General features: G+C 44.3%; 1 protein-coding gene across 3 annotated transcripts; it reads right to left on the bottom strand.

The window, feature by feature from the left end:
• Positions 1–36065: 36065 nt before the first annotated feature.
• On the bottom strand, positions 36066–122188 carry MEGF10 (multiple EGF like domains 10). Of its 3 annotated transcripts, none has more exons than XM_030968399.1 (25): positions 122051–122188; positions 103233–103364; positions 100302–100403; positions 99501–99601; positions 94474–94566; positions 81355–81601; positions 80723–80843; positions 78748–78884; positions 76208–76420; positions 70652–70826; positions 69652–69772; positions 67124–67287; positions 64162–64264; positions 54872–55018; positions 52684–52818; positions 52229–52357; positions 49551–49679; positions 48342–48470; positions 46323–46451; positions 45553–45789; positions 44491–44618; positions 44205–44328; positions 42373–42417; positions 40699–40905; positions 36066–39810 (listed from the first exon to the last, which is right to left on the bottom strand). In XM_030968399.1, exons 2-25 carry the CDS (start codon positions 103346–103348, stop codon positions 39647–39649), a joined length of 3396 nt encoding a protein of 1131 aa, XP_030824259.1. In that variant the 5' UTR covers positions 103349–103364; positions 122051–122188; the 3' UTR covers positions 36066–39646. The 3 variants fall into 3 exon arrangements, with proteins under 3 accessions (XP_030824259.1, XP_030824258.1, XP_030824260.1); XM_030968398.1 differs by lacking the exon at positions 122051–122188 and adding an exon at positions 121866–121920; XM_030968400.1 differs by lacking the exon at positions 122051–122188 and adding an exon at positions 119480–119606.
• Positions 122189–144179: the final 21991 nt, after the last annotated feature.

Below are 144179 nucleotides of genomic sequence, written 5' to 3'. Positions count from 1 at the left end.
TCTGCCACACTGGGAGGACCGAGCCCCTGTTTTTTCCCGCCCGTAGCCCTGGGAGCCATACTCTGTGCAGTTCACACAGGCAGGGCAAGCCATGAGAGTTGCAGCCATGCTCCTGGTGTGGTTGAACACAGCTTGTCTTTGGTCCTGCTCAGACAGAGTACTCAGATGCTTTGCAGTGTTGCGTTGCTGGGATTCTTCCTTGTCCCTTCATTTCATCCTGAGCAGTTTTCTGCACTGTGCCAACCCAAGTGACGCACGTTTGAGCTCTTTGCGCCAAGTGGATGCTGCGCTGCTCGCACGCCGGGTGATGCCCGTGCTGACCATGGGTGCATTGGCCGGGAAATCCTAACCACTGGGAACCATGCTCTGTGCAGTTCACACAGGCAGGGCAAGCCAGCAGAGTTGCAGCCATGCTCCTGGTGTGGTTGAACACAGCTTGTCTGTGGTCCTGCTCAGAGAGAGTACTCAGATGCTTTGCAGTGTTGTGTTGCTGGGATTCTTCCTAGTCCCTTCATTTCAACCTGAGCCCTTTTCTGCACTGTGCCAAACCCAAGTAAGGCATGTTCTGAGCACATCTGGCTGGGAGGGAACAGGAACCTGGAGCACCTGGAAGTGTCCCAAGAGCCGCTCTGGGCTTCTGCCACACTGGGAGGACCGAGCCCGTTCTTTCCCCTCCCCAGCCCTGGGAACCATGCTCTGTGCAGTTCACACAGGCAGGGCAAGCCATGAGAGTTGCAGCCACGATCCTGGTGTGGTTGAACACAGCTTGTCTTTGGTCCTGCTCAGACAGAGTACTCAGATGCTTTGCAGTGTTGTGTTGCTGGGATTCTTCCTAGTCCCTTCATTTCAAGCTGAGCCCTTTTCTGCACTAGGCTGCCACGGCAATGTCAATGGCTGGAGTGCCGTGACCTTCTTGAAGAAGCGCCTTTGTGAAGGATGTCCCAGGGGCACAGGCACAATCCTGGCAGCTGAGTTATTTCTCAGCTCTCAGCCTGGTGGCGGTGCCAGTGACGCGGAGAAAGAGACTCGAGCACTCTGTGGCAGGTTCCACAGAGTGGAGACCTTTATTAGAGAAGGGCTTCTCTGGAGGGAGCCAGGGCCAACAGCTCGTGCCTCACAGGCGAATACAGGAGTTTATATAGTAAACAGGAAGGGCGGGGAGAAACAAGGAATGAATGGGGATATGTGCAACTTGGAAGAGTGACAGAGGAGAAACCAATAGGATACAATGCATTAACATAGAACTGTAAAGGATTATGGGCAGGAGGGTTTCCTCACTCTAATTGTTGTGTGCTTCATTCAAGGGTTGGCTCTCCAGGGGAGAGCAATCACTCTCTTGCTGGCTGGTTCCTCAGCCCCCACAACTCCCCTTTCTTTATTTAGTACAAAAGCATCTCCTAGAGACTTGTTAAGCAGTCTTTTAAAATGTCCATACATACATAGAAATAAGGATGACTAAGAAAAACCAGAAAACGTTTTGAAGGAGGGAACCAACCCAACCCTTGAGTCCCAAGCTTCCAGAGAAGCTCTCGGACCACTGGGGTTCTTTCTCGTTGAGTTCTTTGACCATGTCCTGCATCTTTTGGATGCAGGCATGGATACCTTTGCTGTGGCTAGATAGATTGAAGAAGCACAGCCTGTTGAATTCCTTGCAGCCATGTCTGTGGGCAAGAAGTAAAACTTGATCGCAGCATGATTTTGAAGCATCGCATGATGGGTGGTCTCCTCGTTGGTCAGGAGGTCACTTAACACAGCAGATGTTAAGTTGACTTGCTTACCAAGCCAGCACTCCAGATGAGAAAGCTCAGTGAGGGCTTTGGCGGCAGAAACACAAATTAGAAAAATGGAGATCACCACCAATATGTACAACCAATCACTAATTTTGCTGTCACAATTTTCATCTAATTGAGTGAGCTCTCGTTCTTGGCGGGACAATTAGTTCTTTTTCGTCCAATCAGTAATAGTTGTGGAGTTCGGAGTGAGGGGATGGTAAGCTGGCCAAGCATGCAAGGACCTCCTTGCAGGAGGGAGGGAATGCTGGCCCACACTCTGTCCCCACAGATCCGGAACATGCACCGGGGTAACACTCTGGAATGATGGGGTGGAGACAGAAAGTGTGCTGCTGGTGTAATTGCACCAATTAAATGATGATATGTTTTGTCATTTGGTGACTCATCTCTCATATAAATAGATTTTTTATATTCTGCAGCAGGCCATGGCTTACCTGGCGGGCAGTAGTAAAACTTAATACAATATGTGGCCTTGGAGGACCCCAAATGCTCCAATTCTAGGGGCTCTTCTGGTGCATGTGGCAAAATCCTCATCCACTTGCCCAGTGTGTCCACCAGATTGGGCTCCGTCCCTGTGAAGGGATACTCACTGGGCTTCAGGGGAATCCCTACCTGTCACATGTCCCGGCTAGATGGTGATGGGGGGGGGGCAACAGTCCCCCTCTCTTGGGCTCCGCAGAATCCCAGCAACCAGTGGAGGCGCAGCGCGGAACAAAAGGACAGCAGCACGGGCCTGGGGTGGCACTAGGGTTACTTTATTTGATGGTAAAACTCCCCGAGTCCAGGGTCCCAGGTGACAAACTGGGGGCAAAAACCAGCTGATAAACTAGGGGGAGGTCTCAGGGGAGGATACAATTTCTAGCTAATCAGGAGAGCTGGGAGTGAAACACACAGCAAGGCATACAACGTGTAAACCAATGAAGGATTTCAGGGGAGGGGAACAGTCGGGATAGGAGGGGTTAACAACTGGATAGGAGGGAAGGGGGTTTGAAAGTTGGCAAGGAAGTAGCTAAGTAACAAACAGATAAACCAACACCTGGCTCAAATAACAAAGGCAGGTCTGTGTCACTCTAAAAACGAGGAGAAAAACACAGACTACAAAACCACAAATCAAACAATAAACATGCCAAATAAAAAAAGCACATACAACACCTACCAGGCATGATGCGAGGGAAATGGTGGCACTGCCCATGGACAAGCACATGTCGTTCTCTTGGAGAGACTTTGCAAGAGTGATCCATACGTTCTCCTTGGGCTGTGCTACTAGCCAGGCATCCATGATTGCCATCATGAGAAGCATCCAGTGGGTTTGGAACTGCGGATGGGCTCTGTTTTCCATGGTACTGAGTAGTTGGGTCATCTGGGGAAGGGTTGTTTGTCCCTCTGGGAGCCTCTCAGGAACCTGGCCAGCCCCGAGTTGGCAGACAGCAGGGGGGAAACCCCAACATGGCTGACAGTGGGGAGACAGTGTCTCGTGCCCCGAGGGTACTGAGGGCAGCTAGGCCAGTCGCCTTTGCTGCAGAAGAGACACTAGAGACATCGGTAGAAGATAAAGGGCCGACTCTTAGCAGGGGTTAACCCAAGGTTTTATTCAGGGGCTCTGGGGAGCTCCTGGACCTCAGGGGGCCTCCAGCTGAGAGCCCTGGGAGATGTGCCAAGGTTACATTACAGGGAGGTGGAAACTGATAGATAATATTTTGCTAACCAATAGGTGACCCTAAGGGATGGATACGGGGATAGACATTTAGGACAGCACGTGGGGCAAGGCTTGGGGGGGCTTACTGCTAGCCTGTGGCTAATCGCTCGATGTCCTGGACCAAAGCTTCTAGATGGCGTGATTGACAGAGAGCCAGGGTGGGGATTTGGGGATGATCTCAGCAAGGGAGAGGGATTGCATAGGTAAAGGGAGTGAGGTATAATCTGGGATAAACCATTTGGGAAAAATACTGCGATGAAAAAATGAAGCTACTTCAAAGTATTACAGAGTATAAAAACACACTACAACAGTTTTTAACAAAAGCAAAGTTAGTCTTGACGGGGGGGGGGGGGCTCCTACATTCAACTCTCCCATCCTCCTCCCTTCTTTTATAAATTTATAATGGAGTAAAACCCGATGTTAGCAATAGGATAACAATTAATGAGGTAGATGATGGCCGGTGTGACCATTTTGTGCAGTGGGGGCATATAGTCAAGCATCGGCTGTTGCAGCTTGAAAATGGTTTCCATTAAGGTGCATTGGCATCATCCATTGGTGGATGAAGTAATGAGAGACTAGAGGAGAAAGAAGACAAAGAGGATAAGATAGGGAGGGTAATAACTGTGACTCTGTGAATGAGGAATGTAGCAGTGTGTGGCTACAATGATGAGTTCGTGTCCAGGGAAGCCACAGCCGACTGCAGGAGAAACAGATGAGACAAGTTTCCATTTTATTTCCCTCCCCCCACCCCATGCTGGGGGAGGAGGGAGGCAGGAGGCTGAGGCCTGGGAGCCCGAGCAGAGTCCCAGAGAGCAGGGAGAAAAGAGAGCAAAGCAGACCCGTGGTGGGGGTTTCATCAGGTGTCCCATGGGAGGAGTCTTAATATCAGATTACAGCCTCCTCAGAAACAGGAAAGCCCCACAGAGGAATGCTGAATTGGGAGAAAGGGTATTATAGCACTGAGATTTGGAATTCGGATGGGGAGGGAGTTTCAGGAGCTTTGCTTGTCAGGCTTGGTCTTGTTTGGGACCTGGTGACAGGTCCACTGGCTCTCAGTGGCAGTGTTCTCCTGCAGGCCATCCTGACAAACCCCATGCAGCTGCGCGCAAACTGAGCCCAGCTAGCCCCACAAAAGGCACAGCCACAGCCTGGTCGGGCCGGCCCTGTAGCCGCGTTAGCCTCGGCTCCAGGCAAGGAGCAGCTGGGGCAAACGCCCGGCTTCCAGGGTCTTCTCTCATGGCGGAGGCGGGAGAAGGCGTCCCCGAGAGGCAGAGCGGAGTGGGCGGCAGTAGTGCGAAAGGCGGCGAGGCGAAGGACCACGCGAGGCAGGCAGCTGTCCGCAGTGGGGGATGGGTTTATTAAGGACAGGGAGATACACAGGAAGTGGGAAACTGCAGGCAACTGCCCAAGATCCGCCCCTCGGGTAGGGCAGTTATAGGATCCCCGAGGGGAAGAGCAAACCACAGTAAAACCAATAGCGATACAGAATGAGATGATGAGCATGAGACAATGACCAGTAACAACACAACAAGGGAGTGGCTTCCCATCCTGCTCCAATCACCCCCTGCCCCGGGTAGAAATTTCTAGGACTGGGGTGTGGGCAGGAGGTGACGGACAGGAGGGTTGCCAGGGAATCATGGGAGGAGAAAACCAAGATAATGAGAAAAACAAGGAGGGGTTATACAAATTGATGGGGGAGTGGATACAAAAGGGCGGGAGTTGCTATGGGAACCTGTGATTGACAGTTAACCTGCTTGGGGAAGAAGGGGAGGGAGACCCTAAAACAGAATCTGGGGAAGTCATTTTGAACGAATAGAACAACTTATAAAAATCGAACAAATACAACATAGAACTGTGTAAAAACCGTGCAAAACAAACACCGCACACACCACAACATCTCCCCCTTTTCTAAACAAAACGAAAAAGAACATGTGGGGGGAGTTCTAACTTAAACATTTTAGTTTAAACTGTTCATGTTTCCCACTCGAGGAGTCGAACGTCCTCATAAATTTCAACTTGTTCCATGTCTGGCGAGGAGTTCCTCAAACCGGGATGGTTTGGCTGGCCATGTCCACATAGGAGGAAGCATCCGGCAGTGGTAGAACAGGAGCAAGAACTAAATTGGCTTGAGGCACCGCAGTTAGTCTTTGGGTGAGCTTCTTCAAACATGTCCATAATACTGCAGAACTTATAACGATAAAAATGAAGACTAACAGAACATAACCTGTTGGGGTGCGTGTTGTTTTGGTAATGTTTTGAGGTTAAAAGTTAGGTTATGTGGGACGAGCCTGGTCGGGTACCCTTCACCGGTCAGCCAGTTACCACCTATGATGGCGCTGGCCTTCAAGAGCTGGGAGAACCCCCGGGCGATTGCCCCGGGAGCGAGCCCCAGCGCTAGAGCAGTCTGGGAAAGGGAAATAGCTCGACTCCCGAAAAGCAAGCCTGGGGAGCCCCCTCTTGAATTCCAGCTGCTCGGCTCCACGAAAGCCCCTCTTTGTTTGATGTTTTCACCTCTCCACGACGTTTCCCGTTCCATTTATGTTACCGTATTAAAACCTACCAAGCTTCAGTTTGAGGCGGGGGCATGGTGCAACATAGTTGTCACCATAGCCTCCACCTCCACCTACGAAGAATTCCCCCGTGTTTTGCCCATAGGATTGTTTTTTATTTGCAGAGACCGAGCTTGGGCAGGGATACCCGCTCTCATGATAGGAGGCCCTTGTACCCTGGGTCAGCTGACCCTGTTTTCACCCAACACCACCCAAATTTCAGATTGGCAGAGCGGAAATAATACAGGGTACGCGATCAGGCCCAAGAGACACACAAAACAATTCGGCTCGGACTGTGACTCCGAAATTGAACATTGGCCCAAGTCTAAAAGAGTCGCAATGTCCGTTCTACTGCCCTGGGTTGCTGCTGCCAAAGCCCTGGGAGAATTAGGCGAATTAGAATGTTGGGCTGCTAAACAGGCCAATTTAACATCAGCTGCACTGTTGGACCTCCTAACAGAAGAGAGAATCACCAGGCAAGCCGTCCTCCAGAACAGGGCGGCCCTGGACTTCCTGCTGTTGAAGCATCACCATGACTGCATGGAGTTCCAGGGCTTGTGCTGTTTTGACCTAAAGTCAAAAGCAGAGGATGTCCGGGCGAAGGTCCGCCAAATTCAGCAGAACATCGCTGATATCCGGGAAGAAACCTCAGACTGGATTTATCATCTTATCCCAGAGTCCGGGCTCCCAGGCTGGGCCACTTCCCTCATAAAAGATATATGTTATGTGGGCTTTGTCATTTTTGTTGTTCTTTTCAGTTCTCTGGCCCTCTGGACCCTTCTGAAAAGGTTGTTACACCGACTTACCTCGACGCCTTCGGCAAATGCCGTCTTAGCTCCACTTCCTCCGCCTCCTCCACCAGACATGTCAGAATACATGGACATGGCCGCACGAACCACCAGCGGAGAAGAAGGAAGAGAGAGTGAAGAGCCCCAGCCCGCAGACGACATCAGCGGGAGCTATGAAGATGTCGAGGAAGGGCCAGAGGCATCGTTTTGAACTTTTCAAAGACTTTATGTTGGACTTTGTTTTAGACTCAGAGTTTTAAAGACTGTTCCACTGTTGAATTACCCAGTTCTTCGTTATGCCCCTCACCTCCCCCATTCCCTTTTGTTTCGTTTAGTTTAAAAAAGGGGGAGATGTTGGGGTGCGTGTTGTTTTGGTAATGTTTTGAGGTTAAAGGTTAGGTTAAGTTGTAAAAATTAATTCCATAAGGTTATATTGAGTCAAAATGGCGTCGGGTAGGGGATTTCCAGGGCTCCCTCCCTCCTCCTGCAGTGTTCGTTATATGTCTGTCAAGTCAGACCCTCCTTATTTTATGCAAATCGGTTTGTCAGTCAATGTTCCCCCTTCTCAGTTTCCCCGGCAACCCCCCTGCCCATCACCCTCGTCCTCCTCCCGGGGTCTGGAAAGTTCCCCGGAGTTCGGGTGGTGATTGGGCTAGGGTGGGGGGCCACACCTTCATGTTAATATCATTTGCTGTCGGGCAAGTCTATCGTTTCATGTACGTGTTCCTATTCGTTCTGTATAATCTTTCCCTCCTTTAGGGGTGGCTTCATAAGGCTTACCTAGGGGAGGGCTGTTGGTCAGTCTTTTGGGACTCCTATCCCTTCGTGTACCTCTCCTATCCCAAATAAACCCTCGTCCTCCCCCGGAAGATTGGCTGGTTCGTGGTTCTTCCCTCGCGACCTCACCGCATTCTCCATTGCCGCTGCCAGGCGAACTGTCTGCCTCTCTGGGACGCAACCTCTGGCCACTGCCGCCGAGGGGTTCCAGGTGGCTGGGGGGCCGCTCTGCCTTCGGCAGCCAGTGGCTCTCTAGTCAAGACAGACTGCGGCCGCTCGCACACTCTCCCCCAGAGTCCCTGTTCTGTGGAGCGCCGCCGGGTTCAGCACAGCGAGCGACGGCAATAACCAATGTCTTTAATAACTGATGCTGCCCATCCTGAGAGTCCGGATCCTGAGAACAAGTGATTGAGCCAGTCCGATGACTCTTGCTGGATCTCGGCGACATGATGCTCGATTTCACTGATCTTGGCCCGCACGTCCTCGGCTTTCAACTTCAAGTCGAAACAGCAGAGTCCCTGGAACTCCCAGGCAAGTTCCAAGAGGGCTCTCTGCTGTGCCGGTGTCTAGGCAAATGTCTTCTCTGCCGAGGGAGCGTGCGAGCATCTTCCAGATGTTATGATCCAGCTGCTGCATTGGCCATGGAGTCACAAATGGAAGGAGGACTGCCATGGCCAGAAGGCTCCTCAGGATCCGGCTTTTGGGCATCGTGGTGGTGCAGTTTACTACAACAGAGAAACAAAAGGCTGTGAGTTAGAGTTCAGCTTCAGGGGGAAGGTCAGGATCGAGGTGGAAAGTAATTTCAGATGGGGAGAGATCTGAAGAAGTGGAATCGGAAGAAAGGGAGCTAGACCTCTGCCGCCGCCGCCAACTTGTGACCGCTACCGTAGGGACTGGCTTGGATGTCTTCTTTGCATGGGGGACAAAAGGCCGGACCCAGCGGGAAGGAACCCACCTGGGACCCGAGGGGGTGGACACGCAAGCGTATCCCCGCCCCCAGGTCACAAGTTCAAAGGGCCCCTCCTGCCGCCAGGTCTCCGGGTCCCTCACCAAAACTTGGGGTTTTTCCTTCATCTGAAGATCACCATGCCCCCTGAAATGCCTCACAATGGGAGGATTTAAATTTTCAAATGAACAATTTAGAAAATTGATGGTATAGAGTGCCCGAGATAACTGGGTCTGAGGGGACTCCAGCTGGGGTCTGGTGACTGTGAACTCTTTTGAGGCTCTGATGGGTCCTCTTGATCACTGCTTGTCCTGTGGGGGAATAGGGGATGCTGGTCTTGTGTTCTCTTCCCCATCGCTGCAGGAAGCTCTTGAACTCCCTGGAAATGTACCCGGGCCCGTTATCTGTTTTTGCACTCTGGGGATGCCCAACACAGAGAAAGCCTGGATGAGATGTTTTTGAACATCCGAAGCTTTCTCCCCTGTGTGGGCAGAGGCGAAAACAGGGCTGGAAAAGGTCTCCACAGAAACATGGACGTATTTGAGGCGGCCGAATTGAGGAATTTTGGTGATGTCAGTTTGCCACACCTCGCAACTTGAAACTCCCATGGGATCCGCGCCAGCAGGCAGCAATGGTAGCTGGCTCTGCTGGCACTGAGGGCATGTGGCCACAATGGCCTTGGCCTGGTCACGCGTAAGATGGAACTGGCGAACCAGGCCAGGCGCATTTTGATGGAAAAGCTGGTGGCTGATCTTAGCTTGTTGGAACACATCTGGGAGCGGGGCCACCTTAACTGATGCAGCAAGGGCCCACTCGGGTTCAATCTTGGCAGGGGCTGAAATGGCATCAGCCCTGCGGTTGCCCTCCACAGTGAACCTGGGCAGATCTGTGTGCGACCTGGTATGCATCACATAGTACATCTGCTCTCTATGGGAGATGAGTTGAATGAGTTTTGAGAGCAGATTGTACAAGGCCAAATTGGGAACTTCCTGCAGAATAGCATTCTCTGCTCTGGCGACTACACTGGCTACATAAGCCAAATCTGTTACCAAGTTAAAGGGCCGGTCCTGGAATTTTTTGGACACCCCGACGACTGCATCTAACTCCGCGACTTGAGGGGAACCCTCAACTATATTAACATTCACCTCCCAACGCTGAGTTTGGGGGTCTTTCCAAGTCATCATTGACTTGTGGGACCCCCCAGATGCATCTGTGAACAGAGTCAGGGCGTCGAGTGGGACGCAGCTTGGAACTCTCTTTGTGGAAAATTTGAAGTGCAGATCATCACTAAAAAGAGGGTGGACGGGACGCCCAACATCGATCTGCCCGGTGTAGTTCGCCAATGCAAATTGTAAAACTTCGCTTTCTGTAAGAAGTTCGTTTAGCATTTTCATTCTAAATTTGCTCGATTTTAATTCCAATGGGATCTGAATGCAACCAAAGTCCACTCCTGCCAGCTCCCTGATCCGCAGGTGAGCCTTGCGGATCAGTTCCGCCACCAGCTCATGTGGCTGTGTAATTCTTTTGGACTTGTGGCAGCTGAGGAACACCCACTCTATGATTAAGAGGGGGTCGCTCAAGCCCTGGTCCTTGCCCTTTCCCTTAGGTGTTATGAGGGATCGGTCCCATTGAAAAATGAGACCGTGGAGGTGTGGCAGTTGGCCTAATATTATGAATTTGAATGGCAGGTCCGGATTGTACCGGTGTGCCTGCCTTGCCTCGATTGACTCACGGATCTTTTCCAGCGATGCTTTGGCCTCTGGGGTGAGGTCCCTCGGCGAACAGAGCGCCTCTCCCCCTTCCAATAACTTGAAAAGGGGGGCCAGGTCTTCCGTTGTGATGCCCAGCCAGGGTCTCACCCAGTTCAACGCCCCACACAGTTGGTGGGCATCCGCCAAAGTGTTCACCTTTGGGTGAATGGCCAATTTTTGCGGAACAATGGTCCGCTTGGTGATCTCCGGGCCCAGGTACTTCCAGGGTGGCATCCTTTGGCTCAGTCTGGAGCTCGAACCCTGCAGCAATTAAACAGTCGGTTACGCAGGAGAGCACGTGGACCAGCAGATCGTCGTCACAGGCACAGATCAGCACATCATCCATATAATGGTGGATGATGACCTCACCATACCTCTCGCGGATGGGCGCGAGGAGGGCAGCAACGTACCATTGGCAGATGATTGGACTACATTTCATTCCTTGTGGAAGAACACGCCAGTGGTAATGTTTACCGGGAGCTTCACGGTTCAAAGAAGGAACCGTGAAAGCAAACCGTGGGGCATCATCTGGATGTAGGGGAATTTGGAAAAAACAATCTTTGAGATCGATAATTGCCAAATTCCAATTTCGGGGGAGCATCGAGGGGGATGGCATCCCTAGCTGGAGGACACCCATATCTTTGATAATTTCATTAATTTTCCGAAGGTCATGTAGGAGCCTCCACTTGCCAGATGACTTCTTGATGACAAACACTGGGGAGTTCCATGCGAACATGGTCTCCATCAGGTTGCCCTTGCGGACTTGCTCCTCCACGAGTTCGGTGAGCACTTTTAATTTTTGTTTGTTTAGCAGCCACTGTTTCACCTGGACTGGTTTATCAGAACGCCAATTCAGCTTCCAGGTGACGCGCTCCTCAGCGGCCGCTACCCAAAAAACCGGGCGGGGAGCCGGGAGGTCAATTTTGGCTCCCCACTGTGCGAGGGTGTCTCTCCCCCAGAGAGGCTCAGTGTAATTCAAAACAAATGGGCGTACACGAGCCAATTGCCCATCCAGCCCCGTAATTTTCACTATGCTCCTGCTTTGTTGAGCCAATTGTGTCCCCCCTACACCCTGGATGTGTCCTGCCACGTTTTGCAGCTCCCAGTGTGACGGCCATTCCTGAGCGGGAATGATCATCACGTCTGCCCCCGTGTCTAACATCCCCCGGATGTTAATGGTATTTCCCTCTTGCGTGAGCTGACACTTGAGGCGGGGCTTAGACGACCCCAACTTCTGCCCCCACGCTACAGTTGACACGACCTTGAGCACTCTCTCCCGCTGGATACGGCGACTGGGGAGAGAGGAGCGTTGCCCAGGGCAGTCAGGGTCCCAGTCCCCGATCATGATGTGATCAATCTCTGGGACTGGGATTGCCTGGGCAATGACCGTGCCTTTGGGGAGATACAACGGGGGACGTAGACACGATATGGTGACTTTGAAACGGTGCTGGTCTGAAGACACCAAGGCCGGGTATACTTGCAGTTCCAGCGGTGTAAACTTGGTGTCTCCCACGACGACGAACTGATGGTCGAGCTGACTCCAGTTACCTGGGGCGTTGGGGTGCACGGTGAGGAACTGAAAGTCTGTGTTCCTAAGACGAAGGTCCTCCGTCATCACTAACCTAAAAAGAGATAAAAGAGAGAATGTGGTCAGTGACGGTTCTGGTGAGGGAGTCAGGTCCATGCAGAGAAGGCAGGCTGCTTCCCTCGGTGTCACATCAGGTTTTAAGTCAAGTCTGGTAGTGAAGTTGCAATTGAAAAAAGGCAATGTGTCCCACCCAGGTGGTGTCGGTGGGCTTGGTGGCGGGCTCCCTTTGGACTCCTCCCTCCCCCTGCGGCTTGATGGCAACAGCCCGCTTTGATTTGTGTCAGTGCGCAGGGGGCCACTGCACTCTTTAATTAGTTTTTTTGTGGAGGGGCTCCTCCACTGGGACACCCGGACTGCTTGTCCCTCCTAAACTGATAAAATTCTTTGCAGAGGGGGCAGTCCGGCATCCAATGGCCCTCTTGCGCGCAAAGGTGACAAGGACCCTGCCGGCTAGCCCTCGGGGTCCCTGGGGCCGAACGCTGAGCGGCGGTGGCAGCAGCCTCGAGGTCCTCTGGATAGTCCGCCACGGCGACGCGTTGGGACGATGGAGCAGTTCTCGCGTCGCCGGTTCTCCGCAGTGATGGCACTTTGCGGGTGCAGACTACCAGAAAGTCCTCGAGGGTCGGACGTGGCTGGAGGGGCAGGCTTAAGATGGCGGCTTTGCAGAGCGAATTGGCATTGGCCGCCACAATGCTTTCACCATTTCGTGCCTCGCTCCCTCTTCCACATCCTCATGCTTTGCTGCCACTTTCAGCCGCATGACGAAATCGGTTCGTCTGGCCCCTGGAAAATAGAAAACACAGGGACCGCCGGCACCCCTGCCACGATTTTATAAAATTCTTGGGCAGCCGCCTGGGTGGTCATTGTGAGAGCATCTGAAGGGATTAACTCGGCGGCCTTTTGCCCCTTTGCCCAATCTCCTAAGCCACACAGGTGGTCTAAAGTCAAATCGTTCCCGTCCCTCCCTATGTTGTGGTTCTCCAACAACTCAGGGAGGAAATCAGTGACCGCTTGTTTCCAGCCTGCCTCCCATCTGGAGAACTGAGACTCGTTCAAAAGACATTTAAAAATTTGCCAAATATCAGGTGGAACGAGCTCAGTCTCCATCAGGGAAGCATCTAGAAGGCCCTTAAAAAATTCACTGTTGACTCCAAACTCGCGTTGGGCTTTGCACAGTTCGCGGATCACTGATCGGGACACGGGAGCCCACTTCACATCGCAGTGCCCCCCTCGCCTCCGGTGAAAAGTCACCGGGGCTGCCGTGATGGCGTCAGGCGCCCCGGGTCCCGCATTTCCCACGCTCACCCCCTCCGTACCTGGTGCCGAAAACAAAAATGGCTGCCCGTGGGAACCGGAAGGGGGAGCATGGGAACCGGAACTCAGGGGGAGGGGCCGGGAGGTGGCATGGGAACTGGAGGTGGGGCCCGATGGCGTGAGATCACCCACCCCCCAGGGAGGAGCTAGGAGGTGCGGCTACAGGAGCGGGTGTGGTAGAAGGAGGGGCAACGAACGGGGCGGGGGGTGGTGCTGCAGGAGGAGCTAAGGGCAGGGAAAAAGGAGGAGCAGTGGGATGGTATTAGGGAGGAGCTTCGCTGGGAAAAGAGACGGGATCCTGAAAAAGGAAGGGGTTGGGTGAGGGAAGGAAAGGGTTGCGTGACGGGAGGAGGAAAGGATTCTGGGGAGGAGAAAAGGGTTCCCTCCACGACGCCTCATGGTCCCCGCCATCTTGAGCCCCATGGGGGCCATCTTGGGCAGGGACTTTGAAACGCACTTTGGAGTTTAACTTGGGGGACTTTAACAAGCGGAATCGGGGGTTCGGGGACAGAGAGGGCGCGGGAGAGGTGGAAGGCGACTGGGCCCTTTGTCGTCTACCACTGGGGGACAGGGGCTCCTGAGGAGGACCAGGGCAATGTTGGGGCTCCTGCCTGCTGTGGTCAGGTTCTGCCCGCCTCAGGATCCCAGGTCTATTAGGGACAGCGGGGGAGGAAAGCAGGGTAGGGGCAATTTGAGGGGTAGAACTGGGGACTGAACTCGAACCACAAACAGCAGAACTCGAACAAACAGAACTTTGCCGGGCAACCCAAGCACCGGCGATTTGAGGGTGTCCTCTCAGCTCTCTTGCTTGCTTAATTCATAACGCAGCGATTAGCTGCGCCACCCAATGCAGGTGTCGAGCCAATTTAATTCTTTTTGCGATGTCAATTTCCACTGACCTGGCCAAATTCGACAATTTACGAGAGACCTCGTCCCAAAATCGGAGGTCTCGACAACAGTCAGCGGAAAAGTCACGATACTGAGAGCAGACCCATTGAACTAAGCTTTTGCACCCACAATCAACGCATAACAAACATGAACAGCTTCTCGCTGTGCGGCAGAGAGCCTGGCACCCATTGCTCTCGGATGTTAAAATGCCACACAACTCACATCGACACCCGCAACCGAAAAGAGGGGAGGGGAGAAACTCGTGAAACGCAAAAGGGAAACGAGCCACGATCCCACCGCTGCCACCAGGGGAATTGCGAAGCACACGAGGATTAAGCAAAAATGAATGAGGGACTCCCAGCCAGCACCCCGTCGCCCCGGCCCCAGAATTATGACCGGGGATCGCCCGACACCCAAGAGTTCCGACACCGGGCGAAGCAACTGCACCCCCCCCCGCCACGAAAGACAGGGGGCACCCCGACGCCTAAGAGTTGTGACGCCAGGGGGGTCAATAAAAGACGGGGGGGGTGAGTAGAGGAGCGACTCACCAAAACTTGACCGGGAGGGGAAGATCCGGGTGTCGGGTCTCCGCCGAAGCGATCGCCTCCGGGTGCAGAGGGGTCTCCGATTGCTGGATCCTCCCAGAGCACCACCCCAAGCGCCCTGGGGTCTGCTCTCAGGAGGTGCTGTCATGCCCAGTGAAGATGCAGAAATCTTCGCGCTGCAGGGCGGACGTCAAGCCCAGGGTCCGACGTATCCAATCCGCCTCACGTTGGGCGCCAGCAGCTGCGGTTGCGTACTGAAGAGCCCGGCGACCTCCACAGCAGGGAGAAGGCGCAGCCGTCAGCCTGGTGGGGCCAGCTGATGTGGCCACTACAACGTGTAGGGCGATCAGCCGGCTTCCTGGGTCCTCCTCTGCGTCAAGGCAGAGGAAGGCGACCCAGAGAGGCAAACTCGACGCACGGCAGCAGCGAAGAGAGCGGTGGAGCACGGAGGAAACGAGAAGCGAGCAGATATCCGCATCGGGGGTGGGTTTATTGGAGGCAGGGAAGGGTACAGACAGGAGGGGAACTGCAGATAACTGCCCAATCCCCCGCCCCTCGGTTGGGGCAGTTATAGAAACCCCGAGGGGAGGGGAAAATCATACACGACCAATGACAATACAGAACATAATAACAGACGTAATACAAGACCAAATCATAACATTACATGGGAGTGGCTTCCCACCCTGGCCCAATCACCCTCTGCGCCGGCAGTTTATATACAAGCACGAACGGGACGGGACTACTGTGGATGTGTCGGAACTGTTTTTTTTCTAGAATCTTTATAATACATAGTTTTGTCTATGCAAAGATCTTGACAGTTCACATCTAGGCAGCAAGCCAAAGAAACTCACTTGTTACAAGTCACCAAATACTCATCTTAGCCAATTACACAGAGAGAAAGCATATTGACAATGATTCTATCCAATCAACATAAACACATGTAGCTGGGGTTAAAACAATACTTGCTTGTTCATTTATAAGAAGACAAAGCATAAAACTCTATTCATAATTTCAACCTTGCTATAGAAACTTTTTGCAACTTAGAAAGTTATTCCGAATCGCTAATACATAGCTCTATTGTTCTATTCTTCATGTCTTTGCTACAACTTAACAAAATGCATCAGCAATATCTATAACTCTGCTGCACTGAGGCCTGTCTGTTTTCCCACAAACCTGAAACCCTCTAACTTTATGGATTCCTACATTTCCCCCTCTCTCTTGACTTAAGAAGAAACTTTTAAAACTTTGTCGCTTACTACTTGCGTTTCATAGCTATACTATTTTTGCTTACTATCTGCTTAAGACTTGTTCTTGTTGCTTCTAAGCATTGCTATATTACAACACAGCAAATTAATGCTGTGAAGGCTCAGTCAGTGTAAAAGATAAAAATTACATTTGGCAATAGTTATAAGTCATTGTTCAAAAAACTCTTGTCGATTCTAGGGTCTTAATTCAAATCTTTCTTCTATTTCTATACTTTCATCTACATTTTCAGTGAGATTTCGAACACTTTCTGTGATTCTACTTCTTAATTCTCTTTCTTGTATAACAAAAATTTCTGTGACTGTTTTGTTCATCATTCGACGCACACAATGAAGTATGCAGGGGATCACTATTAAAATCACAACTAGAACACTCAATACATAGAGACTTATCTTGCAGAGTTGCCTTAGCTAAGGTGCAACACTATCTTTGGAACAAGTCATCTATCTAGGACTTGCCATCTTCTTTAATTTGGGCTGTTAAATCTTTCAATTTTTGTATACTTTTGTGAATGGATTCAGAATGATCTGACAAATTCATGCAACACAATCTTTCAAATTCTTCACAACTGTGTCTTTGTGCTAGTAAAAGAAAATCGATTGCTGCTCTGTTTTGAAGAGTAGCATGTCTAACACTATCAACTTTGGTTAACATATCACTAATTGCAGAGGACGTGGCATTTGTTTGTTTACTCAGCTAACATCTAACCCGATCTAATTGTTTCAGTGCCACTGCTGAAGTCTATTGGGGTAGAAATATACTTGCAGAAACTTTTCTTGTTGTTTTCTAAGGCATGAAATCACTTCTACAGTTCTCATCATAATGACGAACAGATTTTGTTCTCTTTTGTTTCTTTTTCATGACTTCTTTGGCTGTGGGCGCAATTACAGTGAGCATCTCAATGCTACATGGGCTGCTTTCTAGGTGAGCTGGAATGCTTTGCTAAGCTTTATCTCTACAAATGAACTAATATCTTTTGGGCAATTGTCTTGGATATTGGTCAGCTTCGGAACGCACATTCTAACTGTTTGAAGAATTACACCAAAAACTTAAATTTCTGTATGCAAAATAATAAGGAGTAACATTGTATTTTGGAGGGTCACTTTTTCGCTAACTACTAGAGGTAAAGGTAAAGCAAAAATCTATGGTTAAAGAACCAAGGATTTCCAATTCTTGGGGTTCAGATGCAGCTCTGGAAAATTTTTTGGCTCAAACGTTCTAATTCAGTGTGGGATCATTCCTATTGTCAATTTGACTTGGCTTACCATTGGATTGCTTTTTGACTAAAGGCAATTCTTTTACTGGCACACCAACCAGACAGGTTGAGAAAGGTTTTTCTGGTTCCGAATTAGACAAACATATAGTATCTGAGCTGGCTGCCTTGGCTAAGGTCACCTATACATTCGTTTTTGGTTGTTCCACAGGAAAATCTGCACGACAAAAAACAATTAAAACACACCAAAACTAACATACAACATGCATTTGCTCCATTCTGCTCATGAGCTAAATTTTGGCAAAATCTTCACATTTATACCAATTTTTGAAACTTTGATCGTAGCTTTAAAAAAGATTTTCCCTTGAAGATCCAATAAAGAATCTATATCTTATCAAAAGCAAAAAACCTACAATTTTACCAAAAGTCAGCTCTACTAAACAATAATTTGACATACAACTAACACAATTATAAATAACATTCGTTGACACAAAAATCAAAGTTTGCAGATTCCACCGATGCACAAGGAACGTCAGGCGTGACTCGGGATCCTTCTACTCGGCTCACGTCTGCGTACTTGCTTCCTCGGTTCTGGACTCGTCGACACGTTCTGAGGTGCGATATGGTTTGACGTTTTTGGCAGGAACTCACTTAATTCCAGCACTTGTAGAGACAGAAGCATACCCTTTGCCCTAGGTGATTAATCGGAAAGGACTTTCAATTTGACCAGATTCAGGGTTTCTAATTAAGACAGGAGGATTTTCTTTCAGTTTTGCCTGAGAGCTATTTGAAAAATGCCTAAAAATTGGTGGGTCTGGTTCTGCAACCGAACTGTTTAAAAAATTAAAAACATACAAAGCTTTGTTCAGTCTCATCTGTGGTGTGACCTCTACTCTTTTTTTTTGTTGATTTAGAATGCGTTTGAATGTTTGATGTGTCTTTTCAATGATTGCTTGGTTTGTGGGAGAGTGAGGAATACTAAAGATGTGACGAACACTTCATTTTTTTAAAAATGTGGCTAATTTTTGAGATATATATGCAGGACTATTGTTAGTTTTTACTTTTTGGGGCACACTTAATGAAGCAAAAGTTTGCAAAAAATGATGGCAGGTATGATTGCTTGTTTTACTTGTGTGAAGAGAAGTAAAAATTGCACTAGAGAACGTGTTTACTGAAACATGAATATTTTTGTATTTGCTAAAAGAAGGGTATTTTGTGACATCTGTTTGCTATAACTGCAGACTTTGCAAACTTTGTGGGTTGACTGTTCTTGTAGAAATAGGAGGCTGCACAAGCTGACAGTCAGGGCAAGCACTGATGATTGCTTTAGTCTTATTTTTTGGAAATTTGAAACATTTGCACGAGTGCTTGTGCGTTTTGGTGAAAAAAGGTATGACTCAATTTTGCTTGTTCAAAAATGTTTGGCAAAGTGTTTGAAATAACTATTGTCAGTTTGTCTGCTCTCGCGTTTCTTTCTACTAAAAATCTAGGAAGCGAAGAATGAGCTCTGATGTGAGAAACAAAATATAGGTTAGTTCTATATTGCAAAGTTGTATAAAGACATGAAAGCTAACGGTATAAAGTATTATTACTAACATTTTTTAAAACTGAGTTTTCTATTTTCTTAACTACATTAGCAACATAAGCAGAATCAGTGATTAAATTGAAAGGTTGTGGAAAGAGTTGAAAAGTATGAACTACAGTAGCAAGTTCAACAATTTGAGGAGATTTTTTTATTAATTGAATGTTTGATTCTTAAGCATTAGTTTTTTGATTTAACTAAGTTACAGCTGATTTATGACTTTTGCTAGAACTATTAGTGAAGAGGGTTATGGCATTTAAAGGTTTTTCACTCAATTTAGGTTTCTCTCTAAAACTCAATTTAGATTGTAGTAATTTGTGAGTTGGGTAATGAATAGAACACACACTTGGGAAGTTCAACAATGCATATTGCAAATTATCAGAATTTTGTATTGCTTAATCAAGGTAATCTTTTTTTAATGGCAAATAGATAATTGCAAATTTTAGGCTGATTAAAGTTAAAAGTTTGGTTTTGGCTTTAATTACAATTTGTGCAATTATTTTTAAAACTGTGAAAATTGTTTTTGGAAACTTGTAGGGAAGAAAAATCTATTTTATTATTAACAAAGGATCTGTTTCAGAAGGGTTTTACTGGAAAATGAGGCTACAAAGTTGCATTTTTTTTCTTAAAATTGCAAAAAAGAAAGGTTTGTTTGGAACACAGCGATGAGCTTTTTTTCTTTGAAGAGTTGATGTTACAGCTTTGGGTTTTTTTGTAGAAATGTCAAGTTTAGCATCTTGGATTTTAGTTACAATACTAGTACAGGTTGGCTTTATTTTTGTCTTTGGAGGAGCTGCGATGAGGAAGTCATCTATGTAGTGTAGAATTTTGAATTTTGGAAAATTTTGTCTAACTGAAGAAAAGACTTGTACAACAAGACATTAGCAAATCATATATATTGTGACACTCAGATAGAAAGTTGTTTTAGTTGGAATGTTTTCATATGACAATTCTTTTTAAAAAGTGACTTGGTTTAACATAAGCAAAGTAACAAGTTTGTTCATCAGAATTTAACAGCACAGTGCAAACAGAGTTTTTTCTTTTGCAATTTTCATAAAAGATACTGTGAATTGGTTAAAATTAGGGAAGCTACATTTTGACAATTTGCAGGAACTAAATTAAATGAATTAAAAACACATTTTAACACATTATCAAAATAAGGAGAAGAAAATTCGCTTTTTTTTAGAGCTTGACGTAATTCTTTTATATCATGATAAGTGAGACTTTCATATTTGGGGTTAGCGTTGTGACGACTATATTTTACTGGTAAAGTAAGAAGTGGCTTTTGGGAATTAAAATATTTTTTTAAATTTTGATTAATATTGGACTAGTTAGGTCAAATCAATGGTGGTTTTGAGATTTTTTTTTTTTCTGCTTTTTTTGGCTTGGAAGAACAGACAGTTTCAGTGAAAGTTTTCGTTTTGGGACTTTTGCTAACTTTAGAGCTTTTGGCAGAGGTGTTGTTATAACAACTAACTTTTTTAGGATTTTTGCTAGTTGGGGCGGGAGCAAATGACTCTGATATTTGGGCTGGGCTACTATTGGAGGGACAAGCTTCTTTAGGATCTCTGCTAAGAGAGACAGAGGAGTTGCTGGCTTTTTGCTTTAAGGGCTTTGGCAGCAAGCTCGGATCTGAGTCATTTTCTTCACTGTTATTGGAATAAGTATTATTAAATTTAGACAAATTGGACTGTTTTTGAGTTTTAGATTTCGATTTGGTTTTTGTGACACTTTTTAAAGCATTTTTACAAGTTACACATCACATTTTTGACTGGGGAGACTCAGTTGGAAAATTGCTAGCATTAAGCTGTGAGTTCAAAAGGCTAATTTTTCTTTCAGTAAAAACAGAATTAGGTTTTAAGATTCTAGAATCATCAGTTTGTGTTGATACAGAAGTCTTTTTATATTTCCTTGCTTTACTCGCAACTCTTTTTTTGGACTGAGCAATTTTAGTTTTACTAGCTTCAGGACCAATGCGTAACATAGGAAAAGAATCTCTATTTACGACAAAAGACTCTGTATCTGAGCATTTAACAAACTTAGGGAGATTAGGACAATTTACTAAAAAAGGATTTTTAGAATTGCAAAGCAACTTGTCTTCTTGAACTACAGTCGAGGACGTATCTTTTAAAGGAAGGGAAGCAGAGGCAAGTTCACTCTTAGTTTTTTGAACAGACAAATCAGATTTTAAACTTTTTTCAACTGTTTCTGCTTGTGCACTTTTAGAATCTATAGTTTTTTTATCACAAAACTTCTGCAAACTCTCATTTCTTTTGCTAGCACAGTTTACACACTTTCTTGAACACATTTTAGCATTAATCACATTTTCGGAACGCAACGAAAACTCTGAGCACTTTTCTTGACATGGCAAAAGTTCATTTTTTTGTGGAGGAACTTGTGGGAGCTGGACAGAAGAAACAGGGATGCAGGGAAACTCAGAAGGAACAGAAGGCACAACTTGAGCTGAAAGCTGATTTGGTTCACAGCTTTTAGGAGATACGACACTTTCAGTTTTATTTGGAGAGATACTGAACTTACTGGAAGAAAACTGACTTCTCGGAGAACTCGAAATTCTCACAGAAGGTGACGCTGTTTTGGTATTGCTTGGATTTAAAGGCTTTGAGCAAGATGTTTTGTTTTGTTGTCTGGAAAATTTTGTGTTACAGTCATTTTGTTTAAAGCAGTCTAATATAACTCGAGAAACAGGAATTAGCTTATATAATGTCTTTTTAAGAGAAAACAAATTATATATCTTCTAATTTATCTGATCTCAAAATTCAAAGGTAAAAGCAGTCTGCAAGTCAATATTTTGAGTGTTCGCTTTTACTCAGACTAATAAGTCTTTTAGTTCAGTTTTTGAGATATTAGAACGTCTCTTTTTTTGTAAAATTGTGTCAAGCTGGTAAAAAACATTTTATTCTGATTTAGACAAGTGATTTTTTATAGTCACTCAAGGGCTTTTATTAAAAAGTTACTTACAAAGATACGTTGCAGCAGTAGACGAAGGGGATGAACTAACTCTTTGTTTAACACTTTGGGTCTCTGACGCTGAACTGTTGCAGAATTTTCTTTTTTATTTCTAGTTTAACTTTTTGTCCTCACACGAGGAGCACCATTTGCGCCAGCAGTTTATATACAAGCACGAACAAGACGAGACTACTGTGGATGTGTCGGAACTGTTTATTTTCTAGAATCTTTATAATACATAGTTTTGTCTATGCAAAGATCTTGACAGTTCACATCTAAGCAGCAAGCCAAAGAAACTCACTTGTTACAAGTCACCAAATACTCATCTTAGCCAATTACACAGAGAGAAAGCATATTGACAGTGATTCTATCCAATCAACATAAACACATGTAGCTAAAGTTAAAACAATACTTGCTTGTTCATTTATAAGAAGACAAAGCATAAAACTCTATTCATAATTTCAACCTTGCTATAGAAACTTTTTGCAACTTAGAAAGTTATTCCGAATCGCTAATACATAGCTCTATTGTTCTATTCTTCACAACTTAACAAAATGCATCAGCAATATCTATAACTCTACTACACTGAAGCCTGTCTGTTTTCCCACAAACCTGAAACCCTCTAACTTTATAGATTCCTACAACCCTCCACCCCTGGAAGAAGCTTCTAGGGCTGGGGAGTGGGCAGAGAGTGACGGACAGGGGGGTTGCCGGGGAAACAGGAGAGGGGAAGACTGAAGTAATGAGATAAATGGGGAGGGGTTGCGTGGATGGACAGTAAACGTGAAACAAAAAGGCAGGAGTTGCCATGGTAGTCTATGATTGGCACTTAACTGACTGGGGAAGAAGGGGGAGGGAGCCCTACAAACAGCACCTGAAAACGCCATCTTAAGTACTTATGAAACAACCAACTTATATCACAGAATCACAGAATTTCTAGGTTGGAAGAGACCTTTAAGATCATCGAGTCCAACCCATCTTCTAACACCTCAACTAGATCATGGCACCAAGTGCCAGATCCAGTCTTTTTTTAAACACATCGAGGGATGGCGACTCCACCACCTCCCTGGGTAGATGATTCCAGTATTTGATCACTCTTTCTGTGAAAAACTTCCTCCTTAATTCTAGCCTGTACCTCCCTTGGCACAGTTTGAGACTGTGTCCTCTTGTTCTGTCTGTTGTTGCCCGGCGAAAGAGACCGATGCCCAGCTCACCACAGCCACCCTTCAGGAAGTTGAAGAGAGTGATAAGGTCACCTCTGAGTCTCCTTTTCTCCAGGCTGAACAACCCCAGCTCCCTCAGTCGTTCTTCACACGGCTTGTGTTCCAAGCCCCTCACCAGCCTCGTTGCTCTTCTTTGGACACGCTCAAGCATCTCAACGTCCTTCCTAAACTGAGGGGCCCAGAATTGGACGCAATACTCAAGGTGTGGCCTCACCAGTGCCGAGTACAGGGGAAGAATGACCTCCCTGCTTCTGCTGGCCACACCATTCCTGATCCAGGCCAGGATGCCATTGGCCTTCTTGGCCACCTGGGCACACTGCTGGCTCATGTTCAGCCGACTGTCAACCAGCACCCCCAGGTCCCTTTCCACCTGAGCACTGTCCAGCCACACCGTCCTCAGCCTATAACATTGCAGGGGGTTATTGTGGCCAAAGTGCAGAACTCGGCGCTTGGACTTACTGAACTTCATCCCATTAGATTCTGCCCATCCATCCAACCGTTCCAAGTCCCTCTGCAAAGCCCTCTGTCCCCCTAATAGATCAACACATGCTCCCAGCTTAGTGTCATCTGCAAATTTGCTAATGAAAGACTCTAAACCCTCATCCATGTCATCGATAAAAATATTAAACAGAACTGGCCCCAGCACCGACCCTTGAGGGACACCACTGGTGACTGGCTGCCGGCTGGATGCAGCACCATTCACCAGCACTCTCTGGGCCTGGCCATGCAGCCAGTTCCTAACCCAGCAAAGAGTGCTCCTGTCCAAGCCACGGGCTGCCAGCTTGTCTAGGAGTATGCTGTGGGAGACAGTGTCCAAGGCCTTGCTGAAATCCAAATAAACAACATCTGCAGCCTTTCCTGCATCCGCTAGGCGGGTTACCTGGTCATAAGAGGTGACCAAGTTGGTTAAACATGACCTACCTCTCCTAAATCCATGCTGACTGGGTCTGATACCCTGGCCATCCTGTAAATTCTTTGTGATGGCACTTAATATAAACTGTTCCATTATTTTGCCAGGTACTGAGGTCAGGCTGACTGGTCTAGAATTACCAGGATCTTCCTTTGCACCCTTTTTGTGAATGGGTATCACATTGGCCAGTTTCCAGTCATCCGGAACCTCACCAGTGAGCCAGGACTGTTGGTAAATGATGGAGAGTGGCTTTGCAAGCTCATTTGCCAGCTCTCTCATTACCCTGGGGTGGATCTCGTCTGGTCCCATACATTTATGAACATCCAAGCATTTCAGTAGTTCTTTGACTGCCTCCTCTTGGATAATGAGGGGACCATTCTGCTCCCTGACACCATCTACCAGCCCAGGCGGGCAGGTGTCTTCAGGGCACGTCATCTTCTCACTAAAAACTGAGGCAAAGTAGGCATTAAGCACTTCTGCCTTCTCCTCATCTCCAGATACTAGGTTCCCTCCCTTGTCCAATAAAGAACAAAGGCTGGTCTTACCCTTCCTTCTAGCATTAATGTATTTGTAAAAACATTTTTTATTATCCTTTACAGAAGTCGCCATTCTAAATTCAAACTGACCTTTGGCCTCCCTAATTTTTTTTCTGCATACCTAGCAGCCTTCTTGAATACTTCCTTAGAGACCTGACCCTCCTTCCAATGCTGATACATCCTCTTTTTATTCCTAAGTTCCTCCAAAACCTCCTTGCCCAGCCAGGCTGGACGTTTACCCCGTTGGCTGATCTTCCGGCACACAGGGACAGTCTGTTCCTGTGCCCTCAAGATCTCTGTTTTGAGGCATGCCCAGCTTTCCTGAACTCCTTGGTTTTTAAGAGCTGCTTCCCAAGGGACTCTCTGAGTAAGTCTCCTAAACAGGCCAAAGTCTGCCCTCCGGAAGTCTAATGCAAGGGTCTTACTGGTGCTCCTCCTGACTTCACCAAATATTGAGAACTCTCTTATTTCATGATCACTCTGCCCCAAGCGACCTCCAACCACCACATCTCCCACCAGCCCATCTCTATTTGCAAATAGCAGATCTAACATAGTCCCTTCCCTGGTAGGTTCACCCACCAGCTGCAACAAAAAGTTGTCCTCTGCAGCTGCGCGGGCGTCTGGCCCCGGCTAGCGGCCACAAGCGTCCCGCAGCACACAGCCTGGTCGGGCCAACCCCTTGTCCGCAACAGCACTGGCTCCGGAGAGGCGGCTGGGGAAGAGGCTGGCTGCCAGGGACCTTCCCTGCGTCAAGGCAGGGAAAGGCGTCCCTGAGAAGGCTGAAGAAGGAGAGGCGCTCAGCAGCAACAAAGTAGCGAGGCAAGGAACACGCAGCAAGGCAGAAGCTCGCAGCAGGAACTGGGTTTATTTAGGGAAAGGGAATAGCAGGTCGAGTAGGGAGTGCGAGCAACTGCCCCCCGCCCGCCCCTCGGAGGGGGCAGATAAAGGAACTCCGAGGGGAGGGGGAAGGCACAAACAACCAATGAGAACAAAAGTACAGATGATAAGCAAGGCACAGCAGCAAATAGGAACATAACAAAGGAGTGGCTTCCCACCCTGCACCAATCACGCTCAGCCCCTGGTGGAAGATTCTAGGGACAAGGAGTGGGGAGAGGGTGATGGACAGGGGGGTCACCGGGGCAACAGAGGAGGGGACAACTGATGGACAGAGGAATTGATACAAAAAGGGCGGGAGTAACTATGGTGATAAGGTGAGTGACAGTTGGCCCGTATGGGGAAGAAGGGGGGAGGGAGGGGGAGCCCTGAAAAAATCGCCATCTTTGAACAATTAAAGTAACTTACAAAACCGTAAAATTTCCACAGAACTGAACTGAATAATGAACCAGAATAACTGTAAAACTTCTTAGAACAAACCGCGCGCACCGCGACAGTCCTCCATACATTCTAGGAATTTCCTGGACTGACTCTTTACTGCTGTATTAAATTCCCAGCAGATGTCTGGTAGGTTGAAGTCACCCACAAGAACAAGGGCTGATGATCTTGAAACATTATCTAGCTGCTTATAAAATAAGTCATCTACCTCTTCTTCCTGGTTGGGTGGACGATAACAGACTCCCAGTAGGGTGTCAGCCTTGTTGGCCTTCCCCTTAATTCTTACCCATAGACATTCAACTCCATCTTCCTTAGTTCCAATTTCTACAGCATTGAAAGTCTGCTTAATATAAAGGGCCACCCCTCCACCTCTTCTTCCTTTCCTGTCTCTTCTGAAGAGCTTGTATCCATCCAGTGCAGTACTCCAGCTATGTGAGTCATCCCACCATGTTTCCGTGATAGCAACTACATCATAGCTCTGCAGTTGCACTATGGCCTCCAGTTCTTCTTGTTTGTTGCCCAAGCTGCGTGCATTGGTATACATGCATCTCAGCTGGGCTTCACCCCTAACTTAGCCTTGCAACCCTTGGGTCTGCTTACAGATAGCTCAGCTGCTTCCCCTTCCCCCTTCAAACCTAGTTTATAGCCCTCTCAATGAGGTCTGCCAGTTCATGAGCTAAAAACCTTTTGCCCTTAACTGAGAGATGTACCCCATCTGGTTCCAGCAGAGCAGATGCTGTAAAAGTTTCCCCATGATCAAAGAATCCAAAATTATGCCGATGACACCAACCCTTAAGCCACTTGTTGATGATGCGGATTCTCCTATTTCTTTCATAATTTTCCTCCGCTACCAAAGGGACTGAGCAGAACACTACTTGACCCAGTACCCTGAAGTCCTTTCTAATTGCCTTGACACTCCTCTTTTCAATTTCATCACTGCCAGCCTGGAGTATCAGCACTGGGTAATAATCAGAGGGCTGAATCAGCCCAGGCAGTCTCTCAGTGATATTTTGTACCTGAGCCCCAGGGAGGCAACAGACCTCCCTGTGGGATGGGTCTGGTCGACATATGGGGCCCTCAGTTCCCTTCAGAAGGGAATCACCTACAACAATTACCCTTCTTTTCTTCTTGATGTTAGAACTAAGTAAAATTTACACGAACAAAACTCGCGCCTGCACCACAACAGAGGGAGACCCTAAAACAGAACTCTGGGGAAGCCATTTTGAACGAATAGAACAACTTATAAAAATCGAACAAATACAACATAGAACTGTGTAAAAACTGTGCAAAACAAACACCGCACACACCACAACACCCCATGCGGAGAAGATGTTCCCCAGCCATTCTGCAGTCTCTTGTTTCAAGTCTCGGACCATGTCTTGCATTTTGTCAATCATCTTTCGCACGTTCTCAGCCTTGGTGGTCAGGTTTAGACAACAAAGAGCTTCAAACTCCTCGCACCAATGCTTGTGCAGTAGGAGAAGAAAGTCAATAGCAGCCCTATTTTGCAAAGTTGCCTTCCTTGTTATTTCCTCTTCCTAGGACTAGGGAGTCAGGGAATCGGCTAAAAAAGGCGGAAACTCATTCGGTTTAAAAGGGGTCCCCACAAGGCAGGTCAACATAGGGTCTTCTGCAGAGGCGGTAGTGAGGTAAATGTGGTCCTGGCAAAGGACTTGTGCAAAAAATCCTCCAGACATTGGCCTTTGTCTGGGGAACAATCCATTGGTCCCTAGGGTGGATAATGGACCACAGGATAACCGCAAGGGTGAATTCCATCATTCAGATCAGGGCATTGGGCTTGGGTCACTAGAAGAAAGCATAGTAAGTTAGAAGGGTAACCTAAAAGGACTTGGTTCTGCCACTGCTTCAAGGGGTTAGGGTTTGTGCCTCCTTCTCCAGCAGGCCTCTTCTACCTGCACCCCAACTCCAATTTCAGGCTGTTTCTTAGAGAGGTATGGTTTGACCCATTTGGAGGGGACCCACTTCATTCCTGAGGGGGTGGATACCCCCTCCCCCAGGCAACTAGATCGTAGGGCCCCTCTGTCTTCCAAGACCCTGGATCTTTCACCAGGACCGGAGGCCTGGCCTTCAGGTGCAACTGAGAATTTTGTTTAAAGTGCTGGATAGGGGGCGGATTTAGGTTGTCGAAAGTGCAGTTTAAAAAGTTTAAAGTGAAAAGTGCTTTGGAGAGCTGGATCTGAGGGGATTCCACCTTCATTGTCTGTTGTTGCTGTTGGAGGGTTCCTCTGAGACTCTGGTGGGCCGTCTCAACCATGGCTTACTCCATTGGGGACCAGGGGATGGCGGTCTTATGTTCAGTTCCCCATTGCTGCCGGAAGCTCTGGAACTCGCTGGACTTGTACACAGGCCCATTGTCCGTTTTGATCACCTTGGGGACACCCAACATGGAGAAAGCTTGCACGAGGTGTTTTTTCATGTCAGCTGCTTTCTCCCCTGCATGGGCTGAGGGCATATACAGCACCAGAGAAAGTTTCTGCTGAGACGTGGACGTAGGTGACTCTGCTGAAAGAGGGGATGTGGGTGACGTCTGTTTGCTGTACCTCGCAGCTTTGCAGCGTGCAGGGGTTCGTGCCCCAGCTTAGAGGTGGCAACTCATGGAACTGGCATGAAGGGCATGTGGCTACAATCACCCTGGCCTGTTTTCAGGTGGAACTGCTGAACTCTAGGCCAGGTGCATTTTGGTGGAAAGAGCTGGTGACCGATGTTTGCCTGCTGGAATACGTCGGGGACCAGGGCCATCTCGACAGGAGCAGCAAGGGCATTGGCTCTGCGATTGCCCTCCATGATGAACCCCGGCAGGTCTCTGTGCGACCTGACATCACATAGAATGGTTGCTTTTGGTGGGAGACTAGGGTTTCTGGTTTTGAGAGCCACTTGAAAAGAGGCATCTTGGAAATCTTCTGCAGTACTGCATTTTCTTCTCGGGATACTACACTGCTACACAAGCCCAATCAGTGACCAGATTAAATGGTTTACAGAACCTCTCGAAGTCCCTGACAACAGTGGCCAACTCAGCAACTTGAGGTGACATCCAGCTCAGTAACATCCGCCTCCCACTGCTGAGCTGTGATGACAACGCACTTGTATCAGATCCGGTTCCAAGTACCTTGAGATTTGGGGCACACCAGCACGAAATGGCAGTCGGAATTCTGCAGATGGAGTGGCTCCACCAGTTGCAACCTGAAAGGTTCAAAATTAGAGTGGACAAAATGGGTCTGTGTTTCATAGGTGTAAAGTGAGACAAGGCCAGTGAAGTTGTTGCAGGTAGCCTCTGCTTCTTAAGGTTTTCTCCTCCACTCCCCCCTGTAGTGTTAATGAGCCCACCTCATTTATATCATGGCACAGGGAGGGGCTGCGCTCTTTAGTTAGCTTTTTTCTTGGGCCTCCACAGGAGCCTTCTGCCCCCTTTTAAAGTGCAAAAATTGTTGCCTCAGTGGGCCATCAGGCATCCAGTGTCCCTTGTTCCCGTACAAGTGGCATAGCTTGTCTGGGTCTGTGGGTTTCCTGGAAGGTTTTGGGACGCAAGGCTGATGTGCGGCTGGTGTTGGAGTTGGACCAGCAGCAGAGTTGACAGTGGTGACCCTCCAAGGCAGCCGAATCTTCCTGTCATGTTCCTCTGGGGTGGTAGTGACTTTACAAGCACGGACTTCTAACCTGTGCTGCAGAGTCAGAGCAGGATTCAGGGGCAGACTCAGGAGATAGCAGCTTTGCATTTTGCATTAGCATTGGCCAGTGCCACTTCTGTGAGGATGTTCAGCCTCGCTCTACACCTGCAACTCAATTGCTCTGTGGAGTTTCTCATCAAAAGTTAGAAAATATTCGGTTGGTGTTTGTGTAATTTTGGTGTAGCTACAAACTGGTGCCTTGGGTCGCAAGGTGATAAAAACTTTCTCTGTTGCTTTGGTGCTTTCCTTCAGTACCTCCCTAGGAATTGCCTGTGCCTGCTTGGCACCATCTTCCCATTCCTCCTGCCCACAAAGATGATCTATGGAGATGTCATCGCCATTGACATCAGAGGCCTTGCCAGGGTTGTCCCATAACGATGGGAGAATTCCCTTCAGTTCTTTTTTCCATGCTGCTTCCCACATTAGGAATTCTATGGGGGAGAGCAGGCATGAAAATAATTGTTTTAAATCAGCTGGGGTGACCTCTGACGCTGATAATATTGCCCTCAGGAGCCCCCAGAAGTATTCACTCTCCCTGGAAAACTCTTTCTGGGCTTTACAGAACTCCTTAGTCATGTGGTAAGGGAATGGGGTCCACTGGGCCTGCCCTGTCCCTTTCCTCTCTGGATTATACGTGCCCAGAGCCGCAGACAGTGTGGAAATGGGCCCTTGATTCCAATCCCCTGATCCCTCCGCCCCGCCCCCAGCCACCGAAGCACGGAAACTGAAAGTTGAAGGGGAAGAGGAGTGACTGGGAAATTGATGGACAGGTCCCTAACTTTGGGGCTTGGTCAGGAGGCAGGTCGTGGGAGGAGCTGAAGGAGGAGGAGGAACATAGGAAGAGGAGGGTTCCATGGCAGGGGTGTGGGGATAGGAAAGGGTTGGTAGGCTGACAAAAGGGATTGTGGGAAGAAGAAGGGAAAAAGGTGGGAAAAGCTGTGTGGCCTCCGCTATTTTGAGCTTCATGGGAGCCATTTTGGGGGGAGTTGGGGACAGAGATCGAACCGAACAGACGATTTTCGGGACAGGTTTCTACTAACTGAGTAGGGTTAGGGGAAGGATCCCGAGAAGTCAGGCATGGACTCCTCAGGCGGGGGGTTTGGGGGCATTGAGGGGAGCCAGGGAGACGGTGGACACCCCGCGCTGAGCAGGAACGGGCTGCTCCTCGCAAGATCCCAGTTTGAGGGGGAGCGGGTGAGGGAAGAGGGCTAGGACAGGGAGAACTGGGGAACAGGTTGTCAGAGGATGGCTGTTTCCTCACTCTCACGGTGGATTTTAGAACAGTTCTAATTTGAAAACTCCAAAATGTTATTTTGGATAGAGACGAGTTCCCTGATTTGCCTAATTCTGCTAACTTATTTCCAACCAAATCCCAGAAATGCAAATCAAAAATTTGTTCAGGAGATACTTCAGAGAAATGAGAAAACAGCCACCTGACAAGCTGCTTTAACTCCTTTTTCAAATATGGAACTCTTCCCCCTGCCAGGACACCCGCATCTTGAACAAAAACTCCTTTTTGAGCTGCTGACAGCCTAGCACCCATGGCTGAGATGATAAATAGAGCAGCTCAACCCATTTTCTGCCACACAACCGTTCACCCACACCCGCACCAAAAGGAAATCTTCAATGAGGTCGGAGGGGCAAGGATGAGGAGAGCCCTGAGCATCTCAGTGCACGGCGTTTTAAAGCATAGCAAAACGGGATGGATACAAAGGGGATAACCATTAGGGTTATCCTCCAATCAAGGTGGAGTTTTGGGGTAACAACCAACCGGAATGGGGGGAGGAGAGAAGGTTCAGTTAGGGATTGGTTCAGGGAATGAATGGCAGGGAGTGTTCCAGAACAAGGGGCAGGCTTGCCTTGGTAGGCAGGGAAGGGTTTGGAACAAGGGGAGGGACACCTTGAGGGACAGCTGGAAGGGAGGGCACAACTTAGGAAGAAACCAACTTGGGGAAAACATGGGAAATAACAGAACGGACCATTTAACAATCAATTTAATAAAATATAAAACACAAACTGCAACAAGCACCAACTCTCCAAAGGTTACCAACAGGCCCTGGTGGGGACCTGACACTTGCTGGTAAGTGTCCTTTCTATCCAATTTGATGACGAGTGTGTGTATCAATACCAACAGGGAAATTTGGATCTTCTGATGGGCCGAGAGACATTTTAATCACTGGACATTCTCTCAATGGACTGGACAATTGACATGTACTCCCAGAAGTCCAGACTGTAGGAGCAAGGGATGAAATCACTCTTAAGGTTGTGTGTCTGGAATCACCTTAGCATGCAACCCTCCCACTCACATGGAAGACCAATGAAACAGTCTGGGTGGGTTAGTGGCCCCTGCCAGAAGTAAAGTTAAGGGTGCTTGAGTCCTTCACACAGGAGCAAATGTCCAAGGGCCACATTTTACCATCTCATAGCTCTTGGAACACCTCTGTCTTTGTCATTAAAAAACCCAACAAGGACAGGTGGCAGCTCCTGCACAACCTCTCTTAAGATCAGTGAGGTCATTGAGGACATGGGTGCCCTGCAGCCTGAGCTGCCCTCGCCCTCTATGCTCCTCACTGGAGACTGGCGGTGATCGATATTAAAGACTGCTTTTTTAACATTCCTTTCCATCCCAGAGATGCCCCAAAAGTTTGCGTTCTCAGTCCCATCCCTGAGCAGCTCTGCCCTCCTAAGTGGTCCCACTGGCGTGTTCTCCTGGAAGGAATGAAAAACTCTCCACCTGTTGGCCAATTATTTGGCACCCATGTTCTTTAACCCATTTGGAGGAGATTTTCTGACACTGTAATACGCCATTATACAGATGATACTGTAATATGTATTTTGACTCCTGTTTAAAAACCTTGTTTGAGAACACCATCCAAGTCATTGAAGGAGCAGGATTTGAAATAGCAACTGAAAAGATCCAGCCTGTGGACCTACCTTGGACTCCAGATTGGCAAGCGAACCATTTTGCCCCAGCAGCTCACCATCAGAGATGACCTGAAGACCCTCAGGGATCTTCATTAATTATGTGGAAGCATCAGCTGGGTCCATCTGCTTCTGGGAATCAAAGTTGAGGACCTTGCACTGCTCTTGAACCTCCTATGAGGCGGTGAGGACCTCGACTCGCCACAAGCCATCATGCTGGAGGCCAGGGTAGCTATCAAAAGGGTTTCAGAAGGATTGTCCATGAGTGTTGTAGTGTGTTTTTTATTTGGCATGTTTATTGTTTGATTTGTGACTTTGTGGTCTGTGTTTTTGTCCCCATTTTTAGAGTGACACAAGACCTGCTTTTGTTATTCATTTGGGCTAGGTGTCAGGTTATCTGTTTGTTACTTAGCTATTCCCTGCCAAGTTTCAAACCCCTTCCTCTCTATCTAGTTGTTGACTCCCCCTGTCCCAAGCTGTTGACCTCCCTTGAAATCTTTCATTGGTTTACACGTTGTATTCCCTCCCTTGTGTTTCACCCCCAGCTCTCCTGATTAGCTAGAGATTGTATCCTCCCCTGAGACCTCCTGCCCAGTTTATAAGCTGTTGTTTGCCCCCAGTTCAGGGCCTGGGACCCTGGACTTGGGGAGTTCTACCATCAAATAAAGTAACCCCAGTGCCACCCCAGGCCCGTGCTGCTGCCTGTTTCTGCGCCAAACCTCCACTGGTATCTGGGAGTTTGTAGAGCTCGGAAAGAGGGGGCCCTGTCTCCCTCCCCTTTATCATCTAGCCGGGACTTAGTTTACTGCGACACACGAGGCAAGCCCACCATGCTGGCCTGACTCTGCCTTGTCAGTTTGCTGTCTTAGGTAAGTTACCCAGCTTTCATGGACTTCTCTTTCAGTGCGACCCCACTCAGAAAGACCAGCTCCTTAAAATAGAGTGGGTGTTCCAGTCCCACCAACCTGTCAAAATCATCACTATACTTCAGGAGCTGATGGCTCAGCTGATGATTGGTTTCCTGCCCTCAGATCGGAGTGTATATGTTGCTGTGTTTCCCATATTTTGGGGTCTTTGGAGGAAACCCTGTATTGTGTGCGGCTTATTTCCTTTTGTTTGCTCATTTTTAAAGTTTGTTTTTCTGGGCTACTCACATCATTTCCATCCCTATTTCATTTTGCCACTCCTGTTTATGGCAAGTGGCGCCTGAACAGGGACACTGATATTCAGGGTACTGTTTGGATCAGATCAGCAAGAAGTGCTGACCAGTAGACCATCCCTTTCCAAAGCTGGAATTTGGGAAGCCAGGCCTGGCAACAGTGGCATACCTCGACCAAAAGGGGAGAATTTGATGAGGAAAAGCACCTGTGACAGGCGGCAGGTTAATGGAAAGTGGGGACATTGACCCATCATTATTGGGTTTTACAAAAGGGTGGCACAAGTTTTCATCTTATCGTTTATGGGTTTATCAGAGTACCCAAAAACTGAAGCTACGATTTGATTTGCCGCATGGATAGCAATGCTCATTAATTGGCAGGAGAAAAAAATGGCTTTGAGGGTGTTTCCAAATGCAGAGGGACATATATGGACAGTTTTAAGTATTTTAGTTAATCATGGGAAAGAAGTTCAGAAGCAGGAACTTAAAACTATCTTAAAGTGGATTTTTCATCATTTCCCCTACACTATAGAAACTAACATCTTTTCAACAGATTTCTGGGACTCGGTGGGGATAATGCTTTTCGATCTAACTACTAAAAGAGAGTCTGTGGTGCCCTGCATGCTCCCTGTTGCAGTGTATTTTTTTCTTAAATGGTTTGTTCCTTTCACCCTATATTGTTAGTTCACTCCTAAGTTGTATCCTCCTCCTCAACTGTCAATCTTGTCCCAGTCCTGCCCTCTGTTCTCAAATGTTCCCTGTCAGTGCACCTACCCAGCTGTCAATCCCTCCTTGTGCCAACCCCCTGCTTGGACCACCCCTTTGGAAATCCCCTAATCCTTGAGGCCCCATTTGTTTATTTGAACTCTTTCCCTTCCCCGTGACTCCCCATTGGCTTAAGTATTATAAACCCTGCCTGTTGCTCCTCCCCATCCCTTTCCCTATTGGTTAAGAATTGTACCCTCCCTCTGAGACATCCCCTGTATATAAGTCCATGTATACCTTTGTTCAGTGTCTTTTGTCTCAAATCCTCCAGAGATGAAACTCTTTGGAACCTACACAAAAGACCCCTCCCTCGTCTTTGCCTCTCCCCTCGATGCTTCGTGATCAGTGCTGCAGAGCAATTGCTCTAAGCTGTATTCCCATGGGTTTTGAGGAACAGTTTGTTGTAGTGTGTTTTTTATGTGGCATGTTGGCCATCACAGGGCACCCCCAGGATTGCTGAGGGATGAGACCCAGCCAGCCTGGATTTAGGAGGGGTAGGTCGTGTCTGACCAGCCTGGTCTCCTTCCATAAGCAGGTGACCCTGCTGGTGGGTGCAGGAAAGGCTGTGGATGTGTCTGTCTGGCTCCAGCAAGGCCTTTGGCACTGTGTCCCACAGCTCCCTCCTGGAAAAGCTGCAGCCCAGGGCTGGGACAGGAGCCCTCTGTGCAGGGCTCAGACCTGGCTGCATGGCCCAGAGTGGTGGGGATGGTGCTGCATCCAGCTGGGGCCAGGCACCAGGGGTGTTCCTCAGGGCCCTGGGCTGGGACCAGCTCTGTTCAGTGTTTGCATTGATGCCATGGATGAGGGGATTGAGCCTTTCATCAGTTAATCTGCAGAGGACACTGAGCTGGGAGCTGTGTCCATCTGTTGGAGGGCAGGAGGGCTCTGCAAGGAGACCTGGAACAGCTGGATGGATGGGCAGAGTCCATGAGATGAAATTTAATAAATCCAAGTGCCCAGTTCTGCACTTTGGCCACAATAACCCCTGCAATGCTCTGGGCTGGGGACGGTGTGGCTGGGCAGTGCCCAGGCAGAAAGGGACCTGGGGGCACTGAGGGACAGCAGGCTGGACATGAGCCAGCAGAGTGCCCTGGTGGCCAAGAAGGCCAAAGGCTCCAGGCCTGGATCAGGAATGGTGTGGCCAGCAGGAGCAGGGAGGTGATTCTGCCCCTGCACTGGGCACTTGTGGGGTCACACCTCGAGTGCTGTGTCCAGTTCCAGGCCCCTCAATTTAGGATAAAGATAATTTAATTGATAAGGTGGTGTTAGGTCACGGCCTGGGACTGGGTGATCTCCAAGGTCTTTCCCAACCTGATTGATTCTGTGATTCTGTGAAATGTCCCAACCCTTTTTTTCCTTACATGGAATAATGTAGACTCTTTATGAAGAACACGAATTTATAACCAATGATCATTTGCCCTATGTAGTTAAACAGGATCAGTCTTTGAAACTTTTTTACTAATAAGATGGCCATTTGAATGTAAAACAAGTCAATTATTTAGGATTAAGCCACCTTTCAACTGCATTGAAGGAATACTGAGTTTCTCAGATTTGCACAGAAAAGCTTGGAAAGTGAAACAATACTTTACAATACTGGATTGTTGCTTTTTAAATCTGAAACATTAGCCCTCTATGATGATTTTTTCTGTTTTAGTATTACAATCAGTAATTTACTTTATTTTCTTCCAGTTACTAAACTGTTCTTATTTCAACACACGGAGTTTTGTTTCCTCTACTCCTCCCTGGTATCCACATGGTACCCAGCTGCCAGCTGGGATTAAACCATGAGAGCAAAAATGACATTTCATACATTGCCTGTGCTATTTCAAGATCTCCTGTAGGCAAATGAAAAACAAAGTAAAAAAAAAATCAAAGCACTTCTCATCTTTCATTAGAAACTTTATTGTATTAACCTACAGGGATGTGATGTGAAGTGAAATATATGGTAGTGAAAGGGAGAATGATGAACATCAGTCATCTTTGGAAAATATATATATGTTTTCACAACAAAACACTTTTTTTGTCACAACTAAGAAAAAAAAAAAGCCAGGCATACTTGATAGGTTTTCTCTAAAAATATAATACAGTTCAATCATATCAAAGTGAAGTCTTGTGGGCTAAAAAACTGCAAAGTTATGTTCAGTGCTCTAGCACTAGGATGAGTGTATCAAATGACAAGGTTTTCTCTACAGTAACTGATAAACATACACTCATTTGTTTTCAGTAATTTCAGATACTGTATATACAATCTTTAATATAAAGCATTTTTTGTCAAAACTAGCTCTGTGATCTTCAGTCTGGACTTTGGAGCTTCAGTGTAAGAATTACTATTTGGACACATACTGGATAAAAAATTGCTGTTAGTTTACTTGAAAACCCAAGATATTTAGAGTAACACATTCCTTGCTTTTGATTTTATCCTAACTTCACTTCAGTATGAACCTGCAGATTGTCTCAGCAGAAAGTGTGAGCACAATGAAATCTTCCTTCCTGTAATCTGCTTCTCCAATTAAAGTTAATGGAAGTTCTCTGGGTAGATCAAGATAAGGACAGATTTTATGTGTAACGGTGTGTTGTGATTAAAATCTTGGACATAGCAGAAAGCTGTGGGGTTTGTTACGCTTCTAAGTGGCCTGAATTAATAATGCCTACAGTATTTAAAGCCTAAAGTTTATACTTGCTACTTTAAAGTCAGCGATTAACTTGGTGTAGCTTTTTATTGAAATGGTGACACGTTGCTAGGGGAGAGCTACCTCCGTTTTCAGTGCTACATTTTGTCCCTATTGAAATGTGAATATCCAGAGGCAAGGCATCCCTTTCCTTTGCTGTCTGTGGTGAAGTGAAGCCAGTTCTCTGAGTGCTGGCTGAAATTGCTCCATCCCCTGAGCCATTCAGTCTCCTCCACCCTACAGAGTGCACCTCCAGAAGCGTTTGGATTGTGTGAGGAGCACAGTGGGATCTACAGGAAGAGGACTGAGCTGGGGGTCTCTGGAGCTGAGAGCAGAGTGCCCTCCAGGCAATCAGTGTTCTGAGCACCTCACCAGGCATCACCCTCTGAAGTAAATTCATTTGCTTGCCCTGCATGTACTGCAGATCCAGCTCAGGTTTATGCAGACGTTGCTCCTGCTGGCTACACAGCAGGAGTTTCACCCACACACAGGAAGGCAGGCCTCAGTCATGTGTGCATTTAGAACACACACAATAAGCAAAATGACAGTAAACCCATCTATTTTCATGAATATTTGACTGAGTATTTCACTTGAGGATATGTGACATGCTGGAAATTTAAAAAACATCCCAACATTAATTCAGCTCTTCCCTTTTCCATGTTAAAAGAACTGTTTGTATGATGAAGATAATTTACCTAGTGGTCTTCAAAAAGAGCAAGAAGTTTTTGTGAACTCCCAGTTGTTAAATGCAGCATTTTGTATTCACGGCTTTAGAGAAGAAAGGTTTTATTTTAAAATCTGTTTCACACAATACAAAAAAAATGTATATACCAGTAGCTCTACATTTTATCTAGATGCATACAAACCCAATCAATACCTCATTTTAGACAGGGATTAAATGGCAAGGAGCCTTAGAAATCTCCTAGCTAATACCTGTACTTCCCAAATCCAAAGGTAATGGAATTCTTTATTCCAAGGATGTACCAGAAGTGCCCAGGGAACTGCAGAACAGCCAGGATCCTTCTCCCCATCCATCAGTGACACACCAACCCTCAGGACCAGGTGCAGCAGAGGCACTGCCAGGTCATGTTAAATGCTGGCACCTCACTCTGAGCTTCCTAAAAATATCTTTTCACTGAGAGAGGTTATCTAATCTATAACAACCATGTTATCTTCAGGTTGATGTGTTTGGGGAAAATTCTTGGTGAATTTAATTTCCACTGAATCGTGCAGCTCATAATAGATTATTTTGGAAGGACTGAAAGGCTCTTTTGGGAAAAAGGGGCTGTTTTGGGAAGATTATCTCCATCCACATGATCAACAGAATAAGCGAAACTTTAAGGAGGAACTGTTTTTTTACTTTTCTTCTGCGTTCTTGTTGTCATTCTCAACAAAAAACACCTTGATTTTCTTCCTCTGAATTAATGAATCAGTGTGAACTGTTAGGTATTTTTTAATCACCCCTGATTGACATCACTGTGAATTCTTACTTTGATCCTCTTGCTCTGCCCAGAGGTCCCTTGAACCGGACAAACAAAAGGCCAGTTGGCAAAAATGCAAAAGAAATGGACACACACACACACTAGAATATTTTTTCAGTTACAAGCTAGCCCACTAAAAACACAGACACACAGCGTAAAAATGGAGAGAGAAGTTAATGAGGGTGAGGGGGGTACATGTGTCACATTATTAGCAATGCAAAAGACCAGCTTAAGCATGTGTTTCCCTACATCAACTATAAAAAAAGAAAAGGTGCCTTTTTAGCAAGTATGCACAGAGTTTGCTTAGTTATTTCAAAGAAAAAAAAAAAGAACACTTGACTATCTTTATCCTATATTACAGTAATTATTACTACCTTTTTATAAAATGTAAACCCTTCCTTGCAGTTAAGATTTACAGAAGTCATCACCTTTGTCCACTCCTTACGTAATCAGTCCGTGGTGACAAAAATAAACTGATTCAATTTACATCTTTTTTTGAAGTAATAACTGATATGTTGTGGATTATTTAGTTTGTGTGTGGCAGAAACAGTGGTCAGAACTGCAATGTGTGAAGCTGAACTGTAGCAAAATACTTGTTGAAGACTGGTGCTGGGTCTACAGTACTAAGAGATCTTGAAGCATCATGTAAATATTGATGTATGCAATCATTTTCTCTCCAGAACTATTCAAGCCAAGTACATCCACCACCTGCAATGGAGACAGCAAAGCCTGTTGGTGGATTTCCCAAACAACTGCAACATTGTGCTTCCTTATCCCCATCAGATCTTGTTTCTTGTAATATGTCTTGACTAAAGATAAGAATGGAGGGTAAAATTTGGCAAGGCAGTTTTCCTTCTACGAGTGAGTGACTGGTGAATCAGATCACCTGTACAAAGTGGTATTTGGTAAATTGCACTGTCCTGGGAGTATTACTACTCTGGAACATGACATGAAGCCTATATTTGAAGTTGCTAAAATGTGATGTTATCAATACTAATCTGCAAACTACTATTTTTTTAAGCCAGTATATTACAGTATAAATGTGTTGCATACCTGTTTCTATAAAATTTACTGCCATGAAAAAAAAAAAAAAAAGTAGTAAAATCAGGATCCCCAGAGTGTGGCATTTGTCCATCTGTCACTTGTATACCCAATACAGACCTCGTGCTGAGATTCTGCTTAAGGTACAGCAGTTATCTGCAGGACAGATCAGGAGCCGAGAGCGATGGTAAACGAGAGAGGGAGGAGCACGACTGTGCCATCTGCCCCTTGAGAGTCCCAGGGCTGCAGGCATCAGCTCTTTGCGGGGTCATTTGCTGCTGACCCCCTCTGTGGAGGGCGTGGGGCTCTCTCTGACGGGGAGCAGGTCGTAGTGGCAGGGAATGTGGCTGTTTTTTGGGAGGTCGTAGGGATCCTGGCCGAGGCGCCCGCCGCCGCTGCCAAACGCGCCCTGGACAACGCTCACCGTGGGCTCTGTGAGGAGAGAGAGCATGCACTCAGCTCCGGGGAAAACACTGATACTCTATTTCAGTTTCTGCTTCACTAGGAAGATTCCTCATCGAGCTGAGTCCTGAAATGCAGCTGTAGAAACACAGGTTGGTGTTTTTGCTTCAGGGCCCTGCCATGAGTGTCTTTACTGACAGAAACAAGACAACATCTCTTCTTTATGTGTCTTTCATTTGAGCAAATTAAAAAAACCCAAACCAAACAACAACCTGAATTTGAGGGTTTCAATCAAGACTTTGTAACAGTCCTTAAAAGCAGAATGGGTATGTTGATGGAGTTCAGTGTTCTCTAATTGCATGCAGAAAAGGAAAATACATACATCCTGTGACACTGGACACAATTTATTACAGCCCAGTGATGATCAGGATAGCTACCACTCCACAGGACCACAAAGAAATATAGAAATACAGGAACTAGGTAGGGCCCATAGTGGAATACTGTGTCTGTGGGTAAAGATGCTATGTTATTCTGATCAAGAGAAGGAAACAGAATTTCAACCCTCCCATGCATAACTCCAGCTGCATTCAGTCTAACCTAGAGCTGAACTACATTGCAATCAAATGCTAAACTTATCTTATGCTGTTGGTTAAAGGAAAACTTCCACACCAGAGTAATTCAGAGGTACCTGTAGGTGACAGAACAGAGCTGAAGGTACTTCAAACCCTGTTTGTGTGAATTACACCAAATTAGTAAAAACGCTTTTGTTACAGCTTTTGGGCAGAACACGGAATCTGAACGCGTAATTTTGTTTTCCCAGTGGCTTACACATGTTTTGATGAAACTGAAGCAAAGACTGAAAAGCCCTGTGCTCTTTGTTCCTAACCCCCAGCACCCAGAGGTGGATTTTGTACCTACCAACTTCATACACGTTCTTGCTGGCTGTGGCAGAGCCGGCGATCTCGGCGTAGGGGGAGTCGCGGCGTGCCGGGGACTTCATTTCCACGTAGCCACATTCTGAACTCTTTGGCACCAGAGCTGGTGGGTCTTTGATAGTAGCATAGGGGTTCTCAGAGCTGCTCAGTGAGCAGTTACTTAAATTGTACTCCGAGTTCTTCACCAGATCTGCAAAAAGAAGAACATGTTACTGTCTCGAGCATTGCTGCGTGCTATGGAAGTGGCTACCAAAAAAAAAAAGGGTTTTGTTTCATGCTGAGCTCTAAAAAGTCACTCAGAAGTGAAGATTTAAATGGAAACCAGTTGTAACACCTCAAAATTATTTGCAACAATCAATGAAAGCCCCTCAGTTGCTATTCTCGTTAATGGACTTCATCTTGCCACCAGCAAATTACTGTTTCAAAATTCAAGCATGTTCAAATTTGGTTAAAATAGTGCCTAGCACTATATGGGGATAATGATAGAGATAAGCTGAAGAATCCATTTTTAACAAGCACTTCAGAACACTTCCTGCCCCTCCAGGTGCTGAACTCAGGACACTTAAAATCTGAGACTGTTCCCAAGGGCAATGTCTGGGCAAATGGCAAATGGCATGATTTATTTCTAGGGATGGCTTGGGTGGTGCAAAGTTTGAGTATCTGAGTACACAAAAAGCATAACCAGCTTCTTCTAAGTATCTGTAAGGCACATGCAGGAAAACTGCCAAGGAAACATCAGGTGCCTTGTGATGTCAGGATTTAATTGGAGGATCAATAACTGGTTTCAGAGATGTATTTGCTTGTGCTGGGAAGTGATTTTGTGGTGTTTGTGTTAGTTTGTTCTCTGTGTTGCTTTGTGTTATGTTATTTAACATGAGACTTCTTAGCTCATTCCTGACTCCATATCCAACATGAGGCTGCCCTGGTGGACCTGTCAGTGGATGGGTGCTCATGATTTTGTGACTCATTTGAACTGGGCTTTCTGTAATCACAGAAGTGTAGAATTGTTTAGGTTGTAAAAGATCTTTCAGATCACTGAGTCCAACCATTTCTGCAACACTGCCAAATCCATCACTTAACCGCATTCCTAAGTGCCAAATGCCAGCAGGGTGGTACAATGTAAAGTCTTGTGAGAAAACTGGATAATTCAGAAGATCAAAATACCAGATCACCACCACCCTGAATTTTGGAAGCTTCTAATTCCTGCCTGTGTGTCTGTATTTCGATATCCTTTCCAAGGGCCTGCAGTGGATGTGGTGAAGGTTTGTGGTCATGCAGACCACGACCAGCTGCAGTTGGAATTGCCTTTTAAAGCCTTTCAGCAGAGGCAGCATGTGTTCTGCAGTCTAGAATTGAGCTGTGTGGTGACTCAAGAATGACAAAAACCATTTGGTGTATGTGACACACAGGAGACTTAAAATGGCTTGGTTTGTGGTTTTGTTGGTTTAAAAAAAAAATCCAACAATCTCATTTCAAAAAAAGATAAAAACCCCACATCAGCAAACAAACCAATCATGCATTGATTCAGTGCCTAGGAAAAATTTAGTTCCAGAATGATTTTTTTATATTTTCATCACCTAGAAACCAACAGTAATTTGGGAAGAATAAAAGGCATGTCTATGTAGTTCCATCTAAATACATCAGAAAACAACCTCACCTTTCAGGGACTTCCCCACATATCCCCTATCAAGTCCAAAAGCACCTGAGGAGAAAATGATACAAAAAAAAAGAGTAGTTTTAAAACCAAAGAAAACAAAAGTGATTAGGCAACAGCTTGTAAATGTTTAGGAATTGCCTTGGGACTCATTTCTGCCCTAGCTGAATAATTCTTTCATAAGGGCTCTGGAACTGCCCAGGATGGGGGTAAAGAAACACTTGTACTATTTGCTTCCACATTTTCCAGCAGGAACAGGGGAGGTGGGTCATGAGGGACCATTAAATTATCTAAAGTTTGACCTCACATAACACCAGTTACTCACTGTTGAACAATCCCAGTAAGTTCTGTGGGACTAAAGCTTTATTTGTTTTTGTTTTGTTTTGTTTTTTTTAATCTGGATAAACCCTACCTACCAGAAGGGCATCCCACCTTGACCGGAAAATCTCAGGGTGTGCAGAGCTTGCTCCAATTCTCATTTCTCTGCTTCCAAATTTAATCACTCCCAAATCAGGGTCAGTGGCCTGAACACCTTGCACCTGAACCTACAGCTCTGCAATTACCTGTTACTGATTTCCCTCAATAAAAGTAAACAGCTGAGCACAACAGCTGTCTTCAGAGACCTGGCACTTTCCTGGTTACTGATCTACTGAAAGAGCTTTCATTGATTTTGTGGAGAGCTCATTTTTAATTAGGCTGTATTGTGGTACTATGCTAGAAGCATTATAAAAGCCCGAAATGGTTTTATCCATGCACTATCTAAACAAAATGAGTAGTTTTCAAGAGATAAGTGGTATTATTCTAAGGAGACCTAAATATAATTAATTTACTCCTACCCCATCTTTATTTACTAGATCTCATGTCACCTGTGCTGTTGTTTTCACAAGTTTAACGCTCAGGTCACCAGCCTCGAGTTACCCAAGTAATTCTATTTTATTTTCTAGCAAACAGACACAATATCAGCATTCATCCAGTCCTCTGGAACCTCCCTGTTGCTCAAGATCTCCTGCCTTGGGTTAACCACAGCAAGTGTCACTCGGGAGCATTTAGTGCAAGTTCAAATGCTCTAAGAAAATATAAAGCTGAATGCTGAGCATTATGACTGAAATCCTTTCCTGAAAAAAAAAAACCAACAAAAAAAACCAAATCCCAAACCAAACACAACGGATCTGAGCCAGAATTGTGGTTTGACCAAGGCTGGGGAAGAGCAGTGAAAAAAAACCAAACAGTGCTGCATACTGTTGTTCTGAATCCCAGGGTTTGATACATATCAGTACCAGAAATGAAGGTAATTAAATTTTCTGAATTATACTGCCACTGAAGGTCCTTTTTAAGGCTTTCACTGGGCAGTGCAGTCCAGCCTTTTTGGAATGCATGGGAGTGGAAAAGGGTGAAAAGCAGGATACAGCAACTCTCACCATTTCTTGGGAATTTCTCTTCTTAAAGGCAATGCTCTTTTAGCAAACAGGAGGCTTTGCTGGGAAGATCTACTATTTACACCTGAAGTGGCTCAAGTAATGAAAAAGTACATTTGAAACCACTGATTGCATCTTGTGGTGATTAAAAAAAAAGAATATATGCAACCTTTCACTTATTTAATAGGAATTTGTAATTTTGTCCAAGCAGACCCCCATTGCTCCATGAAACTAGTGAATAAGCAAATATTTTAATAAAAATGTGATATTTTACACATCATGTCTGCACTGGGCATCAAAAACTGTTCCACCATTCCTCACAAGGGGTCACTTTTTAATCTCTTCCTGCCTTAAGGGATGCATCCCACATACAGTGAATAACATTCCCATTCTCCTTCTTTCTTTTTTTTTTATTTTTACCAAGCTCATTGAGGTAGCCACCGTGTTTCCAGTCTGCTGGCAGTGTTCCTGTGTAGTCCATGACAGCACTTCGTTTGCCAGGCTCCATATTCTTCAGGTTCACAAACAGCTGGCTGGTTTTTGCCTATTCCAAAGAAAGAGAGGCAACAGAACTGAAACTGCAGGGAAGATGCTGAATTTCCAGGTGGCAATCAGGAAGAGCAAAAATAAGCCAAATAGGAGAGATGAGGGAACAGTGTAAAATAAACTAAAGACTGCCAGAAATGTCCATGTTTTCCTGCTTTACCTTTGCCAAGGTCAGTCTCTCCATGTTGGTGACATGAGGTGGGCTGGAGCACTGGGTCAGAGTATGGTAACTGGGGTTTGAGAAATAGTGGCTGTTGACATTTCCACCATTGGTATGAGGGATGGTTTCTGGAAAGAAGAAGAAAGGAAAATGAACAAAACCACGGGATTTCTTTCTTAAGATACATTTTTGAGAGTGCTGCACTGATTTACAAATCTGACCTAGAGTTTCTTAAAAAAATAAACCCAACAAACACAAAACTAAGTATTTTTTATTCATTCCAGGAAATGAGAGATGCAGGGCAGTGAGTGACAAGTCATGTCCTTGCTTTTAGCAAGGAGCATTCACAAATGTAACCTGCTAACTTAACTCCTCTCTCTGCTGTGGTCCCTTGCTCTGTTTTTCCTTCATTATTACAGTCACTGCAAGTCTGCACCAACATTTTCTAGTGCTCCAAGAACACCAGGACCTTGGCTGATTTGCTTTTCCTTAACTCAAACAAGTCTTCCTGGTGCCTTGTTCAGCTGCTGCTTTCCTTGACAGTGGTGTTCAGAAGGCACAATTGCCTCAAGTTTCATGTACCCTTGAATCCCAGCTCACAGGCACTATAATAGGTCAAAAACTCTTGTTTGCTTCATTGCTCCTTCCCTTAGTCAGTTTCAAGCCTTTTGCTGTCTGTTTCTCTGCAGAATGTTGTTACAGATAGAATGAAATCCTGATTTTCTATGCTCTTCCTCTAGTCAAGCTGTTGGCATTGAATTTAAAAGTCCGTTGTAGAAATCAGATTTTGCCACATTCCACCTGGATATGTATAAAAGCAGGCACAGAAGATAGAAATGTCCATGTTTAATGCACAAAAAAAGTTTGAGGGTGTAAAATGTTGCACAGGAAAGCGAGGTACATGGTCACTTTTCTTTAGAATTAAGACATCTTGCCAGGGTGTGCCCCCTTCATGGTCTCAAAAAGCAGAAATATGTGAATTCAAGCCCTGTTAGGGGCAGATCTGAGCACAAAGACAAGAGACGGAGGGGGGAAAACAAAAGTATTCTAAACATGACAAACCTGAAATGGTGTAATCTGCATTGATGACCCTCATAGCAGGGGTGTAGGTCACAGTGGGCATGTGTGTCTCCTTCCCTTTCTGCTTCTGCCTGTAAATGATGAACAGCACCAGCAGGAAGAGCACAACCAGGACAAGAATGATGATGCCAGCTATGGCTCCTATCTGGTAGGAGTCAGCAGGGAGGGCAGTGCTGGTACGGCTCAGGCTGTTCAGGTTCCCCACTATAATTACACCAGCTGGAATGGAAGAAGAAATGAAAATAAATGGCAAAAACCCAGAGGGGGTCACGTGTCAGGAGCAGGAGACAAAATTTCACTTCTAAATCTAACTGTATTTAGTAAGGATAGAATAGAACTCTGTCAGGAACCAATCCTAAATTTAAGGAAGAACACTTAGAATCTTCACAGAAAGGAAAAACACTCAGAATTTTCACAGAAAATGAGATGTTTTCATGAATTTGAAAAAGTAAGAACATTCTTTGGGCAAAGGAACAGGGCTAGTAAAGCCCATGCTCCATCAGCACCTTTGAGCAGCACTGCCCTGTAATTTCATGCAAATCCACGCTCCACTTACTTTGCTCCATTTAATTATCACTAATCTAATTTAAAGCCTCAAAAACGTACATGAATTAAAAGAATGGGTTACTCAAAATAAAACCAAAACCACCTGTCAGATTTATTTAATGAATGACGCAGAGATGGTGTTCAATAGGTGAAGCCAGTTTCTGTGTGAAAAGATGACAATAAATTTGATTATGTCTGGGCTTTACCTTGATCACACCTGGCTCCTTTCCAGCCTGGGCTGCAGTAGCAGGTCCCTGTGATGTGGTCACAGGTGGAGTTGTTCAGGCAGTCACAGATCTGGCGGCATCCATACCCGTACGTGCCCTGGGGACACTCTGCACAGGACAAAAAGCAAGAAAAATCTCATTAAAGTTTGGGGTTCCAGGCCTGCAGCACCACAGGAGTCCAACCCCACGCGTTCCTGTCCCTGGGCAGCAGGTGGCAATGTGTCATCAGCATCAGATCTCTCCTGGAGATGCTCCTAAGAGGAGCATCCTCCTCGGTGTGCAGGAGGGAGAGAAACTGTGCTCAGATGTGTATTCATGCTTCACCTGCAATGCCACCAAGGCAGGGCAGTGAGGAATCAGGGGGGAGGAAAAAAGGCCAGAAAAGACAAATTTTTAGAAATTAGAAGGCAGTGAAGAAATGGGCAAGGTGTGAATAAAGAGCCAGAAGACTCAGATCCCACTGCCTGAAAAATCTCATTATCATACAGGTGGAGCCAGACACCTGGATGGTGTCCTGTGGTGTGACAGATGTGCTGGTGTAAAACAGCAAAAGGAAAGGGCCCTAACAGTGAGTCCAAAATGCACCACACATTTACAGAGAAATGTAACTGCTGCCCATTGCATGCTCTGATACTGCAATGTATACACTGAGAAACTACTGACAGGAGAAAAATGCTAAATTATGGAGAATAAGGTAACTGGGGAAGTTGTACTTCATTATTTGAATTACTTGAATGTAACACTTAATTACGGATCAAAGTGTCTCCTACCTCATGTAAGTATCCTAGTAGAGAATTACCCTATACTGATAAATTTTTTTTCTTTTATACTGCCACCTCTTGGTACTGCGTGGTCTGGCGCATTATAGTAGATCTGATGGTTTTAGGAAGTGTAATGTTTCTTGACTTTTTCTGTAATTTCTTGAGAGTTCTGCACCTATATTTATTTCCTTTTGTCTTTTTAAAAGAATCTAACTCATCTTTCATGCATTCCTAATTTGGAGTAATTAAAAAAATAAAGTAGCACAAAGTGTGCCAGAGAATGGTCTTGCAGTCTTGACAAATCCCCACTCAAGTGAAAAAATTCATGTTTATGTACCTCCTCCTTCTCTTGATTACACTCAATAAACAAGATTATAAATACTGAGGTAAATGGGTGGCCAAAACCCATCATGTCACAATGTATTTTTGCATTTCAAGATCTGAGTTAGAATGAACACCAAAACACGTAGCTAGACGCTGCTAAATCATTATTATCAACTTGTAGGATAAAATGCAAAATCTGTAACAGAGTTAGATTTGCCAAATTATTCAAAGTGATGTTTTGACATCAAGAGACTATCTTAAAAAGTTATCTTCTCCTGAACATTAGTGATGTTTTGAGGAGAACACAGATGTCATTTGAATGCACAAATTTGGAAGCAGAGCCCCGTAAAGTCAGCAAAGGTTGGACAAACAGTCCTGTGCTCACAAGCCTGATTATTCTTTTAATGGTGCACAACATTACACCACCAGTGATGTCAGTGGTGTTATCCCTGATCTTCCTGAGGAGAGAACCACACGTGTGTGTGTGTGAAAACATGAAAACAAAATGCCACCTACAACACTTCTACAAACCAGCCGCGCTGTAAACCCACACTGCGAAGGTTAATTTCATCCACCAGCACTGATGTGTTAGTTCCTGCTTCCAGTTTTCCAACTATTAGCTGTCACTGTGGTTTGTCCTAATGGATACATTTCATTACTTTCACAGGATTCTAATGACAATTCCTTGGATTCATTTTGTTTCTTTTACACGATGGAGTAACTGGGTGTTCCTTTAGCGTTACACCCAAACTGACTAAAACGCAGTGCAAAGAAACAGAAACCACGATTGTGACAGCTTAATTCTGTGGGGTTTTAAACGGTTTGGAAAAGCCTGTGGCCAGCCCTGTGCCCATCAGAAGTGGCTCTGGAGGCCAGAGGCTGTGTCCCAAGGCAGAGGGAGGGGTGTGCTCACTGTGCTCGCAGTGCCGCCCCATGAAGCCCGTCCGGCACGTGCACTGCCCGCTGATGTGGTCGCAGTCGGCTCCGTTCTGGCACTGGCAGATCAAGGCACAGTCCTTCCCAAAAAAGCCCAGGGGACACCCTGCAACACAAGCAGAGGGAGGGGGGAGAGGGGTGAAACAGCTGCTTTGGGAGTGGAAGGCATTCTGATTTGGTGTGTTGCTGAGGATTGATCCTGCAGCTCCTGAAATGGAGAGCTGTGTCAGCGCAAGGCACCAAGACCTGCCTCGTGTGGAGTGGTTTAAAACACACATCAGGCAAAATTGAATTTGGGAAATGGTGCTGGCAGCAGAGGTTCTGAAAAGACAGGTCCTTGAAGAAATGGGCTTCCAAAGAGATTTGAGGGCACTTTGGAAGTCTGCCCATCAGTCAGTGACTCTCTGGCCATATTTCCTTCATGGTTTGTACTGAAGCATTAAAAAAGCCAAAACAACAACATATTGTACCTGAGCTACTCACAAAGAAACCATTTCAGTATGAAGAAGACACACCACTGCAAAGAGATCATTATTCACCAGCAGGAAGCAAAAAACCCCTGATAGCTGACAGCTGAACCAGCATAGTGAATGTCTCCCAGAACTGCATCCATATGGTCCTGTAATGTATCTGTTATTTCCTGCCACTATGACATTACTCATTTGAAACAGCAAAGTTCTGATTTTATGAAAAACATGTATTTGAACACTGAATGCAAAATAAAGTCAGCAGTCCAATTTTTCTTGAAGTTAAATGCAGGGGTTGTGGCAAGGATCACAGTCAGTGATGGCAACCTGAATTGAAGGTAAACCAAACTGAAAGTGTAATGCAAAAAAGATAAGACGTCAGCTTTACTCATATTTACTTCTAACAAATGTTTATTTCTCAAACTTTATATGAGCTCTTAGCCTGCACGTAATGAATGACGAATACCTACACCCAGTCACTGCACAGCTATTTTACTTTAACAAAAAGCGCTTAGGGGAAAAAAAAATCAGTACTAATGTATTATTACATGAAGAAAATTCCAAAAGAAATTATGATGTTACAGTATAGTGAAATAATCTTTCAAGGTTCTAAATAGAAACAGCTTCTGTATCAGTACTCGAATTCCAGGTTCAAGCTGTTCTGGAGGGTAATTGTGTCACTGATGTTCAGACTAAGGATGAGCACAAAATTCACTTACTCTGTGTGCAGTAAAGGCCAGTCCAGCCCGGGGTGCACTTGCACTCCCCATCGTAGGCACTGCAGAAAGCTCCATTGTGGCAGTTGCACGTGTGGATGCAGTTTGGTCCCCAGTGGGAAGGTGGGCAAGCTGCAACAACCCAGAGCAATTAATTAACCTCAGATGACAAAGGTTCCTTGATGCACATGAATAGAGCTGCTTCCATTCACACATGAGCACTGCTTTGTTTGCTGTTTTTCTCCCGAGTTCATGGTTTGGGCTGCTCTGTTCTGAGCAAACAGCCATAGATTTATTCATTTATTTCAGCTAAGGAATCATTTTTACTCCAGGTAAAAAGTCCTTAAAAATATTAAATGGGCAAAAAATGCATACTCAATACTTAGTAAATAGGGCATTCACAGCAGCTTTCTCACAGAAAAAGCCATTAGATTTCCTTTCTCCACTTGTTTTTTACCCTGCAAACAGTCAAGGTGGAACAGCTTTTATACCTCAAAAAGTGAAGGAAAACAGAGAAGGTGGAAAGCCTAGAGCTTTAGATACAATACAAAGGCTGCTTCTTGTGCTTCCACTGTTAAATTTCATGTATTTGCCTAAATGTGGGGAAGATAATCAGGTCTGTACCTTAATCTGGTTAACTCAGTTGCTACCATGGGTCCAATAATCAATTTATTTTTAAACACCAAGTAATTATCCAATAATCAATATAATATTTCTAAACACCAAGTAATTATCCATAGAATGGAGATTATTTTTTGCGCAATCATGTAGACTGATTATGAGACAGAATTTACTGGCTGCTTTGGAAATGTCATGATGGATAAATCTGATGCTATGTGCTGCCACTAGAACTGTGAAGTGGTTCCAAAATACTAATTACTATTCAGAGAGAGCAAAAGATAATTTTCTTCATGGTAGAATATCACTAAGTGAAGAGGGTACTCTAAGAATAGACTCTTTCTGTTGAGTAGATTCTCATCTTGAGGAGTTTTTTCCTTCAGTAAAGAAAGCAAAGTACTTTAAGTAGTAGTTAGTATTTTAAAAATAAATAGTAAAAGAAATAATTCTTTAGTACTTTAAAAATAGTTTTATGGAAGTACAATGTCAGTGCTTTGTAGGAGAGAAGCAGGAGGTCAGACACTGAAGCCTTGGTTTTATTCCTGTGTAAATTTAAAAGGGTAACTCCTCATAGTTTTGTACTGATCTAGTTGCCTGAGACCAGTAAAACTGTTGAATCCTTTAAACATTTGCATAATGATTTGTGCATAAGTGAGCTGTACTTTTCCAAAGTATCGCTTTTTTCCCGAATTTCAGTTCATTAAAAATTATATTATAATTTTTAAAAACCCACTAAGCTTGTTTTTTTATTACTATCACTTCAGTTGTGCCTTGTAATTTTTTTTGTTATTGTTTTGTGTTTGAAATTAGTGGTCAGCTAGGAAGGAATGTAAATCACATACAGGCAAAAGGTTAGAAGTTTAAAAAAGGTCGCTGGTTCTGAAAGAAATTAATGGAATCATTATTTTCCATGTGAACGAAAGGCCTTTATACAAAGCAAATAAACTTCCTCTGTTATGGTCTCTGAGCACAGCCTCAATAAACACTTCCATTCATATTGCTGGCACCATTTTCTTGATATTGATGCGCTGACTAAGTCCCTCCTCTTCCTAAATACCCCTATTCTGCTACTCTCCCAACTACCTACTTATTTCACCATAAAAACAGGGACCTTTGTAGCCACTGGCTTCCACAGGAATGGGCCCGAGATTTATTTTGGTATCATACTGGGCTGTGCATGCTAATCACTTCACAGAATTTAGCCAGGAAAGTTGTTTTTCGGGTTCTTTTCCCAAACTGACCAGATGTTACCCTGCACTTGTGCAGAGCCTGGTAACCTGGGCCAGTCAAACCGTAAATGATATAAACCAATGAGCCATGTTATTAAAAAATGCACTTCCCTGGAAACTCCAGCACAATGTCTGACATTTCAGGGTATGGTGCAGCTTCTTTTAGTCACAAAAGTGGGTTGAGTGAAATTTTGGCAAGTGTGTGTTTCAGACTGCGTGGATTTTAGCACCTTATGGGATTGGATATGCTTCTTGTGAGAGTCTTCCTTAAAACAATTCTTTACTCAATTAGTAAATCTCATAGACCCATCCAGGCATATGGGGAGTGACTACTTAATAAAGTAACTTTACAAAAAACAGTAGAATTAGGACCTTCCCTTCTCCCTTTTTAGGCAGTAATGAAGAGTGCAGTGAGTTCAGCCCAGGAAGACAATACTCATTGAGGCATAATGACACTAAAAATGTCTATCTGTGAAAACACTTATAAAAGGAAGAAAGAGAAAAATGCATCACAGAGTTACAAGCACTTAAAAAAAAGGCATAGTGAAAAATTTCTTAACAAAATGTTTTCAAATGCTTAGTGAGAATAAGGATGGTTGTGCGGCCAGAGCACTAACCTGTGCCTGAGAAAATTTCAACTTTGTTCTTGGCCTGGCCAGAGAAGTTTAGGATTATTTATCTCTCCATTATTTACCATGAAGTCCTAATTTCTGACTTAAGACAGTGTTTGTTTAAAAAAAAAAAAAAAAAAAAAAAAAAAAGAGGGTATTTTAAATAGCTGCACCCTGATTATTTGTTCTAAAATTAAAGGTGAAAAAACCCCCGGGTACTTACGCTGAGAGCAGTCACTACCAATCCATCCAGGGTAGCACTGACAGGATCTATCAATAGGATTACAAGTCCCATTGTTGGTGCAGGTGCATATTCCAGCACAGTTCTTCCCAAATCTGCCACTGGGACATACTGAGAAGACATTGTCATTATTAGAACTCCTTAGTGATCAGAACAAGATTTCATTTGCTGCATTTCAGGAGAAAACTACTAGTATTTGGATTGAGAGAGGTATAAGGGTAAAGTGAGGTATGATAAATTACAGTGAACACAATATCCATATTCACTACACAAACAATGCAATTTAGAGTACAGAGGGTTTCACACTGAAGGATGAAACAACGTAAGACTTCTGATTTATAAACTGAACACTCCACAACAGAAAGTGTCTTCGGTTTGACAGCCCCCAGGTGATGGAATGGAAACCATCCCACGGGGCTCTTTATGGCCAGCTGTACCTTCATTGCAGAGGGCTCCTGTGAATCCAGGCAGGCAGTCACACAGGCCAGTGATGTGGTGGCAGGGCCCACTGCTGTGCACGCACTGGGGGCAGGTCTGGCTGCAGCGGTGGCCGTAGAACCCCGGCGAGCAGACTGGAAAACCAGAGAGGACAAGCTGTCACTGCTGCTCTCCTGCCATCAGCCACCCTGCAGGCCTGGCTTGGAGCTGGCTCTCTGCTTTCCAGCCCCAGAAGTGGTCGTGGTTATCTGTGCAGCTCAGTGATTTAGACTCCCAAAACAAGATCTGCTCCCTCTCCTCAAGGATTTGGTGTAATTCTGGCTCATCGCGACTTTGTTGACATTCCATGTCAGGCCACCCTGAACTTGGATAATGTTTGGAATGCATACATACTTTTTTTTTAATTTGGCTAAACAGGGACATCTTTTGAAGCACATCTGAAGTAACAGAGAGATTAGTTTTATCTCCAGATGAGTAAGGTCATCTTAGACCTTGATTCCTGATGTGTTTTCTAGCTTGGAATTCAAATAGCCACAACTTCACTGGATAAAAAGCACAGATGTTTTCCAGTCAGCCTTTCTTTTACATGGTACAGAGTCACTCTAACTTTCAGGGAACCTGAGACCAGAAATACAGAGTTGTGCAGTTAATTGTGATGCTAAAAGCACGAGTTTCTCAAGAAGAAAAAGAAAAAAAGGGGAGGAAAAAAGGCTGCTTCTCCTTCTTTGTTGATCTAATCCCTTTTGGCATTTATTTCCTGATAAATTAGAATATTAGGTAAGAGAGCAAGAGAAATACCTGAACAGCTGCAATTAGCACTGACTAAACTACCTTGGAATCTTTTCAATATTTCAATTTCATTCAAGATTCAGTCTTTTAATTACACACTTGATACAAGTTATATGGCCAGGATCTCTCCAGAGAGATTAACTTCTCCAAGTGAAACAGTGCCAAAAGGTCTTCCTGTTTACTGAAAAGGCTGTTTCTGACCAGGATCCAAATTATTCCTATGACCTTTGTCTTCCCAGCCTGCAGACCGTGCCTCAGAGGGGCACTGGACTGGGAGCCCCTTGTCCAGGTTATAGGCAGAGTTCCAAAACACCAGGGAACATTTTTACGTGGCAGTGTTACACTTGGGATGCACTGATTGACTGCAGGGCTCTCACAGATTAGATAGTGAGAACAATTAGTGCTCACAGTCAGGAATGCTCAAGGAATACTAATGCCATACTGATGTGGGATTTAGCAGTGCCATGACACAGCCTTCAGCTGGAAACACTGCTATTCCTAAACTGACAGAACTTCACCTTCCTCTGGTTCTCCATCTCCCTGACAGCGACCATTTCACGTCATCTCCTGCCTTTTAAGCCTCTTTTGGAAGAGCCAGGAGCATCTTTGCTTGTCCTTAACCCACCTGCTCCTGGATCCTGTTTCTGGGAGACCTACCCTGGAAACTGGGCTCCCGTCCAGTTCCAGACAAATCACACATTTCTCTTCCCTGAACACCTTTCCCTCACAGCTTCAGTGATTCAAACTGAAGACAGCTGGACTGCTGGCAAACTGTGACAAATTTTGGGAGGGCAGACTTATTATTTTACCTCCCTAATTCTGGCATGATTTTCCTTAGTTCATCTCTATCTCTCTTTGTGAAATTTGTATTTTGCCCAGACGAGTTTTCCAAAAGGAGCCATAGGTACATTTGACAGTCTCTGCTTATTGTGGGGCCTGATCCCACTGACTACTCTTACAAAACAACTGCTAAAGCCCCAAATATTAACTAAGCTAATGGTCCCTAGCAGACAATGGGAAGGCTTTTAGTTTCTGAAACTCAAGTATGTTTTATTTACCTGTATTACAAACTTAACACTCGTCAATCACATTTGGAAATGCTTTAGAATGGAATCCCCTATGACATGCCTTGGAAAGTCATGTTCATAACAGTGCCACAGGACAGTGAATAAAAGGCTGTACCATAACAAGAAGAGCACTACTAGATGAAACATTTGTTCATTTCAGGTAACCCTTTTTTTTCCCTGAATATTCATGTGTTTTGACAAAATGTCCAATCAAGGAGTGTTTCCTAGCCTTTCAGACTGCAATTAGCAAAGCATTAGGATGTTGTATGATATATTTTCCAAGCAACTGAGGGAGAAACAGAGATTTTTAAAGTATTTATGTTATCCTTACTTCTCTGGCAAGTGGTGCCTCTGTATCCTGGTGCACACTCACAGATCCCATCATCTGGAGAGCAGGATGCTCCATTTTTGCAGTAACAAGGCAAGGAGCAGTTTGGACCCCACTGTCCCTCAGCACACACACTGTCACAGTGAATACCTGCAACCACAAACAAACAAAACATCTGCAAAGAGCTCTTGTGCACAGTTAGGTTAAACGTTTGCTGAACTTTAAAACACAGCTCACACAACCTGTTTATCAAAACATCACTAATATGATAAGATAAACCTGCATCTCTGTTCCTGCCTTCCCCAGAACAGTGAATTTCCCTCATATTCCAGTTTTGGTGAGAGGCACATAAATGGCTTTTGCTTCCTCCATAATGGCTGTTTCAAAACAGCAGAAGGTTTTTGGTTTCAGATTTTATGTTTGGGAAATGCACGACAGAAGGTACTGCAGGAACTTTTCCCTCTGAGCATTCTTTGTGTCTGATATAACTTGTGTATAATAATGGGGTGCGGGACATGCAATGATTTCTAATTAGTGGTGAGCTGATTACTGCTCAGCCTCGTACTGAACGGAAAAATGCAGTGCACACAAAGGGTTTCCAAACACACCATGTGAGCATTCCAAAATGCTGAGCTGCCACAGTGTTAAGGATGCTGGTCAGTCAGTGCTTTGTTTAACCTGTCTCAGTATAAAACTGATTGTAAAATGGCCACAACCTGAATCTCTACACATAGATCCTAATACAAACCACCCATTACGAGCATCCAATCACAGGCTGCTGGGTTCTTTTCTTTGTTTGCTTGTCATTTTTCTTCACAATGCAGGAGCATTAAATATAATTTCCCTGCTTTTTAAGAAGCACTGTGCATGTTAAATGCCAGCAGGCACCACCGTGGAACTCAGACCCTATTGTGTCTGCAGCACTTTGCATTAACAACCAAGTTTTATTGTAACGCCTCCACTGAATGAACCCTCCACTAAGGGAAAAGTGGACTGGATCCAACCACAAGCATGTCTTGCTTTGTAAGTATTTCCAGCAAAATATGCCACAGGTTCAATGGCTGCCAGGGTCCTAAAAAAACCAAAACAGTTTTACATGTGACAAGGAAAAAAAAAACAACTTTTAACTTTGAACCTACTGCTTGTAAAAATCCTGAGAAATAGTTACATGGTTTGCTGATAGATCAGACTGAGGTGATTCCTCATCACCCCCAGCATGTGCCTTGCAAAGCTGCCCATATCTAAAAACCAACTCTCCAATTAGAGGAAAGGTAGAACTCCAGACTCTTGAACTGTTTTTCTCTGCAGGACAATCAACAGATTGAAGAATCAAATATGCGTTTCAACAGATTGCACCAACCTGTGCCAGCATGACAGAACACCTGACTTTAAAAATCCAGATACTGACAGACGGTACCCAGGCCACCTCAAAGCCCTAAATGCACAAGGGTCATCAGAACTGACCTAAAACAAACCTATTATCAGAAAATGGAAGGCTGCTTACATCACTCCTTTTTCTCTTTCTGCCTGCCTAGATGGTGTCGTTCTCCTGTCTCCATCTACATTTGAGAGTCAGTGCTGACTTGGTTCTCAGCAGTCTAGTTCAAACTTTTCAACAACTCATTTAAGCAAATTAAAGAGAGATGTTTGATTCTGACAGATGCTGGTGCACAAGAGGAGCATGACATCACTGCATTTAATACATTTTTTTTTCCAGAAACAAGACCACTTCTTCCAGCTGCTGCTTTTCCTGGTGCTCCCAAACTTGAGAATGTGGGTCTCCAAGTCTGTGAAAACACAGGCAGAGCCCCTCAGAGGGTTATGTGCCATATCACACATAGCTGCACTCAGTGCACCCTGCTGCAGAAAAGACATTTTTCACAGCCTCAATGGGTGTCAGCGGTGCTCAGTGTATAATGGTCACTATTAACAAGCCAGTGGTTGCCAAGAGCTACCAAAGTGCATTATCTGAGATTATGTAGACCAGTGACATACAATAACACCAGGCTCAATTATACTGCCTTGATCTGTGCACAGAGGATGCTTTATGACAGCAGAGTGTCCGAGGGTGATGCGGGCACGCTGGGATGGGGAAGACAATGGGTCCCATGCTGCACAGAGCCATGGGGCTTAAAGCAGACAGAAAATACCACTAAAAACCAAAAAAAGGGGGAAAAAAGGCTCCTTCAGTACACACCAGGGAAAACCATCCCTTAGGGAAACTGAAAAAACCTGCTTTTTATCTCCCACTCTCATCCCTTATGAGGAGGTGAAGAATGGCATCATTATGCTTAGCAAATAAACAGTGTGCACTAAATGTCACTGGGTAACAGTGATGACAACATAACACACTGAAAGACTGCTGAACACAATTCTGTTCCACTGTAATTTTTATTATATTCACTCTTGATCATTAGGAAAATCAGTTTTAGTCCTCTGAGTGTAACAAACCAATGCAGCAAGGCTGAAATCATTTAGTTATTTACTGCACCTCTACTTATTAAAATAGTTTTCAGTCTCACTCACTATTTACTTATTTAGGTAAGTTCACAAGGCACTTAAAAATAACAAGGTGAGTTTCGTATCTTATGGTTGTAAAAACCAAATGTGTATTTTTGAGAAAGAACAGGTCAGAAATATTAAAGGGATTTTAAAAAATTAAAAATTATTTTCCAGAGGGATGCTTTTTATGAAATTTCGGCAAAGAAAGCTATGCTTTGATAGAAAAGCCAGAAATTATTCAGGAAAGAAAAAGCATTTTTACTAGAACTTTCAAAGCAAGATTAGACTCACTTTTTACAACAGTGTTACCAACTGGCTGATGACTGCCACAGTTTCGTGCAAGTATTAATCTCTGACACAATAAAATTGTTTTTATTAAGTTTTCGTGTTGGTTCTGATACTGATAAGGATATCTGCGAGAAAATGTTTTTGCCAGAGCTATGGACAAAGAGCTCTTTGATGGCCTTCACAAGTTGCTAGGCAATAGCTGAATGGTCATGATAAACTTCAGCTAAGCTGCTCTGAAGAAATGCTCGTGCATTTAATGCCCAGTGCTTTATGCTGGGGGCCTCACATCCAAATCAGCATTCCCCCAGCATTCGTAATTGCATGAATGAAGTGAAGAATTCTTTAGGGATACCACTCCTTCTGCCCATGCTAGCAGAGCATTTGCACACTCCCTGTGCTGTATTTTTAAGTTGAGACTCAGTGATACACCCGAGTCAGACCAACAAAGAGCTGATTTGTTTTAGCACTTGAAGCGAGGGAAAAAAATTACCAATTATTTCTTACTATCTTCCCAGGCAAATTTACTATTGGAGTAAGTGCTGTTTTACACCTTATTATGTTTCCATTGGTCTGATAGAAGGTTATCCAAACTTTAAGAAGAGTATTATTTTTTTGTAAAGAACTTGTATTTGCAGTGCAATTTACGAGAACACACATGGAACTTTCCAGTATAACCCCTCAGCATTAAAAACTGTTTATATACTGGTGTACCTCCCTTGTGCCAGTGCAAAACTGGGTATGTAGCAGCCCAAACTAAAGAAGGAACAAGACTTTCAAAGGCTGGAGGAACCCTGGTGTCATTAAAGCTAATGATGCTTTCTCATTATTGTCCAAGACCTTGCCCTTCATATTTGAGAAAAACTAACGTTTCTGTTACAGGCAGCTGCAACCTCTGATGGTGAGAATTACTTCCCTAATTTCTCTGCCAAATAACGGGCAGCCCAAAGAAAGGGAGGTGGTGAAAAATGTCACAGGCATTATTTTAAAGTACTCTCACTGTCTTTCAGGGAGGCTGGTACCTTACTCCACTGCTGAAGGTATCAAGAGGAATTAATTTAAGTGTCCCAAACTGAGGAGCTAATGAGAGGATCAGAGATATTTCTGCAGAAGTTCAGATTTCAGCTGCTTCCCTGCAGCAGCAGGAGAGTCATGGCTGGAAATTTTGGTAGGAAGCTAGCTAGACAAGGCTGTCAACAAGGACATCTGAGTTTGAAGGCAGAAATCCTTATCTGCAAATTTTAGTAGCAGAATTCCTTTTGAAGTATTTTTAGTATCCTTCTGAAGGCCACACTCTTCCTACATACTGTTATCCACTCCAGAGGTGCTCTTCTTTTCATCTATCAATCCCTGGGCAGCCACCATGAAATAAGATTTTCCCTTTTTAAACTTCTTCTAGGCAGAAAACAGGCACACCTAACCAGTGATTTAAAGCTATTTTTTTTTTCTAAAAGGGTGGTATTTCTTCCACATAGAAATCCACCAGCGCTCAGAGAACAGACACATGGACACAGTGATTCCCAGATGTAGGGTGGAACCCAACCTCTTATTGGAGAATTCCTCTCTCCCCAAGCTTGAAAAGCAAATTTGTCACTTATCATGAGAGAGTGCCCAGAAATAATTTCATTTTGCAGCTCACTGAGTATACCTCCCAATGGGGCCTCATCCTTCAGGAGGCCAGGTGGAACTGGTGGCAGTGGAGGGAGAACTGTTTTTACAAGAGAATCTTGGCTTGGGTGCACTGGTGCTACAGCAGCAGCTCGTTTTTGCTCCAAAGGTGAGACAGAGCCCTTCCAATTCTGTTTTTTTGCTTTGTAGGATGGGGAAAAATGCATACTCATGGAAAGCTGAGGGTGAAGGCAGAGCTGCAGACCTGGGTGTTTCCACCAGCAGGGTGGGTGTCAGATGGCAGACCTCCCCTATATAATCCAGCAACAAATGTGCCTCTCAGAAATACTGTCAGAGGCACATGGAAGGACACAGAAGCAACACATCTGGTGATGGGTGAGCTGAGTAATGCCAGCAGGTGTCCAGCACAGAAAAAGTCACCGACACCCCTCCTGCTGCAGCCTGTGGGTGAACGCTCTGCCCGCTGGTGAAATGTGGGCTGGTATTACTGCATCTGTCTTTTCCACAAACCACTGCCATTGTTTTGGTACTAGATAGCAGACTGGTGGTATTTCATAATCCCTGGCATCACATAGCCTTTAAATCGATTTTGAGAGTAACAAATGTCGCGCCACCCTGACGTCTCCTCGCAAATGCAAAGGTGCTGCACCAGGGGAAGCAGAGCAGTGATGTCTGATCAGGAACACCCACATCACTGCAATTACACTAATAAACTGTCTGGAGGGAAAAAGCTTTTGCCATTTTAATTAATTAATCATATTGCTTTACTTAATTGATTAATGCTTTAATGCGGAACCTCTGTTTGCAAGAATATGAGTTCCCTAATCTTTCAGGAGATTTGGGAGAAATTTGACAGCTGCTTGCAGAACAGATAAGATTAAGGGATGAAACTATCACGGTGCTTGCTGGTTTGCTTGTTGAGAGAAGTGTTGGATATACCTTTATAGTGGAAGTTAACCAAAAGTTTTGGTATCATTTAATAGAATTATCATTACCTATCAGGAAAGTATATTTTCTGTGTGTTTCTTCTGTTTTCCATTTTAATAGTTCTCGCTCTTTTCCACTCTCTGGCTACTGAGAAATGAAAAAGAATTTTCCCTCCAAATGAAAAAATAGTTATTTATAAGATACAGTGAAAATGTCAAGGGATGAGGGAGTTTGGGGCAGACATCATCCTCTGTGTGGGCGGATGTTTCTCATTTGTGCCATCCTGTCATGTGGCTCCTGGAACGTGACGGAATGGTCAGGCTGCCAGGAAAAAAACACCACCCTTAACTCTTCCTTCCCTAAGCAGAATCAAGCTGCTGCAGAGGGAAAACATTTTGCAAACTACAAAAGAGCACAGGATTTCTAACAGGGGTCCTGTAAACCGAAGTCGCTTCTGTTTAGCGCGAAACAGAACCCCAATGAAAACCAGCAACCCCAAATAAAAACAGAGATCTAATGAAAGGTAATTTTAACTGTTTCTTGACTCTTTTAACATAATAATAGTGTTAAAACTATTGTAAGAAAAAATAGATATGTCAAAAACTGAACTTTTATTCCTAAGCAGAACGTACTAAGGAGAAGAGAACACCCTGGGGCATGCTCAAAAAGTAACTAAAAACTACTTAAGAAAACTAAACCTTAGAGCATCTCAGTGCTGACCCAGTGGGGAGCTGCAGCTCTGTCTGGGGGCTGAGGCCAAGCCCTCGTGCCCACGTCAGCAGCCCAGAGCTCCCTCACACCCCAAGGTCACCAACCCACCCTCCCCATGCAGCGTTTCCTGCTCCCCAGCCTTGTGGGACAACTGTGTCACTCCTTCATTTGCTTCTAAAAAGTTACATAAACTATTCCCTCTGATGAAATTCCCTGGGGTAAGTGCAGATAGCTGTTCTGTTCATAGGGCTGAGGAAAATGCTGCGTTTAAAGCACCTTCTTGGAAAATCTGTGTTATTTTGATGGCATCAGAACATTTTGGGAAGTTTACCTGGGCGTCATGGATTTATTTGTGCTTAAAACCAAAAAATACTCACAGGTTCACATTTTTAAGCTTCCTCAAAATATATTTCTTTTTAAAAGTGGTTTAACACCAACGGTTTTAAGCAACTAAATTCTTCATTTGGGTTAGATAAGCATTAAACTGATCCAAAATATGTTTTTCCCTCTCTTTGTTTTTCAACTAGGTAGGCAACACTACCCACCCAAAACTAGTATGCCCATATGTCTGATGGTTACTTTCACAAATCCAACACCAAAACCAAAACAAAGGCCAAGCCACGTAAGTTCTTTCATTTTAGAAGCTCCTGTATTTTCCACACACCCTCCACCTGCTTCTCTACACAACCCTGTGCACAACCTCCCTCCTTAATCCTACAATCTTCTGCTATTCCTGCAATGCACTGTTACAGCACAGCTATTTGAGAGCCCTTTCCTGAAGCATTCCCTCCTTTTTTTTTAATCATTCCAAATATAAGCATCTGCACAAAGCCTGGATTCCTCTCTGGGTATTGCTCTGACATGCGAAGTGTGGGAGGAGGATTATTTTTTTTTTTTCAGACACTGAGTATAAAGTGAGCTATGCTGTGGATGTTGTAAAGTGTGTCTAGACATCACCAACATGTCAAAACTAGTCTGTCACACACATGCTGTTCTGGTGACATCATCCAGGGATGGGGGGCTCCATTTTATCAATAATTAGGCCTCAAGTCTCTTTCTTGTGAAGTATTTTTCCTTTTAAGAATAAAGGTGAAGTAAGATTTCACTACACAAAATTACTATATTATGTCTTTATCTTATTATATATTATATAATCTACATTATTGATATATTATGCTTTCCCATACCTGAATCCAAGCACAGTCAAGGTGCACTTGAAGCCTCTGTCACACCCTGGGTTAGTTATATCACACTGGCCAGGTAATTCTTATAACCTGTTATAAAAAATGCTGCTAGGTTTTTAATCTGGCCTTTCAAAACTGCCTGTTTTGACCTGGACCCATTCATTAACACATTTTGACTGTCTCAATTTTAGAAGACTCACAGAAGGTACTTCAAGCTGTGCCCTTAGGACTTGTGAACCTACCTGCACCATTAAGGATCAGCAACTCTTCACATGTTTTTATGGTGGGTATTCTTTGATTAATACATTTAGTAATTTATGAGATCGCATTTTGAGCAGATTCAAATGTAAGTTTGTGGAAATGTGTCCAAACACACACACACAGTTACCTGAAAACTACCTGAAAGTTAAGGACATAACAAAACAAACAGAAAATAGTGTCAGGCAAAACAGCAACAGCTGGAATAAGGCTAATAGTATTTTTTTGTAATTCACTCAGGTAGCTTCTACTATTTTCTGCACTCCTGAGGCATCTGAGTGGCTGATGGCAAGTCACACTGCAGCCTGTGGGGAAGAGAACTGAACCAAAAGAATTCCTGCCTCAGTTAGGTGAGTGCTGGCTCTTAAAGCTCCTCTCACTGAGAGGAAATGGTGAGACAGACCTTCTCAAAGAGAAAATAAACAGAAAAAATGAGTAAATAACAGAGAAGTTTGGTCTTCCAGAGCAAAGCAGGAGCTCTTTGTGTGCCTGTGTATCTGTATCCCCTAGAGATTTCCACTTTCTACTCCCAGTAATCATAAAAGTCGTGTTCATCTAAACAGAAAGTAGAAAACACAGCAGGTAGGCTGTAATCAGCTACAGTTAATCAACCTGAATAGTAGCCACCAAGTATTATGTGCTTCAAACAAGATGCTGGCAATCCATCCACAGAGCTAGGAAGAAAGAGCACAGAAAAATAAAGGTTTGGGAAAAAACAATAGCAAGACTGTACCTATCTGAGGAGATTATAAGCTCACCTCCACCTCCTTTGTCTAAAAGCACCAGAGAAAAAAAGAAAACAATTCCATCATGAACCTACAAGTCAGGCTAAACATTCGTTTATAGAAGAGTGGAATATGTCTAAATTCACAAATAAAACACAAATCACTGATCTTCAGAGCACAAACATGCTTTGCTCATTTAAGGTTTGTTTTTCATGCTGATTTCTCATTATTAAATGGAAGGAGCTCACACAGACAGGTGATGTGAGATCTGACCCTTGCAACATTGCAGCATCACAGAGAGGCAGCTGGAACACTCCAAGAAGGGCAAACTTACAGTGTTAATTAAACTTTACAGAAGATCAAAGAGCTCTTCCAAATTTAAAGCTTAGAAATCCTTGTGAGACCTAAAACTCCCTCCTAGAGATATAAAGGGAACATTTCATGATAGCTGCCTTTCTGCACAGTTCCACCACATTTTCAAAAAAAAAAATCTTGCTCTCCACTAGCAGGAGGGTACAAAAACAGTGCTCAACAAAAATTTTGGTGAATGATTCCACTGACAATAGTCCTTAAAATCATAATGTTAAAAAAAAAATAAAAATTGTGAGAAAAATTTTGTAGAGGACAAAATATCTGCAGAGAAACTTAAACATGGTTGAGACACAAATGGCAGCACAGTTGTCTTGGTTTGAGACAAGTTAGGAGGTTGACAAGTTGGGACAATGGTTCATCCTCTTCTTGGCTGCCTGAACGAAGCTTCCTGAGCTCCTATACATGATGCTTTACCCCAAAGCTGCCACAACAACCTTGGATATTTACAGCTCATCACCACTTTTGTAAGGAAGTGTGTAGTGAAGGTGCCCAAGCTTTAAAGTTTCCCTTTCCATGCCCAGTTTTCTGCAGATCACACTGGACAAAAACTTCCCCACCCGTGAGTCACAGGAGGGACACAGCGGCCACAGAACGGGGGCTCTTTCCCCTTCCAACCTCACAAACTCCTCCTTTGCCCACAAAACCAAGTCCCCCTGGGGGGACACACTGTTTTTGTGCTTCCCAAGGGTGTGTGCTGTACCTGACCATCCCGGGAGGCAGCGGCAGTAGCCCGTGGTGGGGTGGCAGCCGTCGGCGTGGCTGCAGTCACAGCGCTCAGCGCAGTCCAGGCCGTAGGTACCATCCTGTGGCAACAAAAAACACAACACCCTGGAGATGAGGGCAGCTGGGAGTTAGAGGAGAGACAAGTTAGGGTCAGCCCAGCCTCAAAAAGCAGCCACAGACCTCTCCTGAATCTCCAGGCTGTTAATAATGTAAAATATTTGTGGCGTTTGGAACATGTCAGCATCCTACACTTTCATTCTTTCATTAAAGGGGGGAAGATAAAGAATGAATTATGCTCTCTTGAAAAATACCAGACTAAAGGAATTAAGTCTCCCTTCTGCATCAAACTCTGAGATCTCTGCTTATGGGTCAAAATGGGTCCCACGCAGAGGTATAATTTTAAAGGAAATGAGTGAAACCCATTAAATTACAAGATACCTTCAGTGTGAGGTTCACTGCATAAATAAAGCAAACAATCACTTTCTTTTGATTAGAAACATTTCTCTTGATGAAAAACATTTCTCTCTGCACTACAATACACTCCATCAAAAAGAGATAATCTTTGGCTATGGAACAGTGCACAAAATAGAACTTTTATTTTTATCCATGCAACAGTTTTTGAACCAACAAGAGATTAAAGTCACAAGTTGAATCACCCTGTTGGTGTATTTATTTTTTCATGGGAAACATCTATACATTTGATTTTGCTTTTCTGCTTCTTCCATAGAAGCTGGCACACAGATTTGTGGATAATTTCACACAAAATCAACCCAAGAAACTGAGAAGAGCAGATTCTTTACTATCTCCAAACAAGGAAAAGTATAGCAGTCAACTGATCTTGAATAAAAAGTGGCAGAACCAAATTAAAAAAAAAGAGCATGGAAAAAAAGCCAGTATAATTTACAGTAATACTTCAGGGTTACCCACAGCAAAGGCAAAAAGGAAAAAAATCATGTCAGGTTTAAACCCCAATAATTTACATTCAAAGCTAAAAATTGGTGTCAGTCACATTAAAAATCTGAATAAAACCTATATGAAAATTAATCTGCTGTTCTTTGATGTTCATGCATACATTTCAGCTGAGTGCCACAGGATTTAGCTATTCAACTGCCAGTCTTTCAAGTCTAAAGTAGAACAAAATCTTACATTACTTCAGTGTTAGGAGCCTTTCACTCATCTCAACAATACATTTTTATTTACAGAAAAAGAAAAGATTAAGCATTTCCTTTGCATATAATCAGATTTGGAATGAAAGGAAATCCTCAAATATGCTGTTGAAAAGCAGTATTTTTAGCCTGCTATGTACTTGGAGTGAAGTCCAAACTGTAGTTCAAATCTTGAGCAACAATCTGAGCAGTGATAATAATGTTCTGAAGTTACCGAAACAAACTGAAATACATTGATTTAAATAAAGTCTCTGCTCAGACATGAAAAACATTTTAGACAACTGGAAGTATTTGAACTATTTTTTAAATAAATTATTATATTTATTATTATTTGAATAAACAATTTCTGTTTATTCCTCTGCTCTGGAATTTTGAAGCAGAATTTGCTTTTGAAATAGGTAAATGCTTATGGACATTGTTTGATACAGATGGAGAGAGGGAGAGGAAGACAATGAGCATTGGGCATGCTGAATTATCTGATACAGAAATACTTTTAAGCTTTATTTTACTGACTTTGGGATAGTGATGCAATTGCTCTGAAATGATGTATTTTTAAAATGTCAGTTTTGGAAGAGCTAATGCAGCTTGGGAGATCTCATCACCCTTCAGAATCAGGCACTAAGTGATAAACAAAGCTGCTTGAGGAAACAGAAAAATCAGTCTTCTGATGGAGATGCATTGCTGGAAACACTGCACAGGTGGTACTGCCATCAGCTTTCCAGAATATATTCCATTTTCTTTGCCACTTTACTCACTACAGGAGTGCTTCATCTTAAAACCAAAAGCAGAGACCCAAAAAATCACTCCTGAGCGTTCCTAGTGCAGTTCAGCAGAAAAAAATTTCATTGAAAATGAGGTGATTTCCAGTTTTCTGCTGTAGATCAGCTACTCCCATCATGTCATTGCTCAGTAGAGCTTGTCCAAACTGAAAGAAGCTTAAATGTGATATTTACAGCGTGTGTGTGTTCCCTTCAGGTGATTCCTTTGTAGTTATATCAAACCAACAACCTGATCTGCAGATACATTGCAAAAGTTAACAATTGACAGGGGAAGGGAAAAGAAGGGCAGAGAGCATTTATTTTAATAATAAGTTTTGTTAAAAGTTCCCCAGCAAATTGACGCCTATCACTGAAAACAGTGGACCCTGGAAAAATCCACTTTTTATTAAATACTTCTTTTCAGTGTATAAAATATAATTGAAACAAAAAAGTTACACAACAAACAAATCCCCTTGGAATTTTATGATTTAAAAACCTCTGAAATTTGAATTTATGAATTTTATTTGAATTTATGCATTTTATTTCCCCAAAGCTGCAGATTCCAAAGTGAAACAGAATTGGTAAGGAGCATGCCACTGTCCTCACAATGATTTCTGATTTTCCAAAGTCTGGGAGAGAGTAGAAGCCAAAGCCCCAGCAGAAAAGCAGAGACCTGTGATGGAACTGGGTGTAAGAGTAGCTTTTCACTTTTGACTGAGAAGGAATAAAAATTCTTTGTTCACAGACATAAGGAAAAAAGTAATTTAAATAACACTACTTGATTTGGGGTGTATTTTTTGTATTTTTCTCTCATTATTTGCACTTAAAAGTAGCAGTTTGATAGCATTTGATGAAGAAATGTTAGAAGAATTTTTGGTGCCTGTCCCTGACCCAGCACCCCATTCTGTGTGCTCCAAAGGGACTCATCCCCATGGAGACAAAGAATGACAGATGCCCCTCCCTGCCCAATATTCTCCTACAAAAACCTCAAAATTCAGTGGAATTATTAAACTACCTGGCAAGGGAGTTCACATTTCTCTCCCCTCCATCCTGGGGCACAGGTACAGGTTCCATCCAGAGCATTGCAAGCCCCTCCATTAAGACACTGGCAGGTCAGGTTACAGCCCAGTCCCCACGTGCCACTGGGGCAATTTATGGAGCAATCCACACCATGCCAACCTGCCAAAAAAAAAAAAAAAAATGGGATTAAAGTCAGAAATTAATCAGGTTTTCCCCCATTCCTCTCAGAGGATGTTTCATGTCTCTGAGATGGGCAATACTGGGGTAAAATTCACTGCAGGATTTATCAGCTGCTTCAGCTGAGGGCCTGTCCAGGTTGGAACAAAGGTGTTCAAGGGCACCTTGTAACATCTGTGCACAGCACACATCTGCAGATGGGTGCCAACAAGCAAAAGAGACTGATGGAAGATCTGAAATGGAAATAGAGACACCTTGATACTTCACTGAGAAGCTCTAAACTACAGTGAGAGTGTTAAGGTGTAGCCTGAAAACAATTAGGAATATTTTCCCTAGGCTCAAGCTGCTGCTTTCATAATTGTTCCACCAGTATTCAACTCAAACAGCCCTGTAATATGGTTTTAACATGTATCTAACCAAAAAAAAAAAAGAGAAAAAATAAAAGTATTGCATAAACTGGATCCTCTGAGGAAACACAGAAGACCTTTTAGAGCATTTCTGTACTTCTCCCCAAATACAAAAGGAAATGTAATGGAAAATAGCTGTAAAATGCAGCATTCACCACTGATCATGCCTGATAGCAATGGTTTGCAGACTGGATAGACTGAGATGTTAATAGATTTTTTAAAATGTGATCATCCATCAGATTCAAGAGGAACAGTGTGAGGCAGTCAGTCACATATTACCATCACCAGTGACACAGGCCAAGTTTCTAATTTTGTACCTTGTTTACAGTAAGTGGAGGGAAAAATAATTCTGCACTGAGACTGATCAATAGGCTATGCAAAACACATGCACAGCAATCAGGCTGCCTCGTGCTTCATTGATAACTTCAAATTCAGGGGTCACTTCAGGAAAAAATGTAGCTTTTGTAATTTGACTAGGAAATCGAGACGTTTTCCCTCAGCTGTCTTCCAGGGATTTATTATCCTCCTCTGTTTAAATGACAAGTACCTAGGTTCAGTTCAATTTTACTTTTTGCTGTCCTCTTTCACTGTAGTGTGATTAAAACTGCATGGGGTACAGGAAGAAAGGATTCTGCATTGCCCAAAGAAATATTTTTATCCTCGTGAGCTTTGCAGTATCAACCTGAACAGGGTTAAATTAGCCATACTGTCTCTGGAAAGAGCAGAAGTTCCACATTTGCTGCGTAACTGATTTAACAGTGTCAGTCCCTGAAAAATTTAGTGGCTATTTGTCTATCAAACTCTATTTAGATGGGATGTTGGGAATTAGGAATTGTTCCTTGGCAGGGTGGGCAGGCCCTGGCCCTGTGGCTGCCCCTGGATCCCTGGCAGTGCCCAAGGCCAGGCTGGACACTGGGGCTTGGAGCAGCCTGGGACAGTGGGAGGTGTCCCTGCCATGGCAGGGGGTGGAACAAAATGATCTTTAAGGTCCTTTCCAACCCAAACTGTTACCAAATCCTCCAAAATCCTTGGTATAAATAAACCCCTCTAACACTGTCTTTTCTGCGTCAGCAAGTCGGGCATTGGTTTGTTCCTGGTCAGGGTCTGTGTGTGTCTGGCCTCCACACAGATGCAGACACAAAACTTTTTCACTTATTTATCCATTTTTAGCAAACAAAGAAATTATTATTCATTGGTTCTAAATGATGTAATTCTCTTTCACTACATAGCATTCTATCCTCTATTGGTAATAGATTCCTCACTTCTCAGGAATTAATCTGTATTTTTTACTCTTTTTATTATCTTTTCCACAGGTAGGGAGCTTCCAACACACACATATGGAGTCTTAGTTATCTTGTTGTCTTCCTCATCTTCTGGTTTCTGCAAAATGTCTTTGTAGCCCATAAATTCTGCACTTCTTGTATTCATTTTAAACAACACATCTCTCTCTCTCCCTCTCCCCCAGGCTTTGTCCATTGAAGCATTTCAAAATTAGCTAAGGAAAACTTGAAGTTTCTTTTCCCAAGTATTCCCACAACAGCTGCTTATGACAAACTTTGCTAAATTGTGGCTAAAAGTGATTCAAAACCAACACACTGCTTATAGTCAACATATGGGTTATGATTAATTAAAAACAAATTATTAAAAGTTAATGAAAACCATTAATTAAAAAAAAATAGGAAAGTTATGTAATTCCAACAAAACCGTTCTGGGATTCTATATGATTTTGATTAGGAATGCTGACATCAGATAAAGGGTACAGCCCTCCCACAGAGCAGAGAGTTTTCTTCCCTGAGAATACATTTCCCTTGTTTTCACCTCCCAGAGCAGCAGAAGCATCAGGTGTCTGCTTCTCATTAAGCTTCCTCTTCTCTGCTTCAAAAACCCAATTTCATTTTACAGTTACAGGGAAATGAAATCCATCTGAGGAGACACTTACCTGCTTTGCAGGCACAAGAGCCATCCACGGGTGAACAGGTGGCCCCGTTTTTGCAGCTGCACACGGAGGAGCAGTTCACACCATACGTCCCAGGGAGACAAGGGGTACCACAAGATGAACCCTGAATTATAAAAGAAGAGTCTAAAAAGAGTCTAAAAACCAACTGAGGAGGCTCAGAAAATACAACTGACTCAAATGATACAAAAGCCAGAAAAACCACAGCCCATGCATGTCCTAAGCTGTCACTAAATTATCTTTAATTTAGGGGAGAGGGACACTTCTCATGCTTTTGAAGTATTTTAAAGTCATTTTCAGTAAGTATTAGTTTTCTATTGTTTGCTCTGAGAGCTCAGGTCACATAGCACCTGGTTAGATCAGGTGGATCAGTGGACAATAATAAAGAAGCTCTTTATGAAGTCAAAACACAGTAAGAAAGAAGTCTAATGGTAAATTATGTGGGTATGTAAAATATTTTTAAGAGCTAATTTGGCTGACGTTTTCAGTTATTACTTTCACAAGAACAGTCATACTGTAAAATGTTAGATTAGCATCCAAAGCACATGTAACAGCAATGTGTGTAAAAGTTGCAGAATAATCTGTCCTGAAGTATAAAAAGAAGTGCTTTTGGCTGGAGTTTCTGTGGATGGAGCGTGAGGAGTTGATGACTGAAACCCATCATTCCTGCCTTCACTTACACCTCAACAGCACGCCCTCATTCTTACCAACATCTTATAAAGCAACTAACTTCTCCTTCTAAAAATGTTCTCACCAACATCTTATAAAGCAAATAACTTCTTCTAAAAATGCCTTCATTTCAGCAGTGAGAACCCACCAGAAATGCTGATTTTTTCAGGGTCCTACAGCACAAACTGTGCTACACAAACACCCTCACTGCCCTTGTACCGCAGCGGAGGAGGAAGGGACGAGGTGGCACCCTGAAGAATTTGCTGCACAACTGGGGCTGAAAACTGTGAAACCGTGAAAGTGAGACCTCTTTTACCTTAAATCCAGGGGCACAGGTGCAGGTCCCAGTGACGCTGTCGCAGTCAGCCCCGTTCTGGCAGCTGCAGATCTGCTGACACGACTCCCCGTAGAAGCCCGGCGAACACGTCTCGTTGCAGTACAGCCCAGACCAGCCTGGCTTGCAGGAGCATTCCCCAGACATGGGGTGACAGCTGCCACGGCAGGGGGATGAAAGGTTAACTCAGTAATTCAGGACTAAGCATGGCATAAGTATTGTTTTATTGTTTTCTTTACATAGGACCAAAAAAAACCCCCAAAAACTCCCCAAACCCCCCCAAAAACAAAAACAAAACAAAAAACAAAAAACAAAAAACCCAAAAAACCCAAAACCCCAAACAAACAAACAAAAAACCAAACCAAAACAAAAAAAAAAACCCAACAAAACAAAAAAAAAACACCTCCAAAACCCCCCTGTTGCAGATGGGTTGTGTGAAGGGCCTTGCGTGAGATGATTTTACTTCCCACAACACAGTTTGGTGTATTTATATAAAAATATGTTCCAATTAAGATAGGAAATGCAGTATTATACAACATACAGACATTTTGGGATGACATGGAAAGAAATACAGGGTATAATTTCTATTTGAGCAGAAACCTTGCTGAAACACAGTTTTTTACCATAAGACAGATATCCACGGATACAAATACTAAGAGGATGAAACCATTAAACTCCCCAACATTTGTTGTTACATTCCCACTCTAACAAGACCATTTTCCTAACCCTGCAGAAGCTCAGCAGCATATTGTCTGAGAAACATGATCAAGAAAAATAGCATGGCATCCAACAGGAAATAAAAAACACAGCACCCCATCAGCAGAGCAAGAACGTTCTCCTCATCAAACTAGTTTGGAAGAGGGCAACTGAGAATGGTAAAAAACCACCAGCACTGGGCAGAAGCCAGCTATAGCATGAGAGCAGTGACCTTTTGGGGAGTATCTCCCCTCTCTGCTGGCCATACCTGGTGGCAGAGCAGCTGCCTCTATACCTGGAACAGCAGTTTCATTGAAGGGCCACGCAGGCAGCTGCTGCCTGGTAACAAATGGACATCATCAGCTGTGCAGGGATATATAGGCTGGGAGAGGGGACACAATGGGGTGCTCTGTAGCACTCTGGCAGACAAAGCATTTGCTTAATTCTCACCAAAGGAAAGCCTTAGTATCCAAATCCAATACATTTACAATGGGAAGACTGTTTGGAGATATTTGCCTCCCACTGATTGAAGTGAAGCTCCTTTAAGAGTGCTGGAAGGACCAAAAAAAAAGAAGAAAAAAAAAAAGAAAAGCCTTCCTCCAGACAAATTAAATGACCCATGACAAGAGCCTGGTTTTGCAAGACTTGCTGACTTTGTGTGTGGGGGTGTTTTGGAAACTGAGTATTTTTCTGACCATTTGAAAGTCTGAAAAAATACCTGCTGCATGTTTATAACACTACAACAACAATCTCTGAAAGAACTGCAGTGTAACACGGGAACACAACATTAGTTACAACTGCTTTTGGACTTGAGGGCTGCTCTTGTCCAAGCAAGAATTTAAAATTGCTGAAAACAACCATTGCTAATCAGGGAAGGCAAGGATTGTGAGAGTTGGAACATCACCATGTATTTTGCTTTCTGCATATTTAATGCACACACTATGGCACCATAAAAATTTGTGTGTCTTCAGGATATTAAAATACCTTTGTCAGTGTTGGCATAAAGTGAGAGGAAAGGCCTTTTCCTCCAGAAATGGTTCAAAACTCATGGTGTTCATACTGAACAGCCCTGGTTATTTGTTAAGTTATGTGCATGCCAGCCATGAAACAAGATGAAATGGAGATATTCTCATATAAAACACGGGCAAAATTATGAAGACAGATGCAGCAAGATAATCAGGTTTGTCTCCTATCTTAAATTCCTGTAGGACCCCAGAGCTCTCACTAGTCGAAGAATACAGAGCAGGGAAGATAAAAAAAAAATAAATTCACAACTAGATAGCTGTTAGGATAAGAACCAGAATATACCCATAACATAAATTCAGTAGCAGTGGCACTTTACGACGACAAACCCAGCAATCACGGAATCCTGTAAATTCCTGATTGGAAGTGTGGTTTGTTGTTGGGCTTTTTTTCTTTTTTTCCCCTCCCAGGAGAGGGGGAGCCCACACGCATGAGGAAGCACTGGATATGAGGCAGAGGCATTGATATTCTGTGCCCCCCAGTGAGTGTCACTGAGGCGCCCTTGCCCACGTATTGATTGGTGCTGAAATTAGTATTCCGTGATTTGTAATTAGATGTAGGAAGCCAAAGCACTTCTGGAGGTTTCTGATGGGTTCTCACGCAGTTATCTTAATTGGCAATAATGTTTAAATATTAAGGTAGGGATATAAAGAGATGCTGGGAGATACTGGCAGTATATCCTTTTTTATTCCTGGTTGTCTGTTCACACTTGCTGGAAATACAACTCTACTCTGTACAGAGACAAAAAAAATTTACTGTGGGTAGTTGATATTATGTATTTGAAGGACTTAGGTGAAAATAATGATTTTTATATGCTTCATTTATGTGCTTTGCTTTTAAAGTATCCAACCAAATTGTGCAGTACTCTAAAAAAATAAATATAAACATAAATATGAATAAATTTAAAAAATCCATTAAAAGCTCTTGCACCTGTACATACAGGCCTATTAGAAATATGGAAATTTTAAAAGCCCTTATCTTTACTTTAAAAACAGAGTGAAACTACATGAACCAAACATTAATTCCACCAACCAATCCTACACAGATATCTCAGAAAGGGCATGAGACAAGGAAAAAAACCCCACTAGTGCTCATGTCATGAATAACTCTTAATTGCAGGCTGAACTGCACCAAGGGTGTTGGTACAAGAAGGCCTCTACCTGTTGCTGTCCTCTGGGCCCCTCAAACAGATTAAAATCTCTCAAGTATAGCTATTTTTATGCTCTACAGAGCATTTAATAAAGGCTGCTGGTACAACCAAGAGCAAGGAAGGGCTTGCCTTTCATCTCCAGGAGCTGCCATCAACCAACAGCAGCAGCAAAATCCCTACAGCTCAGCCTACCCAAGATGCAAATAATGAATTATTGTCAGCGCTGTTTTGATGAAGTTTTTTGGCAATCATGAAACAGTAATAAAAAACAAAGAATGTGCATTTTTTAACTATGTATGTGGAGAAATATGTGAAGAAAACAGTTGTATTCTGGAACTTATGCACACTTTCTTTAGAGCACTTTCTTTTATTTTTTGGAGCTAAACATTTTTTTTTAATTAACCTTTCTGCTCATTTCTGTATTGATTAATACCAATAACCTAGAGCTCTAAGCCTACCAACAGCTTCTCTTTGATAATATCTAAACCAGTGATCACACCCAGATGAAAAAAGCTGTTATAGTATCAAGGGCCCTCAAAACTGGACCCCAGACCTAGAGACACACAAAGTTTATTTGCAGAAGGAATTTCACCCCTTTTTTTTTTTTTTTGGCATGCCCTGAGATTACTTTGCTGCTAAATGAATTAGTGCAGCGCTTGTGGCAGGCAAGAGAGGGTTGAGGATATTCCCTGACATGATTAAAGAGTTTCCTCGTGGCTGACTGACATCAAGAAATGAGGACAACCAGGCACAACTGGCTTCCAAAAAGATTTTCAAAAGATACTCAAAAGCCTCAAGTGCCCACAGGGAATTTTGTCTTCTACATCATTACCCCGATTCCTGGTATTTATGGTCTTGGGCTCATCCTGACCCAAGGGGAAGGAACTTACACATATGTAAAATATACTTGTGAAGCAATGAAAATATTTGTTTTTCTCACACATCATGATGCTCTGGCAAATATGCTCCAGCACCTTCAAGTGTCTTTGGATTTGTCATTCATGGGGAAAAATGTCCAAAAAAAAAAAAAAGACCAGCCAAATGCTGTTGTTTACTTGTGAACATTTGTGATCTGATTTGACCACGAGCTGTCTCTTCCAGTGGTATAAATGAAGGAACAGCTGTGTGGGACATGAATCAGAAGTAATCCCTGTAATATTAGAAATGGTATACAGTGCAATGCATTCCTGTCAAACCAGGCTGCTGCAACAGTCTGCAGACAGATTTTCTGCAGGGAAGTAGCTAACTATAATTCACAATACAATAGTGTTTGGTGTGCTAGCCTAATCTGAGAGCAGGAGGGCCCTGGGTTATAATGCCATTTATTTCCGAACACACTGCCCAAATAAAAAATTGCTTGATTTTATATTAAAACAACTCTGTATTTTTTTCAAGGTATTTCAGGCAAATGGGATGAACAAAAGCACAAATACCCAATTGTAAAATTATAGGACTGGAAGGGGAAAATTATTCAGTTTGTCTCAACAAAAGTTATGTTGGACAATTTCAACAAAACACAAAATAATTTTTCACAAAGAATTAACAGAGTAGCTATTTCCACGCATGGATTTAACATCACTGCTAAATTCTAACTAAAGGGTTTTATTTTGTCTATGAGAAAAAGTGCCTCTTATATTAATGTAGAGCAGCATTCTATGTGACACTCAGTAGTTCCTGCAAATTACCCTCACAGCCACTTTCAATAGCAAAAATTTAAATTGTGCTCACGACCCTTCTCCAAGGTACTGTTATTAGTAATGCAATTAAGTGGAAGTGAATGCACAATGACCACAGTATCTAATCAGAAGAACTGTTTTGTAACAAGAGAAAGCTGTCCACAATTGTTCTATAAATATGCTGGCTCGCCTCAACTGACATCTGACATCCCTCCCTCACAGCTGAAACTCTGTCTGCAAATAACTAGTTTTTATATTTTCGTAACAATATGCTCAAATGCTGTCAAAATCCACAAAAACTCAAAAAACAGGGCTCATCCACTTCCTGAATGAGGAGAGATGTGTAAAAGCTAAGCTAATGGGAAAATTATTTTAATTTGATTTCCACAGATTGGATTTTACCTGCTCACTCAAAAAAGCTCTTAAACGACAAAAATGTACTTTTCCCAGATTTACAATAGGTAAGGCTTTTGAAATTTTGTGCTAAAATAAGTCTCACCCACAGAAATTCTTATACAAAGAGACTGAGAGAAATGTCCAAGCTTCTCATGTCCTCACCAGAAGACCTTAAACATCCATTGATTTAAATCCAGTTATTTCTCATCTACAGCAAACCAGAGTATATAAGAGGCAGCCCATGTGCACTGATTTTATTCAGTCACAGTGAACAACATAATGATTTATTCAGGTGGCAAACATAGATAAAGGTCATGCTTTGTCTTAATATTTATTTCATGGGTCAGAGACCAAACACAGCCGTGAATATTGCGATCAAACACGCTTGCAAGTGAAAATTCAAAGCATCTTTTGGGATGGTATTTTCTTTCTCATTGCAGTCAGAGAATACCAAATACTTACAAGCTTTTAGCAGCTTCAGTTTGCATGAAAGTATTAGAAAAATCAGGAAATACCCCTTTTCAGGTTATATTTGGATTTCTGTGTTCTGTTTAGGAACAAAAAAAACCAAAGCAGGGTAGAGGGTGCAAAGCCTACCTCCAGGTGTTGGGCATGTGGCAGGGACACTTTTTATCACACTTGAGGCCATAAATCCCCTCGGGGCAGAGCCTGGTTTCACAGTGCTGCCCCGTGTAGCCTGGCTCACAGAGGCAGGCACCACTGATGTGGTAGCACTTCCCACCATTCACACACTTGCAGGTCTCTGCACAAAGCAGCCCGTAGCTCCCCACTGGGCACTCATCCTGGCACCTGTGAGGTAAAACAAACAAACAAACAATAAACAAACAAAACATTTGTTATATTTCCCATAAATGACAGCTTCTGGAAGTTCAAAGGAAATTTGGTTTATGAGGAATGTCTTCTACGGTCAAAAGTGCCACTTAAATAAGAGAAAGAATCTGTGTAACTTGGAGAAACCTTCAGGAGATCAAACCCCTTCTTTTCATCTCATTTTTCTGACAGATGAAAATGAAAATCAGTAAAGATTTGAGTTTAACCCACATGGGGAAGTAGCAGTGTTTTTTGTTGCTGCTTAAGGAAAATACATCTTAAGAAAGAGACTTCACCAAACTTTTCCTTTCTCATTCACAGAGTTTTGAGAAGATAGACAACAGACATAAATTAATCTGTTCAGCCAAAAGACTAATTTCCTTAATTTTTCATAGATGGAACACATTGTTTAACCTAAAGATCAGTCTCTATCTTTAATCTGACTACTAGAAAATAAAATTTCAGTATCCTGCTTCTCAAATTTGCAAGATCATAAACTAATGATCTTCTGGATACCAATTTCATTTCTCTATGTCTTATGAGTTTGATGTTTTCAGCTTTGTCTTTCATGTGTTCTAAAAAGGAATTGTTAAATTCTGAATGCCAGTCAAGTTACAGGTTGTAAAAAATACTACTTGATAATATAACACATTATTAATAGTTTTATTTATTTTCTTTTTCTGTTTTTCTTATAAATTTTCTTATAAATCTTACAAACATTTTTTGTTTTGGTTTGTTTTCTCATTACATGAGAATTTCAAAGACACATGATACAAGGAACTGCAAAATGTAACAGAAATTAGCAAAGCCCTCTGACTGAAGTAAAATGAGTAGACATGTTTGTTTCATGCTTCCGCAGTACTTTTCTCAATCTGAGGCTGATACCCAGAAGTTTCAAGGTATTTGTAACTCTGTCCTAACTTTTTATCAATAAAATCTTCTTTCCTCCTGAGGTGTAGTATAATAGTTGAACTAACAGCATAATAATAGAGCTAATTATCCTGCATCAATGTGTCCTGATGAAGTTATACAAATAAAGCTATGAAAGAATTTTCTTCAAATGGCAACCAGGAACCTCAGCCAAAGCAGAAAAAATTTAACCCAGATTTTTTTTTTTTTAATTTAACTTGCAAAACCCATCTCTTTGGAGGAGGTGTGTATGGGCTACTCAGACAGTGCCCATGCAGCTCTCTGACATGAAATAAGGACCAGGTCCTTATTTAAATAATAACCTTGCCACTGACTCCTTCCTGCCCTTGGAACCATCTCGAAAAATGAAAGAATTGAAAATACAGCCTCTTTTGCAGGAAAAGAAGGAGGCTCAGATCTGCAAAAGTGATCAAAATGCTGCAAACTGTAAGGCATTTCAGATGAAAGTCAGATTTAAATTATTACAATACGAAAAATTTAATTACTTTTAGAAACACCAGTGTGTAGACACTTGTGTGGTTACTCCTTTGATTTTCCCTGGAGCCCCTGTCTATGTCAGCCTAAATACATCTACCACCTTCTGCACTGTTTCTCCACAGACACAAATATAACTTTGGCATGCAAATGTCTCTGGGCTAATTATTCCTCTTCTTCTTGAGGCCTTTTTCCACATTATATCTGGCAGAGCACTTCTCACGTCCTGTGAACGCTGGTGTGAGGAGTGCACACGGTTACAAAGCCCACAGCTGCTGGCAGGGATCCCCTGGACTGACCCCAGTGATCAGGCTGCTGCTGACTCCTGAAAATGAGTTGTGTGCTGCTTAAAATACACGCAGGAAAATGTTCTTTCATCACTTTCCACTGCCTTCAAAAGTGATGTCTCACTCTACTATCTTTCCAATCTGCCAAAGCTGACTTAACAGCCATCAGAAAATGAAATGTTTCATCTCATTTGAGCAGGGCATTTTTAGGAGACAACCCTCCAGCCTGCAGCCTTTGAAGAGGGATTGAACGAGCCTCCCTCGCTGCCGTGAGTGCCAGACATCTGCACAAACCCACGAGCCTCCCTCCTCACCCCTCCACCACAGCGCAGGCTGCACCATTCTGCACGACACTCCAAGGGAGGAAGACTCACAAGAAGTGCCAGGCAAACAGTGAAGCCCAGCAGCTCCTTCACAGGAAGTGTTCTTTCACATGGACTTTCAACTTGCAACCCGGCCTCAGCTGAGTGAGGCAGCAAACATTTCATCACCAAAATCAGCATTTTCAATCATATCTCAGATGCTTCCACTGCTCCTCCTACCAGCTTCTGAAGTTGCCCTGCTGTAGCAGAGCCCTCCAGGCTGAGCAGCCTGGCAGGAATGGGTTTTCCTTACCGTTCCCCCGTGTAGCCTGGGCTGCAGTGGCAGTGGCCCGTCGCCGAGTCGCAGGTGCCTCCGTTGTGGCACTGGCACTCCTGGGAGCAGTTCTTCCCAAAACGACCCTCAGGACAAGGCTGACCGCAGACCATGCCCTGGGAGCGCAGAAGAGAAGTCTTAGGGTTGGGACTGAAGCTTGAATGGACAAGGAAGAAGTGAAGGAAGATCAAGGACATGCTGTATTACTCTCCCAGTGCTGATCTTGGAAATGCCAGACCCTTCTCCAGCTTTAAATGTGGGGCATGTTCCAGCACTGGAGGAATAATCTTCTAGGATTTCCATGTTGGAAGTAAAACATTCATAAAAAACACTCTCTCTAAGCACCTGTGAAAACACTGACACATAAAAGACTAACTGATGTCAATCTCTTCCCAATTTATTTACCAGGAGTACTATATATCAATATACCCAGGAATGCCCTCCAGTGAATAGAGGTGTAAGAATCAGCAGCTGCTCTAATGCCCCAATTATTCTACTTTATGGTAAGTTTTTGGGTTTTTTTTTTGATGAATGAAAAAGCTGTTTGCAATTTCACTTAAAGCAGCACATCCTAAAAGCTTAAGTAGCATGATTGCTCCTTTCAATGGGTTTTGAATTTCTGCACTGCCTTTTACATCCTTGGAATTAATTGCACCTGGGTGGTGAGGGAAACATCAGAACCCAAGACTTTTAAGAAACCATTTCAAGAAAAAGGTATTTACAGGCAATTCATCAGACAAAAGACACCCAGGTATTTCATCTAATGTAAGACACCGCAGAATTTGCACCTGGCTACCTTAAACCTCCCCTACAAAAAAAAAAAAAAAAAAAAGGTTACACTGACAAAACAGTGTTTCACGAAACTGAAACTTCTAAAATGAAAACTTATACTTAAATAATTACTTGGAATGGAAAATTAGTCAAAGGTCTAAACAGTCATGTATTAATTAACACACACACTAGGAGTATCAAGTTTTCCTCACTGCTTCATTTTTAGTAGCTCTGTTTAGGCAGATAAAGGGGAGTCAAGAATTTATGCAAACATTTGTATTCCATGACCAATAATTTTGCTCTTCTAGCATGAAATGCAATAGAAAGTAAAAATGGCCATATTCCAAGCTGGGTAGTCAGGTGCACTACTGAATCTCACAACCAGAGATTGTATTTTACAGCATGCTCTCTACTTGGAGAAAAACTGGCCTCTGCCACAGCTTATTCTCAGTATAATATAATATGTAATTAAATTATCAGTAAATATGAATTTTCACACAAAAGAAACATTCAAATGGAAAGTATTGTCAAATGCTCATGATCAATATTATCAGCAAATGCACTTAAAGAATTTATTTGGGCCTTGATCACCTTCAAATTGCATTATTTTCCAACTCAGAGCAGGCAGCTTGATAGCAAGTGAAGGTAATTTGCAGTTGCAAGGTCAGGTCTTAATTCCCTACCCTTTGATAAAAGGGAAGGAAGCCTAAAGATAATGTCAAAGATCTGATGTCCCATCTCCTCCCCAACAGTGAACACACTAGCAGAGGTTTTGGGCTTTTTTCCTTGCACATTGGACATAAAAAACAGGCATAAACTGCACTATTAATAAACAAAATGATGTCATCTCCCTGTAATATCAACCTACAAACAGAAACCAAAGACTCCCAGGCAAGATCTAAAGGATATTGCCTTGTCACATCACAATTCATGTCTTTTGCTTCCCAGAATCTGATACAGTTAAAAAGGCAGTGCAGAACTGGAGCGTTTTCGGTAACAGATGGTTTCGCAAGCATTTTATTTCAGTCCCCTATGCTAAAATATGTTTCTCATTACTCCTGGCTACAAGCAGACCACATTTGCTATCCTCGTTTGCTACCCTGTTTTTTTTTCCCCCTGTCGAGATGTACAAATATGGAAGTTCTGGGGGGGCTGTGGGGGTTTCAGGGAGCATTTTTTTTACCATCCATCCCGGCGGGCAGGAGCACTCCCCGGTGATGTGGTGACAGACGCCTCCGTTCTGGCACGGGCACCTCTCCTCGCACTGTGGGCCGTGCTTCCCGGGGGGACACAGGTCCTCACAGCTGTGCACAGGGTGGGGACAGCACAGACACCCGTTACCACAGGCCCCAGCTTTGTTTCCAGTGCTATCATCATCAGCTCTTCCAGCCAAAAAGCGCGGAGCACAGAGCAGAGAGATGCGCCCCGGGCGTTGTGCGGCACCCACACAACGGATCTAAGGAAACAGACCTGGCATTCTAGGAATTACTCCTTCCCAAGGCACCTCTTTACACACAGTTTGGCACTCATTCCCTGCTGCTCACACAGGTCTGGAATGACCAAGGCCAAACAACTCCATAATTCAATGCCATTTCCCAAACCTGTGGCCCGACTGACAGCCACAAAGAACCCTCTGCTGCTCCTGTTTGTGCGTTTTTACCCATCTGGATCAAGGGTTTTTTTCCTCTTGGCCGCACACCTAAACGCACCCTGCAACATGGCTTTGCCCAAACCTCCCAGCTCAGAATGGAGAATCTAAATGGAATCTAAACTCTCCAACACCCCAAAAAAACCCACAACACGGGCACTGCTTACAAGGCGCCGGTGTATCCGGGGGGACACCGGCACTCGCCGGTGACGTGGTCGCAGGCGGCTCTGTTCTGGCACTGGCACTTCTGGTGGCAGTCGTTGCCGTAGGAGCCGGGGTCGCAGCGCTCCTCGCAGCGCCAGCCCTTGAAGCCTGCAGAGCAGTGGCAGGCCCCCGTGATGGGGTTGCACAGGGCCCCGTTCTTGCACTGGCAGCGGCTGCTGCAGTGAGGTCCCCAGTGGTCGCTGTCGCACGCTAAACAGGCAGAGGGAGAAAAGTTTTAGAACGAGTTTTTGTGGTGACAGCGCAGTGAGTTGGCTGGGCAGCAATAAGAAAGAAGTTATGGAAGGGGAATGGTTTCTACTTCTTGGTCCTTAAGTGTCGGAACTCAGTACATCCCTCCGGGTGTCCAGAGTTGCTGAGGTCCCCACTGGGGGGCTCAGAGACCCTGGCATGCAGCCCAGAACACCTATGGGTTTGATTATGACCCGTGGAGCAAGTTACCAGCTTTGCATGAGGACATGAAAGTCACAGAGGTTTGAATGGTGTAATAATAAAATTATCACAGGGTGAAAATGTGGAATTTTAGGATTTTTGGTATGGGGGTTATGGGGACAAGATGGAGGAATCTGGGCATGTCTAGCCTTTCTTCTTCTTCTTCTTTTTGTTCTTCTTCTTCTTTTTGTTCTTCTTCTTGTTCTTGTTCTGCATTTTCTGCAGTGATGTTGGCATTTTGGGATTGGTTTAGAGTAGAACCTGTCTAACATAGGTGATAGGTATTGGAAAGTAATTGTAAATATGTTGTAAGCAGTTTGTAGTATAAAAAGACAACACCGCCTCAGGGGCAGTCAGAGTGCCTGTGGCTGCCTTGCTAAGCAGACGTCAGCTGGGCAGAAAGAAAATTTTATAGATAAGAATTAATAAATAACCTCAAGACCGAAAAGTGAAGAGCTCTGACTTGGTCTTCAGCCGCACGGGCTGAAACAGAGACATCCTGCACATCTCGGGGCAGCAATTAACAACCATTTACCCAAGACTTAAGGATTGTGGCAGGCAGATCAGACTTTGTTTCTGTGATTTATGCAATTTATTCTTCTCGAGAAAAGCCAACATTATAAACACGAGGCTGAAAACTAAATACAAGTTCAAATCTCTTAATTCTCAAAGCTCTTCACTGTGACAGTGTTCACAGGGGTCCGAGGATGAGGGAAGAGACGAGGATCTGACTCCATGTTTCAGAAGGCTTGATTTATTATTTTATGATATATATCATATTAAAACTATACTAAAAGATTAGAAGAAAGGATTTCATCAGAAGGCTAGCTAAGAATAGAATAATAAAGAATGATAACAAAAGCTTGTGTCTCAGACAGCGAGTCCAAGCCAGCTGAATGTGATTGGCCATTAATTAGAAACAACCACATGAGACCAATGACAGATCCACCTGTTGCATTCCACAGCAGCAGATAATCAATGCTTACATTTTGTTCCTGAGGCCTTTCAGCTTCTCAGGAGGAAAAATCCTAAGGAAAGGATTTTCCATAAAACATGTCTGTGACACTTCACTATAACTCTCCACCATCAAGCCATGAGCTTCCCTTTACAGAGGGAAGCCTAGCTAACTTAAAAAATGTAGTCAAAATCCACCAACAACTCTCTTAATCCCACAAGGAAGTTGCAAAGCTTGCTCAGGGTAGACTTATGATTTTGGGCAAATCAAAGAATTCCTACTTGTTCATGTAATTGCAAATATTTCCTTTGCAATCTTCAAATACACTGACAGGGCAAAAGAAAACACAAGAAGCACTTCACCAAGCAATAGGAAATTAACAAGTATGTGGTTAAACTTCATCTGGATGTTACAAATTTGATTATCCAATGCGTCTTTATGATCACTCAAATCCATCTTTTCTTGTCTGCCCCAATGCATCCCATTAAAGCCCTATAAGCAAACCATTCAGAGGGTATTTCAGCATCAAAAGAAGAACTCAATGTTAAGGAAGAAATTTTATCCTAAGAAACACAGGAGGTTCTGTAAAGAGCCAGGAGATTAGGGTCACCTGGAGTTCAACAGGAATGTGTTAATCATATGGTCAAATGATCTGATTTTATTTTTATGTTCTGTTGATAACAGCAGCACAATGGGAAAGCTTCAATTGCAGCGACTGTAAGCCCAGGCTCTCCTCTTGGAGACTGACAACCATTGTTCTCCCAGTCTTCTCCTGGGGCAAAAAAGCCAGGCAGAGAACAGCCACACTTTCCTAGACTAATGCAAAGTAATTCAAGAATGCTCCTCGGGGTAGGAATTATTCAGCTGTAAGAGCTGTTCACCCAGGCTACACTAACAAAAAGGAATTAGGGTCTTTTCAAGAATCCACTCCTTAAGGTTGGTTTTCCCCCCCCCACCCCCAGTATAGGTCACTAGAACATGCATCCATAAATGGAGATACTGTGAGCACTTACACACAATAAAACAGAGAGCAACAGAAAGCGGTGTTATGTATTATAAACATCCAGCAATGCTGCTGGGCTGTAAGGACAACTGCCCATCTTATTACTGGCTTCTGTCCTTAAAGATGTGTGGGTTTTGCTGCGGACAAACAACAGGCCTACAACAGCTCTGTGAAACACTGCTGCCAACAGCACACTGCATCTCTCAAATTGCCTTTTGCCCCATGATAACTTTAAACATTTTCAACATGTCTGTATAGAGTAGAACATGTAATCCTCCTGCTCAACCGGGCAGGAAACTAGCTATTTTGGGTATAAAAAATACATGTATGGCTGTCAAGACGCCTGAGACAGTCATGGGTTCTATCATGACAGAGCAGAAACCCCTAAATTTTTATATCTATATATTTTTTTAACACATTAGTCTACATTCAGATGAAAGTCTTCATTTCAGGCAAAATTTCAAATGTTGCCATTCCCCATGGAAATATTAATTAATAAATAAAACAAGTAATAGTAATAATTTATTTTTTTAAAAAACAACCAAAACCCAAAAGGCCCTCTCCAGACACATCTGATAAACAGCAGAATTCAGACTGATTGCTACACCACAACTGTTCCAGGGCAGAGCTCAGGCAAGGATGGAGGCAGCCAGAACATGCCCTTGCTACAAAGAAGGGACTGGCAAGAGATTTATTCTTGGCTGGTAAGTGAGAGGTGGTGTTCTTTCACCAGCTGCTGGGAATGGGGTATTTGGTGCAGCCAGCAGTATTTTTGCAGCTTCCTGAACACTCAGTGCAACGAGTCTGAGAGCCACAGGGCCCAGCAACTGCTCCTACCAAGCATCTGCCCCTTCATCCAGCACCCAGCCTCACTTGGGCAGGATGCACTGCCCAGTGCATAACCATTAATTAGTTTCCTGGCATGACCTTCTCACTATGTTTGCAGGAAATCATTAAAATAAAAGCACATCCTATGGCTGGCAAACACCCAGCCTCAGGACCACTCTCCCGGCAATGATCAGGTGAATAACAAACATTGACTTTTCAATCTTTCATTACATTCCAGTGGTGGCCCCAGCACGGTGCAGTTTTGCCACAACCCTTCACACAAGGTCTGTCACCAGCTTTCCATCCACCTGTGACTTATGGGCAGAACTGTGGAGAAATGTGCAGGATTAAGGGGAATAAATAATAATACTGAATGAGATGGATAAATCAGGTCTTTTTACCTCTATTTCCCCTGACTGATCATCAATAAAATTCTCCATAGGAAATCAGAGTGATTTGTCAGAAACTGATGCTCAGTTTATTACTACAAAAAAAGGCAAAAGGTAGAAATATTTCCTGTGGCAAGTCTGGATTACTTTTATACAATTATTACATCAGACTAGTTCTAGGATTCAAACGCTGAGAAAGCTGGTCTGAAAGTCACATATATCTGCTAATTTGGTGGAATTGGATATTCCTGGAGTTAGTTAATGACTATTGCCATGTTACAGAGTGTCAGCAGTAGTTTAATGAGCAGAGCTGTGCTGGCTGCACCCAGGTCACAGGCACACACCACAAGCGGGCACCTGCAAAATCCTCATACACCGATTTTCTAACAGATGCAGAGCTGTGATACCATCTCTGTCAGCAAAAGGGGAAAGGGGAGCAAAGCACAGAGACAAGGGAATGTTCAGATTTATTTCAGCACAGGGCTGGTGTATCTCAGCCCCAATCAAAGCCTGAACCACTCAGAGGTGCCAAACCCAGCCAGGAAACCAGTATTAATTTTCTGTGTTGATCCTACAGAACTGGCTTATTGTTGCTCTGTCTTACACAGAACACCTGCTTTACAAAAGGCGCTCATTGCCTTTCACACATTATATTCACCCTCAGGTATTTTTTATGTTTTAAACAGAAGAATTAGTTAGTCTCTCTGTCAGCTTTTGTATCATATTCACAGGGTCCTTTCTGCCTTCACCTTATGCTGTAGGGGAAAAAACAAAATACACATAAACACCACTTTTAACACTGCGGTATTAATGTCACATCCTCTTATAATATTTTCCTTTTATTATTCATCTGGGAATATCTTTTTTTTTGTCACCACAGTATGCACTGTGCACATCACACAATGCCACAGACACCAAAGGAGAACTTTGCTCTCTGCTTTGTTGAGCAAAAGCAGGAATTGGAATAAGAGCACTGCATTGCATAAATTCTATTTAACATGAGCACTGTGGTAAGAATCTCCAAGACTATGCAGGTCTACCAGAATAAAAATTCTTGCTGACACTGAGGGCCAAGTGATTCGAGAAATAGGGAGACGCTTAAGGAGTCAATGGTAAAAGAACAATCTTTGAGAAAAAACTGAAAACTGTGATGGAAACTGCTACCAATTTGGGGCCTTTTGTAGCATCTTTGAAGACGTAAAGTTGTCCTGCATAGCAAATGATTTCCTTGTAAAATAACTGTAATGCACATTGTTATTGTGCTGGGTTAAATGTGGTTTTGTGCAAACGGTTTTTGTAATTTACAAACTGGGGTGTCTGGAGCTCTGATATTTTAATTTATCTTTGTAGATGATTTTTTCCTAACAATCTGGAACACATGGGTAGAATTTGGCAACTACTTTATTGGTCTTTATAAACAAAAAACACTTTTAACTAAATATGGTCACATGCTTGTAAGGTTTTTTCCTGCTTCTTAAAAATGTTGATTTCATTAAAGGGCAACAAAAAAACTTCAAACAATTCCCAGTTCATCCTGATAAACCCACCTTGATCACCTAAAACTCTGCACTTCTCTAAAGGCTGACCTATAATACACAAATAAGGCTATCAGATCAAGCCAAAGAACAGTTCAGAAGAAAGACCTCTTATAATTTCATAGTCAAGCCAGACAATGTTTATTGCAATGCTATGTTTAAAGATCACTTCTTTTTCTACCATTGGGGAGGGAGAAGAACTACAGCAAAACTAAGATTTACAGCCCTTGCTGTCAGTTTCTTGCAGGTCTCTCATATGTAGTACCAAGACAACTAAATGAGATTTTAGTCTATCTTACCCATCTTTACACAAGACACATTGCAGTGTGTTCCTGGAAATACATACCACTGTTTGAAAACAGAGGAGATTCTTATCACTTCATTAGGCTTATGTATTTTTATGGCCTTTTAAAAAAACTGAAAACAAAACTCCCCACCACAGACAGCAGGGAGTAAATACTCCCTCCCTTGGAATGCAATATTGTGAAGTATAAATTTAAAGTAACCTAACACTGGCACAAATACATATTCCTGTCTCTCTGCCCTCAAAACTTCCAACACAGATCCTTCAGAAAGTTTCAAGCAATTACAGCTTTTAGTAAGGGAAAGGTGATTTCCCTTGTTTCAGCATGTAAAACAAACTGGAGCTGCCCACAGCTTCAACATCCTTCCCTGTTCTTCCCTTCCGTCACAGATGGCCAACCATAGACAGTGTGAGTAAAAAAAGAACAATATTGAGAAAACTTTGATTTATCCAAAGGAGCACTCCACTGGGAGTCTCTTTACTACAAACAAGATTGCTAATCCCTGGGCATGCCCCAAGGTGTGACTTCCAAGAGCCAACAGAAGGGAAATCTGTTGATTTTGTAAGGAAAAAAAAGACAAAAATATGGATGTTATCACTGATCATACTCACATAACACCTACTGGAAAGTTTAGAGAGTGCTCTTGAAACTACTCTCTGCTATTTCCATCTGCAGATCTAAATGGATTGCTCTTGTTTCCCTTAGGATAATTCTGCAGGGTAGGAAACAGATAATAATTCTCCCAACTGGAATTTAATCTGAGTAAAAGTAAATTCCTGCTGATTTTGAAAGCTATAAATATTCAAAGTGTGTTTGAAATTTGACCAGATGCATTAACATCTTGGTGACATCAGCCTGTCTGTCAGCCTGTACAGCAAATGTGGAACATGGCAAACAGAAACTTCAGAGATGAGTCAAAAAAGCCAGGAAACAAAGCCAGCTACTCTGAAAACTAGAATAAAAACATCCTGTTGAAAACCTTCAACGTGTTATTTCATAAAACCATGGATTATTCTCCATATAATTTTTTTTATTTTGCTCTGTTCTAGTAATTTCAAAATGCTATGAAAATGACACATGCATATTAATAAAAACTTCTATTTTTCCTTCACAGAATCATTCATACTAATTATAAAATACCAATGTCTTTTAGTAAAAGACCTACTTTACCTACATCCCAGACACAAAAATGCATGGAATTTTTTTTTCCAGAATGCCATTTCTATTGGATCTGGAATTTTCTTTCAGTCCTTTGTTTCTCTCTGATTGCATTTGTTAATACTGTAGGCCTTTTAGCCTGTGGCATATTTTTCATTGTTACTTTTTGTTTTGTGTATAAGAAAGGATTTTTATTCAAAACGCTAAGCTTAAACTTAATTCAGGGTTTTTTTCTTGTTTACTTTATAAAAGCCTTTTGATCCGTGAAGTGGAAGAACAATGAAAATGTGTTTTTCAGATCTTATGAAAGACTGGAACTATATGCCTTTCACATGCCATAAATTTCCAAGACTCTTTAAAGTGCTTTGGACAGCAGAACACAAGGATGGATAATTGATAAGGAAAACACACACAGATGGTTGTTGGTGTTCATTTTATCATGTTACTGAGATAAAACCTGTTAAAAATAATTATTATTACAGGAAAATTTTTAAGAACCTGTTTGTACTACATCCTTCCCATGACCTGATTTTGCACAGATATCCTTGTAGAACCATAAGTTAGTTTTTTTTCTTTCCTTTTTTTTTTTTTTTTTTTTGCAATGACTTGAAGGTCATCTTAAATTTTTTTTAATTGGCCACAAATGGTATCCCTCACATCCCTGAAAACCTACTAAGCGAGCCACTGAAAATATATAAGTTCACCAATATATAAGGCAGATTGAAATGAAATCAGCACTTAAAATACTTAGGCACCGTTAGTAGGGAAAAAAACAACCAACACAGACCTTAGTCAAAAAATCAGCTTATGCAAACAGTATGAATTACTGGGTTTCCAAAACGTTGAAAAGCAGAAATGAAAAGTTTCTCTGGTCCAGAAAAAATTTTACAAAGCAATAAAACTATCACCATTTACTGGAATGCCTTCCTTTAAGTAAATCTCAATCTAAGTAAATTTAGTAACTCTGTTTTGTAGAAAGCAATTTTTTTGTTTCTACTTTTGCTTAAAGAGTGATACTGTAATCAAGCAAAATTCTGACACATCGCCATAAAACTTATTAATTTCCTTAGGGCCTCCAAACCAAAATGGTTCATAGCACCAAAGACATACTAAACATAAGAATATTATTATTTCAAATGCATAGCTGTACTGAACATCCAGGCAAGCAGAGGTTCTATGTAGTCCTGGAAATTTTGATGCCACCTACCACAGTGACACTGCAGTGACTGTTAAAATTGAAGGTGATGGCAACTTCCATTAATATCTGGTTTTCCTATTTGCACCTCATCTGACTTGCTGGTGCATTAGTTTCTCAACTCAAAGGTATTCAGCCTCCTTAAAGGGGAAAATGATGTGTTCAGCTGGAAAAACTGAGGAGAAGTCAGTCAGGGAAGTTACAGCAGCAATAATTACAGAAGAATTATGGGCAGTGAACATAGGGAAGACACATTAAATACTAACAGGTCAAATTTAAGATTGTCTGTGACCTGCTGGCACTTTTGCTTGGGCGCTGGGCTGGGGGCAGCTCTGCACTACTTGAACAAGCTATTTCTCCACACTTTCCATAAAAGTAAAATAGCTGTCTGCCAGGACACTCTGCAGTTTTGCCTGTGTGTTTACCAGCTCCCCAGTTCTGGGAACCAAGCCTTCCTAATGCAAGGATGTGGTTAAAACCAGAACTTATTTCTGCAGCCTGCTGGATGGCCTGGAAAACTCAGGGATGAGCTAACTCCCTAAGCGTATCTTGCAAGCTGCGTTAGTCAAAAAAAAAAAAAAAAGAAAAGAAAAAAAAAAAGGAAAAATAAAAGGGAAAGCAATGCCCTGGAGCAGAAAAAGCTCAGTTTAGGAGGACTCTGTGCCATCAAAGTGTGCAAGGTGGTTCCAGGCAGGTTCCACGGGGGCTGCCTCACTTGGGAAAGTCACACATCCACCTCTGCAGGGTTAAAGGAAATCCAGGCTGCACTGGGAAACTGGCACTGCCCGTGGCTCACGTGAGTGTCTCACACACAGCAGTGCCAAGGGATCCAGTTTCTGCCGTGGCCTGCATCTGCCAAGTCCCATGAAGAAAACAGCGAGATTTTCACGGAATTTGCGAACTTTACAAAACACCCACGGCTGTGAAGGAAATCTGATAGTAGCAGAGCTACTGTGGTTTAAAAGTTACCTTAATAAAACCCATTTCAAGGTAAAGGTTTCTCTGAGGTGCAAGCCCAAGACCTGCAGCTTAATGTATTAAGGAAAAAATCCAATTTTCTTCTCATGCTTCACAAAACCCCAGAGACAAATTATGTCTTCATGCCACTTTTTCTACTCCCGTGACTTCAGACTATAGTCCCAATAAAGCTCTGCTAATCACCAACAGAATCAAATTACAAATTGAATCCCAGTGATTCAAACAAGTATCAAGATTACTTCAGCACAATAAAAATGGAAGAATCCCACTCCCATTGTCACAAACCAAAGACATGTCACTTCCTTTTTTGCTTTACCACTCATGCCAGCTGGAGGGGATCACAAGGCTATAACAATTTCAGACTAGTCAGTGTAATATTGATTTTTGCCTCTGCTCCAGCTTATCCAGAAAGTGTCCTATTGATTTTGAAGGAATTATCTGCAGACTGCTAGGCATGAGAAGAAAAACAAAATGGATGTCCTGGTTGTGGATGGGACACCCACTGAACTGCACACCCACTCAAAACTGACAATCAGGTCCACGTATTATCCATTATAATGTAGATAATAATATAAATATAAATAATATCTCATATCTATAAATAAATAAAAATTATAAATAGATATAAAGGACACCCATCTGAACTGCCCACTCACCCAAAACTGACAACCAGGTTCATGTATTATCCATTATAATATGGATAATAATATAAATAATATCATATATATATAAACTATATAAATAAATAACATTTATAAATAGATATAAAGTAGTGTTGTATGAGTGTGAGCAGAAAACAGGCAGAAAAACATAAATTACAAATGTACAATAGGGTTTGATCACCTCCACATCTACACAGACATTAGCAGATAATTCAACTATTAGCACAACTTCTTCAGAAGACTATTCTATTCTCAACCTGTACTCAAAAGCATTCTTAAAAACAACCCAATCAGACACGTGCCAGTTAAAAATTTGAGAAAACAGTAATTTAGTTTGGGAGGGAAAAGTTGCGTCAGTTTGTTTGTTCTTCAATAAAATCTATTTGTTTAACCTACATTTAGTACTCTGTGCACTTTTGTTTATACTGCACTTGTCCCTAGCCCAGAACTGTCCAATTTATATTCCTGGAATTCACAAGTATTTCTTCAAAGGGGGACTGATAACTTATGGATTTTGTTCTGACTGACTTGCTTCTCTCACTCAACACATCTTCTGTCCACCCCCTTGTCCTGACTATTGTGTTCAGTCAATAAATCTGCTTTAGAATAAATTGTTTTGCATGACTGTCATCTCTCCCACCAGAATGCAATGTTCTACAAAGGAATGATCTCTTGATCCAAGTGGTGCTTCCTCTCAGATAAATCCACATTATCACTTTCTTGACCACCTCACACTGACTTTCACTGTCTAATACACTCTATTCCCTTTAAATAAAAAGAAAACAACTGAAGAAAAATTACACCTTATGCAGGAAATGTTCCCCAAGGATACGTTATTTAATTAACAAAACTGCTAGGCCACAACTCAGGTTTTCCTTGCTGAAGAACAGATCCAATCCTGCTTCCCACTCAGCTGGGATGTAATTTTTTCAGAAAGGCAGAGGATGTGGTGAGGAGCAGAGTTATAGTCTGGGTTAGAACTGAGCACTGAAAAAAGACAGGCTCAGCACTCTGGTCAAACCTAAGGCCTCCTCTCCCTAAACTGAGAGCAGCCACTAACCTAAACCATTCAGGAACTGGCAAGGAGTCATAGCAATAAGGAGGTAATATTTGCTACAAAAGGAAATGGGAGTCACCCAAAAAATTTATTCCCTCCTGAGAAACAACAGATAAAAATCAGTTTGGGGGTTGGCAGATGCTGTAACAGGACTAAATCTGCCCTCAGATACTTGCAGATAAAATTCCTTTGTAAGGAGAATAAACAATTCCAATACAGATAGGACAGCAATTTGGAAGAAAATGTTTCATTTTGCAGTTTTACAAAATGTTTGGTCCCTAGGTAGAACAGTTCCTTCCCATATGTGTGAATCCATGAAAAAGAACAGACAACTGCATCTGGAAGTTGGCCTAATACCTCACCCTTTGAGAATAATATCTCCTTTTCAGACAGGGCATTTTATCTGGTCATCAGCAGCCATAAAATCCCTGAACCTCTGCCTTACAAAGACAATGGCCTGTCTTTCAAATATGGTTCCACCACTTAGTTAAGTAATGAAAATTATTATTTGATGGACATTATTACAGTAGGGCAACATGCATATATTCCTACTGAATTAATAACTTGCTATATAAAAAAAATATTTTAAAAAAGCAAAGATCTTTATTTTTATCATTGTACCTTTCTGCGACTAAAACTTAAAACTAAGTTGGGGATCATACAGAAAATACAACTAAAAGCAGAGCATCAAAATCTTTTACATAGGGCAACAAGAAAGCTCAGAAAGCCAAGCCCCTCTCACTTTCTGTTATTTCCAACACTATCCATTATTCCTCAATTCAGTTTGACCTGTGCTGTTGCTCTTCAGACAAGGAAATCATGGACAGATAGCAGCAAACATCAGCTCTCAAGCTCAGAAGGACAAACGACTGAAATCAGCAACTTTCTTAGGTTTGTCCACGCAGAAGGGGATAAATCCCAGGACAAATGTTCCTGTAGCCCGTGCACAGAAATATCCCCTTCCTCAGCCTACCCCCCTTCTCCTATGGCTACACCAGTAATCCCAAACAAATTTGGGCAGTTCCAGGTAACCCAGGAGCCTTCAGAGGATCACCAGCCTCTCCAGAGGTCGCTGTTCAAAGGTACACAAAAAGCAACCAGCTGAGGAAGAAGCAGAGGAAAAGAGCTGCACATGTCCTCAGAGTGAATGATACCAGACAGAAATCCTGTGAGAGGAAGGGTTACTTCCAAAGACAGATTTAGAGGTTCCTGTCTCATCTAAAGCACACTTTCAGGCTTGAAAAATCTCAGTAAATAACAGTATTTTTGCAATCTGTGCTGTCTAATGATTCACATTTCTTCTGCATGTTTGATTAGTTACAGAAGAGCTTAATGCGTAAGGTTTTCAGAAAGAAAGATAGCATGTTTTGACAATTTATTTTGACAATTCAGTACATCAGATTAAGACCAGTCTTACAGCAACACTCTGTTGTGAAAGAACAATGGCTCTTTCAGTTTTATGCCTTATGCAAAACTTGGGTGTTTCTTTGGAGCTATATATGAATCCTATGTAAGAACACACAAAAACTACACAACAAATGTAGTAGTTAATTTAAAAATAGTTAAATTCTTCCTCGTGCCAACAAATATGCTGCTGGAACAACAGATCAGTTCCAGATGAATTATGATAGCAACATGTTTAAAAACTGAAGAGAAAAAGATTTCCTTTTTTTAAGGAAGATAAATGAGAGTTGTTAATTTTATAGGAATCATGTACCAAGTAAATTAGCAGTGTAGTATCTTTGCAATTTGTTGGTTAGAGATTTACAAGGTCTAGGGACTTTAACTTGTAAATACAGTTGTTTTTATTGTTGGCTAAAATACATTTCTTTCAACTGCTCAATCACTAGCAGAGACCCACCTTGAGCTTGATTGTAAAAAAATATGTGGTTTTATGTTAGCCTCAAAAATACATTTTTAAAGACCTCAAAAAGATATCCATAAGGCTGGAATAAATAAAGAATTATAATTAATTGGGAAATTACTCTGAGAAACTGTATTTCAGCCAAAGGCAAGAAAAGATAATGATTTGTGTTCTGCACAATACTACTCTCCTCATCTCCTTCACATGCAAAGGGAAAGGAGAAGGAAGTAGGAGAAATTTGACCAGAGTACAATGCAAAGACATTGAGAGTTCAGGGAGTGAAGAGCGCAGGGAAAAATGGTTGAGTCAGTGTCAGAGTGAAAAAGGAGGACAGAGTTGCTAGGAAGGCTTTCCTCATAGCTTTTAAATGTGACTTGGCACCATCAAATTTCACACATTAGTAAAAGGAAAACTGTGAGGTTTTCTTACATGTAAAATAAAACTATGTCTTTACTCCAGATACTGTGCAATCTGCATGTCTCTGAGCAAAAAAAAAAAAAAAAGCTCATTAGTGCTGCTACGTGGGAACAGTGTTTGCAAGTAAATGAAGGAAAATCAGGTTACAGAGAGTAACCTGATAACTCAGAAAAAAGCCCTGATCAGAGGGCAAAAGCCCAAGCACAGAACTGATGATTATCTGTCTAAAAGAGAGGACAACACCATGGAAAGAGTACAAGACAGGCAGAAGCAGGTGAAAACTCACCACTGGAGCAGTTGGGTCCTCCCCAGCCCGGCTCACACTGACAGGTGTTGGGAGCAATGCAACGGCCATGGACACATTTATCAGCACAGTGAGCTGTCAGAGAAGGGAATAAAACAAAACAATTACAGAACTCCTACCACTAGGAAAAACGTTCTTTAAAATACTCTAAAATAGTCCTAACCCCGTTCTTTTGTGTCTCAAGTACCTCTCAAAAGCAAAATAAATACCAGTGTATTTGGTGGCGTCTATTAAAAATATATTTTGCTTCAGTCTATTCCATTTCTCCTAAGTTTGAAGATTCCAGCTAAAAATGTGTTAGTGTTACTCAAACACTTCTGAGTAAATGGTCCAAATTTAATGAAAAAAGAGTCAAAGCATGATCCAGGTTGGGAACCCATCTGACCATGGTCCTGGGCAAGAGGCTCTGGTTGGCCCTGCCTGATGGGATGACTTCCAACAGGTCCCTTCCAACCTCAACCATCCTCTGACTCTGCAGCAAACCCTCATGCCAAGAAAAAAGAGGGGAACTTCAGCAGGCATCCAAAGAAATGCTCTTTTGGAACAGCATGGATAAAATAAGATTTGCAACACACCGATATTTTAGTATCAACTTTTCCAAATGATTGCACAGTTCAATTGAAGAATAAACAAACAGTGGCAGTGATTGAAGTAAAGCATGACATATAAACCTCATGAATCACTGCAACCTTTATTCTGAGTGCCAAACAGGGTGCACTTATTTTCTTTTTTTCTTATGATTCGCTAACACGTTTCTAAGATAAGTCTTCCTTTGAAACAGACCTTTTGTTTGAAACATCTAAAGAAAAAACTGAAATGACTTTGATATCCAGCATTATCAATGAGAGAACATAATACACCTCAGAGGAAAAATCTCTGACCAGCAACAATTTGCTGTCATCACATTAATCACAAAGTACCCCTAATTTTCCAAAATACATGTGCTGTAATAATTTCCTTCCACTTTAAACAACAATAAAACTTAGAACATGTGCACAGGATGAGATTTTTCTTTGTACCAACATTTCCAGAGAAACTGGAAATCTGACTGCTATATAAATGTATATAAAGTTATCACAGGGAAAAAGACAAAGCAGATGCTAAAAATAAGTTTAATGGGGCTACATATGAATCACGGTGGTTCTGAATGATTGAAAATGTTCTAGAGTAATTAGGTATTAAGGTAAAACACTTGCAACTTCTGGGTTTTTCTCAATTAAAGATGATGAAGCACATTGGTCATCTTTACATTCAGTGTGTCCAAGAAAAAGGAAAACCACACAAAGATCAATAAAATAAAAAAATTTGATTATATGGGATCCCAGCCACTAACTGCTTATTTTTACTGCCTTTGGTTTTCATTCTCAACTATTTCTAACAAGCTACTTTTTAGATGTGCATTAAAATGATCTTCATTAGAAATCAACAGGGACAATAATAATTTTTAAACATTTGATGAAGCAAGGCATTAACACAGAGCATTGTTGCCTATTTATGTGCTATGGAAAGACTGAGTTTAAATAATACATCACAATTTTCCATTAGTCTTGTAACTTGACGTGATTCACTTGTATATTTGAAGATTCCCTCCTAGTTAGTGCTGCCTTGGGCACTGAGGCTCTCCACAAACCAAATGTGTGAAAAACCTTGCCAGTAAGCCGTGAGGCAACAGCAGGTCACTGTAAACATGCAGTGTGAGCACTTGTAGGAATAACCCAGGGAATGCAAACATCCCCAGCCCAAATTTCTGAGCACTGAGCCTTAAATACAATGAGGCAATGCTCCACCACCTCCTCTATGAGACAGCTGGAGCAGAACAGAAAAATAAAGAAGTTGCAAGAAACGAGACCTAGCTCCTTGCACTGCCCCCCATGCCACGGTCAGAACACGGATCCACATTCTGGATATACATAAAAACCTATTCCCTATGCAGAAGAAATTATTCTCCAGACACCTTCTGGGCTAACTGATTCTTGGAAAGTGAATCCTACATCAGTAAGAGACAGCGTATGTCAAAAAAAAAATAATGCAGTGGACACGGGGATAAGAGAACCAAAACTTACTACACAGAACTACAAAGAGGTGAGGACAACATAAAAATCATCCAGAAGAAGCTGAAAAGACATAAATAACACCAGGAAGAGATGAACTACTTTCTCTTGGTTTTCTATGGAATTGTTTGGCATGGCATTAAAAAAAATACTTTCATGCAGGTGCAGGTGAAAAACTTTATGTTAAGGGTTTTCTTTTTTTACTGACCAGTGTAAAGAAGCACCAAAAACTCCCTGGCAGCAATTGCCCTATCTTCTTTTTTTTTGAAGGGGAAAGCTCAATTATTGTATGAAAAGCAATCTGGATTTACTCCTGCATGTTGGCTTTTACATCTTATTTGCCTTTTTTTTTTTGTGCCTTATTGTTTTTTCAAGATCTTTTCTACACTCTTGCCTTCATTATCTGATGCTAAAAGAAAACTTGAAAAAATGTATTTTTATCTTTGATGTAAGTTTATGCATGCATTTTAGGATCTGTTGCTTTTTCACTTCGAAAAGCCAGCCATAAACCAGTTAACATAAAATTGAAATACTTTGGATGTGATTATGCACATAAATTAAATGACTGCAAGGTTTAACACCAACTTCCTCCAAATTAATTGAAACGAGCATTTGTCGTGGGAAAAAATAAATTATCTGTTAAACTACATTATAAACATATTTTTTTCAAATAAATCCTTCACTCTTACACTGTACACTAGAACATACCCCTTGTTTGATCCTTGTTTCCTGTGTTTGATGGCTAATTGCTAGTAAAGTAAGCGATATCCAGTTATACCTTAGGATGGATGGTGCATTTTCTATTTCATGTTTTGAGGAAATTCAACAGGCATAGTTCTCCATTAAGGTTCTTAGAAATGTATGACAATGTTAGAAACTAAGTGAGGTAAATGTTCAAGGTGTCAGGAACAATCAAACTTTGCTTTTGTGCCCATCCTCAAGAAAGCCACTGGAAAATGTCTTAAAACCTTTGAAATCTTCCTTTTCAGAAACATGCTAAAAAAAATATTATACTTTTTGAAAAAGTTTCTAGTCTGTAGCTAAGCCTAGTATTCACATGCCAAATCTCATGGGGATTGCCACTGATAGTAGCAGACAAGTGGCAGGAAATTTGTTGGAATAAATAAGAAATTTAGCCAATCACTCAGCCTGGGGTGGAGCTGCCAGGAGTCAGCTCCTTAACAGAACTTCACAGAATTACTGTTCTGCCTTTGTATCTGCACATAAACTGCACTTAGATTATCTCAGAAAGTGCATCAGGTCTAAACATAAGAGTAAAATAACAGATTGAATTCCAGTTAACCTACTGTTCTACAGAAGTGCTGGCAGTAGTGGAGAAATTTGTGCATTATTTATATCCTCTGTAAACAGGAGTTTCATGAGGACAGCACAAAGCACATTCTTTTAGTGAAAGTGAATTGGTACTTACTACACTCTTACAAAACTGTCCGAGTACTGACTGCATATAATGTTGGGTTTAAAATTAAAATACAATTTCTTGTCAACCCACAGGAAGAAATGAAATGGCACAACTAGTAAAACACAGATTACTATTATTTTTGAGAAGCAGCAATGAACTTTCAATTCACCCAATGCTGAGTCATACCAAAACCATCTAGCAGGAGACTTTTCTAATTTACCTTTCTAAATTGAGAAGTCAAATAAAGGAACAAAAAAACAACAAAATATCAACAACAACACAAGGATTTTAGCCTTTTAGAGGCATCCTACATCCTTCCACTAGGTGAACAAAATAATCCACCCAGCATGGAAATAAAATTGCAGCAATGGAAACGCTCCAGCTGGAGATCATGAAGACTGAAGGCCTCTCTCTTTCTTCCAAGGTCAAATAAATGCAAACTCAGCTACACTGAAGGATCTGTATTTTCACATCATTTAAAGTCTAAGGCATTCCACAATCACTTCAGAAGTCAGAGCAGATATGTCCTGAGTATCATTATCAGGCATATTTTAATGTAGTAACTGAAAAAATTAGTATGTCCAATGGTATTTGAACTTTTCAGGTTCTGAATATCATTGTGTTAACACAATGAATTTACTACATATGCTATAGCTGTGTAAAAGCTGTTGTCACGTAAGAGAATCACCATCACACCTGTCATCACATCACGAGTCAAACTGTAACACACTTCAAAAAGTATTCTACCTCATAAAAAAATTAAGTATCATTATTCACACATGCTGTATAATAACCAAATGTAGTCAGAAATTGGTTCTTGTAAGTTTAATGTACACATATTACAAAAAAAAAAAAGCTGAAATAATTGCCAATCTGATATCAGATAGATTAGTTTTCTAAAAAATATTTTGACCTTGCTTTTGCACAAGCAGAAAATGTTTTGGATAAAAGCTTTTTTTTTTCAGATTCCAGGACATAAAACATATTCTTATCAAACACCATTTTAAGACCTCCCTAGGTCTGCACAAGGCCAAATGAGAGAGAAAGAACTGAGCCAAGGTTGCCTCCAGACTCCCCAGACACAAATATTCCCAATTTTGGGTTAGATGAGGAGACAGAGGTGTGTGCCACCCAAAAAAAAGGTGCTGAGACCTCCAAAGAGTTGTTACAGACCTCTGTATGCCCAAGAGAGGTTCAGCATGAGGATCTGCTGGGGTCTGTTCCAAGGAGAAAAGACTTCCAATTCCCTTGTTTTAAACCTTGTGTTTAAAACACTGATGTCTGCACAGTGCATTTTCCACATGATCATTAGCCAGAACATGAAGGCTGGCTGGCCACTTAGAAATCTGAAATCCGTCCATCCTGTCACCTGCATCTGCTCAGCCCCAGCTGGCTCCAACGAGAGCTGCAAATGCATCACTGGTGAGTAACTGAGCTCCTGCAACCCAGCCTCCACAAGCCACCCATCAGAGGGGAGTCCCACCAGCACAGTGAAGGAGTTTCAAAGCCAAAAAATGATAATAAAAAGCGGAACTTACGGACACACATTTCCCTGCTCTCATAGAATCCAGGGCAGCACTGGGATTTGCGCCTGTACATCGTTTTCTCGCCATGTCTGTAGGCAGTGCGGTAACTGATCCTAAAGAGAGGAAGGAGTGTTTGTCACATACCTTGGTTCAGAGGCAAGACACAATGTGTTCTTACACATCTTAAAAAACATTCAGGTGTCATAAGAAAAGAAAAAAAGTGCTCCAAGTTGTCTTGATTTATCTGTTGCTGATTTTAAGAGTCCAAGGGGTTTCCTGACATGCCTTAGGTTCATGGATGGTCAAAAAACAGGAAAAGAATGGGGACTTGTTCACTTGTGATGGTTCATACTTATGGGCATATTCCTCTGAGGAAAATGCCCTTTACAGATGTCACCAGTTTTTAATCATTCAATCCTTGCTTGCTTTCTGCTTGCACAGGAAGTTTCCTGTAACAAATCCTTTTACTTTTCTTTCAAGCAGCATACACTCACTTCCCCCAGAACACAACACTGCAAGCTACAAGGGTTCCCTGTGATATTTCTGAACAAATACACCTTGCAAGGTCTGGAGGATTTAGTTTTTCCCAAGCTGTTTGCTTTCTGTTAGCACTCCATGGGATGGTACACCCAAAAAACCTGCTAATAAAAATTATGTGACATTGCTTGGACAGGCATTTTCCAGCTGACACAGATAACAGCAGTTAGACAGGGTGGACACTACAACTATAAAATCCTACATATGATGCTTGATTTTGAGTCAAGATTCTTAACAATTATCAGCAAATTGACAATATTAGGATTTATACATCACCTGTGTCGTGTGCACTTGAACCAGTTTAGGATGTCAGTACAACTGGTGTAGTAAATCTGATCAAAAGGATGTGGATATGACTCTTGCACTGTAACTGAGTAACTGGGGAGAGACAGAAAGAAAAAAGGGAGATCATAAAGCAAATCCTTTTAGTACAGTCTCATTTAATTAGGCCTTTTACAGAATCCTGTTACAGAATGGAAAAAATATAACAAAATACATCTAAAAAAATGACACAGAAAGCTTGCAAAGAAAAATAAGCATGCAGAGAGTCATCATGTCTATACAGTGTAACACATTTGATGAAATTCCACTACTCGACATTCAAAGAAATGTAATGTCAGCCTAACTTTTTTAAAAATGAGAACAGCTGTAACTCAAAAAGGCAGCAAATGGAAGTAGTGCATATTAGGTGTTCTCCTGTAGAAATTTTTACTAATGAACTCGATAACTGAACAACTAGTAAAGGAGACAGAAAATGAAGTTTCTTCTATTATCACTCAAAATAGAAAAGAAAAAGGACTTTCTGAGAAAATTCTTGTAAAAACTTGATCCTATAGGGATCAAGTTTTTACAAGAAAAAAACTGGGCCTATAGGAATACATCCAGTGAACTTATATACTAAGTGAATGTTAACACAGAAATACACCTGAGTAGTAATTACTGAAAAGTAACATTACAGATACATCACCAAACAGCAATTCTAGCTGTTTCAGCTATTCAGCAATCAAAAATTAATGAATAGTAAATTTCAGCATAATAGAATAACAAAAGAATAATAATTTAAATAATTATTAATAATTTAAATAATTAATTAAATAATTAAATAAAATAATAATAATTTCTTTTGCTTACTGGATAATATTTAACAGAGAACCACCCACACCACACTACACCCCCAGAAATACTATACAAAATCCTACTATTATTTTTTGCCAAATTACACAATTATACAGTGTCCTAGAAACAAATCCATGCTGAGAGCTTCCAAAGCTGTCAGTAGGACACAAGAGGAGCAGAGCCCTGTCTCAAAAGAGGAAAATATTGAATCATCCTAGAAAACTCTTTGAGAGGCTGTTTGTGCTGGCAGCCAGTCCTGGATTGCGCAAGGGAGCTTGAAAATACAGGAATGCGTGGCAAGCTCCTGCAGCAGGACTGATTCCCAGGACCAGCCAAAACACTGAACAGCTCACCCAGCTCTCCCTCTCTTCCACTCACACCCTCTCTGAGCCCTGAGCCCCCACTGCAGGGTGACAGCCACAGTCTCCTCATCCTGCTGTCACCATCTATGCCAAGGGGAACCACATCCAGAGCACTCACCCCTAAATGCACACACCCTACTCCCCGTTTTCCTGCAAGAAGGCAAAGCAGGAATTAGCAGCCCTAATCCACCCAGCTGTCCCAGCCCAAAAAAATACCAGTGGGATGCTGGCGCTTGCCTGAGGTTCTGCGCTCTTACCCTGAGGCAGGGCACTCTCTACCCCTTCTCACCATTTTAGTACTGACTGAGGTCTGTTTTTCATTTAAAGCATACATCAGTGACAGCGGCAGTCAAGAGCTTCTGTCTGGGGCTTTGCCCTTTCATACTTCAGTCCCTTTGTCACCTGCTTTGGGCAGCAGCGTGAACGTTTCACTGAGTTTATCTGGAGCTCTGCCCGGGTTGTGAGATAGCACAAGAAGGAAAAAAAGTTCATGCAACAAAGTGGGCATGCTTGCTAAATGCATTTTTGGGTATATTTTTCCTTCTGCAGACTTTGATTGGCTAGTTTTAAATTATATTATGCAGTGTAAATAGTTATATTTGGGCTTTTTTTCCCATTTTGTTTTCACTATGTTGTAGCTTCCCCCAAAACCACTTCTATCTACAAAAACTGTAACCAATGCACACACAATATAGGACAGTACCCAATAACACTGTAGACAGATTCCTGACTACTATGAACAGGTATTTAATATGGTGACTATTTCATATACACATTGTTGCATGAACTACACACAGCAGCTAAGGCAGAGGCGCCAAATCCTTTACATGAAGCTGAGGTAAATTCCCAAGGAATGTTCTTACATGTTGGGTTTGTTTTTTTAATAGAGAGACTTTATAAAAAAGTAAATACAAGTTTCAATTTTCTTTGTAAAGACTCAGCCATAAGAATCACAAATAAATGTACAGTGGCTCAGCAGCACTTCCCATGACTAAGCATACAACACAGTTTACATCAAGCGCAGGAAATACTGACGTCCTCAAGTGCACTGCGAAAATTAAGACTTTCTCATGGACCAGCTGATCAATTACAGGCACAACAGTTATAATGAGACCAGAAGTCTTGTTTTCACTATCATAACCTTCACACAGGGAAAGAAGTTCAGCAGATGCTTGGGGCTCAACCTCTCCCAACTCACTGCGGCTTTTTGCAATTCACATGAAATTGGATGAACAAACAGACCAACTACATTGATGATGAATTTCATTTTGCATGTTATAAATTTTTGAACCTCATCAAAATAATTAAACAACAAATCTTAATTCAGATCCTGTGAGTGCTGAATAGGAAGGAATCAGCATAATCAAATTTGGCCAAATTCCAATATAGTTAATTATATTTTGCATATGTAAAACTTCTTTTCACCCAAATTGGAAAGAGCTATTTTTACTCATTTCTAGTACCCAGATGGTTGTGTAACATTGCTAGTACCACTGCAGTGGTTCTTTGCATCCTAACCCCAATGCAAAGATGCATTTCAGCCCACTTTTAAATAGGCTTTTACTTATCCATGAACTCACCTGCCCATGCAGGAAAATGAATTATTTTCCCTTGTTTTTAAAGTCAGCCAAAAGCCTTCAATAATTTGAAGCATGCCAAGCAAAGCAAAGCAAAATTATTACGTAAATCAGAATTTACATCACTTATTTTTCCAAAAGGAAAGCATTACCTTTCCCAGTGGCTACACACATTGGGATCTTCCAGATTCAAAGACACAGCTGAACCAATCCAGTGGTACAGGAGTATGACAGGGAAGCCAAAAAGGGAGTTGAAATGAAGAACCATCTTTCCAAAGAGATGACTGTGAGGGAAAAAAAAAAAAAAGTACATTAGTAATACCATACAGAATATAAAGTAGCTAATAATGTTGACCCACCTATGATCAATCTAAAGCAAGGGGCACTTCAAGGAACACACACTGCTTGCCCGGCAGCAGCAACACCATGCCCATTTTGGAAGGGGAGTCCAAATAGAGCCGTTTCCCACGAGGTCAGCTGGTGGCAAACTGCACCTCAGAGGTCCTGCTGCCCCCTCCAGCTGCAGCCACCCAGGCTGGGGGTGCTCAGCCAGGCTCTGCCCACTCCCAGAGCCAGAGCTGAGGTCTGGAATAAAGGCTGGCACTTGCTCAAGACCACAAGAGTGGAGATGCTCAGCTGTGACACAGCACCAGGAGCCCCACACGCCCCTCGTTTACAGGAGGGCTTGTGCCTCCCCATGGCCAGCACAGCCTCACGTGTCACCCTGCACTGTCACTGCTCTTTGAACTAGAATTCCCCAAAATTTAATTCCCCCTCCTCAGCTGGCTGTACAGCTTCCAAACAGAATAAACATTCATTAAGGAAAGCTGTTGTAGTAACATGAAGGTCTGAAAAGATTATCCTAACACTTTTACTAAGCAAATTATTTTAATTTGCATGCTGAAACACTCTTAATCCAACTGGTCATTAATCCACAAATGCCAGAATGAAGGCTATTAACATGTAATTTATTTGTAATGACTTAAGCTACATTTCTGTTTCAGTGAACATTTGACCTTATTTCCTCACTTACACACTGATTCTAACATTATGTGGCTACAGAGGTAACAAAAAAATGAGTTCCTTGAGTCTAATCTGTAGTATAATGAGAAAATAATTTCTAATAAATATGTTTGATTTAATAAAAATACTTCTAACACAGTAAATTAAGGCAGAAATAGCAATTTGTTACTTTAAATATTATGGAACAGAGTAAAGCAAGTTATAAGTCAATCATTTTATTATATGAGAAAGAAGACCATAGGACCACGGGAAAAAAAGAGACAAAATAGTCTTACTTTACTTAACTCTTACTTCAGAAGTCAACATAAAAAAATTCACAACATGAAACTATTATATTTAAGGTATTGGAGGATACAGAGATGATCCTATTTTGCTGAATTGTTCTTGAAAAGTCAGGCTGCTGAAAGGTATTTCATGGTCTGTAACTATTTCTCTGCAGGCAGCAAAGCAGTCAATGTGCAGTTATTTCAACAGCAGCTGTATTTTCACCTAATAATTGCAGTGAAGTTGTGATTTCATTGAAAATATTCACTCTGATTAAGCAGACTGCAAATGGTATTTTACCTTTTTTCTTTCTTTCATTCTCAACTTCAGCAACTTTCCTTTTGCTGGATACATTTAACAAAATTTAAAATTAAAAAAAAAAAATTTGCATGAACCCCCTAGAGTAAAACTTGATTGCATTCCAGATCTTTTGCTTAATTATTAAGGAAAATCAAAACAGAAAATCAGTACAGCTGATTAGCATTGCTGAAGTGTTGATATTAGCAATAAAAGATGTAGATGACTCATTTAATTCTTGCTGCCTACAGTTTGCACCAAGAACAACTGTTCAGAGATTCACTTTTCATACCATATATTGCTCAAATTATCTCACCCAATAACACATGAGTATTTCAATTATCTACACGTACACAGAACCTGTAGTTTAAGTACTGAAAATGCTCATTTTGAGGAATGCCTTCCCTGTGCAAATTAGTACATACACAAGACAGGGAAAAAATCCCAACAAATTTAAGATAATCCTTGGTGTTTCACCACCAGGACTTCCTTCCACAACAGAAATCTTATTGCCTGTTAGTTTTTCTACAACATTTGAGGCAAAATCTCTTGTTGACAAAGCTGTATCTTTATTCCTATTTCAGGCAGGAACTTTAAGGCAGTACCAGTGTCTATTCAGGTCAGACTTCTCTGTTTCCCTCAACTTTAATCCATGCCCACGATTTAAAAATTTCAACAGGAAAGCAGTGCAGCTGCACAAAACAACTGTAGGGCACTTCTCTTAATCTCTGTAAACTAATTAAGGAAATTAAACTAGCTTTATATTTATTTTATAAAAAAATCAGATAATCAGTAACAGTCATTTTAAAAAATAAACCTGATCACCCCAAGGTTTATTATAACTACTAACAAGCTCATTTTAAAATGGTATAAAAAGAGTACAAAATATACTCCCATAAATTACAGGTACTCTCCTGAAATTTAAACCTGAGCAATTACATAAATTGCATTTGTCTCACTAGTAAACTGATGAAAAATCCTCTATGTGCAGTATATAAACACAGAAAGTTAACCATTAATACCCAATATCTGAGATTTTTAGGCACTTTCTCTGCCACTAGTAACTGTGTTGACAGTTTTTATTTGGTTTGAGATTTTTTTTCCCCCATGGAGATTTCAGGATCAAAACCAGAGAAAGAACAGATAACTAAAAAAAGGAAGCAAAAAACCTGTTCTTCTTTATGAGGTGAAAATTACAACATGCTTACAAATTAATGTCTCCACCCACCCAGAGCAGAGCCACAGGCAAAGCTGAGGATGCACAGATTTCTTGTAATAAAAGGTAAATAAATACAGGTAGAGCTGAGGGGGGCAGGGGAAGGTAGGATGGACACTGTAAAAGAAGCAAAGGTTGCTCAAGGCTGCAAACAAATGTTTTTTGGTCAGCAAAATCGAGTGCTGCCAGGGAATTAACCAGGATTAGAACTGCATGAGCAACAGAGAATAGTACGACACAGTTGCTAACATGACACAATGGACCCAAGACCAAGGGAAATGCTGATGCAGCCTTCCCATTACTGTTGCAAAAGCATTTTTACCATTGAAACATGAAAAATGCAGCAGGAATGGGCCATTTAGTTAGAAGACAAACTCCAGAGCAGTGAGAGCCTTTCGTACTCTGTTGCGGCATCTCAAAGGTTTTACAGTACTCAGTCCTGCCTTTCTGCAGTGGTAGGGCACAGGGACATCAAAATGTTTTCTGAGCTGCAAACCCATGGGCTATTCTTAATTGCACTGACATGGCATCAACCTGCATGTACAGCAAGTGCTACTTCAAAATAAATCTTCTAATCATAGGTTTCTTCAAATTTCAGACTGGATTGTAAACAACACAGTCATCCGTGCAGAGCCCTGTGCAGGTGTCCTTGCCCTCACTCTCTGCAGAGCACCTCACACAGACTTGGTGACTACAGCTGGAAATTACAGCTCCACATGAGAGAAAAGAGTTTTTCTAAGCATTTTTGAGTGAAGAATTGTTTGGTCTTTCACTTCCTACAGAGTCTTTTCCGTAACACTCTTCACTCCTGAGGCTCAGCTCCTCTACCAGGGACACAATTTGCTTATAAAAACATCTCTCTCACAACTAATGTCAGGCAGAGCAAAATTTGAATCTGACCTAATCTTGTCAATGATGATTAATCCTGTGTTAACTTCTGTGAAAGAAAAAATCCACAACTGATTGCTTTTATCGATTACATTAGAGAATTAATGGATGAAGAGCAGAAGGCATTTTCCCTTTGGAAATCAGTAAATCAGTTTGACACCTTGTCACATGAAATCTCACTCATAAAGCAAATACAAAATAACCTGAATTAGGAGCATTATCACACACACCCTAGGCTGGCTGAAGATGTACAGTCACAGCAAATGAAAACTGACTGGTCTTTTTTTCCCAAATCCTCAAAACATATCACTCCAAAGGCAGCATTGATTGCCACTGTCACGGGGAGCTCAGGACAGACCAAGCTGGCAGGGCTGACAGAAAATGTGTGGGATCTTCACAGCCAGCATGAGAGTTTGCTAAAGGATATAACCCAATAGTGCCCTACACTGAAGGGCCCTAAACTTTCACACCCTCCATGGTCAGAGATGGCAAGAGCCCTTCTTGATGCAGCCTAATCAGATCTGACCCTCTTCACCTGGGCTGCTTTACTTTCAAACCTCACTGTGAAGCAGACTGACACATTTGGAGAGTCCAAAGATGTTGAAGATGGGCTAAGCACGGATGTGGGAAAAACAATTCATTTAGACTGATTTGGTTAGTCTGAAGAATAACCAAATCAAAGGCTGAGTGAGCTGGAACAAGTCTCCTTGATGGAGACAGATATGCTGCTACTTTTTTCAAGTTACGTTGCAAAGAAAAATAAATCAGTAATCAATGACCATTTTTCTTTGGTTATTAGATTAGGTCATTCTTATTTTTCAGTCTCTCTTTAATTATCAGAGGCTTCTAAGAAAATGAGGTTTATGTAATCACAGTGTTTGTCTGTGTGCTCTGGCCTCAGGCCCAATAACTTGTAAATTTATCGGTCACGCAAAGCAAGAGAGGGGAAGAAGTCTTGAATTGTGGAGTTCCAGACAATCCAGTGATAATGCGCAAGTCTGGAGGAGATCAGGCATTATTTGTCCCTAAGTGATGGAATTACCAGTTTTGAAAGCTACAGCATCACAGTCCTTTATTTCATGGTAATGCTATAATTTCACAGAATGTATCTCTCTACCATTCCTACTAAATATAAATGCAACAATATACGACCTGATCTTAAGTAACAGAGAGCAGCCTTCAAACTACATTAAAAATGTAAACTGGAGTAAGTTTTGGAGTTAAACTTAATTTTTATTTTGCCTTCTTAAACATTTTCTGGAGAGGTTGGAACTGCCACACTGCACGTAAGCACCAAACAACCTCTTGCATTGTAATTACAAGCACAGATGTAAAATGATGTAGAATAAAATAAGGTAAAGGCAAACATGGGAGGAAGCAGGAAACTTTACCACCCAGCAAATATGTGGATTTGCACTAGTAAAGCCACATGGTTCCAGATGCAATGGGTGGTGGATAGCATGGATCATGCTGCAGCACAGACCCAAAAGTATGGGAATATTGCAACAAGGTCCTCAAGCACGCTGTCCTTCCCTGCAGAACACTCAGCAGCATCTTTTACAAGATCTGTTCTTACTGCAAAAGATCATAAGAGTTTCCTCTAGACACTGTACTCTTGAAAAGCAAGATTGTCTTTGGCCTGCTGACTTCACTCACTGCCATTCAGTGAGAGTTTCTGAAGCTGCTAAGCTGGAAGGGACCGTATATCCACTTATCAGTCCTCTTCTCCCTCAAATTGGCATTAAAAGGGCAGGGAAAGACAGTTCAGTGCAAGTCAAGTCTGCACGAGGCAAGGAGGCATGGTAAAGACAAATGCCAGCATGCCAGATACTTTGCAGATGGACCCATTATTATTCCTCAGAGGAAGGCTGCCAAACATCACAAACATGGGGTCATTTCACTGTAGCTGTCGTTGTCTGATAAATTAGGGCCCTTTCACTTGAAAGTATTTCCTTTTTTTTCAGACAGATAACAAGTACAGGTGTTGAACCATTAAGGTTACCTATAGCCCATGGTCTTGTATGTTTAAAGATTATTTCCACAGGTAGCCAGTAGGATGAGCTGTTAACAAAAATCTTTTGACTAAATATGCTGCTTTTTTTTTCCCACCCAGATGAAAATTTACCAAATAAAGACAGTTAAAACTGTGTAGAATGCAAACCAAAGTTTCTGAAAAGCACACTTTGAGAAGATGAAACAGTACCTTGAACATAAATCCTGATTTGCCTGTTTGACACAAGACATTTCAGGTGAAACATGAAAAACTATGTCAGGTCCATACACAGATGGCACCTCTCAGCCTTAGGCATCTTTCCCAGAGTGGATGCTGGGAGTTAATAGTTAGTTCTCGGCAGAAAAGGCAAATAACATCATTTAATAGAGTCTATGCAGCATAGGCTTGAGACAAAAATCATATCTCCCTCTGCTTCCCCCTCCTTCTTTTTTAAAATTAATATATTTTAAAATGTTTTTTTCAAATAATGTATTCCTCACTGAAACATCTCTCTATTTTAACCCCAAGTCTATTTCAATAGTACAGGGTTAGAAGACTATAGGATTAAGTAAAAATGGCTAAATGCATGCGTTTAAGGAGAATTATTTCTGAAATTAGGTATTACTAGCATGCATGAACGCTTTATTACTGAGTTACCCAACAAAGATATCTGTATTAAACTTCGGTCATAGTCTCTTGGCCATATAGCATATAGATTTCTTTTTTCTTTTTTTAATTTCCTAATGCTAATCATAAAAAAAAGGCCATTGCACTCATGGACGTAACTGTGAAAACTTTGTGGTTGCTGACAAGTTGCCTGGGACAATCCTGTGGTTGCCTAAATACACCAATGCCCTGGTTCCACCGCTGTGGAAATTATCATTCATGGTTTTACCCTCTCTTGAACAAAGTTTCTGTGACCCCTCTTTTCCTATTACCAGCCTTCCAGACACTGTGTCACTTCCAGTTTATTGCCGGGATACAAAAGAGCACAGTCAAAGGACTCAGATAATTACTTTAGCTTCCTATGCAATTTAGGATCAATTTCAAATATTCCCACCTTCCTTTAAAAGTCTTCTGCTTTCCAGCCCTCTTCAAAGACAGCCTCTGTTTCCTTCCCTCCCCCATGACATGCACTTTCTATTTTTCCACATACATTTTCACCATACATTAGATTATCTCCTTTCCTAGACACAGCCTCTGTTATCACTGGCAAAATTCTTTAGTCTGCAGTTCCCTGCACTTGTCACAGCCTTTCACTGGACCCTCTCATAATGAGAATCAGACATATGAACTCCTGCATTTGTTTACAACTTCTAGATGCTAACAAGATGCTATAATTTGTGAAAAAAAAATTTGCTGCAACTCTGTTTCAGCACCTTTGTCCTTATAAATCATCCAGTGAAATGCCATTTTGCATGTAACATGCAGAAGAAAATAAAGTTGTCTTTCCAGCTAGTTCCTGTTTTCATGATTTACATCAAGCATTACACTTCTGTAAATCTTTATCACAGCTTAAAAACTTCATGTTACAAATGACCAAAATTAATTAATTTTGATGCCACTTCCCCTTAACAGCTTCTGAAACATTTCAATGCATTATGGATCAGTTTTTCTACCCCCAGCAATCAAAGCATCTGTGATTCACAGCACAAAGCCTCACATGTCACCACAACCACCACCCTACAAAGAAAATTCAAAACACTTTAGCAGAAGAATGGGGAAGGCAAAAGCATTTCCTCTGACAGTTCATTCACTCAGTTCCATCTTTTATTTTGGTGATTTGCAGAGGTTGGAATGGATGTAGCACTCCTGCACTCAAAGGGGAAAATGGAAGAACATAATTCAAAACTGAAAGTGACTGGTTAATTCTAGTTTTCTAACAAACCCACAATTAAACGGATAAATCCTATCTTTAAGTCTTGAAGAACTTCTGCCTCGAAGAACTTTCACAGAGATTACAACACAACCTCAAGAGGCCTATAGAGTGAGTGACATGCAAAATATGCGGTTTTCATGGTAAACTGGCTTGAACACATTACATCCTCTAATGTTTACATCCATTAATTTAAACATTAATACAAATTTAAAACAAATTTTAATACAAATTTAAAAGTGTAATTCTAGTACACTTTGCACTAGGTACTCCCTATCTGCCAGCGGAAGAAAAAATAATTCCTGGGGAGAAACTCAACTTTGCCAGGTGCCGGTGGTGTCTGCAAGTTTTCTGCACACTGAGGATATACAAACATGCACGTTTATATGTAGAATGTAAAAAAGACAAAGAATGCACACAGGCACAAACTGGTTCAATACACCCCTAGAGTACCAGCTGCAGCTGTAGGACAAGATGCTGTGCTTCAGTGAATAAATAAAACTGCTACCAACACTTGTGGCAGGCAGTAAAAAAGCAGATTCTTTCTAAGAATGACTGAGTAAACAACTTTGTAATTTTATGCTTTTCATACAAGCAGAGTAATCTCATAACAAAGCTTCCTGTTCTGATTTATATCAGTATCAGTCTTGTCTAACCATAAATTTTAGAGCACCTCAAGTCATTAAATTCTTTAATTAACTTCGTCTAATGATGAATCAGAGGCCTTTTTAAAGAGTGCCCAACACATCAGTAGAAGAAACTAATGATGGCAAATGCCTTCGAAGCTCCAACAATCAGAAGACAACTTTTTCAGGTTGCAATTAATACTGTTCATCAAGAAAATTTCTCTTACTTTAATATGTTAATTTACTTGCGTTAGAGATTATCTGAAATCTTTTTAAGTGCCTGCTGCTGATTTCAGTTGAGGGCAGCGTGATTTGAACCCAGAAAAATCAAGACTGTGTTTTTATCAACTTGAATACAAGGCCCTAAATCCCACAAAATATCACCCCTCCGGACACATGTTGACTTCTTTAAGCCTGTACCTCTGCAGTGTGCAAAAGGGCAGCAGCAGCACAAGCACATATTTGTCATACAAAAATGGTCTGTCCATATCATTGTCAGACAAAGCACCTTTCGTAACAAGGCACCCCATTCAGAGATGTAATTTTTGCAGACATTTGTATGCCAAATCAAAAAAAAAAACCCCAACTCTATGATGCTGGGTTTAATGAGGTACTCTGTTATTCTCTGTAATAAAAATTAAACGAGAGAGACAGAATTCTTCAGCTTAATTGCCACATCTGTTATTAGGCACTTTACTTTGATTGACTGGAGTGTATGTGTCAGAGACTGTGCCAGAAAACAGGCAAACTTTGTAAAGTAGACTTATAACTTATAGCCCAACTGGCACTAGCAGCATCTCTGTTACAGCTTCTGCTGCCTCTCAGTTAAAACTACAGGAACGTTGGCCTTGGTTCAGTCATTCATTAAAATTAAAGTAAGTATTGCAAATTGTGCCTCCTTTTTTTCTTTTTTTTTTTTTCCTTTCTTAAAGATAAATTAAAAGCAGTCTCCATTTTCAGAAGGAAGAGCAGTGGTTACCTCTATGTGTGAATGTGTCATTTCTCATTAATGGATCAGAGCAACCCAGAATTTGGAAATTGCACCCAGTGAAATTTCACATGAAGTGGTGCATCTGCTGCCTTATTTTGCCAGCAGATGAGCAAAGGGCTGAGGGGACAGTGACAAACAGCACGGCATTTGCAAAGGGACTGGGCAATCACAGTGAGGGAAGAGCAAAAATGGAATGGACACTCTTCTCTGATCTGCATGGAAACTTGGGATGAAACCTGAGCTCGGGAACTGCCTTTCTCTGAAATCCACAGATCATGACACCTGGTGAAAATCCCACCTACCCTGAACTGGCCAATAACTGGTTTTATGACCAGCTGATTTTCTTTTGGCTCTAGAACCCAAACCCTTAGCATCTACTGTCCTGACATAGCAAAATGACACTTTCTCCCTCAGCTAATTTCTTCTTTCCAATTTCACACAGGCTTTCTACCAAGAGCACAGAAATGTATGTTGCTATTGTAAGCATGAAGACAGACAGGCCAGCTGCAGTATTGCTGAAAACTACTTTTCATCCACTTCATCCAATAAACAACAAGGGATTATTAGACCTTCCTTACCAATTTTCTCTGCTGCTCCAGAGTGTGCAAAGAAAGGTAAAAGTATGCGTGTAAGAGCAACAAAAAATGCACCAATACCCATAGCATCCACTCCTGAAAGGCAGAAGGATGGTTCTGTGCTGGAAGCTGAAGCAAAGCTGTCCACCATGGGCTGGGCAAGCAATGGGCACTCCGCCTGACCCAACCTGTCAGCTGCCCACTGAACTAATCCATCTATAAATCTTCTCTCTGGAGGGCAGATTGGGACACACTGGTTCTCCCCCTCCAGGAGAGCAAGTGACTGTTTTTTGGAAGGAGTCTGCCCCAGTGGGTGAGACAAGCCAGGGCAGATGCTCTTTGTCAATGTTTGAAGGTTTTTGTTGTACTCTCAGCAGTTCAAGGCTACTCCACGCCACATGGGAGTCCAGAAAGTTTCCACATGGCACTCTACTTTGAGATCTCTTTTCTTTTGCAAATATCTGTCTTCCCTCAACCTAGTGAACACAACAAAATATAGCACTCATTTACGCACATTTATTTAAGATACACATTATGTAATAATCTGACATACAGTATTTTCATTGACATAATTCCCCATAAGATCTACAACACTTCTTCTAACACTAGCCTTTTATTCTTGAGGCTACTCTTATTAACCACTGTACATGGAAAGAATTTGGCTCCAGTCTGTCTAAGTGTTTAATCTTGTTTCACAAAACAAGTCAACAGCAGGGCTGAAAACAAAATTCAGGTCTGCTAGTCTCCACTTCCAACCCACACCTGAGATCCATGCCTCCAGTTTGATATCCTGCCATGATGGCAATGACATGAGCATTGTGCTTATGGTACTAACTGGCTGTAGCACATCATGAAACGGAGACTTTGGGTCCTAAACATTTACAAAGGAACCACCACACCCAATGTCACGACAAAGAGAAATTTTTTTTACAGATTTGGGTCATCTCTGAAGAGGCCAATAATGCCCTCTCATCGGTCCGGTTTTTTGCTTGTTTTTCCCACTGGTGTTCCTGTTGGAAACAGCAATGAAGAAAAAACACACACACATGCCTAAGAGAAAACATCAGTGTACTAAAGCTTTGCTATTTCCCTGAAGATAGGCCATGAAATGCAAAGCAGGGTAATTTTCAGAAGTCTATGGAGAGACTCCCACAAGAGAAGAAGATAAAAGTTTAAAGTGTGTATCAAGAAGGTAGGCTCCAGAAACATTACTCAGTGGCACTGGACATTTTTGGAGTGAGTGCAATGGATTTCTACTTAATTCCAAAAAGGCCCCTTGCACAGACCAAGAGGCAGCAGCAGCAACCTCAAGGTTTCTTTACAACTTGCCTCATTGCTGGATGAGAAAGGGCATTTCCTCCCTACATCCCCACACCACTTCAGCAAATAAGCCGAACAAAAATCTCTCTTCTGAACGTCATACACTGTCAAAATATGCACAGAAAGTTTGGCAATCTGCAAAAGCACAAAAAAAAATCTTCTCCTGCATATTAGTGGTGCAGACCAGAACCCCAAACCACTGCATCCTTTGAGGTTCACTTACTATGAATGCATATCCTGGCTGTCATTCATACATAATGCAAATTGGCATGAACTAGTGTTCAGCAAGAAAGAATGGAGCATTTCTAAAAAGTGCATTAAAGTTGCAGAAGAACAATATTGTTCCAGAGATCAGATTAAGTCTCACAGCTCCCTGAAATGGGTTATGGAGATTGAAAAATCTACTGACAAGCAGTGGGGATACTTAAAACAAGGAAGCTTTTCTCTTGCTGTGTTTTTGTTTTACTCTTTCAACAACTACGCACCCTATCTTCTTATTCAATAATTAAAAATGCAGTCTTTTGTGGGCTCAGAGTGTAAACAAGTTCCCTGGAAGTAGTCATTTTTTTTCTTCAGGACCATCTTCTCTTTTAAAGTGATAAGTGCATACCTGCACAGCAGAACCTGCAATGCGTGGAACCTTTAATCCAAACCAACCCCAAAGCACAGAGAGCACCCCATGCACTCTCACCAGAGTCCATCACAGCGCTGGCAGTTCCGCTTTTTTCTAAAAGAAAATTTAATTATCTATTAAAAGAAGCCAGTTGTTCTGGCTTTGGTGGAGGCAGCTTTGGTATATTTGGATGACACAGATGTGTGTGTCTTCACAGATCCTAAAATGCACAAACAATGGGTCTGGCATCATGAACTTCACCTCAGCTACTCTGATCTCACTTGAGTCACTCCTGGTTTACTCAATGCAAGTAAGAAAACTGGACTGTCAGCCTCTCTACAGTTACGCCTTTTATTTTAAAAGAAATGAAACTAGGTAAAATTATTTAAAAAAAAAAACAACAAACAACCCAAACAGAAATGACATACTTTGCAGACTGATAAAATCTTCATGAACTCTACCCCTCAATTTAAAATACACATTTCATTGGCAGGTACCCTTCAGAAACAGTTGTTATCTGCAATATCAGTCTGGGGAGGGGGGAGGAAAAAAAAAAAAGACGAAGGAAAAAAAAAAAAGATTAAAAGATCAAGTTACTCTTCACTTCCAAACAAGCCCGGCCACAGCTGTACATCGGCTTCCGAGCAACTGCTCTACAAACACACAACAGGGCTTCTGTCTTCCCACAGGGTTTGCTCGGGTCACCCGCATGTGGCGCGGATTAAAAAGGCAGGAAAGCTCCATTACGGAGCGAGCACAGCCACGAGTTAAACGGGGGAGCTGCTGGTAAATATCCTGTCCAGCGCTCCCTCCCGAGAGGGCTTCCCCAGATCCGGAGGAGCCCACACACAGCTCTGGAAAAAAGGGCCCCAAATCATCATTCTGCTTTCATACTTTCACTGTCTAAGCAGGAGGAAGTTGGGAGGGGAGGAGACCAGAGAGTTAAGTGGGGTTTTCACAGGCAAGAAGAGGATATGAAAGAGGCAGCCTCGGATTTTTGGTGGTGACAGAGTGATGGATTCAGGCAGCCTGTGCAGATTGTTAAATTTTTCTTATGGTAGGAAAACAGTAAAAAGGAAAAGTGACATACAGCAGTAGTCAGGGAATAAGGCCAAACCTCTCTGCAGGGTGTGATCACCAGTAACTCTGGCCATCATCAGGTGCCACCTCCCATGTGATCGATGTGCTGGAGAAGTCAATCCATCCCTCAGGGTTGCAAAGGCAAACCAGTTGTTTTTAAACAAATACCTCTCTAATTGAAGAGCTCTCCACTCCAGCTGCTGTATCCTATTTACTCAGTAGATTTCCAGCCCTGCTGCCTTTGGGACCAAGACTGCCACAGCTCACAACTCATCAGGGTCATTTCTTGATGTATCAAGTGCTCTCAAGCCCTTTGAAGAGGGTTTATAAGACACCAAACAGATGCTTCCCACAAACACACATAGTCATTATTTGTGCTTAAATTCCAGCGGCCGTGAGATGTGTGTATTGACAGACCAATGTGGTCCAAAATTTTGTAAACACTTCAGAGGAAACGAAAACTCAGCTAGACATGCTCAAAAGCACACAGAAGGAAGCAATGGAGCAAAGAGGCAAAGGAAGTGGAAGATCCACTTGGGCTGTTGGCATACTCCATCGTATTCCCACTATGTCTGCTCTCAATGCTATGTTACATGATTTTGCTGATTACTGACAGCAGCTTCCAAAAAAACATAAACAAACCAATTATGCCATTTTGTACTTAAAACTCAACCAGGCCTTGGCGTGCACACACACAAACACACATGTCCTTTTCTACTTTTTTTTTTTTTTTAACATGCAAGTGCTTCCAGCGTGTTCACATTCTCAGGGTGATCAAGCTTGGTCTGACTATTGGCTTTTGGAGGATCTGATGCCAGTCAGCCGTGCATAATGGCCTCTTTGTCTCACTGTCACATGAGCAGCATTGTGTTACAATCATTGTCACTCTGGGCTCAAACTGCAAGGCATGCTTTCACACAAAACACTCACTTTGGGGGCTCCTTTTGGCAGAGCCCTGCAATCCAAACCCTTTCGCTGCTCTTTAGTTAATCAGCCCAGCAACGCTGAAACTTTAAAAGTCAGGATTCAAAAGCTCTCATCCAAATCAACCGATTATGAAGCTTCTCTATGGACCACATGAAGAGCGGGGTAAGTAATGTAACATAGCCATCATTTATTTACATCACTTTAAATCACTTTTCCTAAGCCCTATGACAGCAGAGAATTGTGCTCCAAATACAAGTGTGAGATGGGTAAAAAAAAAATCACAAGTCCAAGTTATCTCCACCTTGGATATTTGTCGGCAAGATAAAATAGAAACATTTCCAAAAGACAAGTAACTTGCCAGGTGACAATGTTATTTTACTACTTGCTCTGTAAATTTTTTAAAAATTCACCAAGAACACCCAACCCTTCCCCTGCCAACAAAATATTCTGAAAAATAGATAGAGAAGACTTCTGTATAGGAGAAATTTCAAAAGTTGCTTTATGCATGCTGAACTCATTGAAACCCTGTATGGATGTCTCTGTTTTCATTAATGAAAAGTAGTCTCACAGGGCTAAGACCAAACCATATTAAGAAAAACATCCTCCTGCCCATACTGTCTGTTGAATAATTTTTTTCTCATACTACTCTTGAAATACAGCACTACTCACTCTGAAGGGGACTTACAGGACCTACCCCTGAAGAAACAGGCATTGTGTGGGAAGAATTCATGACATAATGCCTGTGATGTGCAGAGAACTTTAGGAAGCAGTGGCTTCTTCCCAAAAGAAATGGGGTTGTGCATGGAACAGCAAACTTCCAGCTCACATACCATCTCCTGTCCTGTTCATTCTTCTTTCCTTTGCCGTCCATCAAAGTAATGTGACCTCTTCTGAGACCTGTTTTGGTGTTCCACCCTGGTACTGCTCATAAATGTGCCTTAAACACATACTACTCTCCTCTGGATAATTTTTATTAGGCAGCCTGAGCCAGCCTTCTTCCTTCTCTACACCCTCCCCTGCTGCTTTGAGCAGACCTTTCCAGCTGAGAAAAGCCACCACGATGGGTCGTGGCCACCCTGGCTCTTTCCTGGACAATTCTACCCAGGCCATAAACCCCTGCTGGTCCCCTCTTGTCCAGCCTGACAAATTCCCTCTCTGCATCATCCTAAGATGCCCTTGCCTTTCACGGCCTCTTCCCATGCCCAGCATTCCCAGTACTTTACAAGACATTGGCCCTTTGTTTGGTGAGGCCTTGGTTCCAGCCATCATTGGCAATATACGGGTATTACAGAGAAATAGTTCTTCACTTTCTTCTATTTAAAGATTCATCTAAAAAACAGCTATTATTAATTCCTTTAAATGTATGAATTTCAGTTGACTTTTGATGCAAAATAACATGACTTTAGCTTGACATCTGTCTTCATTATTTCATTGTCTCTCCTTACTTCCTCTTGCTTTTTGTCTTGGGTGTGGATTATAAAAGGAAAGATTTTTTTTGCTATTGTTCTTGTGCTGTTGTACATCTCTTATGGCTGCAGTGGTGGACATTAGAGCCATAGAAGCTGCAGCTCTTTGTGCCAGTGATCCTAAGTCTAAAATGACACAGTAACATGAAGTCTTTACTTTTCTTTGAAAAAAAAATTTTGCACACACTTACATCTCTGTGTGTTCAACAAAAATTATCTGGTAGGCTAAAAAGGGTGTTCTTTTACAGCAACAGAAAAATTATTACATTTCTTTTCTGAGGTCACACAGCAGGTCAATCTCAAAGTTAAAATTATGTTTTCATTGTCTTGCACATCAAAAGAGCTCAGAATTGGTATCTCACTGCTGACTATAGGCTAATTTCTCTGACGATCAGATACAAAACACTGATAAAACTGGAAGAGATGGCTGTCCACATTTTAATAGAAACTTAACGTGTACATCCAAAGGCATGAACCACAAATCCTTACACAGGCAAAACATCAATTATAGACCAGACAGTTGCAATGGGTTAATTAACATGAATGCTGACACAATCAATAAAGCTATTCCAGTAAAGCAAATCCCACCCCAGAATATTTCTCCTAGTTTTCTGACAGATGGCTTTAGATGATACATACTCTCTTCACAAGTAAAAAAAAACCCCAGCATTTGGAATATCAAGACACAGATTTTTCTCACAGATGAAAAAATACTGCACTTATATCTACGTTTATGCTATGCTGACTGGAGCATATGAAGTCAGTACTAATTACTGACAAACTAATCTGTTAGTATTAAAAATCAGGATCAAATTCCTGGCAGTGAGTCAGTAACATAACTACTACCTACTGAAATCTGATTCCACTGGCATCATTCATCAAGGAAGACACCACTTAACAGGAGTAAGGATATAAGAACTTTGTCATTTCACTACACCATTCCTGTCCATACTGAAAGAAATACTACTCATCTACACTGTGCTCCATTAAAATAATTTTTTTAAAAAATAGGATCACATCCATCTTACAGTGCTATCTACATAACTTTAGGTTTTTTAAACCAACACATCTTTGGTTAGACTAAAACTGTGGCATGTACACAAAGAAGCTGGTTTTTACCTTCCTCAAAAGCCACTTGCTCTCCCTAACGAGAAATGAAAATGCCTAGACAAGAAAAAGCAACATACAGAAACCATGCAAAACTCCTGCCAAGTAATCTGAATATAAATTCAATGGATCCTTACCAGCTGCAGTCAAAAGCCCACTCCAAACTCTGCTAGATGTTAATCAAACTTAAGTATGGTAATGCACAGTTCCTGTGTTCTTTGCATAGATGAATTAATTGCTTTTGTTAACTGCACTTGCTTCCTTAGGAGGGGGTGCCTGTACCCGTGCAGCTGAACAGCTGATTGTGGAAAACATGCTTGTGCAAGCCACCAAAGGACTGTTCACTTGGTGAAACCCTTCTGCTCACCTCAGAACAGCTCATTTAACACTGAAACCCTTTGGACAGGTCCTCCACGTGCCCACTCCCACCCTTCCACTCGCATTCAAAATGATGGCATTAGCTATCCCAGTTTTAAGTAGACAACTAAATGCTGAAATTTATATACAAACGGCTAAGGCATCAGTTTCCATCTGTGCGGACTCAAACCTGGCATGCACAGCCCTGCCCCTGGACAGCTGTGCCACCTCTGGACCGTTTTACCACCTGATACACCAGAAAATGGGAACTCTATTTCCAGGGATAGACACAGCCAGCTGACTTCACACAGGTCACTGAACTGCCTGCAGTTTAGAATTTTTTTTTTTTTTTGCCAGGTATGGACTATAATCAGTGAGCAAGAACACAAATTTCATAGCCTGTCCTGTGAACGGCTCTGTCAGAGACTCGTAACACTCCAGATTCTAAACCACACACAAAGCCATGGCACCTCCACAGCATATTAACAACCACTATTAATATGATGGCACTGATTCACCCCCTGTGGGAGCAACACACGCTTGAATTTGATTGCATGACAAGGCCACATGGTTGGCTCTGTAAGAAAATTTAAATAAAGTTTATTACATAGGGCGCCATATATTGATGCTGCACAGGTGCATGACTTACACAGGCAAACAAGTAGAAACCTGGTCCTAAATTAGAGTTTGTCCAGCTTATTAAAAATCTGGAGCACATCTGCCCAGCTGGATTTTCTGATTTGAGATGGGAAATCAAACTAGACATGCTAATACTACTTCATTTGCAGGGCCAGCAACTAGCAAGCAATAGTTATTTGGCCTAAATAGTTATTTGGCTAAATTCTCCAGCTCAGATAGCTGCACCCCCACTCCCTCCACTTCAAGAAGAACACACATACCTAATTACATATGCTTTCTTCCAACTACTGTGCAGTTGGGGACAAATACCATTTAGAGATGTTGACAAGGCAACTGAAGCCAGCTTTCAGTTTCAGTCTCACATCAGACATGCTGCTCAATCAAAGAATCTAAGACTTTTCAGCAAAGGTCTGCAGCTTATCTGCTAGGAAACAAATGTTACTCTCCAGACTTGTCTTTTCAGATTTTTTTCCTTTGTTCTTCCAAGATGCTGGAATAAAACATTTTTCCTATACAGAATCATTATGTTAATCAGCTTTCTAAAACACTGCTGCCAAAGCTCAGTTACCAACTTGATAAAATAATCTATGAAGCATCTTCTATACCAAAGACACATTCCAAGTGAGGTTTTAAACTCACTCTATAGTGAGAAGCTGGTACTTTGGAAAAACTTCAGAGCTGTACGTGATTCTAGCAGATGCATGCTCAATTTGACTACACTTCAGTACTCAAAGACTGGCAGCAACATTTAAGTAATTAATAAGATTACTAAAAGTTGTCCATTCCCAGCTCATTCTAGGAAAAGCAGCTGCATATTTTTCCTAATTGATTTGTGCCTACATTTCCAGACTGAACCTACTCCTTGGCTGAAAGACAAAATAGGAAATGTTTACGCTACTACTACTGTCGCCAAAAGAAAATCTGTGCAGGATACCACACAACTGAGAATTTCTCTAGGCAGCTTCTGCTGAGGGACATATGCTGGAACGAAATCAAGGTATTAAACAGATGTGCATTTTCACGTGCAGGTCACGCTAATTTACATCTATACACCAGCATCCCTCTATTCCAGTGTGTACATTTGCTCCTGTCTCTGCTCAGGACTGCCAAAAGCCTTCCAAGAAAAAGGATGACCTTTAAAAACAGGCACTTTGCAGAAAGTAAATAAATAAATAAATAGAAGTGCTCTGAGAGAGCTTGAACCGACTCGCTCGGACTCGGGAAGGCAGGAGCGCTCCCGCATCCCGCCCCACCATCCCGGTCGCCCCGCACCAACGCGGGGACAAACACGCCGGGATGCTCCGCAAAGGCGGAGGCACCGCGGGCGGCCCCGCATCCCAGCGGCTCCCCGGAGGACGCTTCTGCCGAGGGCAATCCCCGCTCCGGGAGGGAGCGACGCCGCCTCACCCCCGCTTCTTCCCCGAGGCTGCCGCACCCGGCACCTGCTGCACGGGACGGGACGGGACGGGACGGGGGACGGGACGGGACGGGACGGGACGGGACGGGACGAGTCCGATCAGTGCCTACCTGACCCGCGGGCGCCCTCCCCGTCCGACCGGCCGCCGGGAGCCGCCGCCGCCGCCGGGAGCTGCCGCCGCCGCCGGGAGTTGAGCGAGGGGCGGTGTGACCGGCGGGGCTGGCGGGGATCAGCCCCACCTCCGCCTGCCCCGGACCGCCCCCGGGCAGACCCGCAGACATTTTTAACCACTTACCCGCGTTCCCAGCGCCACTCTCGCTCCGGGCGCGGGGGTGAGCGGACGGTGGCTTCCGTCAGTGTTGGACTCGCCGCCTTTCACTCACTTGCGGGCCAAATGCGAGCTACATAGGGACCTCAGAGTTCGTTCTGTTCGGGCTACTGAAAGATAGATAGGACCTACCTAGCAGACGATCGAGGAGAGAAATCGTGTTTTCAAACGACTGAATGCTTAGGTCCCGCAATGAGGGGCTGATCCTCAGCCCCCTCAGGAGACGCATTTTTACAGAAAAGGAAACGTCATGTGCTCTTCTCTAGAGCTGCTACGGAGAGGAAGGGCATGGTGACTTTTTCTCTAAAATGTATTCGAGTATTTTGAAGATTTTTATTTTGCAAAAAGTATTGCTTCTTTTTTGGTTTATTTTTTCCATATTCGAGCGTAGTGTTGGCAGAGGCGTTAGTAGAGTCGCTGCTTGGCTCAGTCTTGGCCAGCGGCGGGCCCGTCCTGGAGCCGGCGCCATTAGCTCTGCGGGACAGGGAGGAACATTCCAGCACCTTCGCGGAGAAGCTGAGATGTTAAACCAGACCTCACGCTGTTAAACCCGACCATGCCGCCCCATACAGCTTTTCCCCCACGCCCATGAGGCGTGGGGGTGCTGAGGGCGGTGTCCCCAGGCGCTGTGGGTTCCTGGGAGCCGGGTTTGCCCCAGCCCGGGCTGTGGGGAGGCCGAGTGCCCGCGTCTGTGGGCGCTGCCTCGGGGCTGCGAGTGTCCGCTGGGCAGCTGCCTGGGCTCGGCTGCCGCTCACGGTCCCCGTCCCCTTCGGGCTGTCGGTGGGCACTGCTCGCAGCTGCATGGGGCAGGAGGAGAGGAGGCACAGGCGGGAATCAGAGATGGCCCTTGAGCTCCAGGCGGGCCTGCTCAAGGGGGACTCCGGCAGTGGGAGTCAGTCCCCATGGCGGGAGCTCACGGTGTGCAGAGGTGCCTGAAAGAGCTGCAGCTGTCCATGGCTGGTGCTGGGGGCAAACCGCATCAAGCCCGAATGATACTTCCTATTCGCCTACGCCATTCTCTGATCCATCCCAAACAAGCTAGGAGGCGTACTAGCCCTACCTGCCTCGATCCTTGTCCTATTCCTCACTCCATTACTACATACATCAAAACTGCTATCAATAACTTCCCGCCCTCTATCACAAATATTATTCTGAACCCTAGTTGCTAACGTCGTCATTCTAACCTGAGTAGGCAGCCAAACAACAAAGGGGTTGGATGCTCCTTTCTGGTGCCAGGGTGTGAACCAGCGGGCTGAGCCTGCAGCAGCTCTCAGGAGCTTATCTGAGACAGAATTAGCTGATGTGGTGTCAAAGGAGATGATGGCAGCTGCACCATAGAGGTGTGGGGACACCAAGTGGCCAGAGGGACTGCATGGGTTTGGGATGGCTGTGGGGTTCAGTTGGCACTGAAGTGTCCTGCATTTTGAGGGGATTGCAGGGACACAGGGATGTTGAGCAGAGTCTTCTGAAGCAGGTTGTAGGTCCCATGTAGGTGTAAAGGGGTTGTGGGTCTTCAAGATTCCTTGCAAGGTTGGGGAGCTTTTCTGAGCTAAGTGTCATTGGGGACTGTGAGTCATGTTTGCAGATCAAGGGGTGACTGCTGCATCCCCAGTGTCCATTTCTGATGGATTTCTATCCTGAGAATAACACTGACTCTTGTATAGCATTACTGTTTTAAATTACTTGGGCACCAAGTGAGAGTAAGTTGCAAAGGTTTTATTGAGAACTGACAAAAAGTCAGCGAAGCAAAAGGGACAGTGCTGGGAGGCTTGTCCAGAAAATGGCTGTTCCACCTTTTATAACCATGGTTTTGCATCAGCCTTTAAGGTTTTAATTAAATTACATTAGTTTGTATGGCAGTCAGAGTTGTGTGTGTTGTATTGTGGTTTTATTGCCTTTATTTCAGTTTGTAATGGTTTCATCTATGTACCCCTGTTGTCTCTCAAAGATGGTTTATGCCAAGTTGCTTCCCTCGCCCCCTATGTCAAGCCTCTCTACTCCCCACCTACCACCTCCAATTTTCTGCTGAATTCATTCCCCGATCGCCTCCTTGGGCCTCTGTCAGTCACTTGGCCCCCCCATCTCCTCTTTCCAGAACCTTCCATCAGGGGCATCGAATGATTGGTCAGAGGTCAGGGCCCTCCCTCAAGGTTCTTTCCAATTTGTGTCTCGTCCTATCTATCTCCCTGTTTCCAACACCCCCAGTTTTCCCCATTGGTTCTTGTATTAATCCCTCCTTTGTTTCCACTACCCTTTAAAAGTTCTTGTAAGAGCTCAGTCTGCGCTCTTCCTACCTGGTCACCCTGAGGCATGGGGCTTCCCCTGGAGTTCCCAATAAACCTTGTGAAGAGTCAGTTCCTTCCTCCTCCACCATCATCTGCCAGTGCCTCCTCTGACTTGTGGCTCACAACCCTAGCCACCCTTCTGTACCCTGTGGGTGCAGGAGAGTGTCCCCTGCCATTCATCGTGTCAGGGATGATCAGGAGTGACCAGATGGTCACAAAGAGGACACGGCAGCAGGGGTGCCTCCCCCCCATTTGAAGGGTCCTCCCTCTGCTTTGAGGTCCTCCACCTCCATTTGCTGTGTTCACGGCCCCACTGTAACTGGCAGCTCTTCCATGTTTAGGTGTCCCCTTTTCGTGTGCTCACCAGGCCCATTTTGGGTTCAGCATCAGAGTACTGTGTGAGACCAGCCTGGAGCAAAGCGCTGAGCAGCATTTTGCTCCTTTGTTGCTGGCTTGGTGTTATTTCTGGTTTGGGGATCTATGTGGCGATTCTTTTAAGACCATGGGGCACTGTTGGATGTCAGAGATGGGTTTGTGGGTCTTTGTAGGTTTGGTGGCTGACAAGTTGCGGGTCTGTTGGCTGGTGCTACATTTGGGAAAGATGGCAGGGTTTTGTGGGTGTTCCTGTGTATCTCAGGTGTAAAGTGAGTCAAGTGGGGTCAGTGTGCATACTGTGTGGAAGCAGTGGGGACAGGCTGGGCTGTGGGCACCTGCAGGGCTATCTGTGGCTGCCTTGCTCTGCCCTAAGCCAGCATGTCAGAGAGAGCAGAGTTGTGGGATGATCCTGCATGGACGTTTGGTCAGCCCTGCAGAGGGACTCATGCCGATAGCAATGGCTCTGTTACTTTCTGTGTGTCTCCAGTTTGTGTGACATATTGGTGAGGGGGAGCATCTGGGTATTTGTGGGTGCACAGCCATGAGGAACAAGCGCTGTGGCCACACCTCCTGCCAGGTGAAGTCTCATTGTGCTCCCTGAAGCTTTGGGTCAAGAGGGATCCAGGGGCACCAGGGGGGTTTGGGGCTGTGCTGTGGCAGTGCCCCATCCCTGCCCCAGTGCAGAGCCGTGGGGTGGCCACGCAGCCCCGAGTGTGCTGCTGAGGGGCCGCTGTGGTGTCTGCAGTGCTGCTTTGTTTGCTGCAAAATGGGAGTGCCCACACCTGCAGGATGAGCGGGTGGGGCGGCAGCTGCTGCTGCCCTGCGGCTGTCAGGTTGTGGGTCCTCTACTGGTGTCAAGGGGCTGGGGGTCCCTGAGATTTCTCGCAGGGCTGGGAGCTCTTCTGAGGCCAGACGGTCACTGGGGACTGTGGGACACAGTGCAGCCTGGTGACCCCAATGGCCCTGAGATGGAGAGCTGGCTTGTGAGTCCCCATTTGAAGATCAAGTGCTGAGTGCTGTATCCCCAGGAACGGGCAGCAGCTGGTGGCAGAGGTCATGGTGTGAGCTGCAGGTGGAAGGCGATGTGTCCTTGCTGAGACCCTGGAGGGACAGAGTGGTAGTTGAGGTGCAGACGTAGCAGAAAGGGAGGTGCAGCTGGAGTTGGAGACAGGATGTATGTAAGGGAAACTGAACGGGAGTGATGATTTGGTGCAACCGTAGTGTAAGTGTAGGTCTGAAAGGGAATGGAATATCATTTTTTCTAGACATCAAAACATCAACATGATGTTAAAAGTGATATGAGATCCTGTTGGCAGGCCATGGCTCCTGGACAGCGTCTATGTTCTCCTGGGCATGGCAGGGCCAAGTGCCAGAGACCTTGGCACTTGTCCTTCCTTTCTGTGTGCCTGGAGGTTCTTGTGCTGGGAGCTGCATTCTCAGCAGCGGGTGCAGGCCTGGCCAGAGCAGGAGAGGACGTGCATCATCTACCTGAAGCTAGTGGGCAATGCAAGCTCTTTCTAAACCATGGTGTGCCCAGCACATGTTGATGCCTGGTTCCATTGGAGCTGCAGCCAGGGACAGGCTCTGCATTCTTGCATTTTCTCTGGGCCATGCCAGCAGCAGAAGGAGCGGGTTGGTTTGGGCAGTGCTCACCGTGGGGATCCAACTCTCCAAGAGCTTGGATTGTTTTTCTTCCAAGCGGTCAGGTATCAGGCACAAGGGCAGTGTCAGCCCAGGCCCTGCTGCCTTCTGTACTGACGCTCTTGTGCTCCTCTGCATGGAGCAGGTGGAAAGGGGGTGGTCAGAGGAGCAGGCAGTGCCTGCCTCTGGGTGTTGATGGGGCACTGAAGGCTGGTTGTCCCCTCGTTGTCCAGCAGAGCCCCATCCTGGGAGAAGGCCCGAGGCCAGGCACTGGGAGGTCAGAGGCATGGCCGGGGCAATGCTGGCACGTGCCTGTGCCCGGGAGGCAGTGAGGAGAAGGAGGGAGAGAGCTGAAATGCCAGAGCAGCAATGCTGGGCTGTACACAGACTCTGTGTTTACCCAGGAGCTTGGGGAGGAGAGTCAGAGCAGAAGGGCCCAGCTGAGGCACGTCTTGGTTGGGGCACTTAGTGCTCACAGCCAGTCCCTGGTTTGCTTGTCCTAGGAAGTGCTGCTGTGCTGATGCTGAGCTGCACAGGGGAGCCAGTGAGGCTGCTCCTGCCTGCTGGATGTTGCAGATGTGCTTCTGGGCTTGTGTGTGTTGGTGGTTTTGGGGCCTGGTTGAGAGGTGTTGTGGACCTGTAGGGCACATGGTGGAAGGTTCCAGCAGCAGCATCTCCTCCCCAGCTGAGCAGGGGAGGGAAAAGCCATGTGGCCTTGAGGTAGGCCGGGCCTTGGACAGAGAGGGTGTTGAAGGCCCCCAGGATGGGAAGGGTGGAGGAGCAAAGAGAGACATCGAGCAAACGTGCCCCCAAGAGACAGAGAGACAGAGAAGCACCGGGGGGGAATGGGCACCGCCCCCACCGGGAGACGGGAGAGGAAGCCGGTGCTCTGTGCCCAGGAATGTGCTGTGGCCTTGAAGAGTTGATATCGTGTTTGCAGCACAGCCTGCCTGCGATGGAGTATATTTTCATGGGGCACTGGCATTGTGCAAGTGTCAAACCGTGACAGGCCCCATAAAGTGCCCATGCTGAGTTGTCCCCATGCTCATGAAGTGCAGAGGGTGCTGTCCCCAGGCACTGTGGGCATCCTGCGTACCAGGCTTGGGCTCCATGAGTCGCCTCTGTGGGTCCAGTGTGGGCAGGCTGTGCTATGGGCACCTGCTGGGTCATATGTGGGTATTTTGTTGTGCCATTGAGCCAGCTTGGCATGGACAGAGGAGGGCCTGTGGGTGATCCTGCATGGACACTTGCCCATCCCCGTAGAGGGGCTCATGCCTGTTGCAATGGCTCTGTTACTTTCTGTGTGTCTCCAGTTTGTGTTGATGTATTGGTGAGGGGGAGGATCTGGGTATTTGTGGGTGCACAGCCATGAGGAACAAGCGCTGTGGCCACACCTCCTGCCAGGTGAAGTCTCATTGTGCTCCCTGAAGCTTTGGGTCAAGAGGGATCCAGGGGCACCAGGTGAGTTTGGGGCTGTGCTGTGGCAGTGCCCCATCCCTGCCCCAGTGCAGAGCCGTGGGGTGGCCACGCAGCCCCGAGCGTGCTGCTGAGGGGCCGCTGTGGTGTCTCCAGTGCTGCTTTGTTTGCTGCAAAATGGGAGTGCCCACAGCTGCAGGATGAGCAGGCGGGGCGGCAGCTGCTGCTGCCCTGCGGCTGTCAGGTTGTGGGTCCTCTACTGGTGTTAAGGGGCTGGGGTTCCCTGAGATTTCTCGCAGGGCTGGGAGCTCTTCTGAGGCCAGACGGTCACTGGGGACTGTGGGACACAGTGCAGCCTGGTGACCCCAATGGCCCTGAGATGGAGAGCTGGCTTGTGAGTCCCCATTTGAAGATCAAGTGCTGAGTGCTGTATCCCCAGGAGCGGGCAGCAGCTGGTGGCAGAGGTCATGGTGTGAGCTGCAGGTGGAAGGCGATGTGTCCTTGCTGAGACCCTGGAGGGACAGAATGGTAGTTGAGGTGCAGACGTAGCAGAAAGGGAGGTGCAGCTGGAGTTGGAGACAGGATGTATGTAAGGGAGACTGAACAGGAGTGATGATTTGGTGCAACCGTAGTGTAAGTGTAGGTCTGAAAGGGAATGGAATATCATTTTTTCTAGACAAAACATCAAAACATCAACATGATGTTAAAAGTGATATGAGATCCTGTTGGCAGGCCATGGCTCCTGGACAGCGTCTGTGTTCTCCTGGGCATGGCAGGGCCAAGTGCCAGAGACCTTGGCACTTGTCCTTCCTTTCTGTGTGCCTGGAGGTTCTTGTGCTGGGAGCTGCATTCTCAGCAGCGGGTGCAGGCCTGGTCAGAGCAGGAGAGGACGTGCATCATCTACCTGAAGCTAGTGGGCAATGCAAGCTCTTTCTAAACCATGGTGTGCCCAGCACATGTTGATGCCTGGTTCCATTGGAGCTGCAGCCAGGGACAGGCTCTGCATTCTTGCATTTTCTCTGGGCCATGCCAGCAGCAGAAGGAGCGGGTTGGTTTGGGCAGTGCTCACCGTGGGGATCCAACTCTCCAAGAGCTTGGATTGTTTTTCTTCCAAGCGGTCAGGTATCAGGCACAAGGGCAGTGTCAGCCCAGGCCCTGCTGCCTTCTGTACTGACGCTCTTGTGCTCCTCTGCATGGAGCAGGTGGAAAGGGGGTGGTCAGAGGAGCAGGCAGTGCCTGCCTCTGGGTGTTGATGGGGCACTGAAGGCTGGTTGTCCCCTCGTTGTCCAGCAGAGCCCCATCCTGGGAGAAGGCCCGAGGCCAGGCACTGGGAGGTCAGAGGCATGGCCGGGGCAATGCTGGCACGTGCCTGTGCCCGGGAGGCAGTGAGGAGAAGGAGGGAGAGAGCTGAAATGCCAGAGCAGCAATGCTGGGCTGTACACAGACTCTGTGTTTACCCAGGAGCTTGGGGAGGAAAGTCAGAGCAGAAGGGCCCAGCTGAGGCACATCTTAGTTGGGGCACTTAGTGCTCACAGCCAGTCCCTGGTTTGCTTGTCCTAGGAAGTGCTGCTGTGCTGATGCTGAGCTGCACAGGGGAGCCAGTGAGGCTGCTCCTGCCTGCTGGATGTTGCAGATGTGCTTCTGGGCTTGTGTGTGTTGGTGGTTTTGGGGCCTGGCTGAGAGGTGTTGTGGACCTGTAGGGCACATGGTGGAAGGTTCCAGCAGCAGCATCTGAAAGGAATGAGGTCTGTATTTCCCCACACAAGCAAAATGTGGCCCCATAAAGTGCCCATACTGAGTTGTCCCCATGCTCATGAAGTGCAGAGGGTGCTGTCCCCAGGCACTGTGGGCTGCCAGGCTTGGGTTCCATGAGTCACCTCTGTGGGTCCAGTGTGGGCAGGCTGTGCTGTGGGCACCTGCTGGGTCATCTATGGGTATTTTCCTGTGCCCTTGAGCCAGCTTGGCATGGACAGAGGAGGGCCTGTGGGTGATCCTGCATGGACACTTGCCCATCTCTGCAGAAAGGCTCATGCCTGTGGCATTGGCTCTGTTACTTTTCTGTGTGTCTCCAGTTTGTGTGATGTATTGGTGGGGGAAGAGGTGTGTGTGGATATTTTTGGGTGCACAGCCATGAGGAAGAAGCTCTGTGGTCACACCTCCTGCCAGGTGGATTCTCACGGCACTCCCTGAAGCTTTGGGTGAAGAGGGAGCCAGGGGCACCAGGTGAGTTTGGGGCTGTGCTGTGGCAGTGCCCCATCCCTGCCCCAGTGCAGAGCCGTGGGGTGGCCACGCAGCCCCTGAGCGTGCTGCTGAGGGGCCGCTGTGGTGTCTCCAGTGCTGCTTTGTTTGCTGCAAAATGGGAGTGCCCACACCTGCAGGATGAGCGGGTGGGGCGGCAGCTGCTGCTGCCCTGCGGCTGTCAGGTTGTGGGTCCTCTACTGGTGTTAAGGGGCTGGGGTTCCCTGAGATTTCTCGCAGGGCTGGGAGCTCTTCTGAGGCCAGACGGTCACTGGGGACTGTGGGACACAGTGCAGCCTGGTGACCCCAATGGCCCTGAGATGGAGAGCTGGCTTGTGAGTCCCCATTTGAAGATCAAGTGCTGAGTGCTGTATCCCCAGGAGCGGGCAGCAGCTGGTGGCAGAGGTCATGGTGTGAGCTGCAGGTGGAAGGCGATGTGTCCTTGCTGAGACCCTGGAGGGACAGAATGGTAGTTGAGGTGCAGACATAGCAGGAAGGGAGGTGCAGCTGGAGTTGGAGACAGGATGTATGTAAGGGAGACTGAACAGGAGTGATGATTTGGTGCAACCGTAGTGTAAGTGTAGGTCTGAAAGGGAATGGAATATCATTTTTTCTAGACAAAACATCAAAATATCAACATGATGTTAAAAGTGATATGAGATCCTGTTGGCAGGCCATGGCTCCTGGACAGCGTCTGTGTTCTCCTGGGCATGGCAGGGCCAAGTGCCAGAGACCTTGGCACTTGTCCTTCCTTTCTGTGTGCCTGGAGGTTCTTGTGCTGGGAGCTGCATTCTCAGCAGCGGGTGCAGGCCTGGCCAGAGCAGGAGAGGACGTGCATCATCTACCTGAAGCTAGTGGGCAATGCAAGCTCTTTCTAAACCATGGTGTGCCCAGCACATGTTGATGCCTGGTTCCATTGGAGCTGCAGCCAGGGACAGGCTCTGCATTCTTGCATTTTCTCTGGGCCATGCCAGCAGCAGAAGGAGCGGGTTGGTTTGGGCAGTGCTCACCGTGGGGATCCAACTCTCCAAGAGCTTGGATTGTTTTTCTTCCAAGCGGTCAGGTATCAGGCACAAGGGCAGTGTCAGCCCAGGCCCTGCTGCCTTCTGTACTGACGGTCTTGTGCTCCTCTGCATGGAGCACGTTGAAAGGGGGTGGTCAGAGGAGCAGGCAGTGCCTGCCTCTGGGTGTTGATGGGGCACTGAAGGCTGGTTGTCCCCTCGTTGTCCAGCAGAGCCCCATCCTGGGAGAAGGCCCGAGGCCAGGCACTGGGAGGTCAGAGGCATGGCCGGGGCAATGCTGGCACGTGCCTGTGCCCGGGAGGCAGTGAGGAGAAGGAGGGAGAGAGCTGAAATGCCAGAGCAGCAATGCTGGGCTGTACACAGACTCTGTGTTTACCCAGGAGCTTGGGGAGGAGAGTCAGAGCAGAAGGGCCCAGCTGAGGCACATCTTAGTTGGGGCACTTAGTGCTCACAGCCAGTCCCTGGTTTGCTTGTCCTAGGAAGTGCTGCTGTGCTGATGCTGAGCTGCACAGGGGAGCCAGTGAGGCTGCTCCTGCCTGCTGGATGTTGCAGATGTGCTTCTGGGCTTGTGTGTGTTGGTGGTTTTGGGGCCTGGCTGAGAGGTGTTGTGGACCTGTAGGGCACATGGTGGAAGGTTCCAGCAGCAGCATCTCCTCCCCCAGCTGAGCAGGGGAGGGGAAAAGCCATGTGGCCTTGAGGTAGGCCGGGCCTTGGACAGAGAGGGTGTTGAAGGCCCCCCAGGATGGAAGGGTGGAGGAGCAAAGAGAGACATCGAGCAAACGTGCCCCCAAGAGACAGAGAGACAGAGAAGCACCGGGAGGGAATGGGCACCGCCCCCACCGGGAGACGGGAGAGAGGAAGCCGGTGCTCTGTGCCCAGGAATGTGCTGTGGCCTTGAAGAGTTGATATCGTGTTTGCAGCACAGCCTGCCTGCGATGGAGTATATTTTCATGGGGCACTGGCATTGTGCAAGTGTCAAACCGTGACAGGCCCCATAAAGTGCCCATGCTGAGTTGTCCCCATGCTCATGAAGTGCAGAGGGTGCTGTCCCCAGGCACTGTGGGCATCCTGCGTACCAGGCTTGGGCTCCATGAGTCGCCTCTGTGGGTCCAGTGTGGGCAGGCTGTGCTATGGGCACCTGCTGGGTCATATGTGGGTATTTTGTTGTGCCATTGAGCCAGCTTGGCATGGACAGAGGAGGGCCTGTGGGTGATCCTGCATGGACACTTGCCCATCCCCGTAGAGGGGCTCATGCCTGTTGCAATGGCTCTGTTACTTTCTGTGTGTCTCCAGTTTGTGTTGATGTATTGGTGAGGGGGAGGATCTGGGTATTTGTGGGTGCACAGCCATGAGGAACAAGCGCTGTGGCCACACCTCCTGCCAGGTGAAGTCTCATTGTGCTCCCTGAAGCTTTGGGTCAAGAGGGATCCAGGGGCACCAGGTGAGTTTGGGGCTGTGCTCTGGCAGTGCCCCATCCCTGCCCCAGTGCAGAGCCGTGGGGTGGCCACGCAGCCCCGAGCGTGCTGCTGAGGGGCCACTGTGGTGTCTCCAGTGCTGCTTTGTTTGCTGCAAAATGGGAGTGCCCACACCTGCAGGATGAGCGGGTGGGGCGGCAGCTGCTGATGCCCTGTGGCTGTCAGGTTGTGGGTCCTCTACTGGTGTTAAGGGGCTGGGGTTCCCTGAGATTTCTCGCAGGGCTGGGAGCTCTTCTGAGGCCAGATGGTCACTGGGGACTGTGGGACACAGTGCAGCCTGGTGACCCCAATGGCCCTGAGATGGAGAGCTGGCTTGTGAGTCCCCATTTGAAGATCAAGTGCTGAGTGCTGTATCCCCAGGAGCGGGCAGCAGCTGGTGGCAGAGGTCATGGTGTGAGCTGCAGGTGGAAGGCGATGTGTCCTTGCTGAGACCCTGGAGGGACAGAGTGGTAGTTGAGGTGCAGACGTAGCAGGAAGGGAGGTGCAGCTGGAGTTGGAGACAGAATGTATGTAAGGGAGACTGAACGGGAGTGATGATTTGGTGCAACCGTAGTGTAAGTGTAGGTCTGAAAGGGAATGGAATATTATTTTTTCTAGACAAAACATTCAAGCATTTAAACTGTTGCCCTTGCCTGTGTCTCCTCAGTGGCTTAAGTAGTGTAAGTCCTGCCTTCTGTTCCTTCTCCATCTCCTCCCTATTGGTTAAAGAATTGTGCCTGCCCCTGGTACCACCATTGTATATAAACCCCTTCACCCTTGTGTTCTTCGTCTTTCGTCCCCTGACCTTTCCTGAGACTAAACCCCTTTGAAAATCTCACCAAAAATACTTCTCTCATCATCCTTGCCTCTGCTCTCAGCGCTTGAAGATATCAGTGTGTTGTAGAGAGCAGGCTCTGCTCTGCAGCTGCTCAGACCAGTCTTGGTCAGAGAGTGGCCATTCTCGACAGGTTGCCATGAGCTGGCAGGCACTCTCCGGCAGCACGGCAGCTGGCGCCCAACATGCAGCCCCTCGGGACCCGAAAAGAGAGAGGCTGTTCCTGGATTTATTGGGATTTGAGCCTTTGGGAACGTCAGCGTCCTGCATGTGAGCACAGCACTTCCTGCTTGGTGGTGCTCCCAGGGGTGAAGCGGCAGCTCTCCAATGCCCAGGAGGATCACTTGGGGACAGAGGACCTCTCGTGCAGCTTTTAGATCCAAGGGCTGACTGTGGTGAGTTTTTGGAGGGGATGCAGTTACACTGCTCACAGGGATAGGAACCGTGAAGCGACAGGCTGCAACGTAGTTAGCTGCACGTAGCAGCCCAGACTGGTCCCTGCGCCGTTTCGTTTTGTGTTTGCATTTTACTGCAGGGGAGGGCGTATTGCTGCTGTGCAGACAAGCATGGGTGTGTGACTCTCAGTACAGCAGAGGGAGGTTTATGTCCAAGGTGTGGGTTCCCTGGTAGGAGGTGGGAAGAAGTTTTCAAGGCATTTGTTCAAGTGGTTTTTTTCCTTGGCTGTTCCTACATTTTCTGGTGCATCTGCTCAGGATGTTCAGACTATCTCCTTTTGGGACACTTTTAGTAGAAAATTAACTGATTTGATGAACCACAGAGACTTCAGAACAGCAGAGTTTGTTTTGTTGTTCATATTAATTTGGTTGGCAGTGAGAGATCAAGGGAAAATGATGGGACAGCCAGCACAGTTGTCCCTAGTTAATCCCCCTGTCCCTCTTTCCCCATCCCATTATCCTACAACCCTATCCCCTACACTGGGGGAGTCTGTGGGGAGCAGACTGCAAAGAGGCACAGTGCAGCTATCAACTCCTTGGCTCTCCTCAGCCTCTTTGGCATCCTTTCCCTGGCAGCAGGGCTCCAGCTGTCAGGGACCCTTGCCTGATCCTCCAGTCTGTTCCTTGTTTCCCAGTTAATAGTTCCCAAACTATTCCCCAAAGTGGTTTATTCCCTGATCCCCAAGATGGTCCCCGAAGGGCACAAGAACGGCAGTGGCTACATGGCACTAGAGAAAATTCAGAAATCCATGGAGGCAAGGCAAGCCCCCCATCGGTACATCCCGGGATTGCCATTCAGATTTATCATCATGGGGAATCTGCCACATCTCCATGGGATGATTTTTCAATGGGACAAACCCCCAAAAACCTAGAAAACATCTAAGGGTAAGAAGGGGAAGGATCACGGCTCGAGCGACTCCCTCTTAATTATAGAGTGGGTATTCCTCAGCCACCATTAATCCAAAAGAATGACACAGCCACAGGAGTTGGTGGCAGAACTGATCCACGAAGCAAGATTGGAGATCAGGGAGCTGGCACAATGCGATTTCACGTGCATACATATACCAATTGAGTTAAAATCTGGCAAATTTAAAATTAAAACTTTAAACAAACTTCTTGCACAGAATGAAATGTTATAGTTCACTCTGGATAGCTACACAGGTTGGGTGGACGTTGGCCACCTGGCCCACGAGCTTTTCAATCAAGGTGTTCAGTTTAAATTGTCTTTAAAAAGAATTGAAAGTCGGGTCCCTCTCAATGCCTTGACAATTTTCACAGATGTGTCTGGAGGGTCTCACAAATCCGTGATGACTTGGAAAGACCCTCAAACTCAGCAGTGGGAGACAGATGTTGTAAAGATTGAGGGTTCCCCTCAGATTGCTGAGTTGGACGCAGTCGTCAGGGTGTTCGAGAAATTCAAAGATAGACCCTTCAGTTTGGTTACCAAATTGGCTTACGTTGCAGGTGTAGTGTCTAGGGCAGAGAACACTGTCCTGCAGGAAGTTCAGAATCTGGCCTTATTTAATTTGCTCTCGAGACTTGTTGCACTGATCTCCCACCGAGAGCAACCTTACTATGTCATGCATGTGAGATCGCACACAGACCTGCCAGGGTTCATTGCGGAGGGCAACCGCAGGGCCAGTGCCCTTGCAGCCCCAGCCCAGATGGCCCCACTCCCGGATGTGTTCTGGCAGGCTAAGATCAGCCACCAGCTCCATCACCAGAACGCTCCTGGCCTGGTTTGCCAGTTCCACCTGACCCGTGACCAGGCCAAGGCGATTGTGGCCACATGTCCCCAGTGCCAGCGGGACCAGCTTCCATCGCTGCCCGCTGGTGCCAGTCCCTGTGGGCTTTCTAGCTGTGAGGTGTGCTAGACTGATGTCACTCATGTTCCCCAACTGGGCTGCCTCAAGTATGTCCATGTGTCAGTGGACGCTTTCTCTGGTGCAGTCTACGCCTCTGCCAACAGAGGAGAGAAAGTCGCGGATGTTCAGAAACATCTCATCCAGGCTTTCTCTGTGTTGGGCATCCCCAGGGTCCTCAAAACGGACAATGGCCCTGCGTACAAGTCCAGGGAGCTCAGGAACTTCCTGCAGCAATGGGGAATAGAAAATAAAATCGGCATCCCCTATTCCCCAACAGGTCAGGCCGTGGTCAAAAGGACCCACCAGAGCCTCAAGATTTTAGAACATCAAAGATTGGCTGTGAAGGTGGAGTCCCCTCAGTCCCGATTATCTAGGGCACTCTTTACCATCAATTTCCTAAATTGTTCCTTTGAGAACCCTAACCCCCCCATAATTAGACATTTTGGGCGCCATGAAGAGCTGCACCTGAGGGCAAAACCACCTGTTCTTGTGTAAAACCCAGAAACCTGGAAGTTAGAAGGGCCCTTCAACCTGGTGACCTGGGGGCGTGGGTACGCTTGCATATCCACTCCTTCGGGTCTCAGATGGATTCCATCAAAATTAGTCCGGCCCTTCCTTCCAAAGGTCGAAAAGAGAGTCACTGCAGTCCCTCAGGTCACAGTAGCCAGCTGGCGGCGGCGGCGGAAGCCTTTCCAGTTCAACTTAGATATCGTTCCTCCCTCCTGAGGCAGAACCAGAACCTTATTTTCAATTTGTTTAATTCTATCCTTTTATCATTTCAGTCACCCAAACCGGATCCATGGCTTCAACCTGCCCAGGCCCGCTCAGAATCATCCTAGTCCTTGGAGTCATCCTGTCATCAACCACTCCATGGATTGTCCCCCAGCCAAAAGAAAATGTATGGAAACTGCTCGCACGTTCCCTCAGCCAGGACAACATCTGCCTGGATACAGGATCAGCAGAGAATCCTTTGTCGTCCTGCCTGGTGGGGATCCCTCTCCCTCCAGATATCCTTCCCTTTCCCCTAAACTCAGCCTTTACCCGGTGGATCGGCATAAGGAAAGTAACCCCAAGCCCCAGAATCATCTGGGAGAGGGGGATCATGCACACACCATTTTCTGATAATGAACCCATTGAATTCGACCTGCTCGGTTCATCCAACGCCTCAGTTTGCTTTCAGTTCAGCCCTCCCTACACTGTTGGCCCTTCCCCAAATCTGGTGACAGTGCTGCAAACAAAGAAAGAATTGCAAGCCATGCAGTGGTGTGAAACAACGGTGACCATTGCCGGCCCGTCTACCATGAATAACCTACCCTGTACCCTACCCAAAGGTATCTTTTTTATTTGTGGTGACCGAGCATGGGCAGGCATCCCCTCTCGTAGTCGGAGGGCCTTGCACCTTGGGTCAGTTGACGCTGTTCACACCCAACACAACCCAAATTAATAATTGGCGTTCCAAAAGAGTTTCAGCAAATATGACCTGAACCAAAAGAGATTTAAGAGATTTCGATTCAGATTGTGATTCCAAAATTTCACGTTGGTCACAACTGAAAAAAATCACAATCTCTTTGTTTTTGCCAGGGATTTCAGCCGGGAAGGCTATTGGCGAATTGGGCAAGCTTGAGTGTTGGGTGATGAAGCAAGTGAACCTTACATCAATGGCATTAGCAGACCTCCTTTCTGACGAGAAAACCACCAGGAAGGCAACACTCTAAAACCGTGCAGCGATCAATTATCTTTTACTGTTACACCATCACAGCTGTCAGGAGTTTGAGGGTCTCTGCTGTTTTAACCTGTCCTCCAAGGCCGAGGACATGAAAACCACCGTCAATAAGATGCAGGACATGATACATCAAATAAAGCAAGAGACTTGAGATTGGCTGGGGGTCTTGTTTTCTGAACTGGGACTGTCAGGTTGGGCTGGGTCACTTTTGAAGACTGTATTGTATGTGATCTTCGTTTTATTAGCTGTGTTCTTTGGTTGTGCAATCATTTGGGCTTCAGTTAAGAGACTTCTTCAAAAACTAGCTTCAATGCCAAGTGTTAACCAGGCAGCCTTTGCAACCACAAGACCTGTAGAGGAGCAAATCTATGAAGAGATGGCCATGCTCCCAGACAATACCAGATTTGCCTCTCAAGCTGGTCGTTCAAGTGCAGAAAAGAAGTTGAAGTTTGAATATCTATTTGTCAGTGTTGCGGCGTGTGCGTTTTTTAGGTTGACTTGTATTGTACGGGTTTGGTTCTTTGTACTCTGTTTGGTATGTTCTACCCCCCCCCTATTTGTTTTTGATGGTTCTGTCCCCAGTTGGTCCCTCCCTTGGGCGCCCAAGGCCCTGCTGCCAGTCTCCCTCTCTCTCCTCGCCAGAGCCAATTATAGCCCCTCTTGCTCCGTTGGCCATCCCCCTCCTCACTGCCCGTCTTCCCCCCAGTCCGGCCCTGGTTCCAGAGGGTTCTTCTCTGGCCGGGCCGTGACTGGTTCCTTGGGCTCGGCCACACCCGAGTCCCTCCCCCAGAGAGGATTCAATGGTTCTATGTTCTGCCCATCAGTCTGCCCATCCAATTAACACTGTACCCCTCAGTTCCACCCCTGTGGTATTTAAGCAGGCTGCGCCCTGCAGTCCCTGGCAGACACTCTCTGTACCCTTCCCTGGCAGACACTCTCTGCACCCTTCCCGGTTACTCGACCCTTCGTCTCCCTGAATAAACCTGACCTTTCCCTACTGAGAGTGCCTGCTGCTTCTCTCTGGAGTCTGTTGGTGGCCTGATTTCCCTCTTTCCGAGGGTCAAGGAGCGAAGCCTCCCACCTTTGCCGTGGGGGGTCGTTGCCTTAGGCTGCGGTCCAGCTGGGCCTGACTCTCACTCTGAGCTGCTGCCCAGCGCCGCTGACCGCTGCCCCCTGAGGACTGCTGGCTGTGTGCTGTCCCCTGCTAGCCGGGAAATTTGGGGACGAACACCAGCATGTCAGGATGTTAACTTTATAATTTCCTCCCTTTCATTTTTTTTTATGTAAAGAAGGGGGAGTTGTTGGGGTGCATTTGGTTTTCTATTTCAAGTTTCGTTCTGTTCGAGTTGAATGTTCCAGTTCTGTACAGTTGGTATGTTCTGTTCTCCCCTGCCTTTCAGCTGATACGGTTCTGCCCAGGGCTCCCTTTCCCGCTACAGATGTGTCCTTTTCGTGTCAATTATTTGTCTCCTCCCCTGTTGCCATGGTTTCATCCAAACCCCTCCCCGGTTCCCATAACAACAGTTCTGTTCTCCCCTCCCAGTCCCCTGTCCGTCACTCTCTGCCACCACCCTTTCCCTGGAAGCTTCTACCCAGGGCTGAGAGTGATTGGATCAGGAACTGGGGCTCCTCCCCAGCCGGGTTTTCATTTGCTCATATATCCTGTCTATCATTTCTCTTCGTATCATGATTTGCCCGAGGATGGGTGACCCCTCCCTTTCTGTCTCCCTTTATAACTGCCCTGCACCCCTACCTCGGGGCATTTGCCCACCTGCTCCTGCATTGGTCTAATAAACCCACCATTTGCTGCAGACAAGTGCTTGTCTCTTCTTCTTGGTGTCCAGCTGGAGTTCTCCTAGCCCCTTCCAAGGGTGAAGCCTCCTCACCACTAGCTGTGGGGAGGTCGCCCTAGGTGGCAGCTTGTGCGAGCCAGCCTCTGTCTTCGAGCAGCCGCTCCTGCACATAAGCTGCCACCCTGCCAGACTACTGGCCAGTGCTGTCAGCTAGCCAGGGCTTTGGGTTCGCACCCCAGCAATCAGGCCCCACTGGTCAGCTGGAGACCCCACACCCTACCCTGCGTGGTCTCATCCTCCAAGGACAATGAGATTTGCTGCACTCCCAGCCCGTAACATCAAGCTGGGCAGTAACTGGGTGCAGATTTGGGAGGAGGTGGTAAGGGACGGGGATCTAGAGTTGGCTAGGGACCTCGACCAGTTGGTCACTCCAGTCGTCCTGAGCCGGAATGGTGACATGCGGTGGGAGCAGATCCCGTACACAGAGATCAAAGAGCTGCAAAAGGCAGCCAAGGACTATGGGAGGTATTCCCTCTATTTTAAAAACTTACTTGTCCTAACCTTCACCGGACATACTTGAATCCCCCATGATTTGCGATATGTTATGACGGCCTTGTTGTCCCCCACTGAGTTTCTCTTTTGGGAGGCTCAGGGGAAAAAACTATTAAAACCTCTGGTGGAGAAGCACCAGGTAGATGGGCTGGGTGATGATGCAATGAACACTTTCTCAGGCGACGGGGTTTTCGACAGGCCTGAGGACCAGGCCGCTCTGCCAGTAGATGTACTAGTCGACATTAAACTAGCCGCCAAAACAACCCTTTTGAAGATCATGGACGGCTCCACCCCCTTGCAGAGCTTCTCCACCATGCACCAGGGAGTCGATGAGCCCTTCATTAAATTCATGGACCGCCTTTGAGAAGCTATCGAAAGGCAGATCAACAACGTGGAGGCCAGGGACGAGCTGCTCCGTAAAATGGCCATGACCAACACCAACCCCGACACCAAGAAGGTACTCAAGGCCCTTCTTCAAGACCCTGAGCCTTCCATCAGCCAGATGGTAACCGCCTGCGCGAAAGCTACATCCATCGAGTAGACTGTTGCAGTTGTGGTGAGCAAGGGTGTTGGGGAGGCAATGGTCACACTGAACAACATCCAGTGTTTTAACTGTAAACAATTTGGTCATATTTATACCAACTGTCCCTACCCCCTCTCCTGACGGCTGCATTTCATTCTTAGCATCCTCCATGAGATTGTCTTCTTCCGTTGCTCCTCGTCCACCATGGTTCCAGCAGCCTCCTTGGTGTCCAGGAAATGAATGGTAGAGCACGCCCTGGCCCTGTGTGACAACATCAAGTGGCAGGCCGCAGCAGCTTCCGACCATCCAGGAGAATCAGTTCCCAGATGGATCATTTCCGAGGCTCGGAGCCCTGAGGGCTGCCTCCAGTCCTTCTGGCGGACAGGACAATTAGACAACAGCCTATGCCGAGTCCTCCACAGCTCCATCCACATCATGCTGCCAGATGAGGACTTCGTCAGAGTCCTGGCAGGCTACATGGAGGCTCCTTTTCACGATAGGACCATCAAAGTTCTCCTTGTCGGGGACAAAACATAAGCCTTTTGAAATAACTGTCATGCCCGAGTGTTACGGTGCGTGCAATGGTTTGTTCTAGTTCCCCCTCCTTTGTTCAGTTGATGGTTCTGCCCTAGTTCTCTTTCCTGCCCCTGCCCTGTCTCCAGTATGTGTCAGTCATCCCGTTGTCATGGTTATTCCTGTGCCCCTCCCTGGTTCCCACAGCAACAAGTTGGTTTTCTCCTCCCAGTCCCCTGTCCATCACTCTCTCTCCCTGCCCTTTCCCTAGAACCTTCTACCCAGGGCGGAGAGTGATTGGCTTGGGGGCTGGAGCCCTTCCCCAACTGTGTTTTTGTTGGTTTTTCTGATATGCCTATCATTTGTTCTGTGCATTTGATTGGTCCGAGGACAGGTGCCACCCTTTCTCTCTGTACCCTTTATAACCTCACTGCACCTGCCCCTGGGGGCTCTTGTTTGTGTGCCTTTCTTTGGATTTACAGCAAACGAAAGACTTGCCACAGCCAAGAGACGCTTCTCTCTTTCTTCTTGGCCGCTGAGGATTCCAATCCAGCCCAGGGGAGATGCCTCCTCACAGGTCTCCCTAGGTGCCAACCCTTGAGCCAGGCTCCATCGTGAGCGAAGCGCTCCTGCGAGTGGGTCGGTGCCCCAAACTGCTGCTGGCAGTGCTGTTTGCCGGCCGGGTTTGGGATTCACTGCAGCACCCGAGGTCATCGCCATACAGCTTTCAATGAAATCACTGTTACCATTTCCTGTACCACGCCACCGTACACTCTGTGCAAGCATTCCCCGTTCGCACAGATGTACGTGCTTCCGGGGCAAGACTATGATTCATCTAACTATGACGTTTACTTTACTCTGACCCTAACCAGGGAAAGACCTAACATCTCAGTCACCATCTCCTGGAAGGAGAAATGTTTTCATCTCTTAATGATGGCAGACACAGGAGCAGACGTCACCATTATCCCAAGAGCAAAGTGGCCCTGCAACTGGGAGTTGGTATCTCCTTGCGGCATGGTCTCTGGCATTGGAGGAGCAGTCAACTCCCTCAGGAGCAAGCACCTGATCACCATAGAGGGACCCGAGGGGCAAATTGCCATGGTAAGACCTTTTGTCACCGCCTGTGACATTGCATTACTAGGCAGGGACATTTTATCACAATGGGGGGCTCGGTTAGACATTCCTGATGTCAAACGGGATTTTTAGCTTGGGCCACTGCAGAGCGCACCACCCCACCTCTCACCTGCAAATCCCATGATCCAGTGTGGGTGGAGCAGTGGCCCCTCCCTGATAAAAAATTAAAAGCGCTCAATGAAAATAAATGAGGTCATCCAAGACATGGGCCCCCTTCAACCCGGCCTCCCCTACCCCTCTATGCTCCTGAGAGACTGGCCACTCGCAGTCCTTGACAGCAAGGACTGCTTTTTCAACATCCCGTTGCACCCAGGAGACCTCCCAGGTTCGCCTTTTCAGTGCCATCCGTCAACTGAAAAGAACCATAGAAGTGGTACTGCTGGGTCACTTTGCCTCAGGGAATGAAAAGCAGCCCTGTGGTCTGCCAGACTTTCATGGCACAAGTGCTTCCTCCAGTCAGAAGGCTTTTTCCCTGAACCAGTGTTTCATCATTACATGGACGACATCCTGGTGTGTGCGCCCACTGAAGCCTACCTAAAAACTGCACTGGAGAAGACCTTAGCTGCCATCGAACACGCAGGCCTCCAAATCACAGCAGACAAAATCCAAATCTCCAGCTCATGGAAGTCCTTGGCTTCCTCGTCACTGGAAGGATCGTCACACCCCAGAGCCTCACCATCCAAGAAGATCCATGCACCCTACACGACCTGCAGCAGATCTGCGGAATCATCACCTGGATCCGGCCTTCTCTGGATCTCGCCACTGAGGAGTTGGCTCCACTCTTTAATCTCTTACGTGGTGACTGTGACCTCACCTCTCCTTGCACCCTGACCCCTGAAGCTTGAAAGGCCCTGGGGACAGTTGCAGCTGCTGTAGTGTCCTGTCAAGCCCACCGTGGGGACTGGTCCTTTCCCTTGGATGTGGCAGTCCTAGGTAAGGCACTACATTTTCACGCTTTGATCTTTCAGTGGGACAGTAGCTCTAAAGAGTCACTGATTGTCATTGTGTGGCTATTCTTTCCGCACCAGCCAAAAAACCGTAACACCCCCACAAGAGTTGGTCGCACAATTAATAATCAAAGGTAGAGGTCGCCTTCCGAACCTTGCAGGGTGTGAGCCGGCGTGCATTTACATACCATTCACATTAGAGTATTTAGACACTCTTTTACAGACAAATGAACACCTCCAAATTGCGTTAGATAGCTACCCCGGCCAACTTTCCACACCGCCCAAAACACAAATTCTTTAAAGATTTACATCTTCTTTAAAGATAAACATTTGGCACCAAGGACATTCAAAAGCACCACACTCATCAAAGATGCTCTCACAGTGTTCACTGACGTGTCTGGGAAGTCCACAAGTCAGTGATCACTTGGAGAAACACCGACACTGGAAGGTGGGAATCCAATGTCCAAATTGTTGAAGGGTCTCCTCAGATTGCAGAACTTACTGCAGTCATGAGAGCATTCAGGAAATTTCAAAAACCTCTTGTTGGGGTGCATGTTGTTTTATTACTGTTTTAAGGTTGAGAAGTTGGGTTTTATTAAGTTGTATAAATTAATTCCATAGAAATATATTGAGTCAAGATGGCGTCTAGTAGGGGATTTCCCGGGCTCCCTCCCCCCTCCCACGGTGTTCGTTTCTTGTCAATCAGCCGGGTCCACCTTGCTTTATGTTAATCTTAGTGTCAATCTGTGTTCCCCCTCCTCAGTTTCCCCGGCAACCCCCCTGTCCATCACCCTCACCCCACTCCCAGGGTCTAGAGAGTTCCTTGGGTCTGAGTGGTGATTGGGCCAGGGTGGGGGGCCACACCTTTGAGTTAATTCCATTCGCTGGGACGCTGTCTGTTGTGTACTGTCTTGTATATCTATTGGTTCTGTACTGTTTCTCCCTCCCCCTGGGGTGGCTTTATATGGCTTGACTAGGGGGAGGTTCTTGGTCAGTTCTTCGTGACCCCTATCCCTGTTCGTGTCTCTCCTATCCTCAATAAACCCTCGTCCTCCCACGAAGAATTGGCTGATTCGCGTCTTCCTTCTCTGGCTCCACCACCTTCATCCTTGCCGCTGCCTGGTGCACCCTGCCTCGCTGGGACGCATCCTCTGGCTGTAACGCCGAGGGGTCCCAGGTTGCTAGGGAACTGCTCTGCCTCTGGCAGCCAGCAGTTCTCCGGCTAGGACAGACTGCGGCCGCTGCGACCTCATCTCCTGAGTCTCTGCTCTGTGGGCGCCGCCGGGCTCCTTCCAGCGAGCGACGGCAGTTGCTGGCGCCCAACG

Source organism: Camarhynchus parvulus, chromosome Z (genome assembly GCF_901933205.1).
Source record: "Camarhynchus parvulus chromosome Z, STF_HiC, whole genome shotgun sequence".
Classification (NCBI taxonomy): Eukaryota; Metazoa; Chordata; class Aves; order Passeriformes; family Thraupidae; genus Camarhynchus; species Camarhynchus parvulus.
This window is presented reverse-complemented; position numbering and strand designations above follow the sequence as displayed.

Bases quoted from the DNA above. Each gene is read 5' to 3' on its own strand.
- MEGF10 (XM_030968399.1), bottom strand. From the start codon at position 103,348: ATGGTTCTTCATTTCAACTCCCTTTTTGGCTTCCCTGTCATACTCCTG. The intron at 67,288-69,651 runs GTAAGTGTCTCC...TTTTTTTGGCAG, and splicing joins CTCTTGTGCCTGCAAAGCAG to GTTGGCATGGTGTGGATTGC. The intron at 42,418-44,204 runs GTAAAAATAAAA...TTTTCTCCTCAG, and splicing joins TGGCTACCTCAATGAGCTTG to GTGCTTTTGGACTTGATAGG.